The following is a 144,179-nucleotide window of genomic DNA, read 5'->3' on the forward strand; positions in this document are numbered from 1 at the left end:
CCCATCACATTTTGCTCTGGTGCTGAGAATGACTGGTGGGCATTACTAGTTTTCCTCTTGAGAAGATGCGGTTCCATCTGGAGTTATCAGAGAGATGAGCTCAGCATCCCTGAATCAGGTGCACAAGGGCCAGCATTTTGTTATCTTTGTTGTTTGACACCTATATGAAGCCTTTAGATGAGACTGCCCTGAGTTTTGGAGTTGGGTATCGCCAGTATGCTGGATGATACCTAGTTTTGTGTTTTCTTAACAAGCAGCAGGAGCGAAGTTTCTGCCTCAGTATTAAATCAGTGTTTGGAGATGATGATCTAGTTAAACACACAGAGACTAGATCCACACAAGATAGAGGTGACATTGCTGGAGTTGGGGCCAACGGCTCTGGTGAGTGTTCTGTTCCAAGCAATGGCCTCAGTGGCTTCAGTATAACAGGGGTTCCGACCCAAGGCAAAAGTTCGAATTCTGAAAAGCAGAGCAAGGAGAACTGAAGCAGGACAAGGTCTGGGTGCAGAAGAGAAGTGAAGCAAGAGTTACAGGATTCAGTGGCACCCTGGACAGCGCCACAGAGGACTCAGGTTGGACACTCTGTAAGAGCAGAGCTCAAATGCTGTTTCAGCACTAGTCAACCTCTGACTGAGACTTACATATACACCTCTGAGTGGGGAGAGGAGACTCCTCATTTAAAGGGGCCCACCATAGCTGTCAGCTCTAATGATACAGGCGAGTTTGCAGGTCAACTCTGAGTCCTGAACAGGAATCAGAGGAAGGCAACATGACCTTCCCAAGCTAGAGAGGAACTGACACAATGGAGTCCTCTGCTAGCAGTGCTTACAAAATAGTAGGGCTGGATTTGACATCAATTTCTTCTCCCAATCTAAGTACCTGACTTCATCTCCCAAAAGTGGGGAGTTTGACTTAAGAGTGAGATTTTATTGTAGATGATTGGGTTGCCTAACTGTAATATGTTCGCACCTGGAACAGTTCCTGGACCTGGTGGTGCAGGTGGCAATTGTGGTCAAAGGTGCAGTCCATCACATATGTTACATAGCCCCTGTCCTTTCTTGTAGAAGATGGATCTTGTTAACTTCTCCAGCTCCTAAATGAGATATACTGGTTTGGGACAAGTAAATCACACCCTTGCTAAGTGCACACCCTTGCTAATTCTAACAGCATCTCTCATTGAATTCAATCCATTGTTTTAGAGAGCTATCCTCTTCCTGGTTCTGGAAGCCAATGGAACTCAATCAGCACCTCATTTGAGAAAAAATTGACTTGTAACATTGATTCTCAAGGCGCTAGCTTAAGGTACCAAATTGATCCCATTTGTAGATTAGTGTCACAGCCTCCATTTTATATGAACCTTCTTTTAAAATTAGTCCTTTTGGGCCATTTCCTAATATGGTAAAATGTTCTTCAGTGAGGTCATTGAAGTTTATGTGTAAATTCTGATAAATACTGAACACATTTTGGTATTTAAGTTATTTTTTCTATTAAATGCAGTGACTTAACTATATTTAAACCATACTTGATGAGATCCCACAGCTTATCTAGAAAATATTTCATCAAATTTATCCTATGCCATGGTAAACATTGTATGGAATCATAGAATTGTAGAGTTGATGGGGACACCAATGGACATCTAGTGCAATCTCCTCAATACAGGAATCTCAACACATGGTGCTCCAACCAATTTGAAACCATGCCCTGCTTATCTTTTGCAAATGTGCTAGCAGCTTTATTTCTGCCTTGGGTGGGTTGGGGTGGGTACATGGAAGACAAATTCTTACAAGTCCTTCCTTTCTCAAACCTTGGCAAACTCTACTGAAAGAAATTTGACCACTTGGATTTGGGATCACCTAAACAAATATCTTCTTTCTCAACTGGATAAAGTGGCCTGGATCTTGAATGAGATCAGAGGATAGAAAGTAATGAACTTTGGGATGACGAAACCAAGGGACAATTATAGCTACAATTATACCTAATGTGTTCCCTTGACAACGGTCACGAAAGTTGGCTTGACTAAGCCCACCAAGTGCTATTTGTTAATTTCTGCATCGTATTGAACTTTCATGCAATGTAAAAACCACTTCCCGAAACACGGTGGAATATAGCGCCAGTTTACCACTCCTCTCTATGTTATTTGCAAACTGGATTCCCCCTGCCCCGAAAGCAAATAACATGGAAAGGAGTGCTAAGCTTGTGCTGTATTTCTGGAAATGGCTTTTCCATCGTGTGAAAGCTCAAATGTGATATGGAAATCAACCGCTAGTCAAGAAAAGTCAAGAAAAGTCAGGAAAATGGAAGAAAAGGCCGTGTGAATGTAGCCTATGTCACTTGACTGACTTTCCCTCCCCAAATGCCAGCAGAAGAAACCACAGCCCTGCCCACAGAAACTGTCCAATTACAGAGCAGCACAACAATGAATAAAGATCTCTCTGTAACTCGGTGGACTGTGTATTCTGACTACAGTGCTGAGCCTTTCCACTTGGCTGCTCTCATTAACAGGCCTTACATGACTAATGCGACTAAACATGATCTCATTCGCTGGTTGGCAGATAAACCTATTAAACACTGGCAAGAACCTCATTTCAAGAATAGGATCATCATCTCTCTGCCCAGGGAGGAGGACTTATTTAGATAAAGACTTAGGAATTCAGCCCCCCCCCCTTCCTGGCAAAAAAGTTGGCAGTTGTCTGTACAATGCAGAGCATTTTAAAATGTAGAGGTCCATAATGGGTCTGGCAGGGTTGCTGTCAATACTCTTGATGAGATTTGTGGCAAGAGCTGAAGATGTCAGGATTTCTACCATTTAAACCTTGCTTCTCATGGTGCTTGCGAACTGTTGCAGGCACTTCACTTTTGAGTCTTCTGTTTCCTCTGAAAAATAAAGAATGTTTACAACGGTAGCCTATTCAGGTCAAATAAATTCCACTGAGATCCACAGGACTTACTCTCAGGCAAGCAGATATAGGGTTGCAGATAAAATGAGCAGAAAGTGTGCAAAAAAGAAGAATGAGGCTGTATACACGCTACATCTTTAAAGCACATTCGAAGCACATGCTTTCCCTCAGAGTTCTGGGAACTGTAGTTCTCAAGGGTTGCTGGGAATTGTAACTCTGTGAGGGGTAAACTACAGCACACAGAATTCTTTGAGAAAAAGAATAGCCACACTCACAACCATACATTCAAAGCACTTTGATGCCACTTGGGGGCTTCCCCTCAAAAATCCTAAGTGCTGTATCTTGTTAAGAGTGCTGGGGGTTGTTAAGAATAGCTCTATTCCCCTCATAGAGATACAATTCCCAGCAATTTGGGGCAGAGGGATTGATTAAACCACTCTGAGAATTGCAGCTCTGCAAGGGGAATTTGGGCCTCCAGCACCCTTTACAAACTACAGCTCCCAGAATTCTTTGAGGGAAGCCATGCCTCTTTAAAGTGTTATCATAAATGTATGGTGTGAATGTGGCCAATGTATGCCATCTGAGTTGGTGGGTGGGCAGAGATTAACCTCTTTCTAGCCTAATCTCTCATCAAGAGTGGAATTGTGGTTCCTATTTGACCTGAAAGGATGTGGGTCTTTAAGAGACTTGGCATATCTCTTAGAGTTTGTCATTCTGAAAGTCAGGAATGGAAGAATGCCCCTCCTGGTACGTAAATGAGCACAGCATCTGGTGAGGCACCAGGAACTCATGCCAGGTCCGAGCTCTGCCCTTCTACCAAGGACTGATATGCTTTCCACTTTGGAAATTAAAAAAAAAATCTTTTTTGGCCTTAGGCCCTTGACCTTTCACTGAAAGACAGATGCTTCTGTGTATTTGTCATGCCTTATTATGAGTATTACAAGCAGGCAAATGATTCCTGGGTATTATATGCTTTCATACCCCTCTCTCTTTCATCTTTGCCTATCAAAATCCCTCGCTCTCTTTTATGAACATTCTCTCCCCCCTGCCCCCACCCCCCAAAAATCCAGCCTCCACATGCTCTCTGAACTCACCCGAGCTTCTGGGCTTTTATTTTGATTTACTGACGTTGCTCCTATGCTTTTAATGGCAAACTGAAACACAAAAATGGGGGGGGGAGGGTTGGAGGTATTGTGATGGCAAAAGATGCTCAACTTTGAGGCAATGCTAAAGGGAGAAGGGCATCGCCGCAGGCGCGTGGGTGGCCACTTTATACATTAGAGGTGGTTTTTTTTAATAAATGTCAAACAATAAAATTCTGGGTACCCTCCAGCCCCTGCCCACACCCACCCACCAATAAAAGGTGCTCATTTCTTTAAACAGCATACCTGAACGCACATCTGATAAGGCTTGTGAATGAAACATTTGGGTACCATTTGGCATTTTTGATTAAAGAGTGAGATTGTAGGATTTAAGAGTCCTCCTTTGCAGATAACATGCATAGTTGCCACTGATCTATTGAACTGATATATTTAGAAAGATCATTTGAAGGAAGATCTCACAGCCTATTGAGTTTGAAGCTGTTCCAGACATTCAGTTTTTTCCCCCTCCCTGCAGCCAAATTCTCCAAGGTAAATGGGCTAAAATATTTTGCTGGAGGGGATACTTTCCTTTCAAGGTTCATTCCTTTGCATAAGAAATATACTAAAGGAGTGATGAGGGTTGGGCGGGGGAGAGAATCAAAGACAAAACAGAAAAATCAAATATTCTTAAAGGCTTTGGGATTTTGTTTTGCTTTTACCAATTGTGCACGCCCCCCCCCCCCCCCGCAAAATGCTAGGCATATGTGAGTAATATAATAGCATTCACATTTAACTTATTTTTTAAAATATTCACTCGCATCCCTTGCCCTTCTGATGTTATATGATTGGATGAAAAGACCCTTTGCAACTTATTTCAGATATCTGCTACAGACAAGTCATCTGCTAATTATCCTGACAGACGCAACATGCATATAAGCCTCTGAGAGCAGGGTTTCAGAAATGGATGGCACAGAGGGAAATATCCTGCTACTCTTTGTATCATGAATATGTTTCATATTTATATTATCTATCTTTTGCTAACAATTTCTTGTAAATAACCTGTCTGTCCACATTTGTATGTGTGTGTGTGTATGTGTGTGTGTGTGTGTGTGTGTGTGTGTAAACACACATAAATGAACACAATACACACATATAGTGCTTTTGTGTCTATGCTAATTATACTGGGATTGCTTATATTGCTGAAACCAGGCTGATAACAACTTTTTTTTAGTATCGCCCCGTCTGTCTTGGTGTGTAGGGCTAAGGGGCACATAATCATTATGCAAGATGCCACTCTAGAACAGATTTTCCTGTTTCACCTCATCCATTTCATTTTTCTCCCCAGCGCTGCTTAGTATCTCCTTTTGCCCTGAACAATTCTATTGCAAAATAAGCAGCGCCTGCTATTATTAAAAGGGATTCTTGCCAGGAGGTAAAGCAAACAAATAAAATCAAGGGGAAATTTGCTCCGAGAAGATTTGCTTACTTATTCTGCAGACTGGAGATAGTATAGTCTTACACTCATTGAAATTGTCTTCCCCCCTTTCTTTCCTCCCGGGTTCTAAGAAAATGTGCCTAAAGCTATTATCGTATCTATCGACTCTGTGGGATTTAACTGACGTGGCTCCTTTTCCCCAAGTGGCGAGAAAATGACCTCTGTGAGGCAAAGTTCAAGCTGAGCAAAAGCTCCGAGAGCGACATTAGAGACCTGTCAGGTGCTTGGTAGGATAAAAGTGTAAAATTATATGTGATGCACAGTTCAGTCACATCAAACAGCAAAGAAATGTTTACTGAATGAACTACACAGTTGCTAATTACACTTTCCCCTTAAGTATGCACATTATGATGGGTAACAAATACCAAGAGATTCTGGATAGGGAAAGCTTCTAATAAGTATGCAACAATTGCATCAGGCATGTTTTTGCACCTTAATTTCTTTTGGTTCTTATTTATACTGCAGAGACAAATTTGGCTTGTCATCATGTGCACCATGTTTATCTGTTGACCTCCCATGCAATACCCTTTAAAAAAAAAAATTAAATAAGAGATCTCCCCTCTATCTTTCATGCAAATGAGCAAACAAGGGGGGAGGGAATAGAGATTTGCACCATGTAAGGCATACACAGAACCTTTCAGTAATTAAGTGACTCAGTTATCAAGCTACTCATGTGATGAGATCTAATAATAAGCATGGAGACATTCAAATGATACCACAAAAAGGGACAGGATGCTGGTATTTCTCCCAGTCCATTCCTTTCCTATTTCTCACATTAGCTGGATGATTTCACCTAGTCCTGGTGACGGACAAATCTGTCAGCTCTAGTTTCTCCCTGTTACTCATTTTCAGTCTTAAATGCAGCAATCTTTCTTATTTATTTATACCTCATGAAATTTCATCAACATTTTAGTGCAAATTCTCCTAATGCACACATTTTTGCACACCATTTTAATGATTTTTTTTTAATGTTTAAATTTCCCTAATATAATGCATTTTTATGCATGCTTTCCCCGGCTACATGCATTTTTGTACACATTGTTTGATCAGAGAACATTGCTGCAAAATTTGGAGAAATGTGATTTCAAAGGATAGTGATATATTACTTTGCATGTTGGTTCACGAAGTGCAAAGTAGGTAGTTTTGCAATAAAATGCAAACATAATCCCACTTCTCCCCATCCCTACCTAGTCCTTTCCTTTCTCATGAGTTAGTTCTGCCTTGTGTGCACACCTCAATAATTCTGGCTTAACTAGGGAAATTGTATGTGGTGAGCTGTCTAAAGAACAAAGTTATGGATGGCCTAGATGAATGCTGCAGATAAATAAATACATTTCTGAAATCAACCATAGATTGGTGCTTGCACTTTCTGCCACAGCTTCCATATTCTTTTTCCTCTCAGTTACCTATCCCTTCATAGTACACACACATAACCAAAAGGGAAAAGCAAACTTGATGATGTGATCTAGGATTCTTTTCTCTGAGACAATTACTGATGAGCACCAGTGCTTCTAAACATTAGGGAAACACTGCACAAAAAGAATTGTGGTGCAGCCTCATAAACAGCAACATCACTTTTGCTTTTTCAGGTTATTTTAGCAAGGTGTATACATACATACATACATACATACATACATACATACATGTATATGAGGTTCCCTCAGGTTTTTGCAGTGTTTCATCAATGCACATACATATGCTACACGGGGGTTGGGGGGGAAAGATGAAGGAAATAGAAAGCTTCAGTAAACTGAACTCTGTACAAAATTTGGATTTAAAAAACAAAAACAAAGCATGCTTCCTATGTTGCAATGGGCCTATTATATCACTTCCAGTTTTGAAACAAGACTAAGGAACTCCTAAATCCAGGGAGAAATTTAAATGTGGGATATTCTGAACACATTTTTAAAAGTACAATCCGTTCATCTACAGAAGTATCCAGCCAGAGCAAAAATTACATTTGTGATTCAGATACGTAATCTGTGGCAGCGATCTGAAGAACTACTTACACTTGTCTAGCAGTCAGTAATGGGATTTCCCCCACTAATTTATTTTCTTTGAGCAGCAAGCTACAATGCTACATCAATAACTTTTGAAACTCTGTATGGTTCATAAGAACATAAGACAAGCATTCTGGATCAGACCGAGGGCCCATCTTGCCCAGCATCCTGTTCCAACACTAGGCAGTCAGATGCCTGTGGGAAGTCTGTACATTGGACATGAGCACAACAGGAATCTGCCCAGCTATGATTCCTAGAAGCTGATATTCAGAGGCATCCTGACAGGGGAGCTAGAGGATAGCCATTTACAGCCTGCCCTCCATAAATTTGTATAATGCTATTTTTAAGCCTTCCAAGTTGATGGTCATGAAAGGTAAAGGGACCCCTGACCATTCGCTTTATTGGCTGAGGGAGCCGGCGTACAGCTTCCAGGTCATGTGGCCAGCATGACTAAGCCGCTGCTGGCAAACCAGAGCAGCGCACGGAAACACTTTTTACCTTCCTGCCAGAGTGGTACCTATTTATCTACTTGCACTTTGACGTGCTTTCAAACTGCTAGGTTGGCAGGAGCTGGGACCGAGCAATGGGAGCTCACCCCATCGTGGGGATTCGAACCACTGACCATCTGATTGGCAAGTCTGATTGGATTGGATTGTTTAACCCACAGTGCCACCCGCCGTCTCTCTTAGTTGTAACCACCAGAGGCCACTCTATGGTGATCAAGAGGCAGGGGGATTCTCATCCGTACCTTAATGTGCCAGGCGGTAGCAGTGAGATCAGGGCATACTTCAGCCAGCATTGTGCAAGGATATATTCACTGGATGGATCTTCTCCACTGGCAAACACTGCTGATGTCAGCCATCAGAACACATGCACCTGCATAGTGCTAGCACCCTCTGCATCCCCCGCCATCTCCCCATCATGGTTTGGGAGTGAACTGCCACACTGCTTGCCAGTGCTGACAGTTTCAAATGTTGTTTGCTCTGTGGCACTGGGCACTGCCTTCCTAAACTCATTTTAGGTACACAGAACTAACCAGCAGTTCTTTGAATCCCAAGCTATGTGTTCAAATATATGCCTCCTATAATTTGCAGTGTTCTTATAACCTATAGGGACTCCATGCATTGTTTCCTTGCACTTCTCAGATTTGGAAACTAATGCATGTATTACTGCCGCTATAGCAACCAGTCTTGGCTTGTCAGGGAAAGGGAATCAATATAATTATTTTTCCAGAGGCCACTATAGAAGGACTTCAGTAATACATAGCCTTTGGGAGGCAAGCTTCCATAGGACGAGACTTTCTTAAGCAGGGCACTATCACAGAAAGGCCTTCTCCCTAGTAACCAGATGTGCATCTACTAATAATTACCCAGAAAAGTTCTTCAGATGATCTGCTCAGCACACAGGGAGACTGATGTGAAAGCAGGCATTCCATTAGTAATGTTGATGAGTTTTCCTTGCTTCTATATAGAGGTTCTCCGGAGGATCTGAGGCCCTATGCTTATGTCCATGAACCATATCACCATCATCACCACCATCTCCATGAGTGCATGTCATTTGAGTACGAGGAGACATCTCAGCCAAAGTTAGCACTTAATGTATATGAGAGACAAGAAGCAGCACTGATCAACTGAATCCAGACAAGAGCTTGGGGGGGGGTATAGACAAAATTCTTACCAACAACTGTGTTTATAAACTGGGTATGTATGTAATACTCTTTAATGGTCACCTGTACGAGTCCTTTCTCCTCTAGTGATCTACTCAGTAACTATGATCAGTTGATAAAGCCCTCTAGGAAGGATTATTTAGTGCCAGTTGTTTAGTGTGGTGGCTCCCACTCTGTGAAATCACCTGCCTTTTATGTCACATATTTTAAAAAGGTAAAGATAAAGAATACCTGGACGGTTAAGTCCATTCAAAATTGATTATGGGATGCAGCGCTTATCTCCACTTTTAGACTTAGGGAACAGGCATTTGTCTGCAGACAGCTTTTCCGGGTCATGTGGACAGCATGACTTTTCTGGGTCTTTCTAGCACATGGGATATTGTGATGAGTGCCACAGAGTGCACAGAAACGCTGTTTACCTTCCCGCTGCAGTGGTATCTATTTATCTACTTGCACTGGTGGGCTTTCAAACAGCTAGGTTGGAAGCAGCTGGGACAAAGCATATTACATCTGTTGGACAGAGACATGTCCTTTTTACAGAACTTCATAGCAACCAGGATATTTGGACTGTATGTATACCAAATTCCAGCTTTCTATCTGTTGTGGAAATGTTTTATAATTTATACCCAGTTAGTGTATTCACCAGTGTCATGGTTTTAATTGTTTTAAACATTTTGACATGGTAAATTTCATCAAGTTATGAGTATGCTATTATTATTTTATTTATATACTGTTTTACGCCAAAATGACTTCCAAGCAGTTTACAAAGACCTATTATATATGCATTAAAATATAAACATCCATTATGAAAATACACAATAAAACAATCTCATTGAAACAATACAGCGATTGAAATGGGAGACTCGGGTCTGCTGGCTTGAAATCCGACATCTGGTAGCAGAGGTTACATCTGGTAGCATGAGCCGATGGATAAAAGATCCATGAGAATCTGCATGAGAGGTGAGAGGTCGATGAATCGTTGCCATCCTCTGCACCTAAGGAGATAAAGAAAGCGTCTGCCTGCAGCCAAAAGCTGAACAGACAGCTGGACACCGAGAGGAGTGTGTTTCAAGGCAACGGAGCCCCAAAAAGGTATGCTGCATTTCGGGCTAGAGAGAATGAACGCAGAAAGACTTATTTTCTGGTTCACAAGAGCTGCGTTTGAAAAACAAGCTCTGAAAGCAGGCTGGCATACCAGGAATTCCTGTGGTAGATAAGGATTCCCGTCCCGGGGAAGGTTGCTGGGCAACGACCGTCAGGGCTTAGAAAGTTACTGACAAATGGGATTGGCTCAGAAAGAGCGTAAGACGTCAAAGAATGTTTTGACTACCTTTAAAGCAGAAAAACAGCCCAGGAGTTTGCCTGCCTGTAAAAAGCAGTAAACAGCCGAGAGACTTTTGGAGTTTACTGGCTTGAAAGTGAAAGCTGGCTTGAGATTGAGTGTAAAGCTGACCCTTGGATTCAGCATGGATGCCAAGAAGGGGGGAGTGCCCCTGAGTGCCGTGGTTCAGGATGAACACAGCCGGCATGCTGCACTGGAAGTAAAGGACAGGGGGAGGGAGGAATGGAGTTCTAATTCCCCCACCGATGAGGCTACTGGAAAGGATGCTGTAGCTTTGAACGTTGTCCAGTGTTACAGTTGTGGACAGGCTGGGCATCTTCAGCGGAACTGTAAGAAGCCACGTCAGCCAAAAGGAGCGAAGGGCCGCTCAGCAAAGCCTGAGGCATCAGGCAAAGGTCATACCAAGCCTATGGTGGAACCTGGAAAGGCTTTGATGGCGAAAGGAACCACGCCAGATGTTGGGAACTCGTTTGTAATTGACACTGGATGTACTTTTCATATGTCCCCACACAGAGGGCTCTTTTCAACGTTTAAGAAGCAAAGCTTCACTGTGACACAGGCCAACGGTCAGGAGCTGGAAGCGACCGGAAAAGGGACTGTCTATCTTAAGAGTCTGAACTTGACAATAAACAATGTTTACTTGGTTCCTGAATTGAAGTTCAATCTGCTGAGTGTTTCGCAGATTGCAAAGAAAGGACTGAGATTGTCCTACGATGCTGAGAACTGCAAGATCTACAAAGATGGAGAGTTATATCTTTCGGCCAGAGAGAAAGATGGACTATATTTGTTGACTTTTGACGAAAGTGATTACATGGAATGTAATTCATCTGTGTCTAACCTAGTTTCTCTTGCAGGTGTGAGCAAGAAGAAGACCGGGGTCAACAGAGCATTTCAGCGGGTGTATGCTGATGTGATTGGTCCTCTAGAACCATCTAGAGGCAATGCAAGATATTATCTTGTGTGTGTGGATCATTTCTCTAACTATGTCTGGGTTTATGTGTTGAGAAAGCCACAGGAAGCCTTGGAGAGGTTTCAGGAGTTTTGTGACAAGGTTAAGAGTATGCATGATGCTAACATTGATTGTCTATTCACAGATGAGAAGCAGATTTTTCTTTTACAGGATTTCCAAAGGTTCCTGCAGAAGAAGGGGATCAGACACAAGATTGCTGTTTCAGCGGAAGCGTGGAACAGGGGTGTCTGTGTACGGGTGAACAGAGAATTGCAAAAGGGGATGGAAGCGCAATTGCTTAGTTCACATCTGCCACATGAGTACTGGGCCGAGTCTCTAATGTCGTTTTGTTATACGAAAGTGAGAAAGGTTTCAAAAGAGTTGGGAAGTTCTCCTTTTGAGAAACTGTTCCACAGAAAACCTTCTGTTGCCCATTTCAAGGTGTTTGGGTCTCATGTGGGGACAGAAGCTCCAGGTGGAGTAAAGAATGCCAGAGGCATTTTTGTGGGGTATGAAAAGGGTCTCTACAGAGTAATTTTGTCTGAATCTGGTCAGGTGATTCTCACAAAATTTCTAGAGAGTGCTCCTGAACAGGAGAGAGTGATAGTACACACATTTCCCACTGAGGACGATTCAGATGATGATGGTGATTTCACAGAGTACAGTGGTACTGAGAGTGATGACACTGATAGCTCGGAGAGCTCAGTTGTCACAGTCATTGAGAGGAAGTCTCACACAATGGATAGGCCTTCACAACTGAAGGATGAACAACTGTTTACCATTGGAACTGGTTCTCCAAAGAGTCCTGAGACTGGACCAGTGAGCAGAGAGGATCAGCACCTCATACGTAGGTCTGAGAGAGTTACAAAGGGTCAACCACCCAAGAGGTACTCAAAAGAGTTTGCTAACTTAGCTGTTGCATGTGTTGCTGTTGTAAACAACCGAGGACAGGTTGGAGCTGTGTCTAAGTCAGAGACAAAGACACAACAGAGAGTTGCTAGCCAAGGTAGTGCAGATGCACTCATTCCTTGGAAACCAGACAACCAGAGAGGTACACTGGGGAAACCAGTGGCGGGGAGTTCCAAGGGTGGAACTGAAACAACAGGGGAGTGTTATGTGTATAACAACTGTTTGTTTTCTTCTCTGGATCACGCTTTGCTTGCTGCAACACGCATTGATTCTTTTGGGGGAGGATGTTACGAAAAAGGAGCAATGCAGAAGCCAGCCCCAGGTGGCTGGAATGGTAAACAGGAAACTGATGTTATTGGAATGTACCGTGGGAACAAGAGACAGTGTACTGAGTGCCGGATATTAGCTCAGAGTGGCACATGACCCTGTACTGGAAGTACATGGGTGGAGTTTATTCTCTCTCTGCAGTTGTAAATCAGAGGGTACAGACGTGTTTTCTCTGTACTGCTGAAATACAGGAATAAAGACATGTAAATATATTTCTGTCTGTCTCTTCCCCCCCCCCCTGGATGGGAGGGGGAGGAGTGGTGTGTTCTTTTCACGTTTGAGAAGAATCGCCGATTGGAGACCTCCCTTGATCTTGCCGGGAGTCGCAGACAGGAGGTCACAAGGATTCAAGCCGGGCACCTGGAGGGTGGCCAAATTCCTCAAAGCTAAGCTGGCCCTGCTGGCTTGAAATCCGACAGGGTCAAGTTATCACCGGTAAGCCTGTGTAAACAGGTACATCTTTAAAAACAGATGAAATGCCAATAAAGACAGGTGCCTTCACCATCCAGCAAGGAAAACACTCCATAGCATCAGTGCCATCAGTGAAAAGGCCCACCTCCATGTCACCCAAGCTGATAAGCATTAGGCCATTATAGGACTAACCAGGTTCCATCTGCTGATATCAATGCCTTTGCTGAGAACCAGAGGGGAAATTGGTCTTTCTGGTAAACTGGTCCAGAGTTTTCCAGGACTTTATAACGATATACTTCACCTATCCCACCTTTGTTCTTCTTCTCTTACTTTTGCAACAAATATGCAGGACACAGAAGACCAAGTAGAAGTGAGCCTCGGTCTTTTATTTACATCAGGGATTAGGAACAATCTTCAGATGTTCATGGAATCATAGAATTGTAATGTTGGAAGGGACCCCAAGGGTTATCCAGTCCACCCTCATGCAATGTAGGAATCTAAACTGAAGTAATCTAAACTAAAGATTACTTGGACTCCCAGCTGTTATCACTTCTACCTAATTCCCATGGTGAAATTCACAACAGCCTGTTGTTGGGCATCTCTTCATAGAGTGCCTCTTTCCAAGTCCAAAGAATGGTTATCTATTCTTGTGACAAAATGCACTTGTGTACATGACTCAACCAGTCATGGGAACAGGGCACATTTTAATTACTAAGCATTTTCAACAACATTGAATTGTTCTTGATTTTTTAATTGTGGAGCTTCCTCAATTCTCTGTTTTATTTGTTATTAATTTTGATTTGCTTCTACAAAGTTTACACAGAAGTTAGATCATGTTCAGTCTTTATAGAGCATTTCTTATTTGTTTGCAGAGAGGTGATACATCAATGAACATGCACCCTGAATTCATCTAGATTTGCTTCCCTTGTGGTTATACATCTTCTCGTGAGTCGTTCATTCATCCCACACTTTTCAGTGCATTTCCCTGTCACTTTCCTAACTGCAAAATGTTCGGGATTTTTGCGTGCATTTGCTTTACCAGGGTTACAGCGCAGTTCAATCCACTTTAATTGTGCAAACCTAAATTTCCAATATGCACTCGAATCCCACCTGCAAAATCCTGGCAATCTAAGAGCAACCAAAGCTGCACCAGGTAGCTTAAAGTTAAGACTGTATAACCCCTGCAGAATACTAACTGGTTCTATGTACAAACACACACCTATCCTCCTCAAGCAACATATTATGACAATGACACACCATGCCAAGACATGCCGGTCCTGAGAAATTGTTTGATTAGCTTGTGTATTGTAAAACATCTTTCTCTTGGCAAGTACTTAAGCCCGCAAGAGCTGCCAAGCTGGAGGCACTATGGCTCACACTATAAGTCTTCCTGCAGTCCTCTGGGCCACTCTGTAACAAGAGCTACCATTTTGCTGTCACTGTCGCTTCACATATTCAGTCTCTAAAGCTCTGTTTGTTGTTTCATTCGCTTCTATGTCTCCCTTAGGAACTTCTTCATTTTAATATAAATAGAGCGCTTTATCATGCAGTGGCAAAGCATCATGGAAGACACAACTCTCAATATTACTGGAGATGATGCATACAGATGAATCTGGTGGCAGGTCACAAACAAAGGAACATAATGAAAGAAAACTCTTCTCTGGTGATAGAGAGACAGATACGACTGGACGTGATATATGGTTATAAGGCACTAAATATAGCTATATTTTATATGAATAGGTGTTTTACGCTTCGTATTTATCATTTAGGAAAAGTTTATGAAAAATAAAAAAGGAGGGGATATAAAGGGTCCTGGTCACACCAATAACTCTCTCTTTCTTTTAATGGCATTTACAAAGATCAGAGTTATGGCATACTTAGTGAAGCTTTTTCTGACAAGGGCCTGCAAGGCAGAAAAAGTGTTCTTCTCCTGATAAACAAGAGCAAAGGCCTCCCCTCTGACAGATAGGTTTGTGTTGTGCAGGGAGATTTTGACATTGGGGCAGTTTCAAACCAATGCCTGCCTGTCCCGTCCCCCTGCCCCAATCAGTGATACAATCTCACAGTTTGGTGTTTTAATTTAGCCAGCTTGCAATGCTCAGCTCTGTTATCAAGTGCAATTTTCCCCAAAAGTGCTTTTCTAGCATGGAAGGTTGAAAGAGATTCTATGTGCATGTGCCATCTGCATTCAGCAGACTGGGCACCCAAAGTTAGCTTCTTCCTGACACAAGTGCAGAATCTTGACAAGCAGTCTGTAGTTTATTGCTATGAAACACTGTGAACTATAAGGCCAGCTGCACTGAAATGGGTGCTTGCGCAATGTTATCTTAATCTTAACGTACTACAATTTCCAGGGGGCATTAGGATGATATGTGTGACACCATCAGCACACCTGTCAACCTTGGAGCCAGGAGGGAACTCTTGCAATGTTCACTGAGAGGCCTTGTAAACATTGACACCATGCCAAACCAAACTGTGCCCCATCCTGACTGTTGACATTCCTTGTGTTCACGTCTTTCCTTTTTAGTACTCCTCTGACCCAAGCTGTAGTTTTCCTATTCCCTTCACCAACATGATTCACTTTCCTACCTGCAATGGGATCTGCCTTTGAGAGTACCCACATTTTGTCATCAGTATTACACAACTTCTAACACTTCTTCCCAGCTCCTTTCACAGAACTGGGCACACCAGTTCACGCCAGTTTCACAGAACTGGGCACACCAAAATACATAAGCCTATGGCTTCCATCCCTCCTCTCTCTGCCTTACCTTTCCAACTTTTTAGACTTTCAATAATAGGGCTAGCCACCAATTAAATGAAACTTAGCCAATAGGTAGATCAATTAATTAAACTCTATATAAATATGCATTTGAGAAAAAGCATATGAACAAGGGACTCTGCCTTATTCCAGGTCAGACCATTGGTCCATCTAGTTCAGTTCTGTCTACAGTAACTGGCAATAGCTCTCCAGGATTTCAAGTCCTACCTGAGGGTTTGAACCTCATGCAAAGTGGATGCTCTACCACTGAGCTATGGCTCTTATGACCTTAGTCCTAAAGAAAAATGCATTTGCTTTTATGTGATTTGGGACAGCATACCCCGAGGGTCACTTCCATCTACATTGACCTGCCTGAACATTAAGGTCAACACCAGATGATCTTCTCCAGCTTCCCTGCCGAATGAGGAATGGAAGCAACTGAGGTGGACCACAAAATGGCGCATCCACACATGCACACTCCACCAGGGAGAAGGGGTTAGTGATGAACTACGTCAAGAACACAGGGGCAATAAATATCTATCTTGAGAACAAGCGTGTGAGGAAACCAGCAGCACCTCCTCTTCACCAATAGGCCATTGTAGAGGCAGCATGGGGGATATGCTACTCAGGAGGTGACAGATCCAGCCTCCAAAAGAGTGTGCTGCAGTGGTTGCTGGCACTGCAACAGCAGCAGGTTATGCATTCCTTGGAGGCTGGATCTGCTGTCCCTGCGGATCCTGCCCCCCGAGGTGGTTGCCTCATCTTGCCTCATGGGTGGGCTGGCCCTGGTGGTACCTTCCCCTTTGGAATTCTCTCCCCACCTCGTAACTTCCCTGTTATCTTTTCAGTAGCAGGCAAATATTCTTGCATTTCCCCCAGGCATCTTAAAAGCAAAGAAATTGGTAGCTCCGAATTTGAGCTGTTTTAAGGCTGCTTCCATTTTATTTTGGTATTCTACGATGCTTAAATTTGGAGTTGTCAATTTAATTGTGAGGAGCAGGAGTATAAATCTATAAATAAGTATGTTAGTAAGAAAAACAAAAAGACCTGCTGAAAGGTTTATAAATTAAATATTATTTCCCTCCTGCATGGGGCTAAGCCTGAGAGAATAGTGTTTTGCCTAATACCACCCAGTGATTTAATTAGGTTGAAGTTGAAATCTTATAACTGAGAGTAAGGACTGTTGAAGCAAGTTCTTCTAAGCAGGCATATACCGTATATAATAGTGCTGAAACTCTTTCTTAAAAAATAGGACCCACTTCTTTGCTCTGTAAACTACTAATACACTGAGATGGCATTATTACAGATAAATTCCTGTAAAGAGCCATTACTAGTTGTTAATCAGTGATCAGACCTCTCTGATCATAAATATTTTCATCTGCTAATATTTGAAGCAGTTGTGATGCTTTTACTTGTATAAACGGACATACAATACCATTAAATGATGCCATTTGTAAGGGACAAATATAAAAAACTGCACAACTGGTTAAAACAAATGCAAACTAATTTGTGCTAATTTAAAAACAGAAGATAAAGTTACACTGCACATCACATCCTGAACGCTGTGTGTGTGTTCCAGATATTTGGAAAATGTCGAGATCCAGTTACAAATTCAAAAGTAGAAAATATGAGACCATGAAATTCGGTCGTTAGAATGCAGAACATTTGTACATTGTAAATACCACAAGACTTCTTAGATTGCATGAACAGAATTGGCAAGCAGCTATTTCTTTAGTTTTATGTTGCTTTTAATCTCTGTTTATTTATTTAATCTTATACCTACCACCATTCTTAAGAACAGAATGGCTAACAACACATACAGATTTATATTTCTTTTCTTTTCTTAAAAAAGTCTATTAGAAATAGTTTATTGAATTAAAATTAAAATCAGTCACTAGTGGGGAGAGAGACTAAAGCTCAACAGTCATGAAACTGTTATAAAACAGCAGCGGTAATTAAAACTTCAGCCTCTAAGAATCTGCTGGAACAACTAAATATCACAATTGTATGTTTTGTAGTGCCGTTGAATGTGCTGCCTGCTGCTACTACCGATTGGTGGCGGAGCACTGAGAAGACAGTCAAATTTGACTATCTAGAGGAAATAAGAGCTGTAACAAGGTTTCTGTAGATTAACCAGGCCTTTGGCTGATCAACATTCTATGGCCTTTTAATTGTTTTTGTGGGAGCAGGGTTATTGGTTTGTTTTTGTGCTATGTATTTTGGGTACTCATTTTGTATTTTCATATTGTGAACTGCCCTGTGATCTTCAGACGAAGGCGGTATACAAATTTAAATAATAAATAAAGTACAGTGGTACCTCGGGTTACAGACGCTTCAGGTTACAGACTCCGCTAACCCAGAAATAGTACCTCGGGTTAAGAACTTTGCTTCAGGATGAGAACAGAAATCGTGCAGCAGCAGCGGGAGGCCCCATTAGCTAAAGTGGTGCCTCAGGTTAAGAATAGTTTCAGGTTAAGAACAGACCTCCAGAATGAATTAAGTTCTTAACCCGAGGTACCCCTGTAAACAAACAATGCCTCTAGAAAGTAAGAGCAGTGGCACAAAAGTCTTCGCTGTGTGTTATTCCAGGTACCCAGGCCCAGATTCAACTAACCAGGCATGCTAGTGGAAGCCCTCCCACTAGTACAAATGGGCTTCACCCTTCCTCTTGATGTGCCGTCCCTACATCTCCCCCTAATTCACTCTTGAGTTTCAGGGAAAAAACCCCCTCCCAGAACAGCGCATGGAGAGCCTCTGGCAAGCGGAAATGTTTGTTCTGATGGAATGATCAGTAGAACACAACAGTGAATTACTTCTCATGGTTGCTTTCATGTACTAAGATTACTTTTGAGTCTTTGAGGTCTGCCTAGGGCTTGCCGATCGGAAGGTTGGTGGTTCGAATCCCTGCGGTGGGGTGAGCTCCCATTGCTTGGTCCCTGCTCCTGTCAACTTAGCAGTTCGAAAGGACGTCAAAGTGCAAGTAGATAAATAGGCGGGAGGTAAACGGCATTTCCGTGCACTGCTCTGGTTCGCCAGAAGCGGCTTTGTCATGCTGGCCACATGACCTGGAAGCTGTACGCCGGCTCCCTCGGCCAATAAAGCGAGATGAGCGCTGCAACCCCAGAGTGTTCCGCGACTGGACCTAATGGTCAGGGGTCCCTTTACCTTTACTGTCTCCTGTTTGCTTGTACCTGTCCCTGACAGCTCATTGTCCCCATTATTGCTTTTGAGGGAGATTCTTGGCAGGGGCAGAAATGCGCCTTAACCTTTTGATTATTACTTGTAAATGAAGAAAAACGAATGCTTGCAGCTACCATTCTATGCCCAGTCACCTGGGAGTAAGCCCCACTGAACATACTGGAAAGTACTCCTGGGTAAACGTGCATGGGGGATGTGCTGCAACTTATGCACATTTAAATGATTTCCTCACGTATGAGTCATCCTTTTCTCTGGGAAATCTTGATGTGTGATACTTTAAGAAAGCACAAATCTGTCTTGGCAGCAGGAATAAATAAAATAAAACCTTACAGCCTGAATTTCTCAGTGTCACTGAGAATAGCCATCACTGAATAGGATCAGATACAATAGCCCTAATTCTTTGGATTTAGATTCGTCGGGGGGGGGGAGTGCAATGTTTGTATATAATTACTTTCTTAGGCAATGGTTCAGTAGCTTAACCTTCCTTTTGCTTTGTGCTCTAAGGTTTTTCTTCACCTGTGTAGAAACTTCACCACCACACAGCTGTTAATTTCAGCAGAGTGGCGCCCTGAGCTATTTCTGTGGTCAGCTCCATATGACACCTGACATTGTATAGTACAATTTTTCTGTTCTGGAGCCTTCTCCATCCTGAAAGTTTACATAAATATCTTTCCCCAATGCTTTAATCTGTAGGCACAAGTATTTATATATAATCAACTGTGCTTTATAGGAATAGTACTGCACCGACAATGTCAGGAGACTTTTGCTTGCCTAATATCAGCCTAATGTTGGCCTAGTTGGAGGCCGATTTCATGATGGGTTTGTTTGGTTGACTTAACACATGGGATAAATATTACAAAAAGGCATGGTTTCATTGCAAAGTGTATTATTTAGCACATTACACTGTGCCGATTTTGCAAACTGCTAGAGGATGCACCTGCCCCGCACAGGTTTGTTCAAATTGTTGCCTATTGGCCATGATAGTTATGCTCTGCCTGCATGATTGGTGGTAATAATGATTCTGAATACCAGTTGCTGGAAGCCACAGAAGAGGAGAGAGTTCCTGCGTTCAGTCCTGCTTGCAACAAATTGGCCCCTGGCCTGATCCGGAGGGCTCTTATGTTCTTAAATGTTCATTTTTCTTGTTTGACTGCCGCTATTGACATTGCTGCAACCGATAATGGTACCTTGAGATAATGTGTGGGCACCATGTTGAGATAAGGCTTCATGGTTTGATGGAAGCATCTAAACACATTTAAACTAATCTGGGCTTTGTGGAGAAGAAGAAAAATCAGGAATCTGAAATTACAGCTCATGCAAATGTTAGAAATGAAAGCACTCGGAACAAATTGCAATGATAGTTGTTCTTAGTAAAACCTATTATTGACTTGGGTGAGCATGACGCTAAGCAAGGACTAACGAGCTCAGGATCTGGCCACATGTCAGCACCTCAAACTTTGCGCCTGCAGGAGGCATTTAAGCGTGCAGAAGAGAGTAGAGTGAGATGTGCAGAAACAGAATGAAGCAGGCCATAATTTCGATTGGTAAAGCTTCCAGAAAGTAATTGTGTGGCATGCAGACAAAGATCCAAATTTTCTGCAATGTACCAAGCAGCCTACCTGCTTTAGTGAATGCTGGGAGGAGTAGTGTGCAGGCAATCTGCAACAGAAACCAATCCAACAAAAACATTATATCATCATTACAGTAGGCAAAGATTGTGCAGCTGAAAGCATTCATTCAGAAGGAATGCAAGCCTGTTCACAACTGGCATGCTTCCCAATTCCTGGAGCCAGGAGCCACTCACCGACAGGGCCATCACTGATTATTGAGAACCACCATAGAATTGTAGAGTTGGACCACAAAGGTCATGTGATCCAATCTCCTGCAATGCATGAAACTTTTGCCCAATGTGGGGCTCAAACCCAAGACCCTGAGATTAAGAGCCTCATGCTCTATCCACTGAGCTATCTGTCTTCTCCTTTGTTGTGTAAGGCTGGATTTTATCATCCCTATTGGTTTAAAGCCTATGTATAATAGGCACTTGCACATGGCAAAGTTATCTGAAAACTCTTTCTCTTGGGCTAAAGTAGGCCTTCCAACCAATGTAAGCAGTGAAGCACTTAAAAGGGGGCTAATTAGGTATTTGCTGTACTTGACAGACAAAAGATGTATGCAAGCACAAGGGAAAGACTGCAAATAGAGATATCCCTGATTATGTTATTGTCCAACATTTTAATTAATTCCTTATGCTATCTGTATAATTTAAATGGTTTCTTTTCTTAAAGAGGGGGAAAGATTTAATAATAAGAGGACCATAGTGTTACTTTAACTAATCACTATCACTGCAGGGTGCTGCAAAAAAATTATGCAGCATTTCTGAGATACGCTCAAACCATCTAAGGAGAACTACGTCTGCTTCTTACTAGCCTTCATTTCTCCTTTGTTTGCAGAGCTGTGCTGAAAAAGATGCGTGACTTGATTCAGCTGATGTACTGCCCCAGAAAGGGCTTCATTTTGGAATCTGCCTTAGGTTAGAGTATTGGGGGCTTTGGCCAGGGCACAGCCTGACTCCCTCCTTTGGCAATCTTCACAGAACTCAATTGCCCAATGGTTGCCATTAATTTGATTTGAATTAATTTTATAATGAAATGATTTTAGAATGTTATATTATTTTATTGTTAGCCGCCCTGAGCCCGGCTTCGGCTGGGAAGGGCGGGATATAAATAAATAAATAAATTATTATTATTATTATTATTATTATTATTATTATTATTATTATTGGGGAGGTCACTTAAAAGTTAGGACAGAGGACATCTCAAGTCTCCACTGCTCTGGCATGAAATCTGTACACACTTGTGGTGGATGACCCTTGCTCCAAAAAGCGTGATCAAAATTAAAGGGTTCAGGAACTCAGACCAGACCAAATTTCCTAAAATTATACATAAGGTAAAGGTAAAGGTACCCCTGCCTGTATGGGCCAATCGTGTCCGACTCTAGGGTTGTGCGCCCATCTCACTTAAGAGGCCGGGGGCCAGCGCTGTCCGGAGACACTTCCGGGTCACGTGACCAGCGTGACGAAGCTGCTCTGGTGAGCCAGCACCAGCGCAGCACACGGAAACGCCGTTTACCTTCCCGCTATAAAGCGGTCCCTATTTATCTACTTGCACTTAAGGGTGCTTTTGAACTGCTAGGTGGGCAGGAGCTGGGACCGAAAGACGGGAGCTCACCCCGCCGCGGGGATTCGAACTGCCAACCATGCGATCGGCAAGCCCTAGGCACTGAGGTTTTACCCACAGCGCCACCCACATCCCAAAAATTATACATAGACTTTACTAAAACAAAACTCTACAAAAGAGAAAAACTCCAAATAATGACACAGATTAAAATAGCTCAGAAGGGAAGAAAACAACAAACACTAACTTATCCTGCTAATTAACATAAACACTTACACTTAAATCTCAGTAGGCTGAGCAACAGAACAAGATGCTGTCAAAAGCCCAAATAGACGCTGACCTTGGCTGGCTGGTTGCTGAGAGCTCCCACCAATCCAGGTTTTTAGACCATGGGCGTTCACCTCTTCCAGCCAATTACCTTGTGACATCGGCCTTGAAGCCTTAACGGGAGACAACTCATTATTTCTGAGGTTCTAACCCATTCCCATAAAAAGTCTTAAAGGGGCAATATCATCACAACACCTTTGCCCGAAGCTTAAAGTGCCAGATCTCTTTTATCTGATGTCAGAAGACAGGGAACAAAAGGAGAGCTGCATATGCATAGAATCATAGAGTTGGAAGGGACCACGAGGGTCATCTAGTACAACCCACTGCTATGCAGCAATATTTTGTCAGTGAATCCTTGAATCCATGACCCTGAGATTAAGAATCTCCTGCTCTACCAACTCTACCAATCCATAACTTGAAGTATGCACTTTAAAAGCCAGGAGGATACACAATGGTGTACCTGTTGCTAAACTGCACCTACTTCAGCAGGGGAACGAAAGTTTGAGTACTCCCCTACAAAAGTATGCTCTATGCCGTAACATGGTAGGAGTGTTCACATGTTACATTCAGTGAGTAGAGTGGTACCTCAGGTTACAAACACCTCGGGTTACAGACTCCGCTAACCCGGAAGTAATACCTTGGGTTAAGAAATTTACCTCAGGATGAGAACAGAAATCACACACCAGCAACAGTGGGAGCTAAAGTGGTACCTCAGGTTAAGAACGGACGTCTGGAACAAATTAAGTTCGTAACCAGAGGTACCACTGTATATGGTCTGTGCACACAAAGAGTTGAACTGTATATGTCAACAGTAATCCACACTGAATATTCAATGAGTGCACAGTCTATGCACCTGACAGAGGCCATATTAGCACCATGCATTAAAGCCCTATGATACCACTTTTAAAAGTCGACCATCCATGGTGTATGAGGTGGCAGTCTTGGTATTTTTATTACACTTCTGGCGTTGTGTAACATCTATTACTATCCAGGTACTGGAGAGTACATTGACTGAGACAGATTGGCCCATCATTCTGTCCCACATAGGACAGGTTCCATACACTGTCACCAGTTCAAACTAAGAGTGCATATTCAGTGCTTTCCACTGCATAAGAAAATACATGAATTTTCATCTAGAGAAATTAGGCTATCATCTTACGTGAGCTTACTTCTAAGTAAACATGCGAAAACTTGGGCTGCAAGGTCATGTTAGGAATGAGCATGCATGCGCAAGCACCTATGTGCATTAAAACCTGCTAATGGCGAAAAGGTGGTCATATTAAAGCCACAGACAATTTGTCTGAGAACAGATTGATATCTGATGGGCTGGTGACAGCCTCATCGTCAAGAGACTGCCGTTATAGCCTCAGCCTGTGACTTTAAAACTTCACTCGGGGAAAAATTACGGCCAGGCAGGCAGCAGCAGGGCATAGCCTAAGGCACAATCTGCCAATAACAAAGTCCCCAGGAAAACTGATTTGTGGCTTCTGATCGCCTGCTCCTAAGAGCCTTCACTATTGACTAATTTTTGGTTCATCTGGATGTAGATCTATCGTGGCTAACAAGAAAGCACTCGAGGTCTTCATTTAGCCATTGAGCTGGCTCTCCTGGGATGTGTGTGCAGCTGTCTTTACCTTCTTCCCAATCGACACATCAAAAGCGGTGGAATATATTTTCATTTTCAGAAATGCAAACGGCAAGCAAGATAAACTTGCCAAACTAGTCTTGAAAAGGAGTGAATCATTACTGCTCTGTGCCAGATGCAAAAGATAAATCAGTTGCCTGACCATGTAGAATTTGGTTCTATATATAAATCCAGGGCGGATAGAAGGGAATCCATTTATACCCTGGACAGGCGAATCATTTTATTATAACTACTAAGGATTAAATCATTTTGTCCTGAAAAAAGGAAAAGAAGAAAACAGCAGCTAATAGGATACTCTCACTCAGCTTATACTTATGGGATATGATTATTTCTTTCCTTTGGAAATGAATATATTTTCTAACACCATTCATTTTCAAGAGATCCAATATATAGGACTGCATTACCATTGATGACCTTATCATTAGGAGAGCCATCATCCATTGTCCTCAACCCCAGTATCACTTTGTGGGTGGGGGGAGAGAATTTGGCCTCCATGTGCCTTGGAACTAGTATTATATGAGGCCTCCACACAGGAACCCACACCTGCAGTATCTTGATTCGCAAAATCTCCACCCCTGAAAAGATCACAGACGTAGGGTGGTTACATATTCTTTTTGGTGGATTGTAAAATGAATGAACACTTACCTATTTCCCCCCCCCTCTGAATGGTTTATTCAGAAATGGCTGAATATGTCCACTTCTGTCAGTTTTTTTCCTTTTTCCAATCTTAAGTTCCCTTCTCCACATTTCCATATCAGTTTGTGATTTATTTATTTATAATTTTTTTAAAAAAAAGTCCTCATGAAAATTCATTTAGCATTGAAGGGTGAGTTTCTCTTATTATGCCCATTTTTGAAGCAGTTGTGCTTAATGTACACATTTTTGCAAAGCATTTTTGCCCAATACAATACATTTATGTATATTACTTTGAACTGGTATATCCACTTTCAATTGCATTTTGGTATGTGTTCCTTGGCTGGAGAACTGCATTGCAAAATATGGATATGTGCAAATCTTGAAGGGTGGTGTTGGGTCATGGCTGCACTTCAGTTTCTGTATTGTTTCAGAGGGTGTGAATTGGGTAAGTTCACCGTTAAAGGTGAACTCAAACAAATTTCTACTCTCATCTCTAAATGTATTAACCAGGTGTAAGTGCCAGTTTTCTAACTTCTCAATGTTTGTTTTGTGGTTACAGCTGGTGTGATAAACCAGCACAGCAATTTTTGTTCACATGAATCAACTTTAAACTATCTGCCATCTTATTTCACGGAATCAAAGTTCTCACCAGTGTTTCTCAAGAGCAGCATTCCCCAACCTGGTGCCCTCCAGATGTTTTGAACTATAGCTCCCATAATCCCTGTCCTTTGGACATACTGCCTGGGGCTGATGGGAACTGTAGCCCAAGAACATCCAAGCAGCCCTAGCAGGAGGCTGCTTTAGTCTGCCAGAAATACAGAGGGAAATGTTGTAAGCAATGAAAAATTGTACTTTGCATTGTCACTAAAGACGGCAAATCCAGATACTTACTTATTATTTGTTTGTTTCAAATCACTTATATACCACCTTCCACCAGAAAGATTACAAGGCGTTTTGCAAAAGTAAGAGCAATGCAATAAGGCCGTAGAGCTAAAATGAATCAAAATAGACAAAAAATATATCCAGAGGTTCATTGAAAGCTGGTATTAAGAATAAGGACCTGAGAATGCCAGAGTAAAACAGAGGTATTCTTAATAAGCAGTACAATCCTGTGAGTGCCAGAAGCGCTTTCAATGGGAGATCATTCCACAACACAGAGAGTTAGTTTAGAGCTTTTGAGTTAGTTTAGAGCTTTAGGAGTACCCATGTGCTATTCTCAAACTTAAGACGAACCTGCTGGATTAGACCATTGGCCCATATAGTCCAGCATCCTGTTCTGACAGCAGCCAGCCAGATGCCTGTGGGAAACCAGCAAGCAGGATTCAAGCACAGGAGCTTTTTTTCTTCCAGTGGTTTCCAGCAACTGAGATTCAGAAGCATGATGGCCATCATGGATGCATAACCAAGCCAGCTTCAGAACTGGGGTTACATAGCTTGGTTTCAGGTGTGGTTAAGAATAAAATACAGGGAAGGAGTGACCAGCAGGGAGGTCTGGGAAGCCACAGAAGGAAGAGGTGAAAACCATTTAAAGTCAGTCCCAGGACAAAGAGGTTTGGACATGTTTAAAAATAAATAAATCTCACATGATTATTGATATGGCAACTGGCCACTGGCAACAAGGATTCAGCCAATTCAGATGGCCTCAAAACTAACAGATACAAACATTAACACAAAGCTCTCCAGTCTTCAGTTTTGATTCCTCCAGGAAATATGCTATGAAAATAAAGGTTTAGGAAAGAAAAAAAATATCACTAGGATTCAGCCCTAGTGATACATATGCTGTGTAATCCCCCCATTCTTTTGCAACCCTCACAAAACTTTTTTTTATTATTATTTCTAAACATTAAAAAAAAACATTTTTCATAAAAAAATTCTAACAAACATAATGTAGCGCAAATGCGGACAATAAGAAAAATGAATAGACAGAAAAGTATTGACATCAGCTACTGCAATTTATAGAGAGACTACGTCAAACATGTAAAAACTGAATTTAAGGGATACAGAATGGCAGGTATGCTGGGAACTGCCCTGAGATCTATTGACGAAGGGTGGTATACAAATTTGATAAATAAAAATATATAAACAGTAAGTCCTTTTCAGATTAGACCCACTGAAATTAGGGAAACTTAGTTAGCCATGTCTGCTAACCTCATAGGGTCTAATTCGAGGAGGGCTAGTAGTGAATAACACCCACAGTTTACAAATTTAAAACTATACAAATTTAAGAATCAGATTGCACCATCGTCACCCTTACTTTAAAGGCAACTGCTAGACATTTTGCATACTCTTCTGTCACCAGCTTGTCGTGGTCTGCAAAGGAAAAAGTCACATAAAAATGAGATGCATGTACTTCATAAGATAACAATAATGGAATAAGTTCATTTTTATGGACATTTCTGTAAAAAAGAAGAAGAGTGAAATAGCAATAAATGAACGTATGTTTCAACACTGCCATTTCCACATGCACAGACTCAATTGTGGAATGGAATTCTCTTCAAATAGCCTTCAAGTGCTGCTGAACGCAGTACATTCAGTTGCACACTTGAAAAAACCTTTCTATGTCTGCAAACTCTTAGATCTTGTAGATAAGATGCCATAGTACAAGGAGGACCACGCTGAAAATGGTTATACCAAGCACGTAATTTTCTTGTGCCAGACAGATTGTTCTGTTGCTCAATATCAAATAGGTGTGGCCTCGGTAGACCTCTTGCTTTGTTGAGACAGACTAAATAAAGGAATTAAAGTGCATACATAAAACAAACAAAATCCACCGCACATAGGATAAAATCAGTGCCCCGTGTGTAAATAAAACAAGTTACAGACCAGAAAAAAGCAAACTGAATCTCCCTGGGTTTTCCCTCCTTCATAAAACGAAGGTGACGCCAGTACTTTCGGTGAGATATAAGAACCATGTAAAGTGGCAAGGGCTTTAATATGTACCATAGTCACTGAAATCTGAAAGTGTTACCTCATGTATTGTTTCTGAAAAATGAGCCGCCATGAATAATAGTAACTCAAAACAAAAGCCCATTAATCACAATTGCCCTGTTGCGCTGCGGTAGGGCGCTTACCTCACTCTTCTTTGGTCAAAGGCATGAGAGGTCACTGATTCAACCTTCTCCATGTGTGCGGCATATTGCCACCGTTTCCCAGACAGCCCGCTCAGTTTGGTTCCCCCTTGAAGAATGTGCCCAAATCACATAAAGAGATTAGGGTACAGCTGATTATAACTTACCATCGAAAGACTTGGGGGATATGAGGAGGTCAGGATGAAGAATCCGATTACAAAGTGGGAATGTTCAAACAGGTACAGCAGTCTCTGGAAACCTGCAGGAGAAACCAGTTAACTCTTGAGTTCTGCGTAATCGCTTCCCCCTTGTTGGTGGACATACTGCTCCACACCAAATTCCATCTCCCCGCAATTCCAGGGATGATTTCATTCCACAACTCATCAGGGATTTCCCAATTATCTTCCACTTTGAAGATGCAGAGGTAAATGATGAGAAAAGAGAAGACATCACCTTGTTTGGGTGAAAGGAGCCCTGTCTTACACTTTGCTAACATTATAGCCAGATTTCACGGTCACGGGAAAACAAAACACCCCCAAATGGAGCAGTTATTAATTCAATAAATCCAGCTGCTCTCGTGTGCCCCTGGGCGAAGGCAAAAGTTAAAAGCAGCTGCTCATTGACGACATATGTGACATGACCAGGGTAAGGTAGCTGCTTTAGCACATCATTCACCACTTTTAAGGCTGACTGCACTCAATTTCTTAGACAATCTACACACCATTTTCAGTTCTGTACCTCTATAATTTATCACAACAATACCTCAAGCATACAGATTGGGGTGGGGTGGTTGGTGGGGTGGGGGGGAAATGAAAGCAATTTACAGTATCAAGATGAAAGAAGCTGGACAAAGAGAGAAGACCTACTATGTAAATCATATCCACAACTTCAAGGAATGTTGACATAATATTCTGGAATTAATTTTTCCAGCATTCCTACGCAGGTCATACAGAGGTAAATCGAGTGTCCCTCTCCCCCACCCTTGACTCCAGACCCTATATCTGGAGTTGTTTATCAATATGTTAAAGAGGAAATTGATTCTGCTTCCCTCTTTTTCTTGCATGGACAATAGAAACCTTATGTACGAACCCTCCCGTTAAAAATAGCAGCAATATTTTCAGGGGTAAACATTGTTAAATAATCTGTGCGGACGGCGTCCACTGAAGTGCATGGAGCAGCATCCCGGTGCAACACATTTTCAGTGCATTATACCTGAAATGAAGTCAATGCACAGAAGCACAACAAGCCGCTGCCAGGACAGGAGCCAATCAGATTATCTATAATGATGTGAAATCCCATGCACCCTCCACATCTGGGCTCATAACTGACTGTTCAAAAGGCAGCCAAGATCCCACCCAACTGCAACAGGCAAAGGAAGTGGAATTTACAACCTGGCACCTATCCTACTATAAAGTGCTCCCAAATAAGAAGATGCTAGGAATTGAAACTGCTTGTAAGAAATCTTTACAGTCCGGAAAGCCCCTCTCCCCAATTTTAACTGTGCAGCGAGTGCTAGAAAGGTAGCACAGTGGTACCTCAGGTTAAGAACTTAATTTGTTCTGGAGGTCTGTTCTTAACCTGAAAATGTTCTTAACCTGAGGTACCACTTTAGATAATGGGGCCTCCCGCTGCCGCTGCACCGCTGCCGTGTGATTTCTGTTCTCATCCTGAAGCAAAGTTCTTAACCCGAGGTAATATTTCTGGGTTAGCGGAGTCTGTAACCTGAAGCTTCTGTAACCTGAAGTGTCTGTAACTTGAGATACCACTGTATTACTTAGTTGCACTGCATCCCAACTTGGATGCAATGTTAAAGTTCTCTGCTTGACACCTTGGAGGGCCACTGCCCAGCAGAGTAGACATATAGAGCTCAACTGACAAAGGAAGTTGACCCTATGGATTTTTTTTTAGTCTTCCCAAACCTCCCACTTTGGTTAGGACACACATTTCCAGGGATGGGTTTTTGATCCTGAAATATTTCCCATGGTGTTCTGGGGTTAAGCTGTGCTGAGATCCAGCTGAAATTAAGCACCGCAGGTCAGTACTGAACAAAGAGCATTCTTTTGGTGCCTCTGGTGGAATAGGTCTGGGAATCAACCTTGGTGCCTCTCACACGCACATTATAATTCTATGTGGTGTAACCGTTTTATGTTCCTATCCACAGGAATAGCTACAGAGGAAAAGAAGTGATTTTACAGAGTGCTTCTAGATTATTATGTGTTACTGATATTTACAGTCAATAACTAACACCTGCCTAGCGGGTGCTAACAGTGGAGTTCTCAGACTTTGCTGCCCCATGGTAGGAAAGTGATATTAAAAATGAGAAGTTTAGCTGGGCTTTCCCAATGTAACTTACACTGTTTGGTAGGCCAGAAGGGTCACTTGAAAACTATGCTCTTAATTTGATAAATTGCCATAAAGCACAGTGTGAAATACAATAAAAGTATTTTGTCTTTCTCATGCTGACTTTCAATGTGAACTATTAAACTCTTTAATGTATCTCTGAAAGAAAGAAAAAATAAAGCCAAAGACTGAACAGGGAGCCCATATATCGAGGAAGAGTTTATTTCTACTTGTGCTATCTTATTGGTTGGTATAAGGTTTATTAATTTGTTGTTTTTAATGGTGGATCACTCTGTAGTGTTGTGAGAGGTTGGATGTTTCAACTTTTGGATATTGAAGTTTGACTTTTGTTGTATGTGTCTTGTATGTATTTTTGCAGTATTGTAAGTCAACATGGGACCTTTGTGATGTAAGGTGATGTATAAAGGAATAATAACAATAGCAATAATTCACTGTTCATGGCCTATTCAAACAAGTACATTGTTCAGTCCATCACATGACAAAACAGCTGTGTGAATTCCCCATTGTTTCCAGGCACAGTGAAACTGTGGGCTGTGGGACTAAGGCATGGGAAGTTGCAATAAACACAGGTTATTTGGGGATTAAGCAAGCTATAATTTTATTGATTCCAGAAGTCAGCAAGTTTTGGTGCAGGTATTGAGTTAGTTTTCCCACTTCAGTATGAACTTATTTTCTGCTTGGATCAAAACCCAGGGTCCGCTAGTTCACTATTTGGCAGGGTTAACCAAGGTTAAGGATCGCCCCATGATGTACATCAAATCAGGGTGACCCCTTCCAGATCACCATATTGGGAGTTCATTCCTTTAATGGGAATGAACCCTGGTTCCTTGGAGCAGAGGGAGGGGCTCCCCCGTACACTTGACTAAGGATCCAACTCAATGCCTTATTCACCATCAAGTTGTGACAGTTGCTATGAGGTAGGTCCAATCTAAATTCCTCCTTGGTCCTGAATATGGCAAATCGTGTCCTCCCTAAAAGAGGGCACGTGTTGCGGTGAGACCTGGAGACTGACCTCCTGTGTTGTGGGTGGGTGAGATTGGATAGCCACAACACCCGATTAGTAGGTTCCTTCTTGTTGGGTTCAATCTAGCCAATGGGGCGCAGTCCAAATGGATCAAGGGACCTATATATACCCATGCACATGACCCAGAGCTTCCTCTTTCAGCTCATGCATTCGGAACACCCGCCCACCTCTCCCTATATTTGGGCCATTTTGCTATTGACCTTGCTATTCCGTCGTGTGTCGTCTGTTGTTGGGACAGGGGCATGGCGGGAATTTCCCAACTTGGCTGATTGGCTGTTGCCATTTGGGTTTCACCTGCCACGTAGCAAATCATCACAACTTGTAAGGTTGTGGATGGGCACTGATTCAGGTGATAGGGATGGGAGAATGGTCTCGCCATCCCTATGTGAAGGGTATTCCGTTAAAGGAATCCAGGGACTCAACTGGTTTGGTCAACCGCCGAAAGGGGGTTGTGCCCATGCCTGAGTCCAGGGGGGCATCTGGGTGGTGAACACTGTTCCCGGCTTTTCGCCTACCCAGGTGTTCACCCTTGGCTGACCTATGCTGGTGCCCTGGGTCAGCGCTGCCTGCAAGGGTGCAGGGAGCTAGTCGAACCAGAGCCTATGCAACCACCTTCTGTAATCAATAAAGCTGTGGCCTAAATTCTGCCAAAAACCAAACTAAAATTTGAGTCAAGTGTGTCTTTATTTAGGGGGGAGGTCTCTGGTTCTGAACACGCAACTGAAGACTGCTACAGCATGGTCTTACACAAGGGCTGTCCACTTACCCATGGGCATTCCTGCAACATAATGCTTAAGGTAGGTGGGGAATCAACTGAGACTGAGTCCTGGGTTCACCTGGCTTTTATAGCCAGGGAGTGGACTAGAGGCAAGAAGTTTTCCCTCTGGTCTGCTCCCCCTAACCACACTCCCTAGCTTACCTGCGGCAAGCCCCAGCAGCCAGTGCAATTGGTGGAGGAGGAAGTGATATCCTTCCCCAATCACTCCGAAGCCAGAAGACTGCCTGGCACTGCAGCAGCTGCACCTGACTGCAACTGCCATTTCCCTCCAGCTGTCAGAGCTTAATATATACTGAGTACACTGCATAACAATGGGACACTTACCCATCTTACCCAGCCTGGGGTAGGTTGACTGAAAATCAGCAACAAATGACTGTAAACTATAGGCAGTCTCCAACTTAACATTTATGCAGTGGAATTTTCCCTCTACCCTCCCCACGCCTGCACCCCACTTCCTCCCAAATCTGCTCTGTGGGGTTGGGGAAATGCCTAGAACAGATCTAGGTGAGATGCAGGTGGAGGAAAGGGAAGGAAGTTCAATCGTACAAGTGGAAATCCTTGCATTGATCTATGGAATGATGGTTGTAAAAAGTCATGTTCATTGCCATTTCTGAGAAACTGACTCATAAAATAGATGCTGCCAGAGGTGATGCAGGCCCCACCAATATGAACCTTGTGTTCAACTACTTTTTTAAAGCTTTCCATGATTGTTATGGTTATTATTTTATCAGCATGTAGTTGTATTCTTCATGTGTTTATGACTGTTTTTATTATTGCTTTTAGCTTGATGTTTGTTTTGTTTTTTGTTTACTGAAATTTATAAAGAAAGAAATCATTGCATTGATGGGATGTGTTAGTTGATCAAGGAGATGAGTATCTATATAACCTTTAGAAGACATCTGAAGGCAGCCTCGTATAGGGAAGCTTTTTAATGCTTAATGTTTTATTATGTTTTTATCCATGCTGCAAGCTGCCCAGAGTAGCTGGGGCAACCCAGTCAGATGGGCAGAGTACATCTGAACAGGCCTTAATGCTGCACAAGTCATCCGTCCACCCCGCCCCCCCCCCAAATCTCATTTGTTTGGTGACATTATTCTTTCCTTCTAAGTGGCTGCATTGAGAATGGAAGTGCTGGTATAAAGGCACATGATACAGCCACATTGCTGAATCCAAGCGGGTCTGGATCTGATCATTGCTTAGATGTGAGGCTACCTGGACATACAGTGTCCCGCTTTGATTTTATCGTGGGGAAAATGTGGGATATACATGCAACATGTGATTTTATTTTATTTTTTACATTAGCAGAATGTAAAATCCATTTTGGAGTCATATTGTGCTAAAAGACTTTTGACTGGGATAAATCTAAATGGACTTCGAAAAATGTCAATACATATAACCCAGCATATTGAAGATTCCGTAGGGCTGATTTCATTTTTCACATGTTTAGGCTGGTTACCATTTTTTCTCCATATCAAAGAACTATTAAAATAGTAATAGTAATAGAATCTGAGCATGGTAACATATATGTCAAGGGAAATACTAGCTAGGCAGGAGCCAAAGAGACCACAAAATTGAGTGTGATATGTCACATTCATTTGTGACTATAGGGACTTTTCTGTCATCACTTCTCTAATGTGACAACCCCATAAATATTTTCTGTCTCCAACTAAAGTTTTGATTCCCCTTTAGACAAAGACAAAAAAAAAACCCTGCTTCAGTCCAAGGGGGTGCATGTGTTTTATACATTAGCAAAGTAAAAGTAAAAAGAGGGAGGGAGAAAAAGGGGGACTATAAAGAATGAGATGGTGTGGCACAAACAGAGTGATGCTTTGACAAAGCCAGTACATTCATCTGATTCAAGTTGCTTTCGAAAATTGGCAATATTAGTTATTCTAGCTAAAAACTGCTTAAGGTAATATTTCACTCATGTTCTGCTCCATACTGGCCAGCACCTCCCATTATTTATTCAAATCTACTTTTCTTAAGTAAGCCAGCTCATGATGATAGACTTCTCCTTTAGAAAGAAGCTAGGGCTGTGACATCTCTGGGCTGCAAAAGTAAAACGCAGTGCTTTGGGGAATGAACTAGTTTGGTTTAATGCTCACTGAATAAGTCCAAAAAGCTCTGGACTACACCCCAAAGTAGTTCCCATAATTGCTGGGTGAAGTGAATATGAATTAAGTTCATTTTGGGGTTCATCTTCAGGATAATTCTTACTTTTTATTTTTTAGACTCTTTGGGACTTTCAGTTTAAAGATCATAATCGTTGGGGAGAATTAAAATAAACTATTCACATTCACCTGTACGTTTGGTTTGTTTTTGGTATATTTTATATTTTAGCACCCCAGCTTGTAACATTCTGTATATTGACCAAAAAATGCCAAGGATCATTTGGATGGACTTGAATTGAACTGTGAACTGAACATGACCTGAACTAGTTCACTTTGTAAGGGATGGATGTGAACTGGAATTAGTTCCTTTTGGCGCATGTTGAAATTAGTTCCTTTTTAAAAATGAACTTTCCAAACTCTGATAAAACTAAGGAACTCATCATACCCCTTTGATCTGCTAAATCTCCTTCCTATCTTTTCAAAGCATCTTTCCCGTGCCTAAGCAATGCGCTTCCACAGAAGGTGGTGATGGGAACCAACTGGGATGGCTTTAAGGGAGCATTGGAAAAATTCATGGAGGAGAGGGCTATTGATGGCTACTAACCATGATGGCTAAGCTCCACCCCCACAGTTGGAGGCAGCAATGCATCTGAATGCCAGTTGCTGGAAACCACTGGAGGGGAGAGTGCTCTTGTGCTCAAATCCTCCTTGCTGGTTTTCCATAGGAATCTGGTTAACCACTGCGAGAACAGGATGCTGGACTAGATGGACCCTTGGCCTGATCCAGGAGGCTATTCCTATGTTCTTAAACTTTCTCTGAGATTTTAAGGAAATAGCTCCAAATTGACTCAATGCAAGAGTGCACATGACTTATTTTGTACTTTATTCTTATATATTTAAACACAATCCAGGAGGTTGAACAGAGCTATTGCTCCTTGCCTCATACCCACTGGTCCTCCATTCATAATTCTGGCCAACAGCAGATGCTTTTCTTTGAAGGAAAAAACAAAAACCTGTTAGCCATTTACCGTGCTGGCTAGGGCTGATGAGTATTGCAGGAGAGGGGAACAGACCAGGTGAGGGAAGCCTACCTTAGATTATCACTACTAGGTACATTAGGCTTGAATAAGTGGCCCTTTCCTCCTTTCTCCACAGTAATGCTACAATTTTTTCAAGAAATGTGAAAGGTAATTATATCTCACTCATTTTTCTAATGCTCATTTGGCAATTATTTTAGAAAAGTACTCCTTTTAAAAAAGAAGTAGAAGAAAATTAAGTGTGGTGCAAAGAATTCCATTCAGACCATTCCTGTCTGAAACAAAAAAGTAAACATCTGAGACACCTGATAGATGGAACTATGACTAATCTGTGCTAATCTGTACAGTTTTCCATGGTTGCCTTGGACATTTTCTTCTTTCCTAGTGGCCTGTGGGTATTAAATGATCATTCTGTCCAGCTAGGAATAGGATTTCTCACAGCAAGTTTATGTTTTCCTTCATTCTGTTTCCAAACCCCTCGAACATTAAGGTAGTATGTTTGGCAAGGGCCTAGAGGAGCTGGAAACTGACAGAAGATTCCATTCCCTTGACTGAGCCACCTCCTGGGTCCCACATGCTGGGTTTGCTACCAGAAGCAATATCACCACAGATATTAAATGACTAATAAATGGCTTTTTGTAGCTAACGCTGTTGTTAGTAACTCACACATAGAGTTTTTAAATGGTTTTGCATCAACATGAGTAATATAATGGACAATGCAAACAAAGACAATGCAGATAACGGGTTAATGACCTATTTCAGTAATACATAGCATGTATGTTTCACTCAAGGGGGTTCCCAACCATTCATATCTCAGGAAACCTTACAACTCTCTCTTATGATAGCCCAGTATTATTATGCCCGTATAGCAGGTGGGATGAGGTGATGGAGCGAGGGATCTGGGGCTGCAAGAAATGGAGTTTGATGTGGTGGTGAGATCTGAAGCTGGAGTTCACTGGTTGACAGCTTGGTCTCTTTGCTCCCACAGCAGAGGTTGCCAAAGTGGTGCCCTCCAATTCTTGTTGGATGCCCCAAACAATATGGCTAACAACATGCCTAATGAATTGATCAACGAATTATCAAGAATTAATTCCGTTTTTATCACCCCTGTTATACACAAAATTCCAAGTGGGTCTGAACCTCAATGCTTAAAATCCCTGATAGAGGATAAGGAACCAGAGATCATGCTAGGGGTGGCCAAATTTTGTTCGGCTGCCATAAAACTCAGGGAACAAGCTGTGCTATTACAAAGACTAAGGCCTCAGATGCAAGCTCTAGATAATATTTTAGAGACTAAGACCTAAACCACATTTCTAATGGCTGTCATATTCATATTGTTTATTGTTATATTGATTGTTAATTCAAACTTAATTCTATTGTGTTTTATTTCCGCTTAGTACGGTATGTGAATCTGGTCTGGGACTGTAATAAATTTCATTCATTCATTCATTCATTCATTCAGAAGAGCACCTTTTCCTGAAGTAAAATTTCAGTCTTCAAGTTACTTTTAAAAAAAAAAGTTTTCAAGATTATGTGTAACACTACAAATTATTTTATTTATGCCTATGTCTTTGGGAATCAGCACCGAGTGTCATTTTTTCTACAAAACACACTCTAATTGTCATCAAGCAAAGCCTTTCTATCTAACTATCCCTGTCCATTTTTCCATACGACCAACATTAAGGCATGTTAATTCAAAACACAGATCCTACTGTGCAGGATAATGTTACCAAGTGCTGCCTATGAGGCCAGTAGGCTGGCTGTGCTTTAGCTGTGTGACAGTCTGCCGCCGTGCAGAAGTGCTTACAGCTGCAGTGACATGGTACTAAGCATGTTTTAAGATGAGTCCCAGTTGAGCAGCATCTTATCCAACCAGAAACAATCCCACAATCCAGCTCTTTTTAACTGATCATCCTTGTATCATAACAGATTAAGGTTGCAGATACTTTGGATTACGGTTAATCTAACCTTTATCCATTCACATCTTCACCTGAAACTTACAAGGACCAAGAGTCAATTGCCAGGGCATAATTCACAATGACACTGATCTTTCCTTCCTCACTCTAATTATCTGGATTAAGAATAACACTTTTGAGTAATTATTTTCACATTGGATAAACATTAAGCTTTCCTGGATTTATCTGAGCTTTTTCTTAACATGAAATAGATCCAAGCAGGCTTATAAGAGCATAACTGACAGCAGTGACAGCTTAATCAAGGAAAGCCTAAACAACTAAAACAATAGGAAATGTTTGTTTCACATTGTTAGGGGGAGGGCAGGATGGGAAGAAGAAAAAATCAGGAACTTGAAATCTGATAAACCCAAAAGGCAAGAGGAAGAGACCAGGGAGACCAATTCAGTTAACTCTGATGTAGTGTTAATAAAGATGCAAAATCATCCCATGTGTAATGGACAGGCTGATGCTCAGGAGCAAATGGGAGATTACATTGTTTGCAATCACTCTAAACTGAGCCAAGTGTCTTAATTTGCAGAGTTTGCCTCAGTTTCAGGTGGTAGCACAATCTGTATTAGAAATTGCCTGCTAAATTTATAATTAACATAGAGCCCTGGCCTTATGATTTGAGATACCTCTCCCCTCCCCCTGCCCCAAAGTAGCCGAATTGTCCATCAGAGGCTTTCATAGACTGCCCAATATTGCTATCGCAAACCAGCCAGAAAAATCTTCCAAGCTTGTCTTTGAAACTAGCCAAGATCATATACAATTACACACTAAAATCACATCACAGAACCCAATTACACTTTGGCTTTGCAGATCCACAGATAACCTCTTAAAGAGCAAACTCCCTTACTGTGTCGACCCTTGACCCCAAGCTCTTTTTCCAATCTTCAGCAACACTGTGTGTTTCTCTTCCAAAGCAAATGGCCAAGTCTTGGAACAGGCATGGAGGGAATATGATTTGGAAGGGCAGGCAAATGTTCCAGCTCGCATAATATTTTTTTTAGGTTTAAAGAGAACATATTGTTAATATCTTATGGTTGATTTTCTTTTTAATGGCCCCCATACACTACTCTTTTAATTTAATCCCAAGATTATTTATGAAATAATTTTTAGTAAGTAGTTTTCCATTCAGGAATCATTTTGATAATTTATAACCAATAATTTTATTTGGCTTTTTAAAAACCCACCCTGCTATTATAGGGAAAGAGGCCCCGTGACTCAACTAAATACTTTAACAGGTGTTGAAGAACAGGGTACTAAAATGCATCACGTCCATATTCTCCAATGATGTCACTTTCTGAAACCTTCAAGACAATATATTTTTAAGACAGAGAAAGTACAGATCCTTCACATGCATTTAAAGTTCATTCAGTGAAGATTTAAAGCACACGGTTTTCCCTAAAGCACCCTGGGAACGGTTTTCATCTCACAAAGCAACCATCGCTAGCACCCTTAACAAACTACATTTCCCAGGATCCTTTAAGGGAAGCCACATGCTTTAAATATATGGTGTAGATTTGCCCAAAGGGCCATCACTTTACAAGAACAGATACATACCTTTTATTTATGTTGCAGCATGAAAAGGTCATTAAAAACACAAAAAAGTCATGAAACACAAAATTGTTTGCATGACAAAAATCATCCTTAGGTTGATGGGGCAGCTCTCACACAAACAATATGAAAGGCAGTTCATACAAATGTTCCTTTCGATAATATGTCTGCATATAATATAGTAGATAAGGGGGCAGAGAACTATCATAGAGTTAGTGGTAGCAGTGAATGCCAGAGCAGGGAGCATTTTGAATCCTTGAGCCCATTGTGAGCTAAACACCATACCCAAAGTTTGGCATGACTCATAATGGAGTTGGCACTTGGGCCAGTCTGCTTCCCTTGCTTTTCCCACTCTAAGCTAACTGGCAGTGGCTTCATTGGTGGTGGGGAAGGCCTCATGCTCTAGAATGCTACCACATCAGGACCCTTCAGAAATGGAGAGCGGGACCCTTCAAACATGTCCTCCCATGTGCCATGAAACAAAGCCTTTTCCATTTTGAGCAGGAGTGACTTGTGGCAAGGAAGAAGTGGATATAGAGGTGTCCTCAGGGTCAGGAAAGGGGTGGAGCAGGGCAAGGCCAGGCGAGCTCTGGGATAGCCAACCCATAGCTAGCCACACCTCTTCCCCTGTTGCCAGGAGAACATGTGACTGCCTCTGCTGCTTATTAAGAGCCACTAGTGATTGAGACACACACACACAACCACATTACTACAACTAGATAAATCTGTACCAGTTCATCACCATGCAAAGCATGTCACCACGCAGAAAATGTCACGACTAAGGCTATGCTAAACATTTTTCACTGTTAATGTTTGGCTCAAAATGTGGTGGATGGAGGGTGCTGGTAGAATGGGGCCTCGGAAGGCCAGAGGCCATTTGATAAAATAGATCTTGTCAAAAGGTTTGTGATGTTTGTAATGGCAGCCTCCCCAAATATTAGGGGTGTAGTAACTGCCCATTGAATGAGGTCATTTGGTGTTCAGCTTCCCTCATTGATGCCCACTTGAACATTGGACTCAGGTGAATTTGGATGTCATAGCCAGGGTTTTCCAGTGAAGAACTGGATTCAAATTGCAGCTTACGCATGCATTCACTGTGGATGTTCACATAAGTTTCTGCCTAAGAATGGGGAAGAAATTTGATCCAGTCTGCATGTGAAGGTGAATCAACATAATTCACATTACGTGAAACAATATATGAACTGAAACACAACCATCCTTTGAAATTTACACTTCTCTGAATTTTTTAATGCAGTTCCCCAACCTAATAAGAAACAAAACAAAATGCATATGCTTGGGGAAAGTGTGGATAAATGCATATATTAGTGAAAATATACCAAAATGCATTGTATTAGGGGGTTGCTTGTAAAAATGTACATAATAGCCAAAATGCATACCAAAATGTGTGAGTTAGGGGAGACATACAAAAACGCTGAGAAATTTTCACGAGCACTTAAAAAAAATGCAAAGTGATATAGACTGAACGTAAAATTGCAAAAAAAAAAAAAAGGAAACTGAGGCGAAACGAATCTGATGGTCTCACCCCATCCTATTTCTGTCTCTCAGTATTGGTTGCCAATCTGCTAAATGGGAACAACAGCATGGCACTTCACAGCATCACAGTAAGGATGAATAGGGCAGGGAGCTGTTGTTACCTGTCCCTAATGACAGGGTGAGCTACATTTAAAGAAAATAATAAATGCAGCAGAGTAATTGAGATTCCTATGGGCTTTAGTGAAATAAAATGAGCTTCAAAGCAAAAGCCCAATAAATCAAAAGCCAAGGGATATGCAAGCAGCAGCTGAAAAGCTGACTTAATATCTCTTTGGCAGGGGAGTCCCTTTTACACAAGATTGCACCATCTCCAGAACAGCTTCAAAGAAGAAATAGTGCACTGAGCACAGGAAGGATCTGTTGCCGGCATTTGCCACGGGCCACAAGGATATGATAAGCGATGAATGAAATGATATTCCCCAGTGTCTTCTTTGGAATGATGCCTAAGGGGGAGAATTTCTACCACTGACGAGGAAAGGGGATGCCAAAAGCAGGGGAGTGTAAAGTTTCTGCAATTCTGCACTGGGAAAATACCAGCTGCTGAACCAAGGAAAGCCAAATTCTGCAACCAGAATTTTGTAAATTAAGCCGTGATTCTGCTGTTAACTTTGCATCAAATATTCTGCCCTCCTTACTCAAGATGCTTTAATTTATATATATCCCTGTAGGTGAATAATGGAGTTTCTCAAAGCAAATAGTTTTATATTTTTAATAATTAAGCATTTTCAGAATGGTTTTAATATGTGTGTAGATTCCACAACAGACAACACATTTTCAGATGTTTCCTCATGTCTAGAAGAGCTAGAAACTCCCACTGGAAAATGAAAGCTGAGCTTCACAAGATATCATGTATCAGTACAGTCGTACCTTGGCTCCCAAACACCCTGGAACTCGAACGTTTTGACTCCTGAACGCTGCAAACCCGGAAGTGATTGTTCCTGTTTGTGAATGTTCTTTTGGAACCAGAACATCTGATGGGAATTCCACAGCTTCTGATTGGCTGCAGGAGCTTCCTGCAGCCAATCAGAAGCCACAATTTGGTTCTCAAAAGTTTTGGAAGTCGAACGAACTTCCGGAACGGATTCTGTTCGACTTCCAAGGTACGACTGTATTTTGTGTTGGTGCAGTAGTCCCCTGGAGCAGTGGAATATGCATAGTTCCAAATAGCATGTCAGCTAGATGCTTTTCCAACCCACTTTATGACAAAGGCATTACCGGCTTCAATTTATGCAAATTTGAGAACTGCTACAATGTTTTTTGAAAAGCCCCACAATCATGGCAGTGTAGCCCAATACATCAAGCTTCATGCAGCTTTGGTACCTGTTTCCCTTTCCTTAAACTGCACCCATGAAAGACTGCAGTTGGGTCATAAAAATGCTAACTCTTTGGGCAGTATTCCGAGTTCACTCCTGGTGCTGCATCTCAGAAGGGAAAAATAACCATCACTGGCTCTCAAAACTACCACAATTGGAGGAATGCGTTGAAAATGGACCACCAAGCAGACTCCCTTCCATCCTCATATTTGACACCCATTGTGGCATGGACTCTTGCTGTGAAAAGGTATTTGTCTTAATTCTCTGCAATATTTTTTTAAAGAAAACATGAACGTATTATACCCAAATAAGCTATGCAACATGCATATTAATTCACAGGAACAGCTTTTACTCCAATAGTAAACAGTAATGAAATGCTGCCATGTGGAAGTTAGCTCTCCTCCTTCCCAATGTATGCTTTGCATCAGATGCAAGTAGGCATTGGAAAGTATATATTTAACAGATGGGCTGGATATAAAGGGGGGAAATTCTTAAAACCGAAATTTATTTAATATGACAAACAAAATTAGGCATATTTAGATTGTATTTTAATTAAAGAGACAAGGCATTCTGCAGGCTTGTTCCTGCAGTGAACACTCACTTGAACTTGTCTGTTTTCTGTTCAAGGTATATTACAGGGGAAAGAATAATGGAATGACTTGGCCTTTACATATGCTTTGCTTTTAGAACAGCTTTCCCCAAACATTGCCTACCCTGGGCTCTTACATTTTATCCTACCACTGGTTTATTATATCAACATGACCTAGCCTCTCTCAAATTCTACCTCAGGAAGTTGTAAAACCATGATCTTGTTTCAGTTATTAGGAATTCCAAATTGAAAATTAATCTTCCCCCTGGACTTTTAAGAAGTTCCTGCTATCATGAAAATAAATTTTGAAATCAACCTTTTTCATGTCCACCTGCCATCTTTATAGAAGTCAAAACCATATGTGCTTCCTCTTTGAAGTTCTGCTTTGTCCGAGAATGACTGCCCTCACATAACAATCTTTTTCCATTAGCACCAACCTTTTCCTTAACTGTCTGATACAACCAAAAAAAAAAAAAAAGAAAAGAAAATGAGACAACAGCAACCTGACAAATGCTTGTAGAAATGTGTGATCTGTAACAAATGATTCCAGTCTCCAAATCGTGTCTGTAAGTTGCAAAGTAGAACACACACGCACACACCCACACACACCCCATGTGAAATGGCCCAATGTATGTTCAACATCCTGAGCAATTTCTGGTTTGCATTATCAAAACAATTCTTTACTGGGCTGAAATTACTCATACTACAGAAGAGCCATTGTTTATTTTTTTTCAAATGGATGTCACAGCCTTCAAATTAATAATCATGATTAATGTGTTCAGATTCACTCATTTCACAGGGCAGACAAGTTAGGCTTCATGTATAACATGGAGAATGCAAGTGCTTTTGGGTTTAGAAACCCACATTCTAATTCATGTCAAATGAAGTCATCATTGTTAAAAGGTGCGTGCTAAATCATCCCACAGTTCTCCAAAGTGAAAGTTATAGTTTAAAACATATAAGCACATCTTGAAAAGAAAGAAAATGGGGGGGGATAAGTTGTTGTGGCATTAGGAAAGTAGAGCAATAAGATGACCAACAAGTTTTAGTCTCTGCAAAGATTTAACTCAATTGCAAGTTGTCCATCTTTCTGTGATAAAAAGTTACAGTTTACAGCTCGTTTGAATTTTAAATGGATAAAATGGATGGGAAGAAACACCATGACAAAGTCACAAATTAAATATCACACAGAACATAAAAACATAATGCTTTCCTTGTGCCTTTACACTTAGTATAACAACGTAAACAGGGTGGCCCACTGATCTGCGTGGGTTCCCATCATAGAAGAAAATGGAAGGAAGAAGCATAATGCAACTCTGGAAGTTTTAATAGAAGTACTTGCACCTAGGCATTACTCAGGATGGACATGATGAGATTGTATCTGCAGGAGGCCCTCTCCTACAGAGCTCAGTGATCAGTTGGGTATATAACGTTACCTGGTCCCAATCTGTATAGGGTTTTGTAAATCACTTCCAGAACTTTGAGCTTATGTTCTTGCTCTGTTCTGTTATTTGAACACTGACAAATTTAAGCCACCTCCTTTCAAACATCTTGTAGTTTGGGTCAAGTAGACCAATCTTTGTCCGGCTTACACAGCTCCATTTTCTGCATAGACTGATCCAGATGTAAACAATAGGCTTCCAACTCCCAACCCACAGAGACAGTCACCTCAAAAGCTCTCTTAGTGAAAAGTTATGACAAAACATACATTACAAATGGCTATTTTAATGTTATATACCTATATTTTCTCCATTTTCCATCATTAGTATTTAGCAGTGACATTGCTCGTCTAGCATTTTCTTTCTTTTAACACTGAGGTGGTTTTTAGGAAGAGTTTCTGTCTCTCTGCAGGCTTTATGTCTCAAGGAATTACAGTTGTGTAAAGCAATAGGGGATTCCATGCTCACTGATTCCATGCTACCCCTGTTGACCTCAGACTTAGATCAGGTGGTGCATTTCAGAATGTCCTCCAACATATAAGCACAGTGGTAGGAAGTGCGCTGTCAGGGGAAAGGGGGCGCAATTATGAGAGGCACAATACCTAAAGATGCCTTCTTACTGTAGACATGGCATAAATCACATATTAAAAACTGTTGGTGCTGCTTTTTACTAGCGATTCAAGGGGGGATTTGATTCAGTTTGCATTTAAGCCCTGTTCTGTGCCCAATAAGCACAGGGCGCCTTTGCCCAGCGACACTATGGCCCATAGATTGCAGCAAAATACTGAGCAAGTTTTTTGCCCAGTATCTTCTCTGTGTGATGGGCTCATGGGAAAAAGCTGTCCCATGAGCCCTTGCTGATGAGGGGAGGGGAAAGCCTATATAAGGCTGCTTCCCCTGGAGCTCACAGCCATTTTGCTTTGAGAGCTTCCCGGCTGCCCACCCTCGGGTTAGAGCCTTCACTGAACAATTTTGGGTCGTTAGTTGACAGGGCCAGAAAGGATTTCCCCTCCCCCTCACAACCTGACTGGCATTTGATTGGGGTGTTTTCGCCTCTCCCTCAGCAAAATTATGGCTTTCCTTTGTTAGGCGGAAAAACACTGTTTGCATTAGGGTGGAAATGGCATTGGTCAGGATCAGCATAGTATAGGACGGGCATAAGGGGCCTGAGGGGAGGATTGACCATGGCAAACCCAAGCGTGGGTTCGGTATCTGCCTGGTTCGAATCTGCACCCTGGTCCTCTAGTGAGACCTTCCTTGCTTGGCTTGCACCATAGTAAAGTCAACACTGGTTGACTCCTGTCATGCAGGTTTGGAGTGATCCAAAACTAGTAGATCCATTCCATCAACATGGGGCTTGTGGAATGATGAACTGATGCTGGCACCCAATGCCATGCCTACCCTTGCCCTGCCTGCTGCTGTCAATAAATATTTGGTCTGATTTCATCCATCACCATTGTACAGTCTGGTTATTTTGCTGCTCTCATGGGTCACATAATATGCAAATTGGAAATAGAGTCATTCTTCAAAAAATTCCCATCTCCAAACTGGGCAGTGGAGTTCTCCAGCAAGTAATTTGTACAAAAATGCATAAATATTAAAGTAATGTGTACATGAAAATCCATATATTGGGGAAAATACAATGCAAAAAAATAATTCTGTTAGGGAAAACTACTTCGCAAAAAAATGTGTATATTAGGCAAAATTGTACACAAAATTCCGTGTCTTAGAAAAATTTGCCCTAAATTGCTGTTTTTTAAAAGAAAAGAAAAGAAATGCTGGTTGTTCTTGCTTTGTTTTGTTTTTAAAATCGCAAACTGATGTGGAAATGTGGGCAACTGAACAGAAGAACGGAAAAATTAGAAAACTGACTAATTTGCCCATCCCTACTTAACAGATATACACCAGCACTTTAAATGACCTGTGAATGAAATGTAGAAACAGCTTCCTTAGAGAGATGATTGTGGTGCTAAAGAGCTGGCAGGGACTGAACATACAACATTCACTGAATTCTAGGGAAGCAGCCATGACATCCAACATCTCACCCTGCACCAGGAAATGTCATTTCCTGTATCACTGCAAAAGGGTGTGAGGTCAGCACTGATAAAGATGGCTAATGAGTGTGCTTATCCTTTTACTGTAGCACCTTGAGCATTCTGAAGACAGCCAAATGAAGCAGTAAGTGCGCTTGACCTTACTTGGGTTTATATAGGTCCTGACAAGATCGCTGCCCAAGGTGCTATGACTGTTCAAACATCTTTAACAGAGCATTAACTCATCACTATGACAACATAAAGCTTCTACTTGTGTGACACTTACCTCTTATGACGTATGGGCATTTTTAGTGCTTTCTTTCATGGTTTAAACTCGTCACTTTTTCAGAAGGGGGAAAATGTAAACAGACATGATGTTGAAGAAAAGTCTTTGGCATTTCCTTTCCGATATTCAAGTCTGCGGCCACACCTAAATATGCCAAGCGCAAACCAGCCCCAACAAAGTACCTGAGCAAATGCTGGGGGAAGACTATCAACAAAGGCATTGTCTTTAAGAAAGTATTCAAGAAGAAGAAATGACATCTGATACAAGGTAAGCCCAACAAAGGATTTTGAAGATTATACTTGCCTTCTGTTATAATCCTCTAACTTCTTGTTGCTACTTTTTAATCCACTATCGTGTCTAGACTGTTTCTTCTTTACCTCCAACAATGCTCTGGGAGAAGTAAAAACTGATTTTCACTTGTGGCTGTTCCTCTTTAGGAAACGTCAATAGCCAGATAGTAAAAATGGGGCACACAGTTGAAGAGCTTGGGCTGTTTGAATGTCTAGGTTCTTCCTAATTTGTCCTGTCTTCACAGCAGAATACTTATGACAACCATGACTATTTCAGGATGTGGCTGAAGACATGTGAGGCCAAGACTTTGCAGGTCTGAATCTGACCAATACCTAGATGGGGTGTGCCTAGGAACCTTTGGTACACCACCTTGTGTTTCATAAGGGAAGAAAGGAGGGGGTATAAATGTAATGAAATGAAATAAAATCACCTCGTGCAACCTGAGCCATTCTTGCCAAAGGAATTGTGTGTTTTGGAGTCATCACTCAAGTATAGAGTACAGTCAGTAGGGCATGAGATTCTTAATCTCAGGGACGTGGGTTCGAGCCATACACTGGGCAAAAGATTCCTACATTGCAAGGGATTGGACTACAGGACCCTTGTGCTCCCTTCCAACTTCATACAATTCTATGTATGAGATGCTAGACCAGTTAGAACCAAATTCATGCTTAAGCCCATTAATAACAGCTAACACAGGAAGCCCTACCACCATCTCACCTGTGTTACTTGTTTACAACATGAAGATCATATCAGTCCAATTTATTTTGTAGCTGAAAAGTCAGGAACTACAGTATACCATTTATTCACCCTATTTGTTCTCCTTGTTATATATGAACATGTGAAACCTTTTTCAGCCGTGGGCCGGTCCACCTTCCCTCAAACCATGTGGTGGGCTGGACTATATTTTTTTGGGGGGGGAATGAACAAATTCCTATGCCCCACAAATAACCCAGAGATGCATTTTAAATAAAAGGGCACATTCTACTCATGTAAAAACACACTGATTCCCAGATCATCCGTGGGCTGGATTGAGAAGGTGACTGGGCCGCATCCAGCCCCCGGGCCTTAGGTTGCCTACCCCTGGCTTATACTGAGTGAAGCCATTAATTTTTCTGGCAACTTGGGGGTGTATCCAGTGATTTCTGGTGGGACACATACCCCTAAACATTTTGTGAATCTAAGTTTGGCCTAACTGAGGGGCAGTATTTCAATATAAGAGTACCCCTAAACATTTTTTAAAGAAAAAAAGCACTGGGTGTATCCAATGCTGTGCAAGGGACATTCCACTTACGCAACAGAACTTCCCTTTCCATGCCTCTCCCCGTGTGACCCACCCCCAAATATGCTCTGGAGCAGATGCTGAGAATGCACAGGGGCTGCAGGAAGTGAGGGAATGGGCAAGTTACCTTCCGCAAGCAGAAATATGCTGCATAAGCATAACAGCGGCACTGGATACAACATGAGCTGTGAGGATAGTTGGTTTGTAGGACATATTTTTTGTATTTTTTGTATTTTTATTGCTTTGTTGTTTGCTGCCTTTGGCTCCTTTGGGAAGAAGAGTAGGATGGAAATCCAATAACTACCTACCTACCTATCTAATTACCTACCTACCACAACAGCAATCTAAGTTAAGGATCCTTGCCGTGGTTTTTTTGGTGAAAATTCAAATTATTCCTTTGCAAAGGCCTGAGTATCCCAGTCAGTGGCAGAGCATATGCCCATGCTGCTGCTCACTCTCCTCCTTCTCTCCACAGCTGGGTCAGACATGACCCGGCAATGGAGCTGCTGCAGCCAGGTGCACCTCACTATGGGTGAGGAGGGCCGCTCTCTGCCGCCGGGTCAGAAGTGCTGCTGCCGGCGGGCGCAAGTTTTCCTGACCACTCACCTGCCATTTTGTCACCCCTCCCCTTCAGTCATGACACCCAGGGCGGACTGCACTCACCGCACCCCACTTCCTACGCCTCTGATCCCAGTCTTTGTTACAGATGCCTGAGAAAAACCTAGATGGTGTGTGAAAAGTGCCCAGAACCACCTCTCCCTTTATCTGCTTTCCGATGACCCAGAACGTTACCTGCAACAGCTGGGCGATTTCTCATCCCAGAATCCCCTGTTATCCCCTTCGTTTCAATGAGGAGAAGGCCCCCTGAGGCCTCCAGTGCAGTACAGTGGTACCTCAGGTTACATACGCTTCAGGTTACATACGCTTCAGGTTACAGACTCCGCTAACCCAGAAATATTACCTCAGGTTAAGAACTTTGCTTCAGGATGAGAACAGAAATCGTGCTCCGGCGGCGCAGTGGCAGTGGAGGCCCCATTAGCTAAAGTGGTGCTTCAGGTTAAGAACAGTTTCAGGTTAAGAACAGACCTCCAGAACGAATTAAGTACTTAACCCAAGGTACCACTGTACTGCCTTGTGGAGCAGTGCAGGCAGGACTGTGCTCCTGACTTGGTTTCCCAACACCATGCACCATTGCCAATTACTGAAAGAGAGAGATACAAGGCACCAGGAGGGTTGGCATGGTGCAGGTGCAGCACCAGGAACATTGGATTGCTCTGATGCAGTGCCTGCCCTGAGCTGCTCCCCACTGCCTTGCATTTCGTCTGTCTCAGTAACGGGCAGTGGCCCTTGGCATTTGGAAGCAATGCAGCCCCACATGCACAGTTCTACTAGTCGCTACTGCTTCACAGAGTCTTCTTCCCAGCAGACCTGATGCAAGCTGCAACAGTTTCCTGCTGGAGATTCTGCAGTTTGGTTGTCCCAGTTCTGTCCCTGGCAGGAGAGGAGGCTTGACCAGAGCCTGTGCCCAGAAATATGGAGTCAGGGTGTGACCACCCAACACAGTGAAGACGATCTGTGCTGTAAGACCTTCTGAACATTGCTGTTCAGAAGCTATTGCGAGGATATTTTTGGCAGTAAGTGTGAGAGCAATACAATCAACAAGCCTTTTTTTAATGAGTTCTTATATTCTGAGACTCACCCAGTTAACTCCTCCAGGTCTCTTGGTTAAATAACCAACGTCATGAGGCGCCACCGACTTGCATTCATTCAGTGTGTCGAAATATTCCTTGACATGCTCCTTCATTATATAGAACTGTGACCTTTCCCCATCTTCATTGTTGCCACTGTTCTGTCCGTCTCATTGCATGTTTCCCTTTCCGCAGCTTATTGTTAATGCTCTGCTGTGTCTTTCCTTCTGAGCTGACCCAACGGATCCTTTGTCTTCCTTTTACTGAGAGCATTGTTTGTAAAGCCTCTTTGTGTGTTTTCTAATATCTTCCAAAGTAGGTACGCTGAGTTTATGTCCTTGTTTTACCAATTTTATCCAGACACACTTGTGCTATACCTATGAACTTCTTAGTACCTCCTAAGCTTCTTATTGGTTTCCATAGCATGAAAAGGATCCCTGCTCCCATTTTTAATACCTGATTTTCTGATCAGTTATGATTTATTTTTTTCTGCTAATATGATTTCTATCAAAACAACAACAACACAAAAACGCCCCAGCAAGATCTATGGGTCACCCTTTCCAGTCTGCAATATTTCTAATTGGCTTTATCCAATGCTGCAGGTCTGCTTGCGAAACAGAATTCCATATGAGCAGAAAAAATTTCCTATTTCCCTCCTGCCTCTTCCAGTCTCTCTTTCCCCATCACCTCAGAACTCTCAAATTTGGCTCTGGAAAATAGAGATTTATGAATACATTGATTTTTATTCATTGCATGCAGCAGTCTTTCCTTTCCAGTGCAGTACAGCTTCTGACAAAAAACCCTATATTATTGGTCTTGTTTTCTGGCATAGTGGAATTTTACATTATTAATTACATTAGTATTATGTTATTCCACACCACTCATTTCAACACAAAGGGAGCACAGTGCAAATGGGATGAAATTATAAATTACATGTTCTTTGTGGACTGAGAATATTGATTATGTTTGCTGGACAGACTTCCATTCTGGATATAGGACAAATCAGTGAACCTTGACAATCTCCTTTTCCATTTCCATCATAATTTTTTGACATCCCTATCAGAGGGTATGGGGACCCTCTGAAGCAGATTTTGTAGGCGCAGCCAGCAGTCAAGTGGTGTTCTCTATCATTATATAAAAAATTGTATTATTATTAATAATGATGATGATTAATATTAACAATATATACATCATACCATTCTCTGTGTGTATGTTTCTGAGTGCGCACACACACACACACACACACACACACACTTTTATAGTTTGGATCTTTTTGTATTCTAAATGCAGCCTGTTTTTGATATTTCTTCGAGGGAATTCCCCATGTCCCTCTGGCTACAGTAGAATCTTTTCTTTGCCCCATATAATTCCATCCAGATTTAGCCGAGTTATAAAGGTGTTAAATGTTTCTCTGCATAAGGCTTGGCAGCGTGCCGGCATTTCTGAACCACTAAGGCCCGTTGAAGCTGCCTCTGTACACAGGCAACATTTGTTGCCTATTGTACTACTGTACTTCTGTACTCTGTAAGCAGGTCTGCTTGAAGTTACATATAAGTGCAATTCACTAGAGGAGCAGTTCTCATGCAAGACTGATGGAAATGAATGGCATAAATTATCACACAGTTCTCTTTTATTTCAACATGGTACCAAAAAAATCCCATCACACACAAAACCCTCAATGCAAAACAAATAGAAGCTACTTTTCCATCTCATTGTTGGAATAAGACAGATTTAAGTTCATGCTGAATTTTGCATGGGCATCAGAAGACCCGAGAGCAGTGCTTTCTTCCTAGAAAAATAAGTGCTGGTACTCACCATGAAGTTGTTACAGTAAGTGCCACACTTTTTGACAACAACAAAAGAGGTGCCGGTACTGCTTACCCTTGAGTAAGCCCTAGAAAAAGCACTGCCCAAGAGCACTTAACATTGGTCAAATTGTGTCCATAATTTAAAGCCTTTAAAAGTGCATACCTTATTACAAACAAACAAACAAACAATTCCACAAGCCTTTAAAAAAATAAAAAAAACTAATTTTGCAGTCTTTTGAAAGGGAGGGCCTGGAAAATGCTGTATGGATATATACAGATATAGATAGATAGATAGATAGATAGATAGATAGATAGATAGATAGATGATAGAGAGAGAGAGAGAGAGAGAGAGAGAGAGAGAGAGAGAGAGAGAGAGAGATGATAGATAGATAGATGATAGATAGATAGATAGATAGATAGATAGATAGATAGATAGATGATAGATAGATAGATGATATAGATATATAGAGGGGGTATACAGAGGTGGCTAAGTTACTGTACCACTTCCTATATTGCCTATTTCATCCATAGACAAGTTAAACATTGTGACAGGGAGTAGCACAGCCCTGTAACAGCAGCAGGTCTGCCCTAATAGGAGGTACCCAGTGAAAGCACTTTCTGTGTGCACATTTAGGCAAAAAAGTGCTTCTAAAGTACATTATTGGCAGAAAGGAGAATATAAGCATTCCAGAAGAATGTGTTTTAGAGCAATGAAGAGTGAGGGAGAGAGAAAACATGGAGATGACATCATGTGCACAGGACCTCCATCCAACACCGAATGCACATTATTGCACAGTTTGTACACACATACAGTTTCCCCTGATATAATGCATTTACCGTTATGTAAGATGATTTTCACTAATATAAGCCCTTTATGCACACATCCCCCTAATATATGCAGTTTCATACACATTGTGTGGTTGGAGAACTGGATCACAAACTTTGGGGAAGTGCAGATTTCAAAGGATGCCTTTGGCTTCATTTAGTGTGAATTAGATAATTTCTTATTAAAACAAAAAAAGGGGGAAAAAAAGAAATTGGATTTCTCTCCTGTTCCTACAAAGGAATAAATCTACTGTTTTTCCATTCCCAGGCTGATATAAACAGCCTGAGGACCTCTGCAATTTCAGAGGTGCCAAATGCTTAACTCTTTTACAGGGAACTCCTATGTGTGTCTGCTCAGAAGTAAACCAGCTTAGTTCAATGGCACTTACTCCCAGGCAAATGCATATAGGGTTGCAGCCTAAGTGATGTCAACAGCAGCTGTAGCTGCTTGACATTTCTTTTATATCAGATTTTAATGAGCATACTTCAGTCATTAGACAATTGTTCTTTATACTGCATCCCTTTTCAGTGAAGAGATTTCATTCAGGAAAGGGGTTCTAATATGTCCCTCACCGACATCTGAAATGGGTTAGGAGAAGATGGAAAAGCTGGGACTTGGTTGTGTTGAGAAAACAAACATTTTCATACAGGTGTTGTTTGTTTGTTTTAAAGAGCTTTGTTTATTAAAAGGTAATCCCTAGCTGCTAATTGTTTAAGGCTTGGCTTTTTCCTATAGGCAAACCTCTTAATTAATGTAACTGATTGCTAATTGGTTTTTGTTTTGTTTTTCCTGTGATGGGTTCCAGTGGAGCCGGGACTGCTGAAAAGCCTTGAGCATTTCCAGTGTGAATATATGGAGTCTCATGCAAACATGAATTCATCTGGAAGAAACTGGGAAATGCAAAGCTGTTCCAAGTACTCTTCCCCATGCTTTTGTGGTCACCTTGGAGAAAATTTTAAAAACAAACAAACCAGAAGACTTGCAGTACGAGGATGGTGTGTCTAATTTGCCGACAATAAATTCTCTTCTGTACTAGATGCTTGAGGGATTCCAACATTTCCACAAAGCATTTGGAAGAGGGAAGGAAAGCACAGCCAAGTTTAAAGAGGCAACTAGAATGGAATAATCAGCTGATGTTCAGGTTGCAGCTGCCCCTTTCTCCTCCAGCAACATTACTGCCTGGTTGATTTATATACAGCTTTATGCACCAAAATAGCCTCTAAGGGGTTTACAGCTGTAAAAGCAATTATAAAATATGTGTCATTAAAATATATGATAATAATTTGATCAGAACATTAAAACTTCCTTAATTAAACTATGCAATAAAACAAGCCAGGTGGTACCAGCCTCTTTACCACTTGAAAGAGCTCTGCTGGGTGGCTATTTGACGGTGTGATGGAAGCAGCATGACTATGATCCTATTGGATCCTTGGCAGAATCTGAGTTTATCCCTGAGTTTTTAGTAAAAAGTACTAAGATGAGATCCTGCTTAGAATATCCAGCAAGATAACAGCTTCTCTTGCCTCTTCGTTTTCAGTAACAGCAAGGTACATCCAGGGAAGGATGTATCCCTTTGGTTTCATTAACTACAAACCTCAAAATTTGGGATCCCCTCTAAATCGCTGTCCAAGTTTTGCAGTGGTTTTGCAGCAGAACTCCTACTTTTTACAGTGACCCCCAAACTGAATAATTTACATATCAAACCAGGATTTGTAGTTAACACCCTGAAACCCAACATTGTCTAATTCACTCCAAGCCGGTGCCAATGTTTTTCAATAGTTCTGCAGCATTTTGCAGAAAAACCCTCACGTTTGTCAGTGCCCCACAAACTGAGCAACTGATTCTCAAAACAGGGTTCAGAGGGGATCCCAAATTTCAGGGTCCGTAGTTAATGAAGCTTATCCCTTCCAACAGAATAGCTGCTAATTCTCTTTCTCCATCTTTATCTCTTTGATAGAGGTTTAGCCTCCTAGCCAGCTGGGTTTGAGAGAGCCATTTCCCTCCCCACTGAAGTGCTATGATGAGGAAGAACCCCACCTGTTGACCATTGGGTGGGGGTATATGATCATGGGTAAGTGTGCATATCTGCTTGTGAATGTGTGTGAGTGTAAGAGACAGTGGATGAGGTAGCCAATCCAATATGTTTGGCCATGTCGTCCACTGGCATGTCACCCTCTGAGTGTTGAACAACAATAAATGTAGCACTTGGAATGAGAAAGATGAGCTACCGTAGTCTACACAAAGATGGAAGATAAGTCTTTGCTACCCACCTCTACTCCAAGAAAGAGGAGAAAGGAGCATTGTCTACCTCCTGTTCTGATGTATCCCCAGTAAAATAGGAAATGTTTTTTTCTGAACCCCTTCTGCCTTTCCCATCATTTATAGAGATGCCTTGATGACGTTTGGTAACCTCTTGTCCCATTGCTAATAAGTGAAGCAGTTCCCTGTTCTGTGTGAGAGATACCATGAGGCCCCCATCTGTCCATTTTAACAGATGATTAACACTGTGAAGACCTGGGGATTCAAAACTCCCCAAGTGTCCTAGGAAAGGAGGTGGTCTCTAAATGAGACTACACTGTATGTTTTTCATACCGGGCTTTTCGACTGTTGCAAAGTTTTCAATACTCCAATAATATACTTGAGTGGCTTTCAATGAACATGAATGGAAAACTTAACAATTTCAGGATGTATTTTTCCCCTTGATGTGTAGCCATGATTGTGTTAGCTTAAAACGGAGAGACAGAGAGGAGGGACTGGTGCTGTATGTATAACATTTTTATATGCTCCCAGTTGGTAAAAGATAGATCGACAGTAGCAGCTGCTAACAATGTCAACAATCAAGTGGGATGAAGTGTGGCAAGCCCCCAACTGTTTCCCATTCATATGAGTTATGAGTTCTCACTGCTCAGAGACATTCTGATAAAAGACCATATGAGCAGAGTTGTGAGAATTTGGGAATACCCACCTGGCAAGGAAATCTTGCCCTTCAAAAGAACAGTCAGTGCAAGAACGTCTAAGTGACAAAAAATAAAGCAGAGAGAAAGAATTAAAAATGCTCACTCCATCAAAATCCAGAGATATGTGACCTCTGGGTATTTCTAAGTTCAAGAAATAGGATGATGCGTTAGGGAGGGAGAATGTTAGAAAGGAAATGCACTGACATAACTTGAGATGGCTGGGGGCCCACCCACCATTGCACATCAAAGCCCGACTGCAGAGAATGTTTGGTCACTTGCCGCCTAATATTACGCTCTCCATTTTGAAGGCAAAAATGTTGGCCTGCCTTGCAAATGCTTATTATAATGCTTCATTGTATTCACTTCCTTTCTTCCTTAATCCAAGTTTGATTGTTTTCCATTCAAACATGATAAATACAGCCTGGTAACACAGAACGAGAGATTTCCCATCAAGGAAGAATAAAAGCTGTGTTTAGATTTTTAGTTGGAACATTTGGGGGTTGTGCATATGAAGCTGTTGTTCAGAATTCAGTGTCCAGATTGTTGACTGGGTCAAGATGGTCTGAGTATATAGACCAAGCATAGGGAAACTCAACCCTCTAGATGTTTTTGGACTACAACTCCCATCATTCCTAGCTAACAGGACCAGTGGTCAGGGATGATGGGAGTTGTAGTACCAAAACCTTTGGAGGTCCAAGTTTGCTTATGTCTGATATAGACATTCTGGTAGGATTGCAATGCACACCAATTAGTTTCTGGGCTCGATTCAAAAGTGCTGGTATTGGCCGATAAAGCCTTATGTGGCTCAAGACCCCAAGGAGCGCTTCTTCCACGTGAACTGACCTGGACTCTGCATTCAGCATCTGAGGCCCTTCTCTATGTGCCCCTTCCAAGGCAAGTGCAGAGGGTGGTGATGCAAGAACAGGCCTTTCCAGTGGTGGCTTCCTGCTTGCTGTATGCTCACTCCAGGAAGGCATGCTGGTGCCATCACTGCCTACCTTTAGGGCCAGGCAAAACCATTTCTTTTTGCCCAGGTGTCTGGCTTTCCATTGGGAGGTCTTTGGATATCTGTGGATTCTTCTCAGTAGGTAGGATGTCTTAGATCTACCTTTTATATGTACTGATCTGTCTGAAAGTTTTTGTTTTCATTTTAGTCTGCCTTTAATCTTTGTACTATTTTGCAATTCACTCTGAGTTACTTTTTGTAAAAGAAGAAGAAGTCAACAATAAGTGCAAATAATAACGATGCATTCAAAAGAATGGAGATCACAAAGAATACCGATTACAGAGGCATGTTCCTGGAGAGTACAAGTGAGCAGTATGCTGTTGCACACATGCCCAATTTGTTGGCCTCCAATAGGGCATCTGGGTGGCCACTATGGGAACAGGATGCTGGACTAGATAGGCCTTTTGTCCAATCAACAGGGCTTTTCTTATGTTCATAACGTCATGTCCTATCATGCTTTAAAAACTCACATCAGTTTCAAAAGAACTTATGCTGTTTGAAGTCCAAAATTCCTGTGGGCATGCAGAACTAGTTTCATCAAGATTCTTTGGATCTAGACCATAATTCAGAAGCAAAGCTAGGGCACTAGCAATAAGAGAACAGGTACCCGATTTAGGGTTCTTTGCATTAAACATTTCCAGCTGTGTTAATTAATAATGCTAAGTTTGCTTGTAGATGGAAAGACATCTGTACCTCATTGTCAGGAATCATCTTGTGCTGCATTTAAATCATTGAGACGACTTGTGTGAGTAAACTTGAAAAGAGAACTGTATCATTTTCCCCCATTTTAAGTGGATATCTTATCCGCTAAGCTACTCAATGTTTGGTTACAACCAAAGGAATTTATTGGGTTTGCATTAGCCATGGGAGGGCTCTCTTCTAAAGTCCTTCAGTGAAATAGAAACATATTGGAAATTATAACAAAACAATTAATCAAATAATCAAACAAAAAGGTGACAGTTCAAACACAATCTTATTCATGTTGTACGCCATGATTGACGTGCATGAAAATGTTGTACAAGTCAACATTATGTTGTATTATGGATTACCCTCTTATTATTTTTTTTAATACAGAGCTTATCTATTCTATTTAGGAAATCATCAGAATAGCTTCTTATGGGCTACATTTAAAGAATTCCATTTCACTTATCTGAGCAAACTTTTCCCCCATTGATTGTGACCAGCTGAATGCATTGACAAAGTAATTCCAGGGAAAGGTAACCTGTGATAGAAGCCTTACATCTACAGCAGCAACACAGCAATTGCAAATGCTATACCAAAAACAGCTATGGGGATACTAAAACAGAATCTGAAAATAATTGGCAACAGTTTGCTTTAAGCAAACTTTAAGAAGAAAAATATTTTTCTTTGCTTTAAGAAAAAAATAATTTTGATTGCCCATATTTTGGGGGGGGGGTGTGGAAAGAAGCATCATTAATGGTTCTGAATTGCTGAATATCAAGCAAGAATCTGTGTTTATTAAATAAGCAGAACAATAGGTTTTATTTTTCCTCTTTTTCATTTTGTTACCTAGCTGTGTTTGGATAGTTTTTGCCTAAGTGCTCTGTCAATTAGAATTAAAAGTGTTAAAATGACAGTCAAAGGTCTTAGATTGCTGGTAGCTTGTGGATTCTGCATGTCTCAAACAATGGCAACCAGGAAATTGCCTTGTCAGTTACAATTAGACATGTTAATGTGCTGGTTAAGGGTCACAAACTTTTGCCTGAGTGAACTAAGTTGCAGACAACATTTGGTTTACATCAACAAGGTCAACAAGTCTTCATTAAAATGAGATGGTTTTTGAGGGTACATCTTCCGGACAAAATTGCCGTGAGTTGCCCTACACCAGATTTTAAATAAATGCATCTCGTACTTTGTAAGTAACCTTTTAAATTCTTTTAAAAAAATAATCTTGCTTAAAATGAACTTGGTATTAAGAAAAGGATGGTAAACATAAAAAATGAATGTAAAGGGGTACGAGACAATGCGATTTTCATTTTGTTTGATAAATATTTTGATCAGAAGACTACTTCAAATAGTAAGAAGAAAAGCTTTCATTTTTTTCTCTTGTATTTTTCCTAGGTAAAATGAATGGCTTCAGCAGATCAAATTTATCCATTGTGCATGTATCTATGTGCATGTATAAATGTAAAATGACCTTGGGCATTTGACTGATTTTAGCTATTAACACATTAGCAAGACACATTTAGACAATTAAAGGAACGGTTTGATTCTGGAGAAAGGAAAACTATAAATACATATATATTCATGGGCGTAGTCGTGATTTTTGTTAGGGCAAGGCAGGACTTTTTGGGGGGGCAGAACGGATGGTCAGTTAGTTAAGTATTTCTATTGTTTTACTTGATGGGGGACAGCTGCCCCCCCGGCCCCCTTGGCTATGCCCATGTATATATTCCAACTGGTTCAATTTGAAATATGGTGCAGTAAACTTGCATCAACTGCAAAAGTTCATCAGGTATCAACATACTTTTTTGAAAGCTCATCAAAACAGACAGTGCATATTACCACTCCCCTTATTTCTTTTACTGCCTTTCTAGTTATAATTACACACTTCTACATCATAAAAAATTGGGCACATTTCTTTTTGTCCCTGTGGACAATTCTGTATTTTCTTCAGTTTATTTGGTCTACAGACCATAAATGTTGCATTTTATTTGATTCATTACTCTAAAATACTTAAATAGATAAAACACACACACACACAATACTTCACAAGGACATCTTTGCTGGAACCCCTTAAATTGCTTGCTCTGGAATAGCCCCATCAAGTGTCTGGAGTTCATAGTTTGTGGATTACAGAAACTTTAAAAGGAAAACTTTGAAAAGAAAGGTAGATGTCTGAGGTTATAGCACAGATAAATCATGTTAGTCCTTTCATCACCTGATACTTCCACTGAGCAACACTGTGGAAGAAGAGAAACTCTTAACAGACTTCACAGCAGTTCTGGAGGACTTAAGAATTCTAAATAAACAAGAGTCTTTCATTCAACCCAGCCACCAAGAGCTAACAAGCCTCTTCCAACCCTCAAACAGACTATACCCCCCACCAGCAGCCCACACTCATCAATACACAGAAGCCCAGATATCGCACACCAGACCCTGCTGTGCTGAACAAACACCAATCAACAGACCCATTAGCCTCCAGAGGTCTGCTAAGTTTGTTTACAGTAAATACTCAAGCACAGCCTGGGCTGGGATGAATGGGAGGTTCTGCAAATTTTCCTTGATTCAAATGTGCTCCACTTTGTGTTTAAATAGGAAACACCAGCTCTTGCCATTTAGTGTATGGGTGTATTTATTTGTTTTCAGATGATAGGAATGTGTGTACTTGTGTGTGTGTCGAAAGCTTGGCTGTACATAACTTTAAGGGCAGTATTTCATTTTTAGTGGTCTCTTTCATTCACTCCCAATTCAGTCTAACTAAGGACTCGACATACCTGGTTTTCAGAAAATGTCCTGCTAAGCTCCATACTGGAATTGGACAGAACTAAACAATGAGGAACTGTGAATCTCATTGTTATTTGATGTGAGAAAGTCTAGACATGAAAACAGAATTAAAACACAGGGGATTATCAATATGATTAGTATATTCCCAAGGCTCTGCTAATATTGCTGCCATCCTAAAAGCACATTTTCAAGTTAAGTTCTACTGAAAGCTCTGTAAAAGTGACTAGGTTTGGTAAGCTCAAAGTGACTAGGTTTGGGGTGTACTTAAGATTTAATACAGGAATGGGGAATCTCTGGTGCTCCAGATGTTGGAATGTAACTCACATCTCTGACCAGCAGTGGCCATGCTAGATGGAACTGACAGGAGCTGTAGTTTAACAACACCTGGAGGGCAATAGGTTCCCATTTCTGATTTGGGATAATTACTGGTATCTCCCTGGCAATCTAACATTTCAGTCCACTCTGGGACCTTCAAATGAAGCCTAGCTCCATAATCCTGTAGAACATCATTAAGTCTGTGACAGTCTAGCATGGCCTGACAAAGAGGAAAGTCCTTTACTTTCTATTTTTAAAAAATCAGCCTAAACTGGAACAATAATATAATTAATTATAATATAGACATAGTATATATACAAGTATATCCACATATGGGTTGCTTAAGTAGATCTAACGTGGATTCTCTTAACCCCAAGGCTTCTTTACTTATTGAGTCAGCAAACTTCCTCATGTGGTGAAGCAGCACACATGTGCTGCACCTATTTCTGCCACATATTTTTATGTTTAAAAAATATATCACCGATCATTACCATGATCTCAGGACAGAGTCCAATAAAATTCCAATTAAAACAGCAAATTTATAATAATCAGAGAGCAGTTAAAATCAATAAATAACATCAGTCTTAGAACTACAGAACAATATCTACTTCAAACTCAGCTGAACAGCTAACAATTCCCAAATCTTTTGAGTATAGTTCTGTTTTAAGCTGGTGCCAAAAGTGAATCTGAGCCAGCTGTACTCCAGAAGGGGAAGTCCTTCCACAGATGGGGAACCACCATGGAAGAGGCCCAATTCCATGTCACTGGTGGTGGGACACTGAGAAGGACCTCCTTGGAACATGTAAACATCCAGGCAAAACAGTATGTATGAAGGTGGGTATTCACACACAGAAATTCATTTCATGCAGCTGTTTCACTAGAAACAGCTGATTGGGTCTCCACATGGACTGAGCATTCCTCATTTCCTTTCAACAAATAAGGTTATGTTATTATAAGTATATGATCCAGGCCTATATCCTATACCTATATATACCTTATACCTAAGCCTCATGCACAGGAGAATGGCTTAACCCAATGAGCTCTTCCAGCTGTTTTTGGACTACAGTTCCCATCATCCCAGACCACTACTCCTGCTAGCTAGGGATTATGGGAGTTGTAGTCCAGAAACAGCTAGAGACTCAAATTTGGGAAACCCTGTATCATTCAGGCCACAGGTCCATTTGTCTTCGTACTGTTGATGTGAACTGGCAGCAGCTCTCCAGGGGTGCAGAGTAGAGTCTTTCTGAGCTCTACTTGGATGCAACAGGAAAAATGGAAGCCACATGGAAAAATATATGCTCTGTCACTGAGCTACATTGTTGTTCTTTACCCTCAACTGTACTGATTAACATTCCCCTTGCCAATTAAAATTAGCCCCCACTGTTCAATAAATATTTTGTTGTTTATTGTTTAAACAAATTAAAGCTTGCAGCTCTGTTTATTGAAAGTGTGCCACTTTTGAGCCTACCACCACCCCACCACAAATCTAGGAAACTTCTTTTAAACAATGCGATAACCAAGTACGATAGAAATTGGTTAGTGTCTCAAATGAAGAGCTGCTCAATAGGATGAACACATGGGAAGCAGTTTCTCCCTTGGAACAAGAACCCAGTGACTATGCTGAGAAAGCAGCCTCTACATCTTAATCAAATGGAGAAGATTTTAAGCATGCCAGGAAGGATCTAGGAATCAAGGCCCACCTACCACAGAAATGAGGACTGGAAGCTTAACGTCTATAGAGGGAGCATTACATTTTGAGATATCTAAAATCCTGAGCGAACAAGCAATGCCTGTTCTCTGAGAGATTGCTTTGAGACTCCTTCTTGAGAAAGAAGCATGAGAATGCAGAGAACCCCAATGTAATTGAGGACCTGGAGAAACTACCCAAAGTCCCAAGGCAGGCTGGCCACTGCTCATGAATGTTTCATTTGCCCCCACCAATTAACCCATCTAGCTACATTCTGAATCTTGATTCTCCTTCTTGGCTACCCAGGTCTCAACAGTGAAGATAGCAAGAAGACCCAGCAAACCAAGAGATGGCATAGGGCTGCAGAAGGCTCTACCAACAAGGGTCTCCTCAGGAGCAAGTAGCTACTTGGGAGGAAGAAGATTGAGCTGTAAACAATGACCCAACAGATGACAAAGAAAACAAGGAATTGACAGGGAGGACAGAAGCTTATCTCTCTTCTCCTCTGGATCTCCTCTTGGAATATAGCATCTACCATAGCTTTTTCATGTCTGGAAAAATCTCCATGGGCACAAAGAACTAATTCTGAACTGGTAAAATGAAACCTTTACTACAGACTACCGTGTACTGAGGTTCTACATCATATGCATCTTCTGTGACAATTCTGCTATGAAGAGTCTTAAACACACATTAAAATAACTATCAGAAAATATGCAGTATTGCACATAATGTTCAATAATGCACATATTCTTATATGTTTCTGATGCAAATTCTTTTAACTGATTTTAATATAGGATTGTTGTGTTGCTGTATCTCACCCTGGGTCCTTGTAATGAAAGGCCGCTAAGAAAATCCATGAAATAAACAAACTATCCTCAAAATACATCCCTGGTGTCAGTCCCTTAAACTGATCCATTTCCTTCAGTTATACAGGACGGGCAACATCTCTATCATGATAATGAAGACAGCATAATTTATTTTTCACACATATGTGTAATTGAAATGCAGATGTCCCTCATATCCTAAGATATTTACATAGTGAGCAGCTGCTTTGATTCTTTATTAGACTTGCTGTGTGACACACAGCATAGTGGTGAGCAGTGCTATGCAAATGGGTGCCCGATATTAAGAAAGGGGTGTGTGGTTGTCCGTGTGTGAAACAAATCTTAAAGCACCTTCAAAAGCAATTCCCTGAAATATCTTATAATTCATTGTTAGGAATTGCAGTTTTAATCATGGTGATGTAAGGAAATGTATTTCTCTGGGCATATGAAGAGAGAAAGAAGAGGGTATGTCGAGATCACAGAGATGGTCAGATTGGTGGGGGCTAATTATAAAGGTAAAACAAAGAGGGAATCATTTGTTTAAGATGATGAGATTCAGGAAACCCATGTAGACGCTATGCTGAGGCATTAAGTTCACTATATTTTTAGTTGGTTATTGAGACTCCTGAACTGATGCACAGCCTGTCAGTTAGCATAAATTAAAATAAATAGGAAAAACCAGAAATAGTAAGATACAGCAGATATAATTTTCCTGGTTGGAGATCTGTGGACTTCTTAAAAGCTGAGAACCGCAATCTAATGCATGTTTACAAGGCTTAGAACAAAACACTCACCTCATCTGTAAAATATTTATATTCCTTTTCTGAAAAGTATGCCATTATATTTAACCAACCAGCAAATGACATGTCGGCTTTGAGAGGACCACAATATTCCAGTGTTGGAAAACAACCAGGTTCAAGTATTCACATTTCAATGGGAAACATCAATGTTGTGGTGTATATTTAGCACTGCAACCCACAAAAGCTGAATATTTTCCCAGGCTATCTTACTAATGTATTCAAAAACCTCATGATGTATTCAAAATGCATATGAGCACTTGCAAACTGGCAAATGATAAATAGGCATGTGTGGCTTGTGAACACATGACAATGGTCTGGTCTTAGCGGTTACACCTCTCCTTCTAGAGTGCCATTAACTTTCACTTAGCTTTTCCACAGGCTCTTAAACCCTGCACTAATATAAAAAATGATCTAAAGGGGGGGGGGGCATGAGTTTATTCACCAGGGTTCGGTTGTCGAAGTTTTCACAGCTCTCATGTTTATATCCAACACACTTATATAAACCCAAGCTTCCATTACTTACCCGAGATTCTCCGATCAATATTATGGATAGATGTAAAGCTTAAAGGTAAATGCTTATCCTATAAGATGGTAGGAATAGTAATTTTTAGTGCACATCAAGAACATTAGGATAGAGTAAGCTTCCGAAGACATAATAAATTCATCAGCTATTTCTGCTGATTGATTTGTTTTCTAGCTTAATTAGCCATGAAAGAGGCCATTTTTTTCCTGCGATCTCCTGCACACACACACACATCCTTTCTTCTTGTTTTGTTACAGATCACAGCCACAAAGGATAATCCCTAGCTGTCAAGTTAAGAAAATTTAAACAGCAGCTTCTAAATAAAGGCATTGCCACTCATGAAACTATTTTTATATAGACCAATTGTATTGATTTATCAGAGACAGGGCCTCTCTGAAACAAGTTTGTTGCTTCATTGATTTGTTTGTTTGTTTGTTTGTTTCCAATTAAAAAAATGCAGAATGCAAAATTAAATTAATAACCTGAAGGAAACGCAGATGATGGGCAGGGTTTTGTTGACACCTCAAACTAGCCATTGTTTTTAGCATATGGGGGGAGAAAACAAAATGAACACGACCCTGTTGTACAATTAAGGGAAGATGAAAGCATTCAACACAAAAGTATTAGTCTGTAACTTTTAAGCAACCCACAGCTAATGCCAGCATTCCAAAAAAACTCACAAAGAGTGTCAGTGTTGGTTTTAACTAGGCTCTACAAAAGAAAAGGGGAGGACAATGGTGAGTGTCCAGCTGTTGTTTTTCTTGAAGGAGTCCCAGCTTTCTGTGCAGAGAAACTAGCCTTGAGATGAGCCGTCTGAGACAAATATTCTGTCTCCACTTTAAATGGCAGCTGGTTATTAAATGACTCCCAATAGGACGAACACTTGCTATTGACAATAAGGTAATACAAGGCCCATGCAGAGCAATCAGGATGGGAATGTGAATGAAAAATCTTTAATCTGAAATTACAGCTGTCAGAGTTTATATTATAAAACATGAAAGTTGGATCTGCACTTAGAATTAATGTGTCCCAAAAGCCAAGTTTCTCATAAACTGCATCTCGCAAATTCATATTTTATGAACAGGCTGCTTGTCTTCCATAAATCAAACCAAACTGTAGCCTATATTAAGGAATTAAAAGGGTCATCTCTTTTCAGGTTGGTATTTGTTGAACAGTGTTGGTGAGGGAAGAGGGGAGAGCACTGGTTTACAAAGTCCAGCAGGTGTGGTGATTGTATTGGAGCCAATATGCACTGACATTCAGTGTCAAATAGCCAGTGTTGAACAAATGACTTATTCGGGTGAGGTGGGGTGGCAAAGGGAGCTTTGCTGTTTAAAAATGATTTACAAAAAACTGCTTTTTCATGAAGGCTGTGTGGCAAAGGCATCTGAGTAGAACAGTATGATCGCCTTCTGCTTACACTTAGTTTGTGTGTTTGATTTTAACTTGGGTAGTCTTCTAAAGTGTTTATTAGCTATAGAGCTGCTTTTGGAAGGCAGAGATTACAGAGTTATCTGTTCTCTTGTGGTTTTAATGATTCAGGGAACCAAGAACCATTATCTGAGAAACTTTGGCCTGGCAAATCTTCTCCACATGCCGGAAAAGCAGATACACAGTCCAACACTCTCTCTCACACACAAACACACAAGAAAGGTTCCACATTCTTTCCCTTAGTTGTTCGTATACATGATACAGAAAGATGGGAGACACAGTTTGGCAAGTTACATGTTTTATTAAACCAACAGAAATGCAGAAATACTCCATACCCTCTTCCCTAGCCCATGCCCAACACTTGTCCTATTTTGTAGCTTCCTTGAGTGTTTTTGCCTCATGAGAACATGTCCTTGAACTTTGCTTTTACTTGTCTGGATGGAGGATATATAAGTGTGACTGTGTGTGAAACTCTACTTCTAAGGTATTGCAAACAGATAAATACATTGGCAGGATTTTAAGAATACTTGTAATTTTAGAAATAGTATAGGAAATTTGAGGTTAGGAAAAATTTGGAGTAGAAATGATATGCAGTTGATACGAAATTTAGGGAATCAGGAATGGGAGGGAGGGAAGTCATATCACTTTAGGGAAGTGATATGGTTTATGTATAATTTTCTTTGTTTATGGATGTTATTGCATATTTTACTGTTTGCTTTTTTCCTTTTTTGTTACTTTTGTTTAAAACTTAATAAAAATACTACCAAAAAAAAATAAACTCTACTTCTACAAAGATAACGTGTACATTTGTTGCTCTGCCCACTTTGCCTCTGGCCTCACCCACCACTTGCATGTCCCCTCTGGGAGGTTGCCCAGAACAGAAAGTGACCTGGAAAACGTTCCTCAACCATGTTTTATCCCCTTCCTAGCTTACCCACTGTCTCTTTGCTATGTCCACCACAGCCCTTTCCCCACTGTCCTGGACCTTCCTTCCATGTCTTAGGGCTGCTCTGAATACCACTTACAGCTGGGTCTCATAGTTCACAATTAATACTCCATCATGTGAAAATGGCTCTCATCTCACATAGTATGTGAACCAGACTTTCCTATTCCTTAGAAATTGTTTCATAGGCCATCTCTAGCTTTTAGCAAGCCATCATTCAAAGGAATATGCCAATGGTTAAAATAATGTTTTAACACCATTTATATAATGGTCAGTTATGCTCTTTTATATTTATGCAGGTGTGTCTTAAATGCTGCTGAACTCTCTATTTTATTATGCCTTCATATAAAAAATGGTATAGAAGGAAAATATGGACAAATATTATATTACCCAGTGTGCTTTCGTTTCGCTTCTATGCTTCCAACTGCAATCTCTACATTAAGATCCTAGGAGGTTATGGAGTCTTACAAACAAACAATAAAAGAAAGTTCAAACAATTCTGAATTGATAGCATTAAAAAGTGTTCCAGTTATCAACTCATCTCTCATACTGGCAGGATCTAATATCCATATCAAGTAGGTCCTACTAGTAATAAAATGTTGAGGCAAATAATTTCAGGAATGATGAAGAATCCAGAAACACACACAGACGCATTATCAAAGATTGGAACCTTTTCTCAACTATAGCTGCTGCAACTTTTTGACTGTGTTGGTTGCTCTTTTCTAGTGCTACAGTATCCTTTTTGGGACACAGCAAAAGCTGTTCTGTACATAGTATTCCAAATAATGTTACAGTATAGATTTGTACAAGGGCATTACTATATTGATGGTCCCCCCTCCCCCACAAAAGTCCTGTTCAACGAAAAACAAAATTGAATGCCCAAGGGTTCTAGCCAAGTCTTTGCTTTGATATGTTAGCTTTCCACCTACAGGGATTCTGGATTCTTGTTGTTTTTAATCTGAAAGAACGTTTGCAAACCAGCAATTACTCCTAGTTCGGAAATAGTCATGCAATCATGTGGCCACATTCTGAAGTGGGGCTGTTCCAAGATAACTGAAGGGCATGATTTTTCAAAACATTGGCAGCCACACTTCTATCTACTTGTTATTGACTAACTTTCTATCTGTGTTGCCATGAAAGATGGAACAAATGAGGCATAAAGGTCTATTTACAAAAAAAAAAAAAAAAAAAAACCTTTTGTAAATATTTGATTTAGGAAGTACATTTAGAAGAAAGGACCAATGCATCCAATGCTTTTTTTTTTTAATGGCCAATTTTTCTGCAAATGTGACCAGGCTTTTTGTCACCAGCTAACATTGCAATTTTGCATGTCGTTGTTCATCAATACTTTACTGCAGCAAACATATTTGCAGTTATCATTTGTGGTGAATGGATTATTAGGGAGCCACCAGAGGAAGAAGACAAAAACAGCCATCACAAGGAAAAGATGGTGTCATCTCACATCTCACATCTCACTAGGAATCTGCCTAGCACTTTGGCAGACCCTCGGCTAACCCTTGAGCCAAGGCCTCCCCTTTAAATATTTCTTCACCAGCTCTCAGAGCATTGTACAACCAACCACCATTTTAACTTCCCAAAGAACCCTCAATGCAACATCACAGATGCAAGGTTCTGGGCTATTTAAATAGTGGACAGAAGCAGCTGCTGGATGTTGCTCAGAGCACTTACTGCTGCTACCTACCACCACTGCAAAGTTCCACAGGGCCCACCAAGTAATCCATTCACAGCCCCAACGTGAAGCCAGCTATAATATCTGCTCTAAGGCAGTTGTATGAGAGTGATTGATACAATGATCCTCACCTTGGAAATATAAGGTAGTAGACAGAACAGCCTAGTTATAAAGGACTCCTACAACCAAGAGGGCAATGTGTTTCGCTGTAGGTAACTCAAATAATAAGTTTTTCAAAGCATCATTTAATCCTCTGAGGCAGTTTATCTACACTGATGTTCTCCATTTGTAAAGTAAGAAAAGTACCTGGCTTTCAGTAGCAAGCTTTGCCACTTGGTTAAGGAATTGAATGGACATGGCCACAAGGAAGTATCCTCATGTATACATCATTCAACGAAATACTTGGAGCAAGTATAGTGCCCACCTTTTCCCACTGCCTCATTTTTGTTCAGTGGTTTAGTGTTAGTCATGGTATAGTATATTCAATCTCTCAAAAATGTATGCCATCCCTCACAGTTACCTATTGTGTTAGTCTTGGGCTACATAGCCCATAGTATTATCTAGATCAAGGTTTCCCAAACCTGGGTCTCCAGCTGTTTTTGGACTACAGTTCACATCATCCCTGACCCATCCTGCTAGCTAGGTATGATGGGAGTTGTGGTCCAAAAACAACTGGAGACCCAAGCTTGGGAAACCCTGATCTAGATTAAAAGAGTTGTTTTATTCAAAACTCTAAAATCACAGTTACTGATGAATAAAGCAAGAGGAATGTTTGTCCACTGACACACCAGAAAACAGTGACCATCCATCAGTCTTCCCTGCTCCCTGAATCAACCCACCTTTGGAAACCTTTACTTTCCAGCTGCTATGACTCCCAACATCCCATGGTGTCTAGAAATGATGGCAGTCCAATGAGTTGCCAAAAGCTGCCCACCAGTAACTTACATAATACAGATCATAGTGCTGCAAACAAAAAGCAGGTATAACATGGGAGGGTATCATGTGGGTGAGAGGCTGGCCTGAGAGGGACTTTTTGATCAGGAAATGAAAAGGAGCTATAGAAAGCTGGAGGTGCCTTGCTCCAGAAGCCTCTTTGGGTCTGGGAAAACAGGGTGGTTATGATCCAGAGGAAGATAATGTGGGCCAGGGCAGAGGTTGCAAGTTAAAGAGAAAGGACTAAGGATGGGGGGAGGGTCCTGACCAGGAACAGTCGACAGGAACAGGCTTAGATGGCCTCCCCTTGAAATGGGAATAAGAGCTTTGGAAAAGCATTTCTCTTTGTGAATATAAAGGCAGGAATGTCTCAAAAACAATAAAATGAAAGTGCCTGCCTATAGGAAGTTCAAGAGCATAGGTGCTGCCACACTGAAGGATCAGTTCCTTGTAAATTTGGAATGTGCATTCTGTGGGTACACATGGGGTAAGGCAATCCTTTAAGTAATCTGGTCCCAAGCTGTTGACAGCTTTATATACCGTGGTGTGGCTTGACCAAATTGGCCTGGTGGGGCCAGTGAGGAGTCCTGACAGGCCTAAGTAGGCCAGTGGCCTGGAGTTTCCTCACCCCCACTCTAGAGCAACCTGGAAGCTACATGGATCCATCAGCCCTCAAAGGGAGGCCATGCTTACCAGTTCACCAGCTCTACAAAGGTGGAGAGAATCCAGGAAACCAAACTTTCTAATTCTGATAATGGAGTCATTAATCACTCCTCCATCTACAGATCATCTTACTCCTGTCCAGTACAGAAAATCAGACTGAGAGAGGGACTTGCTACACTTGTTGTGAGGAAACAAACTGGCACTGCCTCATGGTGCCACAAAGTCTTGAGTTATTACCATACTAGAGTACCAACTATTGGTGGGAAGAAAGTAGTTTGGATAGTATAAGTGCCATCTTTTAATATGCGTGTAAGTGGTTTTTATACTTGTAAGCTGCTAAGAAGACTATTCTGGCATGAAGCAGTATATCAATTATTATTTTCATTTACCAATACAAATCTATGCAGGACTAGGTGTTATTTCCCAGCTCCACTGGATATTTATATGCAAGACAGCAGAGTCATGGCTCACATGCAATATTTTCCGCATGAACATATATATTTGTGGGGGACGGGGACCCTGGATATGTTTTTGTATGCAAGGAATGCCAACTATTTTAAATACATTCCTTTGTCTTTATGCTGCGAAACGAGCTTATCTTGCAAACTTCTTGTTATTGTTTCAATTAAATGAAACAAACTACTTGCATGAGACTAAATTACCAAGAAAATCAATTACCAATAAACCGATGGCAAATTTGTATTACAATTTGTCCTTTAAATAATGAAATGCTCCTATCTAAGCTTTTGCTTATTCCCTAAAAAGGCTTGACAGGGCATTTTAGCTTGTATTTTTTAGCTATTAATTTGTATTAGACAAACAACCAAAAAATGAAAAGGAAGTTCTGAGCCCGCGCTTTGCCTCCCACATCCCCACTATGTCAGCTAGCAGATAAACCATGCAAATGTAGTTTGCAGGAAATTCAACATCTCTATTATAGATGAAAGGTAAACAAAAGCAGATGAAGGATTAGTGCAATTCCAAATTTAAGATATTGCTCTCAGTGACTTATAATAAAGTGGTGTTGCATACGGTGGCATGTTTTCGAATGACATTTCAATTGTACAAGCTATTTGCATTCTATCTGACATTAAATAACATTCTCACTATTATGAATTCAGGCAGCACGCTCCACTCTACAGCATAAAGATATGAACTACGAGGCACATCTTAATGATGGGAGTAAGTTTTCCTGTCAATCTGCTATGTGAGACAAGGCTGTGCTGAGGCTAAAACCTCCTGTAACATTATTGTGAGTTGCCCACTTCTGACATAGTACAAATCTTCAGCTAAAGCATTCCTCTTATTAAATAAAGATCTATAACTGAACACATGTATCTGTAATATCACGACAATCCAAAGAAAATTAAAAGACAGATTATGTCCAGGATATTACATGCACCACCACAGAGCACTGCTAGAATCTGGTATGATCCTGTTGCTAAGATACCTGGCTAATGCCACGGAAACAAGCCCCTCTTACTAATCTAGTACAATCCATGCATGCTTCCACATATTTTGGCTGGGGAAAGTAGGAGTCCACTGACAATGGTTTGGGAAATTGGGATATTACTAGCCAGTGCTCCTGAATTTATACATTTTTTATCTCTTTCTGGTAAGCTTCAAGAATCTTAGCGAAATAAGAATTGTAACACTATGTTAATGGCATTTGGACACTTTATACCATTTAAAACAAGTAAGATTACTTTTTATCCTCCTGCATAGTCAATAAAAGTTGCTTTAAAAGGTAATTATTTAAGTGCTTTTGGTTGCAAAATTGCAGTGCTCCCAAATATGATTCCCCTTAATCTTTGCGATTTATACTGTAATATGCACATAAATGACTAACTGCATATTTCTGTCTCTATTGCTTTCTTCAATGAGAACATAATGCATTCAGTCCTTTGGGTGCATACTGAATACGAGAAAGAAATAATAAAGTGGGATACTTTTAATAGAACTAGAGGTCTATACTGTTCAAATCTACTTTGGGGATTAAGGCTGGCTAAGTCTCATTGACCTAAACAACATCATCAACAACAGCAACATCATCATCATCATCAACAACAACAACAACAACTTGCACATTGTTTCACATCACATTTGTACAAAATTCAGAATTGACACAGAAATATATTTTATAAAGGAGAAGTAGTAGAGGCCCAAAGGCAAATGTAATTGCAACAGAAGTCGTGCTTTTTACAAAATATTTCTGAAGAAAACGAAACAAAAATCCTCAACACAGAAAAAAGAAGTTATTCCTGTAAACCTGAGAGGACTTTAAAAAGAGGAGAGAGGCTGTAATGGACTCCTCGTCATTACTGCAATATGATCTGCCAAGCACCAGCACCAGTAGCTCTGTTGAGCTCAAGTTATGATAACAATAACTTTTGCAGATGTTCATAGCTGTCAAATATTTATTTGCGAAAATGTCAAAAGATGCAATAAAAAGTAAAAACAGAAAGAGGTCCCCCACCCCAGGCTGTGTGCACTTTTCCTGAAAAGCCAGAGGTCATATATTAATCCCCAAGTATAAAACAGAAAGCTACAAAGAAAGAACAAAAACTATATTCAAACTAGGAAGTGATTGTGTATTCAGAAAGACACCTCAGCATTTCTTTCATTCATACACACTTTTATTCAACCATGTTCACTCCTACTAGGACTAGAACAGTGTTGGGGGACTGAATATTAACTTTATTCATGACTTGGAGGGGGGGTTACACTTTTCCTGTACAAGAGATGCTCAAGGTCATATTGTGAGGGTTAGCTGGAAATACACCACAGAACAATGGGGACCTATGGATTTCAAGTACCACTTGCAGTGTTATGACAGTCAGATTCTCTACCATTTATTATAGTTGAAAGTCTAAGTATTACAAGCACCAACGGAGACCACATAAGAATAAAAACATACCCATGCCCATGTATCTGCTTTATTCAGAACATTTCATATCTTTTGAGCTCCCCCCACTTTTCCCAGAGTTAAAAAAAACACACACACAACCAAAACTATTTCTAATTAACTACCTCAGGGCAGCATACAAGGGTATTATAAAACAGGAGATTGTTTGTGACATAGAAGAAATAAATCAATAACAGGTGCAGGTATCTCAGAAAACTGTTACTTCAACTTAAATTGTCCCTGTAAGAAGGACAGAAAAATGTTTTTGCAAACCTTTTACTTTTTTCAATTCTCACTGGAATCCAAGTCAGAAGAGAAAATGGCTGTTTGCTTAGAATAAAGTGTCTGAGCTATCTGTGTGAACCTGACTGTAATGGCAAAGAATGGGGCAGATCAATATCCATCTTCTTCATTCCTGAAGTAATAACTTTCAATAGGAAAATCTATTTACTTTTACTTACCTTTATTTTATTTCATTTTGCTTTAAAGAAGTTCATTCCAGAGGGAGGGTTTAGATTGCAAACAGCAGTTAACAAACTGATGATTTAACTAAGGACTGCGGACTAGTAGGTAGGGTTGCCATTCCCAAAAGGTATTGGTTAGAGGTAAGACCAAACATGTTGGCTTGGAAGTGTTATTCTATAAATGGGTGGGTATATAAAGCTATTTACAGCGTGTGACCAAGCTCCGTAGCTCATGCTAGAAAGGTTAATCAAAACCAAAAGGGTCTGACCCTTATTTGCAATATACACAGAACCACTCACATGCCTTTATGAGACAGTGAGGTACTGTGAGCACAAAACATTAGCACACTGCTTATGTACAGTTTCCAAATATGGTGGGATGTGATGAATATGAGGGGGGGGGATTAAGCTTAATTTCTGGCAGTTATTCATAATTTATTTCTAGATAGGACTTTTTACCTTTAGTAAAATCTCCACCATGTTTGTGTGAAGTCTTCAAAATAAAACCAAAACTGTGACTTTTAAGCTGTGTCCAATATACACTCATCTGAACTCCACTTCTGAGTAGATATAGATGGAATCGCACTGTTAATTTTCTGTAACCACCCAGAATCTGTTTGCAGTTCACATTAAGAACACAAAAAATGCCCAGTTGCTCATAAGTCAGAACAAAGGTGCAGCTACCCAAACATAGAGTTTCCAATGATATCTAGTCAGATGTTGTTTAAACAAGGAACAGTAGCTAAGAATATACTCAGCAATGTAAGAGTTTCCTTGTTACTATTCTTTGTGAATTTGATTTAACCCTTCCTTCCTTTCCCTCTCTTGCCTTCATTCTGTTCATTTAAATGAGAGGGAAAATAGAGTTGTGTCCACTTATGTGCTCTGGTGTGGCTAAGAATCACAAAAGAAGAAAAGAAGTCAACATAGATATTGCCTTCTTTTTAAAAACACATTTTGTACTGAATTAAAAAAGTTTTTTTAAGTTGCATTTTATATTTAATACTATACTATTTTTTACACTAAACACTTGGACATAGAAATTTGACACTCACAAAACGCTTCTGTTTTTCATGGGTTTTCTAATCCAGCCCCTGTCTCCCCAAATATGATAGCAGTTCTTAACCTTATAGATTTTGTGGCTTAAAACAGCACATGCGTCTCCTTCACATAATGCTATTTTTTTCAAGCACAGAAATAAAGCTGCTTCATCGTGTGTCAATTTTGAAATCCAAATAAGAGAGACTGTGAGACCACAAAGACAACACTTTACCCACCTTGTGAATGTTATTAATAATGGCTAATTAATCTTAACTGCAGAAGCAGATTAAAGCCCCAGATCTGGATTCTAGATGCTTATATAAATCTCAGAACGCTCACAGTGTGTATTTGTAACTAAGGAAGAGATCACCAGCATTAAGACCCTGCTTAAAACTACTCCTAGATGGGAAATAAATTAGAGACACTACTCTCTTTAGAATTTGAGAGGAAACATATATTAATATGAATGTAACCTAGTAAGATAATTAATTGCAAAAGAAAATATAGAGAATGTTAAAGATGAATTAAATTTCATTACCACTGATAGGCACAAATTTATTGTAAGGGTTTTCTTCTGTAGCATGACAAATGAATAAATAATTGTTCTGGTTTATGGCTAGCCAATTTACACTGGAGTTTCAAACTTTTAATTATTCTTTCTTAGTAAAGTAAAAAGGGAAAATGCACCCCCACATACAGATGAATTACTGTGCCTATCCTGGCATACAACAGACAAGGAACGAGGCAGAACAGAAGCCACAATAAATCTAGAGAAAAGCCATTGACAATTTTATAAAAAAATAAAAAATAGTTTCACTTGTTAAAAGGCACCGAGGGATTAGGTGGAAAAATTATTCAGGGTTTTAGAAGATTGGTATGTTTTGGTCTTGAAGACACAGTAATTTTTATGCATTGGATTTTTTTTTACCTGCAACAAATTTTGTTATGAAATTTCATCCACCATTTTATTTTATTTTATATTGAATTGAAACACAAAATAACTGAGGAAAGGGAGAAACATCAGGAAATAATTAAGGTGCTTGCAAGAAGATCACAATATGTAATCAGTGTTTCTGAGCTTAAGATGGCCAGGTAAAGGATTAGTCCTGCTATACGGAAGGAGACATATTAAAGCAAAACACACATGAAATACCTAGTGGAGTAAGCACTGAGTTAGAGGCTTTAGACATAATTATGCTATATATAAATCAAAGCTCAAGTTTAAAGCAAGCAAGTGCTATTAATTATCCCTTACCTAACACAGCTCTTAAAATGTCAAATTAAAAAAGGGCTATTGATAATTGTATAAGTTATGACAAAACTGGGTGCCTCCAGCAATGACAGGAGACAGCAAGAAAAAGGAGGAAAACATACTTCTTCTCTTTGATATTATTTTGAGTCATGCAGTCAGATGCAAGAAAGAATACTGATAACAGTACAGCCATAGTAATTCATTGACGACCACGCTGTGTGGTCTTGAGTTAGCACAAGGTGACTGATAGCCTAAATTGTTTTGTTCTTTAAAATCCTATTTGTGTGCCACAGAGGTAGTGAACAAGATGCCCTCCAGATGTGGTTGGACTGCATCCCTGACCTCTAGTTATACTGAATGGGAGTTGGTGTCCAACAACATCTGGAGGGTATGACATTGGCTACTCTTGGTCTAAGGTTCTCGATGGGGTGTACATGGAGATTTCTCCATTTTATTATCATGAGCACCCTGTGAAGTAGGGTACCCTATGAGATGACAGTGACTGGCTCAAGGTCACCCATTGAATTTCATGTCTGATTTGGAATTATAACCCAGTCCTTCCTTTTCTGATCACAGCACCACTTGGGGCAGTATGGTACTTGGGACCACTTCTGACACTGTAGGCAATATCCAAGGGACGCGGGTGGCGCTGCGGCCTAAACCACTGAGCCTCTTGGGCTTGCCAATCAGAAGGTCAGTGGCTCGAATCCCCGCAACGGGGTGAGCTCCTGTTGCTCGGTCCATGCTCCTGCCAACCTAGCAGTTCGGAAGCATGCCAAAAAGTGCAAGTAGATAAATAGGTACCGCTCCAGAGGGAAGGTAAATGGCATTTCCATGCACTGCTCTGGTTTCAGTGTTCCATTGCTCCAGAAGCGGCTTAGTCATGCTGGCCACATGACTCGGAAAAACTGTCTGCGGACAACCACTGGCTCCCTCAGCCTGTAAAGCGAGATGAGCGCCGCAAACCCAGAGTCGTCAGCAACTGGACTTAACTGTCAGGGGTCCTTTACCTTTACCTTTTTAGGCAATATTCAACCCGGTACTTCCTCTAGTGCAGGATTTCCCAAACTTGGGTCTCCAGCTGCTTTTGGACTACAGTTCCCATCTTCTCTGCTTGCTCTAGTGCAAGGACCTTTGGCTAAACAACAGAACTTCCCCTCCATCTTCTATCACTCCCTCTCCGTCTGTTCTGGGATTTCCCCCAGCACTCTGGAGAAAGCGCAGGAGTGCGGAGGGAAAGACAAGCTAATGGATGTTCATGCAAGCAGAAATTCTTGCACTAGCAGAAATACTTGGTTGATGTATGTGCACCATATATTTTGAATAAGTGGGGAAGTCCTGCAAGCCCCTCTTCCCACTCTAATATCCAAAATGCATTACAGACCACCATCACATGGCAAAATTGATGGAACACCTAATCAACAGTACCACACTGCATTAATAAGAACTTCAGTTTCAGTGTTCCCATGGAACCTGGAAGTATTAAACAGCATCCCATCTGAGTAGTATCCCACAGCAATCGCAGCTGCAGGGGTAGCCCAAGCCTGGACAAGATGGCGCACCCTCCATTCCACATACGGAAGCTGACTGGACTTGTAGCTGAAAGTGATTGTCCACTGGCATATTTGTTTGCTTGTCTTGCAAGTTTCTATCCTACTTTTCTTCCTCTAGTGCAATGGTTCTCAAACATTTTTTGGGGGGGTGGCACACTTCAAGAGTAGAAACTTGCTCATGCCAAAACAATTTTTTTATTGATAAGAAATACATTGGAAAACAAAAAGAAACAACTCCTAGCAGTGCTTGATTTTGAAAAGATATCCATGTATATTCTGCAAAGAAATAATATTTCTATACTATACTATACTATACTATACTATACTATACTATACTATACTATACTATACTATACTATACAGTACTGAAATGTTTAAATGTTTCTTTGATTGTCCTTGAATCTTCCCAATACACTTGCCATCCTCTCCTGCCACACCCTTTGAGAACCACTGCTCTGGAGGAACTCAAAGTAGCATATGAGGTTTTTGAATGAAAAAACTTTAAAAAAGAAAAAAATCCATGTATCATAGCACTGCAGCCATTCTCTTTGCTGTTTTTACGCCCACATGTAAGCTCAACGTTGAGAATGTCTTTTAGGCTGTGCACACAAATTATTTTAATAATGAAATTAAGGCTGAGGTGTCCCATTTGAGTTAGTGGGCATCACTATGACTAAACGCAGAAGCACTCAGGCTGCACAAAAGAAACAGCTAAGAAACTATAAGACATTTATCAGTCAACTAATCAATACTACTCTATTTATATAGTTTAAAAGAAATATTGGATTGTGGTATCTCCCCTTGCCCATTCAAACCGAGCAGGAAAATATTGTCTCTTACATGCATCTCCCTTATGGGGCATTTATTGAACTGAAAACAATGAAATCCTAACTGCTCAGTGTATTAAGGATGAGTATATAAGGTGTGACATAGGTAAGCACGCACAGTTCCTACCTACTAGTATTGGCCTCTAGCATCTGATAACTTGCAACCTCCATAACTCATTAAAAGTATACTCAAGTGATAAAGACCAGTTCTCTTTGTTCCTCTCTATTTTAAAAAATGAAAGTTAATTGAAGGTTGTCAGCCACTATGCACAGCATAATTATACTAAATGAGTAGCAAATTTGCCATATATCATTTTTGCTGCAGTCTCTAGGTCAAGGTGACATTAAATCCACGGTCACAGTTACAGAGCATAACAGAATCATGAAAATTGTTCCACAGTTATTTGGGGTATATATATACTTGGTTGTTGTTTGCTGCTCTGAGCTCATTTCAGAGGACAAAAAATTAATTAATAAATAATGTTACTTTCCCACTCTCACATTTCAGATTTGCCTCTATTTATTATTCCTCACCATAACCTCTAGCAAAAAAAATTAAACCAACCAGAAATGCAAAACATTCTGAAGGAGCTAAACCTGTGCGCCCCCAGATATTGCTGGACTCCCAACTCCCATCATCCATGTCCATTGGCCATACTGGCTCTGGATGATGGGCCCTGGAGCCCAAAAGCATCCATGAGGCCTAGAGGTTTCATCCCTGTTACAAATGGCCACCTCGCAAAAACTAAGTTAATTAAGGGTGATATCTTATTTCCACTTAATGGGGTGCAAGCCCTTTTGAACTCAATGGGTAGCATTCAAAATAGTGCATGTACCCCAAACCCTCCCAACATCTGTTTCAAAAGGTTGGAGGAACATCTGGAACAGGTTTACGGGGTACAGGGTACATGCAGAGGCGACAGACGAGGGAGGAAGTTCCATTGTGCACGTGTAAATCCTTGCCCTAATGGAATGTGTGAACTGGATATCTCCCAACGAGACTTACTTCTCAGTAGTAATGCACAGGGTTGAACTGTAAGATAATTAATTGTAATGGGGCAGATCTGTATCATTTACTTAAGTGTAGGCTTCCAAACTATGTGGGTGCCTCACTGCATACCTCTTGTCATAAATCTAAAAAATAAGGGAAGAATGAAGGAAGCAACTGGATATCCCTGTATCTTTTCTTATCTCAGATCTTGACAACATAGTGGTACTGTGATATAGCAAGGGAGATTGCACCCTGTTCTTCACTGGTGGGTCCCATCCCAAACTTCAGCAGAGGTGGCTTCCACTAGGTAGAAAAAACCCTAGATCTCCCCAGCAGTAAGTAAGAGAAAACAAAGGCAGCTGGTTTGCCACTCAGCATTCGCTCTCATGTCCTCGGTCCAGGTGCAAGCAGAAGAAAGAAAAAAACAGACCTAGTGCATGATTTAAGGTCATTGCTGGCAGGGACACTGAAGAAGTAGAAAAGCTTGCCAAAAGCTCGAGAGAGGGCTATAATCCACAGAGCCCTTCAACAAAGATAATCAACACAAGGGAGAGTGTCAGTTTCATATACTGAGCTGGAAGGGACTAGTGGTAATTCCTCCTGGATCAGGACTGAGGCTCATGGCCCAGCAGGAAGGAATACAAGGTACTAGGCAACCAAGGGATGGACAAGATTGGTGGTCTGAAATAAATGTAGGTCAATTTCTACGGTACCAAGCCACAAGCTTTGGGATTTAGCAGATTCAAAGGAAAGGCAGGGTTGGTTGCCACAATCTGTTATGATGCTCTGGTGACTCAGACTGGCTCTACAGTTTTAACAGTAGAGTGCAGTGAAAATGTTTCCATGGTGAGGACTGTCCATCTCTTCCTCATTTTCTTTCCATTATTTGTCACCAGGAAGATCTTCTTAGTTGAACCATTCATTGTTCCCTGTGTAGAACATGAGGCAGTCAAAGATCTACTGCATGCACAGGCAAACTTGGCCCTCCAGATGTTTTGGGACTACAACACCCATCATCCCTAGCTAACTGGATCGGTGATCAGGGATGATGGGAGTTGTAGTCCCAAAACATCTGGAGGGCCGAGTTTGCTTATGCCTGATCTACTGCTTGCTTGGCTCACCTTTCATATTCTCCAACTTCGCTTAGTAGGGTAGGAGGCAATGGCAATGGCTCGGGCATAAGGGTTTGCTGACATAAGGATGCATAACCTCCTATCCAGTACACCAATTGAATGGAATTATCGTCATCTCTAGCCATCCCTAGAAGATATCAAGCCCATCTCTCCAGGCACCTGCTGTGATTCCCAGTTAGTTTTGGCTGATCTCAATATGTGATGAGTCTATTTTTCCATTTCTCAACTGGATGGAAGTTTTAGACAGTAGTCAGCCTAAGAAAGATAATAATAATAATAATATACTTCAATTTATATAAGCCTGGCTTAATACTACCCCTCTAATATATAAGTCTTCAATGTGTTTGAAAGATAGAGTCACTGAAATTGTCAAATCTAACATGAAAGCAGAAGCCATTCAAACAAACTCCCTTTTAAAACATGACGTATGGGAGGGTGGTGGCTGCTTGCACATTACACAACAGCAGGAAATACATCACACACTCAAGAGGATGATAGAGGCGACAGATTTACAGAAAATTCACATATAGTGATTTATATGTATAGATGCAAATTTAGAAATCACTGCAATTATTCAATTTATTTATTTAGACGCATGACCTAACTGCTTAACATTTAAAATTTCTAACATTTACAATGAAGTTCCCCAACCCTGGACTAAAGGCACAGTTCATATGTACTATCAGACCCACAGGACTGGCACTATCTTAGACTTTGATGCAACTTGTGGCATGATACTATTACCCTATTGTATGTTGGCCCTGAAGTGTTACAGACTATAAGCTAAAACCAACACAAACCCACATATACACATATCTTCCAAGATATAAATCAAATATTAACTTCCAGGGCCTCCCAGCATTTATTTCACTGAGCAATAGTAAATGTGTTTCTCCTGGAAGAACTGCAAAAGCATGTCTTCCCCAAACCCTAGTCTAGTTTCCACCACTTGGAATAAGGTTGGAGGGGGGTAGCCCTTGATTTTCTTACAGTATCAATTTACAGAATGATGATTCTTCAAAACTAATGAAAACTTTTTTGGGCCCCTTTTGGCCTCTTGTATCACCAAAACAGACATTCAGCAAATATTTATCATTGTCCTGGCTTGAATCAAGAGCTGATTTATGTTGCTCAGATAAATGAGGATGCTGACAGATATCCATGGAGACACGCAGGAGGCGCAAATATAAATTTAGGCCATAACAATTGCCAGGTGAAGATCATCATTTAAAATTAGGGGCAATTATTCAAAACAAGGTCAGAAACACACAGACTGTTCTTTCTCTTATCTGTAAATAAAAAAACTTTTTTTAAAATGGGCAGGTTGGGTGATTAACTAATTTCTAACTTACTTTCCTTCACTAAATGATGTCCTCCCCTTTGTTCCTACTGCCTAGAATTAACTATTAGCTTTGGGCTTCAGCAAAACTGCATCTGCTACAAAAATTCTCCTGGAAAAGCAAAGCGTGCAGGAAATGATGAGGAAATGGGGTAAGCGGCTATTACAACTTGCCTTCTCCTCTCACGTAGAAGAGCTCTGGACATGGTATCAGACACACACTCCATTCAAAGGGTTTTCACACATGCATTTTTAATCAGGATTATATTTCAAACACATCTATCACCTACACAAGTGTGTTAAGTCTAGTCCTCCTTGAAAATGAATCAGCTCTCTGCACTTACTGGCAACAGCATCTTCTTAACATGAATATAATCTCTGGTGAACTACAAAACATCATTACACACTTTAGGTTGTAAGGCAGAGAAATTAAAATAAACTGGATTGCTCAGACAATCTGGAGCATTTCACTGGATCAGCTCTGTAGACCAATATGGTCTCAAATTATTTGCTGAAATCACATGCTGATAAGAGATCCTTCTCATCAAAATATTATGTCCCCTAACAAGGTAAATATACAGATCCTTCTTCAGTAAATACCACTGATGATTATTTTACCTTCTGAAATCTGTATTATACTTTTGTTTCTAACATTTAACTGTTTGGCTTGGAAAACAGTAAGAGGACACTAAGGGTAACTCCAAGCATATTATGACAACAAACACAAATCCCAAGGGGAGTAAAAATGCAAGCCCAACACATTCTCAAACACAGCCTCTTGTTTACCTTGTTTACAATTTGCTACAATCCTTTAAAGCAATGTTGATCTATGAACTCATGTGTCATGTGTAAATTAAAGCAGTCAGGTTAATTGTTCCCCCAATTCTGCTGAAGCACACAGCATTGCACTCACTGGTACTGTCACAGAACTTTAGTAATAAATGAATAAATAAAATATATGCATCAGGATCACAGGGTTGTTGTTGTTTTTTTTAAAGTAATGCATGCTTGAGTGTTGCATTTTGAAAAGAAAACAACAACATTCTGAAGCTTAAGAATGACTACTAAATTCCAATTAAGACTTCTAAAATAAATATAATCTATATTTCTCTATGTGCGTGGAGTTAGATATGCTGGCTACATCATTCATTTCAGAGGAACGCATGCATGGGGCTGCCCGGTCCACTGAAAGGAAATGCAATGACTTCCCTTGTCATGTGGGGAGCTGTCTTTGTATATCAGCCTCCATGACTGTAAACAATTAGCAGTAGGTCATACAGGCTATAAGAGCTCTGCCTTTCTCTCTCACACACCATAAACATAAACACATCCATAGTGTACACCACATATATATGAACACAGCACATACACCTACACAGTGTAAAAGTTTTCCTTACCACTTTGGCGACTTTAGGGGAAGCAAGTTTGCTCTTTTATGAAGAGCACACATTGGACTCTGGTATGACAGAAGAATGACTGGCCATGGGGTACACACATTTCTTTTGACCGAACACAAAACTCTGTTTATACAGGGGTTTTTTAAGCACCGCAAAACCCTGCAGAAGCATACAAAAGTGGAATAAAGGCACAAGCCACTTACCATAGCTCTTGTCATTTCATATCCCAACAATGTTTAACTCCCTGGAAAAAACACAATAATCTGCCTCCAACTGTAGACATTACAAAGAGAATTTTATTTAAAAGCTTGTTTCCACGTACAGCATAATAGGAATTTTTTTTTTCTGTAAAGATGCTTTTGCTAAACACTGCAGACCTGGTAGTTCATATCGCCAGCCATATGGTCGGGGGTGTGTGTGTGTGTTTTAAATGCTGAACTACTGTACCATTAGAATAGGCACGCTCAAGATTCATAAAACCAGGCTCATAAAATAGATGCAGTCAAAAGAGTGTAGCATGGAAGTGTTTCAATGAAAACATCATTTTTTTGCCATGCCAAATTCATTGCATCAAAGCCCTTTTAAAAAGTCTTTCAGCTGGGAACCGTTGTATATATTGACATCTACCCTAAAAGAACCTCATACCAACGCCAATTGCACAAGGGTATTGTTCACATGAAGTAACTATATCTATATGCTGTCAAGCAACTGGTCATAAAAGACTGAATAAAAGGTATTTGAAATACGATACAACTGAAAAGGCCACAGCTGATTTTTTAAAAATATTCTCAGACAGTTTAAAAAAAAACATTTCAGACAAAGAATTTATGTGCTGCTGTATGTGATTTGATTTCTACAAAGTAGTGTGAAATACTGTAGCAAAAAAACTGTTTACAATCTTACTTTAAATACAATAGCCAACAGATTCCAAATATGTCTGAATTCTACCCTGAAATTTCATACTGCAACTGTGCATGCTACATATCTTAAACATTTCAGGCTTCTAAAGTCTCACAGAGATGAAGAGCAAAGCCACTATAACATTTATACTTTTAATCCTAAAGCACAAACAGTATCACAATATTAATTTTCAAAAACTGGATTAAATATTTTTCAGAGCTTGACTAATTTCTGCAATTATATTAGCATCCAGCATTTGCAAATTCCACTCAGTCTCTCTAGGGTTAAAACTTCAGCAAAATGATTGGCAAGGTAAGGCACTTTTTTGGGGGGGGGACGTTTTGTTCAGCATTTAATCCTTATGAGAAATATTGTTCTTTCATATGTATCATGCAGTACAATCCTGTGTATGACTTTTCAGAAGTAAGACCTAAGACCCATTGGCTATTCCTATACACACTTGGTGTATAGGATTGCAGTATATATAGGATTGCAGATTTTAAAGCTCTGACCATTCTTTGTGCAGAAATGCCCTGCTTCAGTAAGATGTGCCTGGCTTTCTTTTGCATAAGTCCGCCATAATTTTGCATATATTTTTTCTATGTCAGGGATGTGCATCCTGTTGCTCTATATATGCTGTTGGATTTCAACTCCCATCAGCCCCAACTGTTGGTTTACAACTTCCATCAGCTTGGCAAATGGTCAGGGATGTTGAGATTTGTAGTCCAACATCTGGAGAACCACAGGGTTCCCCATCCCTAGTCTGTGTGTGAAGGTTGAGAGCTGCTGCTTATTAAAGACTAGGCAGTGGATCTTTAAAACCAAATTTCCATCCATCACTAGATGATACTGGGGCAAATGCGAGATGCAGATTCCCCTAAACAGTAGCAGGAAAGGGACTGTGTCTCAGCGTTAGAGCATGCACCTTGCATTCAGAAGGTCTCAGGTTCAATCCCCTGACAAATCTACTTTAAAAAGGATCAGGTAGTAGGGGATGTGAAGAACTTCTGTCTGAGAACTTGGAGAACCATTGACAGTTGAAGGAGGAGGAAGGGGTGCAGGGTGTGTGTCCTGGGTGTCATCACTGGGGGAGATGGGACAAAATGAGTTTTTTTAAAAAAAATAGGGCTCATGAAACTTCTTAGGAGTGACGTGTTAGGTGCCTGCAGGTTCTGCGCTACCTAAAATGGCAGCGTGGGACTTGTGTCTGCCTAATGCCTCTCCCTCAGCCACCGTACAGTTGAGGGGAAGGCGTCGGACAGGCTCCAAGCATCGGAGAGGCTCGATCCACCCCCATGGGCGCAGATTGCCCCGCCCCTGGCTGCAGGACACCCCCCCACACCAGGCACCCAATTGGTTAGCTACACCACTGAGTTGAAGTAGACAAAACTGGGCATGTCTGGACATAGGGTGCTGATTGATACAAGGTCAGAGTCTATGTTCAAAATGGAAACTATGGCACTCCTGGTTTGTAGCTCAAAAATGATTCTTGGAGCAGAATTACCATAAGAGAAAAATAGCTGATAGCTGTTAATTGTGATAAAGGGTAAGTAGCCAAGCTGGGCTAAACTCAGAGTGGATCCACCAGGAGCCTGACAAAGCTACTGTGAGCTGAAATGTGCATGTAAAATGGCCCCATTGAGACAATGCATGCAAAGTACTCTTTGCAGAGGACCACAAATGCACCTACCAGCTACAAATATGTACTGGTGGAACCTACCCAGTCCAATGTCATAGACACCCAATGGCTCATCTCTGGCCTTGCAATGATACGGACTCAGAGGCAGGAAGATGTCTCTCTGCTTCCAACTGCCCCTGACGCTCAGAACACAAAGAGCCACTTCACATATTGGCTGAAGGTGTGGGTGGCAGAGGGCGTGGCTGCTGTGTGCATTGATAGGAGGCTAGCCCATAGAGGAGATGTGGGGCTAGTCCAATGGCCCTCCGGATGTTGCTGAACTAAAAGCCCCATGATTCCAGCAAGCCAGAAATGATCAGAGCTGTAGTTCAGCAACATGGGGGGAGGGGAGTTCCCCACCCCGGGCTCATCCATACAGCCCTGCAATGTCTGCATACATTCTATCAATCCATGGGTGCAATCCATCTGAACCTCCTGTAAACTCTGCAATGCTCCTATCAGATGAATAGAATAATAAATATTTACTTAAGAATAGCTATATTTTTATGCTATTTCCATGTACCAACATGACATCCTCTAGAATACTTGTCAATCATACCCAGTGAGTGGACAGAATTAATTTCAGTCCCATATATTCTTTGTATGTTGAATTGCACAGCAGAAACAAAACAAAACCAAAATTTTTAGCTCATTACAAGGTTTCTCCCAGCAGTTGAGATCAGTAAGAATAATGCCAATATATAAATCTGCAGTCTGTTAACATGTGGAATATTCTGTACAATCTTGGTCATTCCATTCAAACAAAAATAGAAATTTTTCTTAATGCAGAAATTCAACTAAAATTATCAAGGTGTTTAGCACACTTTTCTATAAAGGAAAGCTGCAGAGTTTGAGCTGTTTTAGATTAGAATAAAATGACGACAGGCTTATAAAATTATGAATGGTTGCAGAGACAGCAATGGGGGGATTCTTACATCTAGCAATACAGTACTTAAACATTGGGACTCCCAATTAAGTTAAGCTGATTTGATATCATTCATGGGGAAGGTTCAGATGGAATGTTTCCCGTCCTCCAAATCATGGCTAGGAGGATCAGGAATGAGCTCTGTGCTTGAACTAGGGATGCATGCTGGAACCACGAGATACGATTCAGAACCCAATTTGCAAGTTCAGGAAATCCAGTACTGCCAAACTATAGTTTAGTGCCAGGGTGGGGAACCTTTGGCCTTCCAGATGTTTGTGAACTACAACTCCCATCAGCCCCAGCAAGCATGGTCAATTATAGGAGTTGTAGTTCAAAGGTTCTCCACAGCTGACTGAATGCATGGATAGACAATGTAGTACATTCCAGGTGTTGCTTGACCTTGACCATTGGCCATGCTGGTGGGGGCTGATGGGAGTTGTAGTCCTCCAATATCTGGAAGGCACTATATTTTGTCCCAGCTCAGCCAATGTGTGTAAGGTAGGTTTGGGGTTTTTTTAAAAAAAAGAATTTAGCAGAAAGAAAATTCTATACAAGTATTAAGCTCATGAACCAAACTGACAATTTAAAATGAAACTAAGAGCATTTCCATAGAGTTTTTACTGTATAAACAACATGGAAAGAGACCCCCCTTAATGACATTTAATTATATATTCCTTTGGATTTCAAGCACTGATAACATTTTGTTCAAGTATCTGAAGTTTTCATCTTATAAGTGCTATAATTTTTCAGTCAAAAGTTGTCTCTTTCAAAATTTATCTCATTATATTTTATCATAACATCCAGTCGTGTTGCTGAAGGTCATTTTGTGTTCTGCTTCTGGCTGTTTTCACTGAAGAATTACAACCCTGTAGCTTGTAAGAAATCAAAAGGGTTAGCTGCCAGAAGAAGGGGGGAAACCCTCTGGTTTTATAAATTGGTATTCTAAAGAAATGGCTCCCTACTCCCCCTCTACTGCACTATGAATGGGAGATGACAATGAAGAATAAGAAACAGAAAATCATTCACTTTGTATTTTATGAATGTGTGTTGAGATGTAAAGTGCTGCATGAATTAGACAAAACCAATGGTCACATTACATATTGTTTATTTATATCATTTTCAAGGAGGTAGTGAGTCTACCAGTTGGCTGTGGGGAATCTGTGGCCTTCCAGCTGTTGTCAAACATCAAATTCTGTCGGCTACAGCTTGCATGTCCAGTGGTCCAGGATGATGGAAGGCCATGGGTACCCCATCCCTGACGTAAGTGGTGGAAGGACAGGTGAGGAAAATCTGCTTGACCCCTTTCCCTCCCAGCTCAAAAATTATCTTTCCCAATATTCTTTTTCTTGCTATTTAGAAGTGATCTTTCAGCTCCTAGATGAAATAGCAGCCTTCAGCCCATGGGATTCAGATTTTTATTTTATTATGAGCTCCTGGGTGCTGGCCCAAGGGATCATGTTACACTGATCAGGTGGCAGCTGCACAGGTTACCAGTTTGCTTCTGGACACACTATAAAGCCTTAAATGGTTTGTGCCCATGAAACAGAAGGAATTCCCTCCTTCCATACCATCATGCCTGTTCCCAAAGGCTACAAGGTCCTTCTCTGTGTCCTGCATGGAGTAGAGGCCTGGGTGGGTGAGAGGAGAGAGGGGATCTTCTCAGTGGTTGCACCAAAATTATGGAACACTTGAAGGGCCCCATGAAGTGCCTTTCCTCACTGTTTTTTCACCAGTTATTGCAAACCATTCTATTCCAGCAGGTGAAAAACAATCAATGTTATGATTGTTTTAACTGCTTCATTTTATAATTGTTTTATATTGTTTTTAACGAAATGGTTATTTCATGTGATGTAACCTGCCCTGAGTGGTGCATTTATGCCAAAAAGGTGTAATTAAAAATGTCCAATAAATAAATAAAAATCTGCCCTTCTTCAAGCCCCTTTCTCTTACTTTCTGCCTCCACCACAATTGTGAAAAAGGTAATAGGACAGAATGATAAATGTGCCCATGGTTATTACAATTGACCCATAATTCTGTTTGGGGTATTGATCCACCAGCTGAAAAGCAGTGAAAGAAAAATGGATTCTCAGGTGACAACTTTGGCCTGTGGTAACTTTGACCAACTTTGGACAGGTGTGGCAACTACATTTTCAGATACAAGACAAGACCACTTTGAGGAACTCAAGATTAGACTATGGGTTGTATTTTATTATTTTAATTGTCTATCATACTTTTTTAATAACCTGCCCAGGAACCACTTTTGTGAAGAATGGGCTGTAAGTACAAAGTACCAACAGGAAGCAACAAGAGGCTTCTTATTAGGAATTATTCCTTCATAAAGGAAAGGGTTACAGAAATTAACACCTGAGCAACATGCTTAGGTGGTGACATTTGCATGCAAGCACCAAAACCCATAATCAATTTCAGGTTGAACTAATGAAAATAATAATGAATATTCTACCTTCACTGTTGGTAATCACAAGGGGGATGAGGATGATGGTTTTTGTACTCTGCCCATGTGAATGGGTTGCTTCAGCTGCTTCTAGGCAGCTTCCAACAGAATATACAAAAACACAACAGCACAGCACACATTAAAAGCTTCCCGATACAGGAGAGCACCCAGGTTCTGCTTGCAAGCTTCCCATAAGCGTCTGGTTGGCCATTGTGAGAAAAGCATACTCACATGATCCAGCAGGGCTTTTCTTAGGTTCAGTAGGACAAGCACTGGCTCATCCTCCTTGCTGAGCTTGCCGGCGGCAGCACTGGTGGGGGAAATAGGGACATTCTGTTAGCCGCCCTGAGCCCAGCTTCGGCTGGGGAGGGCGGGATATAAATAAAATTTATTATACATATATATATATATATATATATATATATATATATATATATATATATATATAATTTATTATTATTATTATTATTATTATTATTATTATTATTATTATTAAAAGCTGGAATGGTTTTCATAATTCCGGAACTGTCCTTGAAACATTGGGATGCTTGGAGGGTATGAAATCCCTGAATGGTCTATCTTGTAGAACACCTGCTCCTGTAAGAACCTTTCCTTGGTTTTACATTGACTGAGGGGGACTGGCCTCAGGTGCCATTACATTAAGAGCCTAGGTGTGATGGCCTGGGATTCAGACTCAGAGGCTGAACCTGAGGAATCCCAGCCTGCACAGGAGTCCCCGCCTCCAGAACCAGCTGAGCCGGGGCTGGGACCTGAGCCTGAAGGGTCCTCACCTGTGCTGGATCCTCAGGTGCAGGCACCAGCTGAGTCTGTTCTGGCCCCTGAGGTGATGGAGGACCCATTGCCTGCAGGTGCTCCACTCTCAGCCCTGTCAGGGGAAGAGGAGGTTGCCTCTGGGTCCGCTAACCCTCCAGCTTCTCCTGAGCTGCAGAGGCTCAGGGCAGAGAGGCGGAGGGAACTAAGTTCCTGCAGGAGGAGTGCTCGCCTCCAGGTCAGGAGAGGCAAGTCACCTGTGGACTGGGGCCACCCTATGCCTCGGGTCAGATAAAAGCCAGTCAGCCCCAGCCCCAGGTTGCAGGAGCAACATTGTTGCTAGCCTGTTCCTGCCTGCACCCTGTCCTGCTCTTCTGCCAGAGTTCCTGACCCCACCCGACTCCCTGCCTTGGACCCAGCTACAGCTTTTAAGGAAAGCCTCCATACCGCACCATCGACCGCAACCTGGACTCTGACCTTGCCTCTCAGTTAGCCCCCAGGACCAGCACGCTAGGCTAGTCTCCTTGAGAAAGAGGGTCATCTTGGCTGCTGCCCTGGAGCTGAGCAATGCCATTCCAGGAGCAATGCATTTGTCCCATTCCCTTCCGGCATTCTTCAGGCCAGTCAAAACACTTCTGTTTTGACATGCATTCAGTTTCTAATTCATGTTCCCACCGCTGCTGTTCTTTTCTGCCAGTTCTCCGTTTTGTTGTTATTCTTGGTTCCATTTGGATTGCATTGTTTTTCCTTCTCTGGATCATGTTTTGATTTATGTTACTGAAACATTTTGCAGACATGAGATGGCACAAACCAGCTAACTAAACTAAGCTGACTAGCAAGCCACCAGTTCATGTTATTTTCTTTAGCAGACAAGAACCAAAGGGTAAGCAACACAGCTCAGTGGCAAAATGCATGCTTTGCATGCAAAAGGTCTCAGGATTAACCCTTGGCATTTCTACCAGGGATGCGGTGATGCTGCCATAACTCAAAATTATTCTAGGCATCATGAATTTAGCTATATTAACAAAGGCTGCAATCCTAATCCCATTTACCTGGCTAGGAGTAATCCTAACTGAATTCAGTAGAATTTAGTTCTGAGTAAACATGGTAGGACTGCACTGTTAGAGATAGAAATTATGCCTATCAAAAGCAAGCTAAGCATAGCGTTTAAATCAGTTTAAAACAGGTTCAGAATGGTTTGCTCCTTTGGTCAGACTCCAGAGCCAAAAAAATATCATGTTTCTTACTAAAACAACCCTCTTTAAAAATGCAGAATTTACAAAAGAATAGCATAAATATTTTGCCATTTAGTAGGCAAACATTAGATGATCTGACCTCTCATTTAGGCTGCAGGCCTATACATTAACCAGAGAGTAAGCTTCATTGAACTCAGTGGGACTTACTTATGAGTAGACATTTATATGATTCCACTATTAATGACTTAATTAGCTGTTCCAAACATAGCTGGACCTCTGCTGACAATGCAGCCAGACAATTCAATCAGGCCCTGTTATGGAGAATAAGTAATAAATGCTACCTTGTCGCCACACAGTCCCAAGCCTGAGTACATGATGCTGGTCAAGCTAAACTTGATCACTATGCCTCATATTTCAATTAGTCGTGGTCTGAATCACTAAAACTGAATTCCTGTTATCAGATACAAAGCTTCAGACTCCCACAGTTAGAAGCAGCCGAGTTTCCTTTTATTAGTGGCCAATTAATGCCCCAAATCTGCACTGCTTTCAAAATTTATAACTTCTATCCCAGCTGCATCCATGGCTCCTTAGCGTACGGCATACAATTGGATCCGTATCACTGTCGCAAGTCAAACAGCTGCAAACTGTACTCCAGTCTGCAGGGCTGAAAAACCCTTCAATACAGAAGCTCTCCTGCTCCCCCCTCAAACCTTCTTAGAAGTTCTTTTCAAAGCCCAGCAGCACTAGCTGGTTTGTGACAATAAGCGATTTAATACAGAGAGAAAGAAATCTACACCAAGGTAACCTCTTGGGATGTGCTAGATTTTCAAACAAATGAAACCCTATCACTTTGGCAGAACACAAGAGCAAGCAAAGGCACTTCTCCTGACCAGGGCTAAGAAAATATAAGCATAAAACCCAACCCGCCTTGAGAAATTAACCTGTTGGTGTCCAGACGGAGTCGTTAAAAGATTATATTGCCTCAAATAATAATAATACTGTGTTTTAAAGTAAACTTTTCAATTAGGAGCCTTGGAAATCCCAAATTGTATTAATATAGTCCTATCATAATTTATTCCAAAAGGAAATTATTTATAAATTAGGATTAAAAACCCATCAAGAGTTTGTTACATAGAGTAACAAACTGGGCTGTACCCTACACACAATTTACCCAGATGTGTATCCTAATAAAAACAATGGGACATATACAAGAGCCACTTTTTAAAACCTTAATTTAGTCATCATGCAGCTCAAGAATTTGGATTTACAAGCAAGCTCCTTTAGCTTGTGTGTAACACTGCAGTTCTGTTTACGCAGAAGCAAGACTCAATGAGTTCATTAGGACTTAATCCCAGGTAAGTGTGTATTGGGCTACAATCTTTTGTATGCCTTTAAATCCACACCATATTTTTACGACAACTGAATAAAGAGTGCATGATTTATGCATGTTAGAAAGAGAGCAATTTATCTTACTAGGCAGCCTGAAAGTATCATACTATCATATTTGTTTAAATAAATGAGCACACACGTGTGTGTGTGTGTGTGTGTGTGTGTGTGTGTGTGTGCCCCACCCCCAGGTCCTCAGAACACTTAACATTAAAATGCAATTAAGGCACAAGTGGCTTCTATATAGCAAATACAATTTTTTAACCAGACATCTAAAAAAAAAAAAGTGGCTTATCAACTGAAAATCTTTTTCTTTTTCTTTTTTGGTTTAAAGGAGTCCTACTTTCAGTAACCTAGTGACCTAGCAGCATTTATTTACATGAAAAGATGCAAAGACACATATACTGCCAATGCTGCATCAGAAAACTTTAGTGTAACAACAGAAACTACAGCTCAAATTGTCTTGTTTTCTAAATGAAGGAAGGCTATGTATAACTGTACAAGATGGGTCCATTTTTGGAGATATGATCTTTCAATGTAAGCTGAGGCCAAGGGCAGCAGGCAACAGAGGGGGTGTGTTGCTTCCTCTTTGTTCATCTCACCAGCAAAAATGTGCAAGCTCATCAGCAATGTTATTTTAAATCAGCCACAGTAGTGGCTGATTGAGGGGTGGGGATGAAACAACATTCATCTGCCTTGTTTAAGCATTACAGTTCTATATGCAGGAGTGTGAAGCAAGACTTCACCAGCAGTAACATAGCAGCAACAGAAATGTTTGCGCTTGGCTCATGCAAGCCACTTTCACGGCTCTTAGAAAGACAATAAAATCCTATTTTATAAAATTCAAACCCTAATGACAAGCATTCTTCCTAACTGCTTAAATACTGCAGTAAGACTTGTAATGCCACTGTGAAATCATAAGCTAGTGTTTCAGATGTGCTCTCTCTGTTACAAATTTAATCTTCACTGGTATGTCACAACTCATTTCATCCCAGCAGCAGAGAGATTCAGCATAACAGCATTCCTGTTATCCTAGACAACCTGAACTCAACTGTTAAATACCTGTCTGATGCCCAAGAATGATCACAGAAACACTGCCTATGAGATTTACAGCAACAACTTTCCTGAAAATCTGCAATTATGCTTTTCCATTTAGAAAATGAACAACTTGTGGGATTTCCTTTTTTTGAATTTTTTTTTCAAGAGTGTGGGTAAAATGTATTCTTTACCAGAGATAAATTTATAGCATATCATTCACACTAGCTATGTGTGCAAGAGTACACATATTGAAAATCCTGGTGGGGGGAAATTAACAAATATAACACAGGTTTATGCATGTCACAATCAATAACTGGTTACATGCTTTCAATACGGTTTTATAGGGGGGTGGGGTGGAACAATACCTTTGAAGCTCCTGTAAGAGTTTTCTCACTATGTATATTTATGTATTATATAGACTAGGGGTCAGCAACCTTTTTCAGCTGTGGGCCAGTTCTTTACCCCCCTTCAAAATATAGTCCCCCCCCCACATGGTCTGAGGGACAGAGGACTGAAAAAGTTTGCTGACCCCACCGTAAGGTATATAACTTTGGTTCAAGTTTCTCCAAGACTGTCCAGAACATCGTTCTTTCCTCCTCTCCCTTCTGTACAGACACTGTTTCAAAGTGCCACCAAATCTGGCATTTTGCAACCCAACATCATATCGCCTGTGTTTATTTAGGTAGTTTCCCCACTGGAACTGCATTAGATGAAGTCACTTGGACAAGATGGAAGCCTGTGCTCTACTTAGGACTCTCTGCTTGCAACTAATATGCATGCCAGCCTAGCGAAATGCGCACTGAAGAATGATGATCGATAGCTCCAAATATGCACCCCAAATGCAAACAACAATTCTGGAGTGACCACCCTCATATGCATATAAGAAGCAAAGTGGTTTTGATGGATTTCCCCCCACCCTCTGAATTCACATCCTTCTTGCAATTAACAAAAAAGGGAGAAAGGCTTAATGGTTGGAAGCCACTGTTTAACAGAACTCTGAATCCGTAATAGACATTTAGCAAAGATCAGGGCTGATCTTCCTTACAGGACCTTTTGAAAAAATGTCTCTCAGATCAGTCTGTCAATGTCAGCATTATTTCTGAGGAAAAGTGCAAGAGAAGTGATTGTACTCCATCACAGATGAGGAAATTTCCCTGTAAACAACTAACATGCAGGGTTATATGGCTACTGTCTATTATTAGTTTTCAACATCACTGATAGGGAGAGAGAGAAAAGAAAAACAAGAGAAGGCCATTATAAATGGTTGTTCAATGGTATGCACTAGCTCGCAAAAATGCTGCGCTAAATGGCAATGACTTACCCTTGCCATGCAGACTTGCCCTGAGAAAGATTGACTCAATGGCCTCAAGACACCACAAAGCAGTGAGCACAAGTGACTTAAAAATGCTTTCTCTATAAAACTGTTGGCATTTTGTGTGCACAGTATACCAGTCTATTTCATACACGGGCAATGTCTCTTTCACTTCTATGCAATATTTGTGCGTAAGCCATGTTTGGGGAAATATGTGTGATATTTTCTGACTTTATCTAAAGGCCAAAAACAATATGTTGCATGCAGAATTCATGTAACGGCAGCCCAAAAGCTCTGCATTGGGAGTGGGTGGTTTTGAGGGATAAGTGTTTTCCTACTCTACATCCCCTCCCTGTGGCTTTTCCTCCTGTTGAGTTTTAAATCCTGTGTTTGTCTTCTTAGAAGTTCTTTGGAACAGAGAAACAGCAGCTGGAGAAAAGGGTAAGCAACCCTCTCCCCTTCCTCTTCTATGAACTCACCCCCACCCCAGTGTCCAAGGCTTTTCAAGTATAAAAAAGGAAAATGGGCTACATGTTGCAAACATTTATGTGTAACTATTTATTGAACATTTATCCTGATTCATTTGTGGGGCAGTTATGTGTCAATGAGCAATCATCCCACATTCATCCTGATTTTTTTGTGGGATGTTTAGACATGTGCCTGTTAGTTATTTGTTCATCCCACACTTTTCAGTTCATTTACACATCACTTTCCAATTTCCTTTTTTATTCCCTCTTCCTGACCTGAATCCTGTGTTTTATCTTCCTCCTCCAACTCCTGGTCTAACCCTCTTTTTTCACTCTCTCCCTTAGCATACCTTTCTTTCTTCCATCAAGGAACAGACACACAGCTTCTCACTGCTGCCTCCGTGTCTCTCCTCTACATCTCCACATGTCCATGTGCTGGGAATGGCCACTTAGAATTGTTCTCTGTCTCTCCTCTCTGCCAGTAGCACCCAATCAGAACTTTTCCCTCTCTTCTCTCTGCTGGTAGTGTCCAATTGAAACTGTTTCCTCTCATCCTGCCTCTTTTCTGAGTCTGCTGGCCAATCAGAATTTGGAAGTGATAGGCGCTGAGAGCCTGGAGGACAACCTGGTATCTGATTAAGGTTCAGTTGGGCTCGGATGCTGCTATTAGTGCTGCTTGCAGCTATCAGTGGCTTGTGCTGCCATAGCAAAAGGGCACCGCCATCCATTGTAGATTTTGTTTTGTTTAAGTTTCCTGATTGGGGTGGCTGGTTGTTTGTTTGTTTATTCATTCTAAGTATTTATACCATACTTTTCATCTGCAAAAGCTGCCAGGGGCTTACCAACCTATGCAAAGAACCATACCTGCCCTTGAGCTTAACCTCTAAAAGGACATGACACGAAAGGGGAAAGGGATGGGAAGGGAAGAGGAAAATAAGCCAAGTCAGGCACCTATGTCTTAATGTTACAAAGTGTTTATAGTTGCCAGTTTGGATGGAAATTGGCAGTTCAAAAAACAGCCCCTGAGAAATAACCTACTGGAATGACTGTAATGCAGTTGTTGCCTTTACAGCGTGAAGCCTTGCCCCTTTGGAGGCCTAGCAGTAATCTGGCTTCTTGTCACTCCCATTGGATCAGGTAAGCTCATAGGCGCCTTGCTGATACCATCAACCCCAGTGCAGACTCCTCCTGCTCTTTCCACAGGGAAGGTGGGACCTCTGGTGGAAGGGCACCCATTAATGCAGCCAGTGTGGCACCTTCTTATGTGAGTTCCCCAGCATTGCCCTTTAGAAAAGGTCCTGGTGAACTTTATGAGCAAAAACTATACACCAGGGGGCGGGCAGTTTAACCAGACCTCTGAGTAGGGCTTGGGAAATCTGTTAATTCTGGCTTCTTTCAGTTTCTCATATTTTCCAATATTCAGTTCACTTCTCCACATTTCCATACCAGTTTGCTATTTTCTCATGAAAATTCATTAACATTTTACTGTGAATTTCTCTCGGTACGCACTTTCTAAAATGCATTTTGCTATAATATACACATTTTTGCAAAGCAATTTCCACCAATATAATGCCTTTTTTGTATGTTGTTTTCCAGGATATACATTTTATACATACTACACTCTAGAATATGCATTCTTGTATTACTTTACTTTGCACTGCAAAATTCAGAGAAATTGAATTTTGAAGGATTGTTGTGTTTTGGTTCACATATTATTCCAGAAAGTCTGAACTAAATAAGTTTGCCTTTAAATGTGAATTAAACCAAATTTCTCTTCCATACCTATCTCTGAGTTCCATCAAACCTACATGTGCCTACCTACAGAATCAGAAATCCACATCCAGGATATAGAAAATAAATGCTATATTTAATAATATTCAATTATCTCCACCACCATCCCAGAGTTTCAAGCAGACGCTTTGGAAATTACACATAGCCATTGCTGTTTTGTACATACAGCTGCATCTACACTCCTATCTCAGTAGCAAAAGTCATAAGCTTGTTCAACTCGTCATGTCCAATCATAGTCAACGGCCAAAGTACAAAACTCCGCAGGTGCTTCAGGGTGAATGAGCTTTCCCATTCACTACAACAATGGGGAAGAGGATGAGAAAAACTCTGGATTGGAGTGAGTGGGAAGAAAACTCTGGGCAGATAGAGGTGACTTTGTTGTGAATTCCAAAGCCCTGGTGTATTTACGAGCTCTTGGGAGCTTTGATGCATGTACAGTGCATCTTCATTGAGAAGGCTGGCCACAGCCCAGCACAAAGTTAAATGCACTTAAGGACCACTGAAATTCATTGTCTTAAGCATGCTTGACTGTGCACTGAGTTGTTATGGCCAGTGAGTCCAGCTTCACTTACCGTAAATGCTGCGGCTACACGAGCTTAAGGGGTTCGTGACTTACTCTCTATAAGCCATAGTGATATTCAAATAGGAAACAAGGACTAATTCCACCACGAATATTCCTTTCTCTATCAAGTAGCACTTTCTTTCGCCTTGTTCCATTTGCCTTTTGGCAGGATTCATTCTTACTCTATCCATCCTTAACACAGTCTTCTAAAAGAGCTTCTTCATAGACGCTTGCATGTTTGAATTTGTACATTCATCCACAAGATTGATTACGTGTTTTATCTAAGAAGTGACTATTTAATTAATGTCACGCGCAACATAGCTGCTGGTTATTTTTTAAAACACACACTGTCTAGGGGTCATTCGGCCTTTGATTACGGATGACTTAAGATTCATGAACTTGAGACCTTAAGGGACACTTGCAATCCTCTGTGGACCCTGGGAGTGGATATTTCAATTCCTTAGTCAAGAATCAAACAGCAGTGCATTTGGGACTTGATTCTAGTTGGGTTGCGGAATGAGCACCCTGAAATTTCACGAAGATGGGAAAGTCTTCATCTTTCTCAGGATGGGCTCATTAAAATGCAACACCAGTATGCATTTATGTGTAATTATGTCTGATATAGCATACAGTAGGGGATTCTTCTTGCTTCAATTATCCCCTACCACATACGGAATTCTGCTTTTTGAAGTAATCCTTTGTAATAAAGTAGAATGCATTTTGTCAGATATCTGGGTTTTTAACCGTGCTGCAATAAAGGTGCTTAAAAATGTTGCCTCAGGCAACCAAAGCAGGATTTGACTTCTTGAAAAACCAAAGTAAAATTAAAAAAAAAATTCCCACACTGCACATTCTAGTCATTAATGTTAGTGAAGACAAATGCACAAGCCTGTGTTTTCATCTGAATAAATTTATGCTTTAACCATTATAGTCTCTTCAGTTCAGGATAATTCCAACCAAATATTTGGCTTTTCGTTTAGATTGCTGCATTAAATGCATCTCGTTTACATCACTTTAACAGCTTCAGAAATTGTATTTGTTATACAAAGTACATAACCAAATATCCTGCTATATTTTATATACACATAGATGTACATAAACAATTATGCGCATACCCATCATCAGTTTGATCTATTTTTCCCTATCATAAATTTTAGCTCCAGTATCTATGAAATACATGGCTTCTTGACCAGCATGTTCCTAGAAAAATCTAATTTACTGACTGTTCAAGAATTTTTTCTCTTTAGTTGTAATGGTGCCAGTTTCAAGTAGAGTGGTGGTAGGGGCCTTTTCCTTTGTAACTATTTTCTGCTTAACATTTTTAATCAAATATATTATGAAATAGTTTAAATATATGCACAGATATTCCTATATCAATGTACAGAAATGTAAGTTTCAGAAATCTAATCACCATGGTTTTTATGCTTTTCTTTTCAGGGCATGGAGTATTCACAAACCTAATTCTGCTAAAAAGCTTAACCCAGTAACACCTATGGCAAAAAGAATTCTGGTTGAAAAATATAACAGTTAAATGCACTGGATCTCTGTCAAAATGAAAGAAACATGAGCTAACTTCATCTCAGAATGTGAAAGTTTCATACTTCCTCTTTGGATAGTGCTTTCTCCTGTAAAGTAAATTTATCGAATGTACATGCTCCCTAGCTGCAGAATTAAAAACAGCATACATTGCAGTAATTTGAGGAATATTATATGCACATCACTTTCCTTTTGACAACAATTTAAAAAGACAGGCTAATAATGAGGAATACTCTGCATCTGACGATTCTTTAGGAGAAAATGCATTTTATTGCCATGAGGCACATTGACTTAAATGAGGTGTGACCAGCAGAAGGCACTGTTACAATAAATATATATGCTACTGCTCTCATTTACAAGCAGGTTTTGAAATTGAGACTGGAAGTTTGACTAACTTTTCACAATACAGTGATTGTTGTCCCCCCAGCCTCCAATTCCCAAGCCACCCTTGTCAATGGAAATAATCTCACAGAAGTGATCCAAAGTCCTTTTCAGCCAATTCCTTTTGTATTCCCATCCAGAGCTAACCCTAGTCAACTTTCATCGCACTGCACTTTTTTGTTCAGCAGAAAATTGTGTCCACACTTACCAGTTTAGCACTCCTTTATGCTGAGTTGTGTCCTCGTGAAATGAGACCCCCACATTGCTGAGCAGCCAGACATTGCCTTCAGAGTGGGTTTAAGCTTACATAACTCACTTCAAAACAAGCTTCTAGCATCCCGTCTTATTAACCTTTAGTGGTTTAGCTGAACTCTTTTCTGGGATTTTTAAATGGAGCTGCTGCAGATATAGTCAAATGTACCTTTTTAATTAAATCTCTCTCTCTCTCTTTCTCTCTCGCTCTCTCTCCCCCTTCCCAAACAAGTAATAATGGCCTTTAGTATATGTTAGTATACAAAAAAATCTGTGGAACGCCAGCTCAGGTTTACAAATTCCAAGTTAAAAGAACCAGCGTAAGGAAGAGGGGGGAGAAAAAGGGAAAAAATGTTACAGCATCTGTTTGGATTTTTGTATTTCAAAGTCCTGACTACTTTATCTGAATTACAGATTTAGGGCTTTGTTATGTGTGATAGGTATGATAATATGATCACTAAAGGCACAGAGACAGGGAGACTCAAATCCCTTTGAAAATCCCTTTCTCTATTTCCTACAGCTGCTTCTAGAGTTTAATATCTGATAGAATGATGAAAAAGAACAGGCCGAACTCCAGTTTTAATAAAAAATTTAACAGGTCTACATATAGTTATGAAAAATGTTATTTGCAATGCCAATCTTTAATAAAATTTTCTTAAACCAAAGAAAATTCCCTAAGGGGAACCTGATATGAATGTGTTTTTCATATGTACTATTTAAGGCTTTTTAAAGGTTATGAAAGTGACTGGTAAAATAAGTTCTTCCACCACACAACATCATCCTGCATGCAATCTCATTTTTGCATTTAATCAGATAAATAACCAAGACCTTCCATTCTGCATGTTTTGTCCTAAAACAAATATTTTTGGTTTGCATAATAACAAACTTCACGCTAGTAATAAATCAGATGTGCCTTCCCTATCTTGAATAAGCTGTCACAAATCCAAACTTATTATGCAATCAATGAGTACCAAGTACACTTTTAGGAAGTATAGAATAAACAAGAGCAGAATCAGCAGTAAACACTTCGTTGGGTACTTAATTAAAAAGTTACATCATTTAACATTTCTTAACCAAATTTCCTAGTTCCGTTTGAGAATACATTTATATAGCAGTAATTTGCATAATTGCATTTACCAAAAACATTGAAGTTGCACCATCACACTTGTGTATACTTCTTACTGGATCTTCCATGTGTTTTAAACATTGATTGGACTAATATTGGGAGGCCATTGCTGAATGACATCACAGTGAAACATTTGCTCCTCTTGCACTACTTTCCTGAAGTATAATTGTATGTTTCTTACTTTATTAAAATGTTTATTTGGAAATTCAGAATTTCACATCAGTCATTTTAAGTGCGTGGGTGAATAAAAACAAGCTGAATTCACTCATCCAACAGATTGGTTTGATCTTTCCAAAAGTGCATCCTGAGACTTCTAGTTGAACTAATAAGTAGTTCTGACTTCACTCTTTATTTTTTATTTATTTTTTTAATTCTTTCGACTTGTTCTTTCAATGAGCTTCTGCAAAACAGGTAACTCATTGCTGAAAATAATTAACACGCTTTATATTCAAGTATGATTTAAGAATGACCTTGTATGCCTTACATGCATGGTGATCACAACTGCAGAGTTAGTGCATCCATAGCATAAAACTATCAGAGTTAGAAAGCAAACAACAATTACATCTACAGAAATAAAAGGCTGCATGATATGTTTTTTAAGTATTTTAAATATACATAATTTTACAAAATAAAATCACACACGCTCTTGGACTTACTCTTATGTTTAGCTCTTCGTGCTTACAGAAAGTGAGATTTCTTTATTCATAAAAACTGAAATCGTGTCACATATGTTCACCTTGCCATCAATTATCTTTAACATCACATCATTGCACCTCTTAATTTAAAGACACCCTCCACACCAAGAGTCATATTTCCTATGACTTTAAGTAAGGGACTTGGAATTTTTTTTGGAAGAATCACAGTAACAAGTATGTAAGAAAGAACAATTTATTGCTGCAGCCATTTAGTAGTCTGATTTCTGTTTGGGGATTTTTATGGATTATCTTTGCCCCAAACCCAAACCTATTTCTCACGTCCCTAAGACGATGAATTGACAAGTTCACAAACCAGACAGAGGTAAAAGGTATCAACTCCAAAGTTCACCATTTTAAAATAGAGCTTGCTCAATTTTTTTTAAAAAAATTGTCATATAATGATGGCAGGCAATTATAAATTGAGATTAGTATATATTTAGTATGTTATTTAAGTAGTCATATATGTATACCTTCTAGGTACTTTTTAATTGATTGTTTCCTTGGATACAGTAGTACTGAACAAAAATACATGTTTAAATTATGACAAATCAAATTCTAAAAGCATACAGTAACAGTACTGCTGATTGCCAAAACAAACTATCCATTGTGTACTGCAGTGATCACCACTTTGAAAAATCTTGTATTTTAAAATATTTATGGACAAATGTTACAACGAGGAAAGATCAGAGCAAAATCTTAATGTGTATAAGAAAATAGACAAAAGAAATTCTATTCATTGGGAAACAAAACTGACTTTTAAGAGAGGAAATTGCTGGGGATTCAAAGGTATCCTTTATTTCCGACAAGCAAATATATAGACTGAAAGAACAAAAACAATCATTTAGCATCTACAAAACAAATGAAAAACAGTACTAAAATTCAGTGTATCCACTTACATTGGCTGAGTCCGAAGAAACATAAAATGCCCAGGGTGTTTATTCAGCTGAACAGTGCTGATGAAACCAGCAGTTCAAAGCAAATCATAACACAATCAGTTTTGTCAACATGCATTTAAGGCCTTATCCTTACTCAGAAAATACATTTACCTAACTTTTAATAACCATTTTCACTTAAAAAAATTAGACATAGTTGAATTATTTTTATTAGGTTGTTCAAATTAAATTAGTTGCCATTCAATCACAGTACTTGTGGGTGTGCACTCATGAAAAATAAAATTCTGATTGCATAAAAAAGGCTTGCACCCTAATCCTTAAAAATATAGCATGGAAGGTGATGCCCATTAAATTTCCCAGACAGTTTACACATAGTAAATAAATTGTTGTTGAAACAATATTAAGACAGAAAACACCACTAGAACTAATATTTGAAGACACTGCAAACCAGAAACAATAGTTTAGAGATAGTCCCTGTAATTGCAGTATTTTAGATTACTGGGCAACATGCAGACTAAACATTATTGTACAGTCTGCTGACTTCCTTAGCAAGAAAGTGAGATACTGTATTCCAAAATATCAGGAGATGAATTATCAGAAGCTACTTTCTTTCAATACGTGATTTGCTGCAGCCTTTTTCTAGTGTGTGTCTATCTTTCAAAGTGATCACTGTTTCAGAGTTTCAAAATCTACCATTTCTGTGTATATGTGGAAGTGGTGGCTGGAGATTGTGGTAGCAAACTAGTGTCACTGGGAAACTGGAAATGCAAAACTCAGTTTCGGCGTTAGATTTCCCAGAATTAATTTAGACGTTTTTATTGCTGTCAAAATACTAATTGCAATTGTATTGATCACAAAGAAATATTCCAGAAGAGTTCAACAATTAAGTCAATAAGAACCTTTCAAAATGGAAAACATATTCCAAGCGCTGGCTGCTTTGGCATTTTTCTATAAAAACACTATAGCGTTTCGGGAGTTCAGTGTACAACAAAGAGCATATCCTGTTTCTCTTTATAACACCTTGTGAGGTGCACTAGGCTAACTCTGCCTTGCCTGAAGCCACCCAGGGCGCTTTATACCCAAAGAGATTTGATCCTGGAATTCCCAGTTCTAAAGCCCAAAATCTCTATCCACTCCACCTCATATTACGGGCATTAAAACAGCCCTTAGGGAATTGCCTCCTTGTACCCCACTATTTTAAAACTCCTTCACCCATTTTAGAAACTTTGGCAACCTCATCCCATATATTTTACTCCTTAGCAGAAATATAATAGTGATCATATTCCATCATGCAAATGTGTGCTAAAGTGCCTATTGAATTCCACAAGAAAAGTATATACTCGTTTTCATTGCCTTCACTTCTATTTTCAATATAGATTGCATACAATGGATGCAACAGGACCCTTACTTAGATGATTCATTCAATTTCACTGAGAGTGCAATCCCATTTCTTCTAATTCTGGAATAACCAAACCCACTTTACCTTAAAACAAGTCCTTGAAAGTGAGAGGATGATGTTATTCATGGTAATACAGGGTGTGATCCAGCACATTAGGTGTGCCTAAAACCATCTGAAATGAATGGAACATAATATAATTAGTATACTTTCATTTATTTCAATTGGACATAAGTGCACCTAAATTACGGTGTATTGAACTCAGTGATTTCTCACATAGTTTTTCATAGACCAATGGAGGATGGGAGTGCTGGTTTCCAAGAAATACGCTGTATTTTACTTGTTACCAAGAATATAAAACATGAGTAACCAGTATAACAATAAGCTGACATAACAACAACTGGACATAACTGAACATTTTTTAAAAAACCACATTGTGACTTTATTAGAATTAGGGCTGACCAAAAATTTGGTTGTGTGTCTGTCATTTGCCCAAAAAAATTTTCCCTGTGAAAACTTCTCTGCCCTTTTGGAGTTTTCAGGGTCATCTAGTGTTTTTTTTTTGCTTTGTGCTAATTTTTTTGACAAGGGGATGCTATCAAAGCAATTACTTCGGCACATGGTCAAGCTGTACCACACACATCCAGGTAAGGTGGGCACACACTTGTCTTGGTATCTGGCATTCTGGAGGCGGTGGTAGCACTGCATCATGAATTTATTTGCAGCTCTTCTTGCTGAAAATATTAATGATTTAATATTTTAAGTAAACTCTCTGTGTTTTGCCCAGAGAATGTTTTTGATTGGGTGATCAATAAATATTCTTTTTAAAAAAACCAAAAACTTTAATTCTAAATCAATGGATAACAATAAATGAATAAATACAATCTCAGTAAGGATAAACTAAGATAACTAGGAGTGAAAACAGCACTTTTGTAATGGACATTGCCCTTGCTTAGAATTAGCTTCTTTAATGTCTCGTTGTTGTTGTTTAGTCGTTCAGTCGTGTCCGACTCTTCATGACCCCATGGACCAGAGCACGCCAGGCACTCCTGTCTTCCACTGCCTCCCACAGTTTGGTCAAACTCATGTTGGTAGATTCGAGAACACTATCCAACCATCTCATCCTCTGTCGTCCCCTTCTCCTTGTGTCCTCCGTCTTTCCCAACATCAGGGTCTTTTCCAGGGAGTCTTCTCTTCTCATGAGGTGGCCAAAGTATTGGAGCCTCAGCTTCAGGATTTGTCCTTCCAGTGAGCACTAAGGGCTGATTTCCTTGAGAATGGGTAGGTTTGATCTTCTTGCAGTCCATGGGACTCTCAAGAGCAGGGGCCAGCAAACTTTCTCAGCAGGGGGCCAGTCCACTGTCCCTCAGACCTTGTGGGGGGCCGGACTATATTTGGGGGGAAATAATGAACGAATTTCTATGCCCCACAAATAACCCAGAGATGCATTTTAAATAAAAGCACACATTCTTTATGGTGTTACATAGACAAATCTAATTCGATCAGTAGAAGAAATGGCACCTCCGGCAAATGGCAGTGAAGCAACAGCCAAAGAGAGCTAACCAAACAGCAAGCAAGCACAACAAGGCAAGTTTATGTGAGTCTTTCAAGAAGCATTTTTTAGCCTTTTTCAAATGCTCTCTTTTTGTGGTCAGTTTAAAATACAAAGAAGAAGATTGTTAACAAGTTGAAGTTCAAAGATTGAGATGCTGAACTAGTTAGGAGTGCCCCAAGTTTGCCCAGTGGAATATTTGAGTTTTTTCCATTGAACAGCAGGTCTCCAAGTCATATCACAAACCACTTAGGAAATTCCACTCTATTTCCAAAGATACACGTCATGTGGTGTGTGAAGTGGTTGCTCTTCCCCTCTCTGCCCTGGGAAGGCTGGGGATGGCTGGCTTCAAGCTGTACCAATTATGAGCTGAGTTTGGCTTGACCTGGCTTTTCCAGAGTGGAGCACTTCACTCTTGATCTCTCTCCCCTCCCTAGGTCCCAAATTTTGGCACCATCCCTTCTTGAACATCACAAGTATGAGGAGTTTCATGCTCCAAGAGAAAAGCCAACAGCAACAGAAATCCCCCCATGCCCTTATCCAAAGTGAGATCAAAGAATTCTTCCAGGCCCCAAAATAGATAATCAGCTGGCCCACAAGAGACATTAAAATTCCATATCAAATATGTATCTGACTGAAAAGGGGAAGGGGTGTGTGTTTTGTTCATTAAAGCGCATGTAGAATTCCCACCTTCAGAATAACTTTGTTGGGACAAAGGGAAATATGAGGTTTTTTTCTTTATGCTTGCTGCAAATGTTCCCTATTCATCTGTCACTTGTAGACGGCATTATGGTAGAGAGACTGCCATCAGAGAACCACCATTATGAGCATGGCAGTGGTGCTAAAGTCCTACCAAACAAACAGTTGAATTAAATATTTGAATAAAGGTAAAAATTGAAATAAATTTTTTTTGTTATCAATGCAATTCCATACATGTCTACACAAAAGCAAGTCCCTTTGATTTCAATAGGTCTTTTTATAAGGTTCACGGGTACAGACTACAGCTTATTAAGATCAGCTATAGTCCCCTAAAATAATCTACATAATTTTTTAAAAAAGTAATTCTAAGTTAAGACATCTAATTAAAGTGTTTAAAAGTGAATCATTACCATTTAGCACACAGCCTGATTTAAAAGCTATTTTTCTATTGGGAGAAACCGTGGAGTACTTGACTTCTGAAGCTAAGCAGTGACAACAGCAACAAATATTTTGACAATTTTTGAGGCAGTTGAACAAGGGTTGCCCCATCTGCAGCCTGCTGTATGAAGCACAAACCAATATGACAATTTCTTTTCAAGAGAGGGTGAGGAGTGGCTTCCTCATTTTGCATGTCCCCACTTTAGAGGAAGCAATTCAAAGTGACGTGGTCTCCATTGCCTAGATATTAATCTGCAGTGCGGATTGTCTACCTTGAAGTGGCTGGGAGGAGCCACTTTGTGAGAGATGATGATCCGCAGTGATATGTAGGATTCCTCCCATTCTCTACTGAAATGCTTTGCCAAGAAAGGAAAGACACCACTTTTGCTGTGAAAAGTGCAATTGTCTGTGCCCCCCCCAAAAAAAAGGATGGCTCTGCTATTTCAGGGAAATTTTCATGCATCTGAATATCACTCGCTAGGGAACAAATCCAGGTGAGGGCTGTTGCTCCTGTGTCCTTACTGTGGGTCACGTGGGGATCTGGTTGACCACAGTAGGAAATAAAACACTGAAGAAGATGTTATTGTCCTTACATTCCATAAATGTGGACTTATGCTATGAAAATGAACCCTACAGAGAAAGTTCAGTCCTACAATTCTTCATGTGCCGATACATAAAACATGGGCTCCTTGATCAAAAGTATAGTTTCTTTAGTTGCCAACCAATAGCAACAAGTTAATATGCTTATTGTCAATGCATTTCAAAATTGAAAACTTGATTGAAAAATAAAAATAAACTGATGGTTGAATTAAAAACAGTCTTTTTCCTTCTTTGCTTCATTAAATCGTGTTTTTTTTAAATTAAAGAAACATCACTTTACATCATTCATACAAATATTAAGAAATACCAATCCATTAAATTAGATACATATCAAAAGTAGATATTGTACAATTTCTAAATAGGTAATTAATAGTAACTTGCTTATTCAAATATTATTGTTAAATAAACATTGCAATTAAAACATATTAAACATATATACTTCCTTACCACCAACTAACTTGCTTCTTTCTGAAATTCTCAATATTTTGTCTACCACCCCTTAACCACACAGTTCTGCATATCTCAATCTCCCAAATTTTTGCTGGCCACTCCTTTACCATACTATTCTTGCTTTTTTGTGCTTTTAACCTTCCACAACCATATTAAAATCATCCATATTAACATCAATGTCGCTGAATCCCAGAAACGTATAAAGCAAGCAATATACAGAGGAATGTAAGTGACATATATACAGATACTTCAAAATACACACACACACACACACACACACATACACACACACATACACACACATACACACAAGTTTCAGAAGCTCATCTGCGGATGACAAAATGTGGAGCATTTCAGCAATTGGGGGCAAATGTGGGGGTGGGCAGGGAGCTGGCAGAAATCATTGCCACCAGAGGGAGAATGCCATTCACCTGTCCCAGATGCCCCCATCAGAAAAATGCTATATCATCACTCTAGAGCAGCCTTCACTGACCTAATGCCCTCCAAACATTTCGGACCACAGTTCGCATCAGCTTCAGTCAGCACAGCTGAAACATCTGGAGGGCACATTACTGAAGACTGCTTTAGAAGGTTTTTGAGGGGAGGGGTGGCATAGTTCCTCTCCTGGGCGGCAGAAAAGAAAATGAATACATTATTCCCATTCAAACATTTGCCTGGGGATTTCGCTCTCCTCTTCTGGGTCCCCTACATCTCAAACTGAAACCTAAAGTTCTCTACTGAGCACTGTCTAAAATGTGTGTGATTTGTCCTCACTGCTAGCTAGATAAATCAACTAATATTGTGTGCATTTCATGTACTTATGATTCCTCCATTTCAGTTCCATAAAGTTTACTTTTCACCCCTTTAATAACATAAATAATTTCTTCTAAGGCTTCCAGCTGCTTCCATTCTTGATGTTAATACCTGGTTACACGTACATACCCTTCTATATATCACGGCGAGTATTTTGAAAATAATGTATAAGTTACTAAGAACACAATAAATTCCTTGGTCCTTTGACAGCGATGTTCGATCTTTCTGTGGAAAATGAGTGCTGCTGAGATCTGCCTCTGTTTTTGTTTGCAAGACCCAACACACTTTGGAGTTCATCAAAAATATATCATCATAAGAGCAAATATACAAAGGACTTTCCCTGACCTGTCCTTTGTGTTTTATATGCTTGTATCTCACAGTCCCTCTGGACTCATTTTACCTTCACTGCTGGTGTTTGGAATGCTAAATTGCAGCAATGGTTCTTGTGAGAAAGAGTGATTTAAAGGTCCATACACTCCCCCCCCCACAAGTTAGTCCAAGGTGATCACAAAGCAATAAACGTGGAGATGCATAGTTATCGGTGAGCACAAAAGAAATGTTTGAATTCCTAAAAAAAATATTTTTGGCAAACCCCATGTAGAATATTTTAACAAGTAAAATTCATAATTGCATGTAACCCTATTCTATCAAATGCTTGGTTAGAGATGTTGGTAAGAAACTTTTGACAACTTCATTAGGAACTAAAAGTGTTGAATCTGGTTTTGCTGGAGTTCTTAAAACTGTTAGAAAATTCAGTGAAAGGGTTCACTGAATTACAATTATCCTTTCTACTCAAAAGCTTCAGAAATAAGCCATCTGGTTTAGCAAACATGCTCCAATGGCAATGGATTGGAAGAAAGGACTTTATTCCATCCATCTTCACTTATTTCCAGTGCCTGGCACATTCTGACTGTGTGTCGTGCCCAGCCCTACCAGAAGACACCAGAGATTCAACATGGGACCGTCTTTATACAAAGTTCTTTATGCATAGTATTGGAACTTGGTGGATAAACCAATAATGAAAGATGGGAAATGTATATCAATGAAGCTGTTAACTCTGGGTATTTTGATCAATCATTTCAGGGTAAATATTGAATGGGAATTTTAGTGTCAGGATGCATTATTACTCTTTTATTATTTGTCCATTCATGATGCATATAATTAGGGCTGGATTTGCCATGAGGCTGATAACACTATAGCTTTATAGACCTTCATGTCTTCTAGATCCACAATTTCTCAGCTCAGCCACAAAATTCACTGGGTGACCTTGGGAAAAATAAGAAACTAAGTGAAACAAAAATCAATAGCTTTTTTCCAGCCTTGGTTACAGTGGTCTGTTCCACTACAGACAGCAGGGGTGTCTTCATTTTTTTAATGTTCTCTTAAGTTTTAAATTGCCTGCAGCTAAACACCAGGAAAATGACTGCTAAACCTTTCTCCTTGCTTTCAACATAATGAATATAGGAAGGGCTTTGGTTCTTTATTTGCATGCTAACATGAGGGAGCATTTGAAAATGCCCAAAACTCCGCAGTTTGCAGAAGACATGGGCCACAGCAATCCACTCACAACATCAGGTCTTTACTAACTTGTTCTGTTGAGTGTTTTTTTTTAAAGACCTCAAAGCTTTTGTTTTGCCCATTAATTTGTGCTTGAAGGTTTTCTTTCTGATTTGAATATATTGCTGGTTTTAAATAATTTGTTGGATGGCTGTGATTTCTTTCTTTATTGCAATAGGCAGTATATTATGCCATTCTCCTATTAAACTGAGGCCCCAAAAATTCTTAATCTGGGCATGTCTACAGTGTGTGTGTGTGTGTGTGTGTGTGTGTGTGTGTGATTGTGTTTGTGTACCTGCACAGTCCATGCCATGCATCCCATAAATTTTATTATTTAAAACAATAAAATAAGTTCAAAAATAAGGCATTTAACCAGGGAGTCACATCAGATTACCATACAATCTCCCTGCTTCAGATGACTAGCTATTTTCTCTTGCCTAGACCTTTTGGAAAGCTTTGTGAGGGTTTATTTTGGGATTCTTCGCTAATTCATGCTGTTACTATGATTTTATTGAAATTAATATTCAAGATTTACTCTATATTGGTTTTTTAAATTATTAGCTATTTTGAACACCTATGTTGTAAAGAATGACAGAAATGTGTTAATATATACAAAAAATGCAAGACCCCATACCCAAAAAATTGGTTAGTTTTTATGGTACCATAGGTCTTTTGGTTTGTTGGTTTGCTTGTTTGTTTGTTGCTCCTAATACTAATATTGCTACAATTCTAGGATACATTAACATTGACATTTATTTTATTTATTAGATTTCTTTCCTGACCTTCACCATAATTTCTCCAAGCTGGCTGCCACAACATAATATACAATTCTAAAAACAAATGAAACTGTTCCAAATGTAGCACTACAGTATTCCATAGCATAATTTCATATTACACAAGCCTATATTGAGATTTGTCCCCATTTATAGACATAATGTTTTGTTTTTTAATATATAATAATAATAATAATAATAATAATGATAATAATAATAATAATTTATTATTTATACCGCGCCCATCTGGCTGGGCCTCCCCAGCCACTCTGGGCGGCTTCCATAGAAACCAAAAATACACTAAAATATCACACGTTAAAAACTTCCCTGAACAGGGCTGCCTTAAGATGTCTTCTGAATGTCAGGTAGTTGTTTATCGCTTTGACATCTCGTGGGAGGGCGTTCAACAGGGCGGGTGCCACTACCGAGAAGGCCCTCTGCCTGGTTCCCTGTAGCTTTGCTTCTCGCAATGAGGGAACCGCCAGAAGGCCCTCGGCGCTGGACCTCAGCGTCCGGGCAGAACGATGGGGGTGGAGACGCTCCTTCAGGTATACTGGACCGAGGCCATTTAGGGCTTTAAAGGTCAGCACCAACACTTTGAATTGTGCTCGGAAACCAAGTGTTGGCACAACTAGCCAAGGTTAAGCACATTTAAACTATTAATTTCAACAGGAAAGTTAAGCACATGCTTAAATCACTTCCATTTGGGTGGCAGGGTCTTAGAGGTGCTTACATTTCATAGAATTGTTCCTCATGATGGTACATTATTCCCACTCACATATAAGAAACCAGATTTAACCTTTTTAGATATTTAAAAATCGAAGCAAGTAAGAGGTTCACAAGTTATAATACTTGTGTGTGAGTGTAAGCCCACCTACCCATACCTCTGGGTGAAATATACCAATATCCTGTGCGTCAAACAAATGACTGCACATTTTAGTCTGATCTAGGCCATATTTTTCTGCAGCTCTCAGGGTCCATCATACACACTATTAAAGCTTTGTATTTGGGGCTGCATGGAGGGGCGAAAGTTCACCCCAAACAATAGTGAAGGAAGCAGAGAAGGTAAAGAATGCAAGCATCGTTAAGATGGAAGACAAAACATCCGCACAATGTCTCCTGCTTCATCTCACACTATATACACAGCCTCTCCAGTGACAGCATTTGCAGAGCGCTAGAATATGCAATTATACTTACGGGACTGGAGTTGAACTAAACACAGGCCAACACATGGGGAGGTTGATACTCTATATCTGAGCTGAGAAAATGAATTTGCAGCTCAGTCCTGAGAAGCCAATCCCACATAATTCAATGGCTCTCAGTCCCATGTTAGTGTGCTTAGGACCATATTCTGGGGCCCAGCACCACCTTCAAAGTAGAAGTATATGAAAATGTTTTCCTCTGGAATATCAAAGGTTTGTGCCTGTAAACTTGAAATTCTACCTCTTTGAAATATCAACCCAGAGGCCACTACTACTTTCTCTTATGCTTTCATCAGACACTTGGGCCACCATTCCATTTATTATTATTATTATTATTATTATTATTATTATTATTATTATTATTATTATTTCTTTTACAAATAAGAAGCCCTTTGACAAAGCATGTGGTATTGATACTACATACGTGCACCTTCATTATTGTAAGTATTGCAAGTGAAACCTGAAACAAAATGTTGCAGTTTTAAGTGCTCCTGTTCAAGATTCCAGCCAGTGAACCAATGGTATCCCTTACCAAGAGACATTCCATTTCCCTTTACCCACTGCCTTTCTGTGTCCCCCGCTACAGTCACAGAACATGCTTAATTCTCATTGTAACCCCCTGTTCTTCTGCAAACCTTTTGGTTCCTCCAAGCTTATTGCCTCCCTCTTGTGCATAGAGGGTGCTATTATGACTGCATAAGATTCAGCACTTGGAGAATGCATTAACTTTTGATATACAGAGTTTCCATTTTTAAGTCTTTTCTTGGCCAAGCTCTCAAAGCACTGCAGAGTAAACTGCGTACAACAGAGCAGAATCACAACAGGACAGCAAAACACAACCCATAAATGAAAAAAAAAACCAATACAAGCTCTCATTCTTCCAGCTTAAATATCCAGACAAATATAATAGCCAACAGCAGCAAATACGTTAGAGCAGATTCCAAAAGGGATAATAAAAATTTCCACCAACCTACAGAGAATGTTGACCAGACAAATTTCCCTGGCCAAGGAATTCAGTAACTGGAGTAACACCAGTGTGGAGGCCTTCAAAACCTTCAAAACCTCTGATAGTAAGGGAACTGGCTACCTTGCTATGGTAAAGCAGGTCCAAGTCTGGTGAGTGCCTGGATAGGAGAGTGCCTAGGAACAATATGCATGCCCCCCTTGGGTTCTATGATGAGAGAAAGCTAGGAAATAAGTAGGAAAATAAGCAAAGTCGAGCAGGACTTATTTGGAAGAGCACCTGCATAAGAAGGGGCCATTGGGATAGGGACATTCCTTCAAGTACCCAGATAATGGTTTCAGAGTGAAAACCAGAACACTGAATTGTTCTTGGGAAGCAAAATGTAACCAGTAGACTTCATTAAGATGAAGTGTGATATGATCCCTACAATCAGCCTCATCTAGAAATCTGGTTCTTGCATTCCAGACTAGCTGAAGGCTATGAACAGTGTTCAAAGGAAGCCCACTGTAAAACACTCTACAGAGATCTAAACAGAAGTGGAAGCTCTACTGTAGTTCAAGTCTTACTTTTATACTCTGAAAGTTTATATATACCGTATTTTTCCCTCTATAACACGCAGATTTTTTCTCCTAAAAAGGAAGGGGAAATGTCTGTGCGTGTTATTGAGCGAATGTGTGGTCCCTGGAGCCGAAAAATCAGGCAAAAATCAAATCGCGCTTCACGGAGAAGGGAAACCTGAAAAGAGGAAGTGGCTGCTTTCCTGCATTCTGCCTCAGGGTCTTACTGCCCACCCGTCTCTGTTTCCTTGCTGTGTTTGCTGAAACGGAACAAAGAGCAGGGAAAGCCCCTCCCCTCCAGGCAAGCAGAGGGGAAAGCAGAGTGTGTTCCTTCTAATTCCTCTCTGTGCTCCGGTGCTGCTGGGGGAGAGGGAGAGAGAGGGGGGGAGGGAGAGAGAGGGGGGAGGGAGAGAGAGACAGAGAGAGAGAGAGATGGCTGGCTTGGGTGGGGGGAAACTTTTGCCTTTCTTTTCTCCCTCCCGTTAAATCCCTCTCCTGCATTCTTAGCCAGCTGCTTCTCTGCACACCCCCTCATGTCCCTTCTTTGTTTTTCCTTCGCTCCCCACTTAAAATGTGGTTACAAAGCATAGATCCACATGGATCCTCAGGATCTTTGCATTGGGTCACCCCAAATTCACCATCAGATCACATAGCATGTCCATGGCTACAGCCTGCCCCCCAAAAATCACGCACCCACTGTTGCCTGGGGCTGCAATGGTGCAAAAACGTGGTTAAAAAGCATGGATCCACATGGATCCTCAGGATCTTTGCATTGGGTCACCCCAAATTCACCATCAGATCACATAGCATGTCCATGGCTACAGCCTGCCCCCCCAAAATCACGCACCCACTGTTGCCTGGGGCTGCAATGGTGCAAAAACATGGTTAAAAAGCATGGATCCACATGGATCCTCAGGATCTTTGCATTGGGTCACCCCAAATTCACTATCAGATCACATAGCATGTCCATGGCTACAGCCTGCCCCCCAAAAATCACTCACCCACTGTTGCCTGGGGCTGTAATGGTGCAAAAACGTGGTTACAAAGCATGGATCCACATGGATCCTCAGGATCTTTGCATTGGGTCACCCCAAATTCACCATCAGATCACATAGCATGTCCATGGCTACAGCCTGCACCAAAAAAAATCACACACCCACTGTTGCCTGGGGCTGCAGTGGTGCAAAAATGTGGTTACAAAGCATGGATCCACAGGGATTCTCAGGATCTTTGCATTGGGTCACCCCAAATTCACCATCAGATCACATGTCTGTGGCCACAGCATGAAGCACAAAAATGATACATCCACTGTTTCATTCAGAATGTTTTTTCCCTTGTTTTCCTCCTCTAAAAACGATGTGCGTGTTATGGTCAGGTGCGTGTTATAGAGCGAAAAATACGGTATACGTGCTTTCTACCATCCTTATTGCTTCAACAATCTTTATTGTGCTTAAGATGAAAAATATTACATTTTGTGAATCTGCTATATATATTAAATAAAATAATTAATTGTATTAGGCAGTTCTTAAGCTGAATGTTCAGTGTCATAAAGAATTCAGTATGGGCACCACCAGTACATTTTAAAATCTGGCCACTTTCATTGTCAACATGAAAAGCCTTAATTACAAACATCCAGCATTTGGCTGACATAGTTTTCTGATCTTTGATCTTATATTTTAGGATCACAAGCAGTAAAGAGAACTACATTAGCATTTTTTAATGTTTAGTGTATTTTCGTATACATCACCTCATGCAAAAAAGGCCATCTTTCTCCTATGGAAATTAATTGGACGTAACTTATACTGCAATCAGAGATATGCTTATGTGACAGTAAGTCCCACTGAACTCAACAGGGCTTACTTCCAGGTAGAAAAATATAAGATTGTACTGTACATCATTCATTGTTCTATTTTATATGAGACAGGTAATGAATGAGGGAGGACATAGGAAGCACACAGATCAGGACCTCTTCAAAGGACACACCAGAGTTTTCCTTCTTTATCATCCATGTCTAATTATTAATCTTTCCATATTTTGAAATCCAGACTTAGTTGAAACAAAATAAAAGAACAATTTGTTCTTTCAGATTACTGTGAATGCTTTTAAAATCAATCAATTAGTCAGCCTGGAAGAAATGTAGCTTCATTTGACCTTCAAAAAAAAGGTAATATAATATTAAAAGTAAGTTTTAAAAGCAGCAGATATTCGTTACATGCTAAACTAAGTTCCACCTTTTCTTCTTGCACGTTTAACTATATTTCCCCTTGAAATTTGTCTTTTTCCTGGTCTCCCACTTTCCCAGTGTCCCAAAGCTTCTTAGGAACATGTGTCTTTAAGTATGTCAGCAGACTCTCTTGCCATGTTCAGGGTGATAATGTTCTTCTGGAATATGAATTGCTTGGGGAAATGGAATTAGTTCTGATGCGTTAAGGGAACCATTTCCCACAATACCTTGACTCTATGTCCGGATAGGCTACTGCCTTGTTTGTTAGAGCTTACCCCTAAAACTAGCATATTTTAACCCAAACACAGATTTAGTTTAGTCAGGGTAGTAGAGTGCCCATGTAAAGTATTCAAGGGAGCCACAGATACAAGATCAAAGCTGTGAGTGGGATAGTTCTGGAAAGGTGATTCCCAGGAGAACAAAGACTGGCCGATTGCCTTGTTCCTGTTTAAGAAATAAGGTTTCTACATTGTAGAAGGATTTACAGCACTTCCTGTGTAGCACCCTCATCCTCTTGGCACTCTTGGTCCCAATTCAATAGAGACAGTACCGGAAGGCTTCAGTTAGATTAGAGGTGGAGGAAGGATTGGTGTCAATAATGTCAGGAGACCCCCAAACTTGCTGAATAGCAGGTGAGGCCCACTGCTTTGCCCCAAGTGGGGATTTTTTCAAGCTTGATTTTGTTTTCTATCGTCTGGCTCACCTTGCTAGGCAGAGCGCGGCCTTTTGAGCAAAGGCATATGTAAAGAGATACATAAAAATAACGGCAGAATCTTCCTCTTCAGCAATATCACCTCTTGCCTTTTGTTTCTTATTTTTTGCCTCACTGGTGTTTCCTGCCCCCACACCCCTGCTCGTCCCTTGAGTTCTAGAAAGCAGACCAGAAAATTTTATCATAGTGACACCCCCCCAACATTTCTCTGGTGAAAATAGGGACGTCCCATTCCATAATTATAATTTTATATTTTTTACCACACATCTGACTCTGTTGCCCCTGCCACTCTGGGCTGCTTCCAATATACCGTATTTTTTGCTCTATAAGATGCACCAGACCATAAGACGCACCTAGTTTTTGGAGGCGGAAAACAAGAAAACAAATATTCTGAATCTCAGAAGCCAGAACAGCAAGAGGGATCACTGCGTAGCGAAAGCAGCGATCCCTCTTCCTGTTCTGGCTTCTGGGATAGCTGCGCAGCCTGCATTCGCTCCATAAGACGCACACACATTTCCCCTTACTTTTTAGGAGGGAAAAAGTGAGTCTTATAGAGCAAAAAATACGGTATATAAAAACATAATAAAACGTTAAACATTTAAAAAAAAACCCTTCCCTATACAGGATTGCCTTCAGATTGCTCGGGGGTCAAATAAAACTATACCCTCCAACATTTATCCAATGAAAATACTGTAAGGACTGTTGGCTGTTTGCAGTTTAGTAGCGTAGAGAGCTTGCTGGGGAGACCATGCATTAAAAAGAAAGGACTCAAAAATAACTTAAATAAGGTTTTAATAAGAAAAACAAAAACTCCTTTTACACTAAGTACATTAACAACCAAACCAGACCCAACCACCAACCCATCCCCCAGGGTAATGGGAGAGCTAGGTGCTGCTCCTTATATACTACACCCAAATGCTGACACACCTTAATCAAATACAACTCAGCAGCACCTGCTATGCTTCACAGCTGTAAAGCTGGGTCTCGTTATCTTACTCTGGCCCTTGCTCTGGCCCCTTAAAGACATACACATCGGGTGCAACAATGATGAACCTTTACATTTAAATAAACCATTCAACATTTCCCCTGCGGTTCATCATTGTGGAACAAAAACATAAAGCATATTTTGTACATGTCTTTCATGTGTAACCTTTGGAAGTGCTTTAGTAAAAATGTCCGCAATTTGATTGTCACCTGGAACATATTCAAATACAATCATTTCGTCAGCAATTAGTTTCTTTACAAACTGTAAACGTAACCTTAAGACTCTAGTGCGCTGCGTATTGGTCTCTGAACACAGGATAGCAAGTCCGCTCTGGGAATCAAGGTAAACTTTTACTGGTAGTGTTACTTGCATCTGTAGGTCTGCAAATACTTGCAGATACCATTCTACATCACGAGTGGCCTGAACGCATGCACATAATTCACTCTCTGTTGTGGAGAGACAAATAATGGTTTGTGTCTGGGACTTCCATTCAAATGGACAACCATTATAACAAAACACCATACCAGAGACACCCCTGCAATTATTTTGTTCCACTGCATGAGATGCATCGCAGAAAATTTCAAAACCTTTGTCAATACATGTTGTAAACTGCAACCTATAATTTTTGGTGTGTTTAAGGTAATTTCTGAACATCATTGTAGCTTTTTGGCTCAAAAACTGCCTTATTGGCATACACAGTATTAAAATGTTCATCTGCAAAACGTTGTGGCTTCTGTCTCTTTCTATCTGAACGTCTCAGTCCGGAAGGAGAGTCAGACTCCTCAGACTTAATGGGACTAAGTGAACCACTAGTTTCAGGTTGTAAATCATTGTCAGATTGAAGAGATGCCTGTAGGCTAAGCTCACGGTCAGAAAACTCAAGAGAATCTAACCTCCCCTTGGGTGCCTGTGACTTTAAATCATCAAACAAATCAGATTCAACAGACTTTTTGTCTTTTTCCATTAATTCAGAAGCACCATTTCCTGCTGCTGCTGCTGCTGCTTCTTCCTCTTCTTCCTCAGTATTATCTATACCATCAGTATCTTGGAAGACAGCAACTCCATTCCAATTTACAGTTTGTATCATGCTTCTGGTAATATGAAATTTGCCAGTTGCTGGTATGTAAATTCTGTACGCCCCCTGCTGGTAGCCCATTAATTTTCCTTGGACACTACGTTCACCCAATTTCTGCTTAGCGGGATAATGCATAATTACATCTGAACCCCAAATGCGTAGGTATTTCAGATTAGGGCGTTTTTTAAACAGCTTTTCATAGGGGGTGACATCTAAACCAGAATGATAACTGCGATTTCTAACATAACAAAAGGCATTAAGCGCTTCAGCCCAAAAGTCTTTGGGCAGATTAGCATCGTGCAGATACGTTTTAACCCCTGCCTGTAAGTCACGCTGCACAACTTCAACAAGCCCATTTTGCCAGGGACTTCGGGGGCAAGATAACTCATGAGTAGTCCCCTGCGCTTCCAGGAATTTTTCAAAATCCTCAGAAACAAATTCCCCGCCCCGGTCAGAAAATAGGTTCTTAATTGGTTTGTTAAAGTGCGTTTTTACCCAGTTGCAAAAAACTTTGTACTTCTCAAATGCTTGGGACTTCTCAGCTATTGCATAAGTCCAACAATATCTACTATACTGGTCTATCAGAGTGAGCCAGTACTTAGAACCTCCTAATGAAGGTGGGAGTGGCCCAACTAAATCACAATGTACACGCTCAAATGGCTCAGTTACTTTCCTATCTGAGCACCTACCCTTGCGTGCAACCTTAATCTTATTCTCGCAACAGGATAGACATTGCATAAAGAATTTACATGGTTTTAAGTTGAGGCCATTAACAATATTCTTTGTCTTATTCACATCAGCAAAATTCAGATGTCCCAGAATTCTGTGTGCCTCGTGGACACACCCGGAATGAGGCCTTACATTCCTCAACCCCTGGCTTGACTGTGCTGCTCTGCAGTTAATAGGCAATTGTGAGTAGGTGCGAAAATACAGTCTATATAAACCATCAGATTCCCGGGCATATAATAGACGTTTGTTCCCATCGAAAAACTCACACATTGACTTTAAGAAACGCACAGTTATGCCTTGACGAGCAAAGCACCTTACTGACAATAAATTGTCCACTGACGGGCAGTAAATGCAGTTCGCTATTGTAATGTTTAAAGAGTCAAGTTTAACGGTACCCCTGCCAAGCGACTGCAAGACTTGTGAATTGGCTAAATGTACATTACCAATTTCCTCTTCGAAAGAAATAAACAAGCTTCGATCGTTGCAAATATGCTGAGATGCTCCTGAGTCCACAACAAAAGACTTCCACTTGGCACGTTTAAGTCTTTTACGATCTGTTGTCCTAGCATGGAAAACTCGCGGCTCGTTTCTGTCTCTACTATACGATGTCGGCTGCTGGGCTGACAACCGTGACTGATGAACAGAAACAGGCTTGGGAGTACTTTGCTTTCTTTTGGATCTGCAGTCCTTTGCAAAATGTCCTTGCTTACTGCAGAACCAACAACGCTTTGCAGCTTTAAATGCAGTTGTATCACCACAAGTTTGCATATGGCGTTCCTCATTACTTCTGGAAATAGGAGTGCTTATGGCACAAGCCTCCCTTCTGTCCAACTCGCCCATTAATCTTGCCGTTACCCCTTCCACAGTTAATTGTGCTGGTGGAACAGCAGATATCTGGCTAGCTATACCATCAAAGTCCTCATTAAGGGAACAAAGAATGATAAAAACATACTGAATATCAGGTATGTCCATGTCCCTTCGAATTAATTCGCCGCGTATTGCCTCCAGACGTCTCAAGTGTGCTGCCAAATCACCACCAGGCTGCAACTTCGTCTGGTACAACTGCTTGAAAAACGTCAATGCAGATGCTGACTCTTTTCTAACATGCACTGCTGCAAGACTGTCCCACATTTCTTTGGCAGTTTTCTTATTTCTTATATAGACTACTTGCTGGTCGCTGACTGCCAAATTAATTATCGCCCTGGCTTTTGCATCTCCTTTTGACCAAGCATTAGTTACAGGGTCAGGAGGGTCATCAGTTACATAGGTCCATACTTCTCTAGAGGTCAAAAGCGCCTCCACCCGAAAAGACCATAAACTATAGTTCTCATCTGTTAGCTGTGGGAAGACCAGAGCCTTCTCAGCTTCAGGAACCCGGTCAACCATTCTGGAACTCTTCCAGACCCACAGAACTACGCTAACAGGAGAAGGAGTTTTCAAACCTTTCTCAGAGTCCAAAAATATGCAGTCATCCACTCAGCAGCTGGGCCCATAACCAAAGATGTTGGCTGTTTGCAGTTTAGTAGCGTAGAGAGCTTGCTGGGGAGACCATGCATTAAAAAGAAAGGACTCAAAAATAACTTAAATAAGGTTTTAATAAGAAAAACAAAAACTCCTTTTACACTAAGTACATTAACAACCAAACCAGACCCAACCACCAACCCATCCCCCAGGGTAATGGGAGAGCTAGGTGCTGCTCCTTATATACTACACCCAAATGCTGACACACCTTAATCAAATACAACTCAGCAGCACCTGCTATGCTTCACAGCTGTAAAGCTGGGTCTCGTTATCTTACTCTGGCCCTTGCTCTGGCCCCTTAAAGACATACACATCGGGTGCAACAATGATGAACCTTTACATTTAAATAAACCATTCAACAAGGACAACCTAATGAAAAGTGGGACATTCCAGGATCAAATCAGAAACCGAGGATGGCTTCTCTAAATCAGGGATGTGCCTGGAAAATAGGGACACTTGGATACCTAGTACATGCCATTCTGGAACTTCTAATGTATCTCTACTTTAGTATGAGGAGTGTTAAGATGCAAAACTAGTGCTAAAATCTATCTTCATTATGTGGGGGGGGGGCTGTTGATTTCCACACACACACACATACACAACACATCCCCCAACACATTCTCTCAAGCTGCTTCTCTTTTGCCAGTGGCCAATATTTTCTTTTACATTTTATTTCAAAATGTGGAGGCTCAGTGATAGAAATACGACTTTTTTATTTTTCTGAAAAATACTGCCCAGGCCGTTTTCTCAGAAGAATATTTAATTTATGCAGTCTGGAAAAATGGATCAGGTCAATGGCCAAATGCTACTGGCTGTATTTTATGCAAGCTGTTGCACCACCAGTTTGAATGAGCAAAATGATTAGACTGGAACAAAATTAGAAGATATCTTTGTTATATTTTTAAAGCACAGTTTCAATATACAGCTGTATATATATATTTTTCTGTAGATGTTCATTTGAATAAGAGGGGGGGAAATGGTATGATCTAAGTTGTAGTTGAAGCCACATTGCTGAATGGATAAATTTAAAAATCATATTTCTTAATGATTCCCTGGGATGAATCACCCATGTGCAATCCTATTAACTGTCATACTGCAGAACTGGCTGCATCAGAACATTGTTACGGATTTGCACAGCTGGCCTGACAATGGAAATATCCACACAGGAATGTTGACATAAGCCAGCCTCCCCAACCAAGTGCCTTCCAGATGCTTTGGACTGCAACTCTTATCACTTGGCTGGAGTTGATGGAAGTTATAATATATAACAGCTGGTGGGCACCAGTTTGGGGAAGGCTGGCATAAGCCATCCCATGCACCATTGAATCTGGATGTTGGCATTAATTGGCTTCATCGTTGCCAAGATGAGTTAGCTGGCAATGCTAGAGTGACTACTTGTCCAGTTCCAGGGTGGGAGAAGGTTGGGGCCCATTGTGACAGGCCCTGAGCCCCAGGGAGCAATGCTGAACTGGGCAGACAGCAGTTGGGGAATTCCCAGGCAGGATGCCTGGATTTGTGATTAAGGTGCTGTCCAAGGACCCCTCCATCTCTGTCGGCTGCACTGTCCTTGGTAGATGCCCTTTCTCCAGGGGGATGTTCATAAGACAGTTGCCATAAGACTTAGAGGTGACCTCCATGTCACTGCAGAGACTAGAGAGATTGACTACGTCTTCCATGGATGTGTTGGGTTCGGTCTCCAGGACATTCAGAGGGTGGCTTAGAGTGGTGGTGGTGCTGTGAACCACCCTGAGATCTCTGGATAAAGGGTGGTATACAAAGAGGAAGGAAGGAAGGAAGGAAGGAAGGAAGGAAGGAAGGAAGGAAAGTACCCTTTTCATGCAAATTGGACACTGCTGCAGAAATAATGATGGCCTTTGACTCTGGACCATTTCACCATTGCTGGCAACTGCCCCCCCCAAAAAAACCCCCCACCAACCCAGGTGGTAGAATGGAGTAAGAGTATTTTACTTCCTTTTTATTTATTTTGTTCCCTACCTTTCTTCCATCATGGAACCCAGGTGGTCATCCATCCAAGCACTGACAAGGTTTAGACCTTCAGCAAGATGGGGAGTTTGTGTGCCTTGTGCTCAACAAATGTGTGAGTTTGGTGTGTAGGGAGAGGAAAGAACATTGAAACTAGATGAATGATATATGATAGTTTGGCAAATACATTTTTGAAGATTCATATGTCATATAATGGTAAAAGGCTTCTATTTTTTTAAAAGTGACCGTGTTAACAGAAGCAGTCTGTAGTTATCTTCTTCCTTCCAACATTTAGCACGGTTTCAAAACCTATTAAATATCATGTCAGAAGAGAAGGCCATATAAACTGCAAAGGAAGCAAACCTGCATATTCCTTGCCATTTCTAATTCAAGTTAAAGATACTAAATCTCACAGATAATAGCTCTTTTATCCTAAGCAAATCTGTAGAAGTCACTAGACACATCGTTAAAATGCTCCCAGTTCATTAAGAAGATATTTAAACATGTATCATATGTTCAGTATAGTTGGAAATGCCAGGAATAAAAGAAGCAATGTAATAAGGACTGAGAACAAGTAAGTTAGGTCCAATTCTAAAATCTGCAGCTTCATCAGGAGGGCAATTCAGAAGAACTGGTGCATGTACGCAGATCACTGCAACTAATGTGATATCAGGAAACATCAGTGTTATTCTTGTGGCAGATATCTATGCAAACATTAGGATTTGGATTTGAACACAACAACATTATCACCACGAACATTTAGAATAGCAGTGCTGTTTGGGAGGCCAGAAAGTGTCATGATTTTTTACATTTTGTTTCCAGATGGTTTCCGCCGCCACCCCTCTAATCTGCAATTTCAATACATTTTTTTAAATTTATTCATTTAAAGTGGGGCTTCTTTCTGATGCAATCCCAATCAATTGGGGATTGTTCAGGCAATGATAATGGCATCTCAATCAGATTTAGCTATGTAATGATCCCCCCCAGTTTAATCACAGTGAAAAGCACCTTCCTCTGGCTTGCTGACAGTAGCTGATCAGATTTGGCTGCTTGATGGCACCATGATGTCAAATCAAAGCAAGTACTTTCATTCTGAATGGTCATTTCCCCTCCATTCTAGAGGTTCTGCTTAAAATTATGAAAAGTGGTGGATACATACATAGTAGGGCAGGGATGCCAACTTGAATAAAATATTGTGGGGGCCAGGTAAGCCCTGCCCCTCATAATCAAACACGACGCAGTGCACACATACCATTTGAATGGGAATGCCCATCAATTTTGTGGGGGCCCAGCACCCTCAAATATTTTATTGTGGAGGCCCCATGGCCCCTAAGAGTTGGCTCTTATGCAGTTGGGCAACCTTTTGTAGGGGGTCACACAGACCCCAATTTGACTCACTGAGATAACAAGCATCTATTATGAAAGCACTGATAAATATTCCCTTGATTGAATTTGTGCAACAAATTACAGTATATTCCATAAGCAAGTTGGAGAGCACAAATAGGCATGTAAACTGAAAGCATTGTAATCCCATTGAGTTTTCCATATGTCAGAAACCATAAGAAATAAACTATTGCTGGAGTTTAAGCTGATACATATTTTGTTTTATAGAAAATACATTTCAAATTTAGCTCTTTGGAGAGGAACAACTGTTTCTAAATGGTTGTTGCTGAATTATGAGTCTAGTACTGGTATTATAATTCTTAAAACCAGCTAAACTGCAATGATCAGGCAACTTCATTTGGAGAAACACTATGGACTACTGTGGAATTATTCCAGGATTGTTGCTTAGCAGTCTTTATGAGTCAAGTTTAATGTCGTTTTGTGCAATTGCTTTGGCACCTCTTTTAACAAATTAATTCCACACAACCACATTTGTCCAGCTGTTACAAGTTGAGGTCAGGGCTAGCCTTGCCATGAAGCAACATGAAGCAGTCCACTTCGAGAACAGCTTTTTATGATCTTCGCATATCCCTCCAGCTCCTCATTCTCCTTTATGGCTGGGGTATTTAAATACCAGCTGACATTTGGTGAAGTATGATTTATATTTATATTTATTAAATGTATTAAATTTATATACCACCCTTCATCTGAAGATCTCAGGTGGTTGACAAGATAAAAATACAGGGTAAAATCACAACAGAAATATTTAAAACAAAACAAAACAATAACCCCCCCTCACACAAATACATTTAAAATGAAGAGGAACGTTTGCACCTAGCACCTAAAGATGTATAAGGAAGGCTCTCAACGAACCTCCCTGGGGAGAGCATTCCACAAACAGGGAACCACTACAGAAGACCCATTATTGTGTTGCCACTTGCTGGTACAGTATGCTGGTTTGCTATTGTTATTTCATTCTGCATTTTATCCTCACAACAACCCTGTGAGGTGGGTTAGGCTGAGTAGCAGCTACTGGCCCAAGGTTACCCTGTGAACTTCATGGTTGCGTGGGGATTTGAACCCTGGTCTCCTGGGTCATAGTCCAACATTCTAACCACTACACCACACTGGCTTTCTCATGAAGAGAGTGGGTGCTACAGTGCACTCTGAAAACTTCATACAGAGCCTTGCTGCTCCCATCCATTGCAATCCTGACAAATGGGGAAATATAAAGAGACTTGGAGACACAGTTGGGCTGATCCCAGTCATTCAGGCTCAAGACTAGTCCAATATGTGCAGCCTTGTTCTGTTCCCTACCCCCACCCCCATCGCAATACAGTGGGATGGAATGTCAAGAGAACGGGACAGAATGTTGGGAACTGGGTTTATATGAATAGATTTCCAGCCCATTCCATTCCAAGGGTTTAGAGTTGGTAAAGAGACAAAAGCCATAATCCAACAAACTCAATAAAATACCAAAAACAGCAGCATTAAATTAGAATTGGTCCCACCCTGCTCAACTCTGGCTGTCAAAAACAAGTCTTCATTTGGAACGGTACCAGGAAAATCTCACTTTGGGCTCTTGTGCAAATGAAGAAATGCAGCACATTTGTTATTGGGAATGGGAGAGCTCAGTTGGTAGAGCATAAGACTCTTAATCTCAGAGTCATGGGTTCGAGCCCAATGTTGGGCCAAAGATTCCTCCACTGCAGGGGGTTGGATTAGACGACCCTCGTGCTCCCTTCCAACTCTACAATTCTATGATCCCCCCCACCATTTGCTGGGATCACCCTTCACTCTAATCCTTACCCACTGGTACTGTGCCTGGTCAACAGAGACGACAATCTGATCAGGGCGTTGCAACCTTGTGCATTCGCCCCTAAGAATTCATGGCAACGGCAAAGGAAGGGGATGCTATTCTGCTAATTTTGTTTTGGGCCAGGTGTGCAAGTGAGTGACATTTGGAAGACACCAGTCACACTCCTTAACTGGTCACATATCGCTAGAGTCAGAGCTGGGAGCTGCACTGCAACCCCCTGACAGCCACAAAGAAGAGTAATGCCTGTGTCCAGTAGAGATCCTAGTCTTCATAATGGCATATAGGGAAAGGCTATAGTATCTGCTTTACCTGCAGGAAGTCATCAGTTGAATCCCCAACATCTCCAAGTAGTACAGTTCCCTGTCTGAAACCCTTGAGAGCAGCTGCCAGTCAGTGTAGACAACACAGAGCTAAATGGACAGATAGTCAGACTAAATATAAGACACTTCATATGTTCCATACCTTTCAATTGACTTCCTCTACAAAAGCCAGCAGGACGCGGGTGGCGCTGTGGGTAAAAGCCTCAGCGCCTAGGGCTTGCCGATCGAAAGGTCGGCGGTTCGAATCCCGCGGCGGGGTGCGCTCCCGCTGCTCGGTCCCAGCGCCTGCCAACCTAGCAGTTCGAAAGCACCCCCAGGTGCAAGTAGATAAATAGGGACCGCTTACCAGCGGGAAGGTAAACGGCGTTCCGTGTGCTGCGCTGGCTTGCCAGATGCAGCTTGTCACGCTGGCCATGTAACCTGGAAGTGTCTTCGGACAGCGCTGGCCCCCGGCCTCTTGAGTGAGATGGGCGCACAACCCCAGAGTCTGTCAAGACTGGCCCGTACGGGCAGGGGTACCTTTACCTTTACAAAAGCCAGCACATGGCAAGTACTGAGCATGTAATTATTTGGTTATTGTAGAATAATGCCTAAAGGATTCCACTTATGCAAAATATAATACAGTGGTGCCCCGCAAGGCGAATGCCTCGCAAGACGGAAAACTCGCTAGACGAAAGGGTTTTCTGTTTTTTGAGCTGCTTCGCAAGACGAATTTCCCTATGGGCTTGCTTCGCAAGACGAAAACGTCTTGCAAGTTTGTTTCCTTTTTCTTAACACAGTTAATACAGTTGCGACTTGACTTCGAGGAGCAACTCATAGAACGCAGTGTACATAGTAGCCTTTTTTGATGTTTTTAAAGACTTTGGTGATTTTTGAAGCTTTTCCAAAACTTCTTTTGCAGCCATTTGGTAAGTTAAGCTTTTAAAACTTTTTTGGGGGGGTTTGGATTTTGGGTTGGGGTGTTTGGAATTCAAGGACTTGGTGTTGGGGAGGGGTTTGCAAGAATCTGGAAGCTTGTGTGTTTTCCCCCCTGCATTTTTATGATTTTTTGTGACCATTGGGGCACTCTGCTGTTCTTTAAAAAAAATTCTGGATTTGAATTTCTGTGTGCTGGGTGGCTGGGGGAACAGTTGGGGAGGGGTTTGCAAGAATCTGGAAGCTTGTTTTTCCCCCCTGCATTTTTATGATTTTCTGTGACCATTAGGCCACTCTGCTGTTTTTTTAAAAAAATTCTGGGTTTGAATTTTGAAATGTTCTTTACAGTATGTGTGACTTTAAAGAGCACTTAAAAAACTCTTGTTGTACCAAATTTGGCTTTGTTTGGACTTTTTTTGACCATAGGAACGCATTAATTGATTTTCAATGCATTCCTATGGGATTTCGTGCTTCGCAAGACGAAAAATTCGCTAGACGAAAAAATTCGCAGAACGAATTAATTTCGTCTTGCGAGGCACCACTCTAAATTTAATGAAGCTCCGCTAAAAGAGAAAACTTCCCCTTCCCCCATCTGCTTCAAAACTCCAAATTGTTTTCAATTAAGCATAGCATACAATGGTTTTTGTTAGTATTTCATGGAAAGAAGCTCGAATTCCCAGAGAGACTGTAAGTTTTCAGCACTCTTTTTTGCATATTGAATAGTCATAACTATTTTCTTGATGGGTCTGCTTGAAAATGCCAAACACTCCCCCGCCACCCCCATCCCCAAAGCATTTTGTCTATACAAAACAGCAACCAACTCAACGGAAACACAGCTGCGGGGCTGGGGCTTTTGGTCCTTGGCTTTCATGTACTGATGGATAAAAAGAACTGATTGCACTATGAAAACCTACTACCATAGCACAACATCGTAGCAACTTAATCAAGTCCTTAGAGCAGTTGCAGGATACAGAGAGTGACAATCCAATAACAAAGCAGAATAAAAAATAATGCAGATCTCTTGGGGCCAACTTCAGAGACCCTGGCAATTCTATAAAGTATTGGCAGGGCCAAACATAAAAGCACCCCATATATCTTGATGCAATAATGACAAGTTTCATGCCGAAAGCCTGAAAGCTGTTTTAAAATTATATGATTTCTCTTTTATAAAATGCGGCTACCAAATCACATTAACAATATAACTTTCAAAAGCTTTTTTCTGGTTTTTTTAAAATAAGTTGTTATTTTATTTTCAACATACATTAACAATCCTTATTAAACAATAACAATCTACAGGCCTTGAGCATAGTACATTACAGAAGGATTCTTCATATTCTTGTTAAGTGGATTTCACTGATAAGAATCATTTTTCGTAAGGAGTTATCCTATATTGTCTATCCATAGAAATCTATGAGCAGATGGAGGCTGCCAGGATAAAGCAGAACCATTGCCTGAAGTTTGTCTTTAGTTTCTCTCAAGTCTTTTTGGACCTTAATTTGATGAGTTGCTTTTTTCCCATTAAAGCAACTGTCCACATTTGTTGGCAGTATCCATTTATTAGGTTATCACCTGACTTCTTCCACTGTCTAGCTAGTGACAATTTCTCTGTGATTCAGAAAGACTATAATACCTTTATGTCTTGTGTCTGGTCCTTTGTCAAAGACAGAGAGTAATGCTTTGTTTTAAAACATGCTAGGGGTGTATAAAAGTTAGGGGTGTATAAAATTTGCATCTTCATTTCATTTCTTCCCAACAGCCTCAGGTATCCTCATTTTTGGGAACTGCAGGCATAAATCAGATGTGGGTTTGAATATGGATGTTGTATAGCTGTGTAGTAACAGAGGAACCTGCCTTGTATTAAGTCATTTGTTCATTTATCCCAATATCATCTGCTCTGACAGCACTGCTCTGGAGTCTTCAAGGTCTTCCCCGTTACCTACAGCCTGATCCTGTTAACTGGAAATGCCAGGGATTGAACCCAAGACCCTCTGCATACAAAGCATGTATGGATAGGATGCATGTTTACGTGTGCATTCAGACGTGCATTCTGCTGCCTTTGGAGTCCATTGATTTCAATCAGATAAATAATTATATCTTCATTTTGATGTGGATCCAAATGTACATTTTGCAGGGATTCTTAAATCTCCAGCTGCCTTGCACAAATGTTTCAATGTTCAACACAAATGTTTCAATGTTCAACACTGACAAAGCAATAAGTGAGACTTAGTTGAATAACAATCTTAGACTTCTATTTCCTATTCTAGCTGAAGATTTAACCTCCTCTTTTCTTCCAAACCACCTAATTTCTAAATCCCACAACACGTCCTCATTTCTAAGTTTCCTAGCATGCCTAGCATTTTGGAATAAAGTGCACATTTATTCCCACAGCTTGGAAGGAACATGTGAAGAAGAGTTGGATGAGCAACAATAAGAAAAGAGAGAAATTATATGTACATATTTTATATTGATCAGGGACTAGAATACTTCATCTTTCACATGAATTTATTTAGTTATGTAGGGAAACCCATCTAAGATGTAAATTACGAGCATCTGACATTTAAGTAGCAAAATGTACACTCAGAACCCCAGCAATTCTTTACTTGGGTCACTTTGACACATTTCAGCATTTCTGGTAATTTTATGATTCCACATTATTCAGCATCTTATTAGGTATGTTAAACAAATAAATAAATCCTATCATCAGGATAACATGATGATGCCAATCATAGCCACCACTGTGGTTGAGCTAAAAGTTACAAGCAGCCTGCACAGAGTGGCACAAAATCAAATTTTCCATCCTTGCCACCCATTTTGGGCCCTTGGGGCTGCTCTGCTGTTTGCTAAACTTGATGGTTCAGGGCCCAGATTAACATAAGGAAATCATTTTTTGGGGAAATAAGCCACCAGGAAAAGGGAAGAACCACAGGATCTTGGGAGCTTCTAGTCATTCTACCTGAGCTGCAGCAATTCGCACCCAGCTGGCCCATGGTTACAGCAAATCTGTCATGGGGAGAATAACAGCTTCCATAGCATGCATCTCCAATTAATGTCTATTGGTTTTGGTTGAACTGGGATCTTTTCCTGATTAGCAAGATGCAATACAAACAGAAATGTGTTGTTTCTGGCTCCCATAGTGAAAATCTGAGTCAGACCATAGTCTCAAGGAAAATTATAGGCTGGAGACTCATCATATAAACACTCACTCAGGACTCCAAATGTGGTTAATTTGATTTGGGCACCATTGGATCTCACAGAATACCTGAAGGTTACGGTAGCTGAACAAGAATTGACCATCTAGTCCAGGTATGAGAAACTGGCAGGTCGTTTGATTACAGCTCTCATCATCTCTCCCCATTGACTTTGCTGGTAGGGGCTGATGGGAACTAGAGTCCAACATTTGAAGGACCACACAGAATCCCTATACCTTTTTCACTACAAATTCCTAGTATAAGGCATAATATATCCTAAAATGTCTCTTGCAGATACCAGCCCGGTCTTATATTCATATATAAGTAAACATAAAGTAAAACAAAGTAAACATAAAATAAGTAGGTAGGCCAGACCTCCCTTCCTCCCCCACCCGCCCCTGAATATCAGTAGGTGCATTTGTTTCACCAAAAATATAACATTAGTGAGGCAGTATCAGGAATGGAAAGGCTTGTGTCCTTTCCTGCTAAGGCAAATATAATGAGCCAGGTAACCTATTATAGCAGCCAAATGGAGGGCCAGACCTGAGTTATCATTTCCACATACTCTGCAAAAAGATATCTGAGCAGCCACAGCTGGTTTTCTGTTTCTGGCTAAGGAAAGCAGAGATTCAAAGCAAGTTCTCCACTCAACACTGCATGCACACTTTGTCAACAAGTTCAGGGAACTGGAGTGCGGGGAGGGAGAACTCTTGTTAACACAGAAAAAGGCAGCAAGCTGTATTTCAACACAGTGTGTTTTCCGCTTAGACCGGCAACGGTGTTAGGATATCAAAAACATTCAGAAGGGGTTTTCGTTGTCATTTTGTCAACGTTTGCACCAGGCATCACAAATTAAAGAGGGGAAATAATTTACTCTTTAAGTGGGCATTTAAGTGGAGATGGCAATGAACCATGCTGCCCAATTTCCTTGTCAACTTTAGAGCTATGGGGGTGTGATTTAAGGTGCTTTTGGACATGCTTCAAGACAATCATAGCAACCTAGGCGCAGTTAACTATGCAGTCCTCTGCTTCACACATCTACACAGGCATCACTGGAATAAAAGAAGTTCCTGTCTCTTGCTGTGGCTTACAGAAAAGTTCGTTTTCACCAAATAGAGCACAGCCTGATAAATTTTCAAAAGTGCTTTCATATGCAATGCATACAGCCACACCTGATGCATGTTTGCTCAGAGGTCAACCCCATGCATTCAGTAAGGCCTATCCTATGTAGGCCTATGTAATGAGTTTAGTTATTTAAAAATGCAAAAAGACACTTTAATTTACTGCACTATTTATTTATTTTTTGTGCTGGTAAAATAATACCAAGAGTTCGGTGTGTTATATGTGCCCATGCATTCGCTCTATGAGCATAGCACAGGGCAAGCACAAAATGTGACAGTACAGAAAACTGGAATCTCTTGCTTCTTACCCAAGATGGAAATAATACAAGTGAACGAATATGATGAGTACAGTAGAAGGCACCATAGCTCAGTTGTAGAGCGTGCTTGGTTCAGTCTCTAGCATCCACAGTTAAATGGCTTAAATGGCAAATGATTGGTAACACCTTTGCTGGTGACCCTTGAGGACTGCTGCCAGTTAGAGTGGACAATATAGGACTAGATGGAGCAATAGTCTGACTCAGTATAAAGGAGTTTCATATACAACATGAATTTAATCAAGAATACTACAAGCTGGAGCAGAGTCCAAAGACTACAATACATCCCAAAAGCCCCAATTCTCTCAAGAAAGAATCCATCTGAAAGAGTAGTACATCATATCTAAGTTTAAGCATTTTATTATGCCCCTGGCTAAATTGAAATTGCTTGGCATAGTTCCATGAAAACGGTAAAGCCCATTTACAATTCCCATGACCCATTTAGTTGACTGGTCGAAAATTCAGTTCTTCGGGGCATCAGGCAAAAATCTGTTTGGCAGTGTCACATGAAAGGGAGATTCTAGCGATCAAACATAAATACAAACAACCAAAGCTAAACAGTTGTGAAGTTACCATTTTTTTCTGTGACATATACTTGAGGATGTGTAGGAGCAGCGGTGTGAACTCCCTGTTCAGTATCCCAATCACTCAAACCAATTATTCCCATCCTTGGTTTTCTGCCCACCCCACTAAAAGTCAGCATTCAGTGGTCACTGAACATCCACGGTCCTCTCCTGGTTTGGATAAGTATAGCAATGCATTGCTAGTAATGCGCACGGTCCTGCTTTAGTTTTCATTCTGCATTTCAGTGCAAATATTTATAATGCTTTTGTTGGGGTCCATGGGTGGTTGGGTACCCAACAAAGCATTTTCATTAGTGAAAGGACAGGGGTAGCTTAGCAACTGTTATCTATGCTGTGGTAAATTCTAAGTTAGATTACTGCAATACATTATATGTAGGGCTGCCTCTAAAGATGGTTCAGAAACTTCAGCTGGTGCAGAATTTGGCAGCCAGGCTGCTCACCAAGACTGTTTCAGCATATTAGGTAAAAAGGTAAAGATAAAGGACCCCTGGATGGTTAAGTCCAGTCAGAGGAAACTATGGGGTGGGGTGCTCATCTCACTTTCAGGCCGAGGGAGCTAGCATTGTCCACAGAAAGTTTTCCAGGTCATGTGACCAGCATGACTAAACCGCTTCTGGCTCAACGGAACACCGTGACAGAAACCAGAGCACACTGAAATGCTGTTTACCGTCCTGCCGCAACAGTACCTATTTATCTACTTGCACTGACATGGTTTCGAACTGCTAGGTTGGCAGGAGCAGGGACAGAGCAACAGGAGCTCACACCATCCTGGGGATTCAAACCACCGACCTGATCGGCAAGCCCCAAGAGGATCAGTGGTTTAGACCGCAGCACCATCCGTGTTCCTGAGCATATTACATCAACCTTGGCCTGACTCCACTGGGTGCTGATTAGTTTCCAAACCCAACTCAAAGTGCTGATTTTGACATAAAGTCTTAAATGGCTCAGGACTTCAGTACCTCAAGGACTGCCTCTCTCCATATGAACCTACCCAGACCCTGTGATCATCATCTGAGCCCCTTCTTTGTGTGTTTCCTCCATGAGAGGCTCGGAGGGCAGCAACACAAGAACAGGCCCTTTTCTGCAGAGGGTTCCCCAGTTGTGGAATACTCTCCCCAGCGATGTTCAGCTGGTGTCCCTTTAGGTACCAGGCGAAAGCTGGAGCAGATGGGGTGCATACACAAGGAGAGGGGAGGGAAGTCCTTGTGCTAATCTTTGCACTAATGGAACTATTTCATTGGATTCCCCACTCTAACTGTATGGAACTATTTTTTAAGCAGAGGAACATATGTGCAATAGTAGCTGTAGGATTTAAGAGAGTTATTTCCTCTTATTTTTAATTGCTGTGTGTTGAAAGCTCAGCACTGGCCTTAGATCTGCTTAAGCAGCAAGCATTAATATATGTGTCACTTATTTCTGTTTTATGAATCAGGAGCAAATAAGCAAAGGCTAGAGATGGGTGGGGTGGGGTGATAATCCCCCTCCCCCCACTACACACACACACACACACACACACACACACACACACACTTGGACACAGGTACAACATATTTCTGCTTAAGCAGGGTATTACTGTAAATCAGATGAAATGTTGAAAATGTTTCTTCATTAAATGGTTATTGCATTTTCAGCTGTACACTTTTCCGCTAAGTGTTTTAGGTTAAAATATGTTCTTTCTAATGCAGTGTGTTGCATTTTCTATCAGAAGACTTGCCAGATCTGCTTGTTTTGTTGACAGCTGTCAATCAGTATGTCTCACAGCTACCCTGCCGTGTCAGCCATCAGCTAAACCACACTTTCCCAGGAACGTCTTACCATGGCATCTTGGTCCTGTTTTCAGATAAACAGATCCAATTTCTCAACAAACAGACTGCTACAGTCCTTTTGATAACAATGTAATAATTCAAAACAAATGATTCCAGGCTTTGATGATAGCACTTTTATGGGTCATGGAGAAATCCTCCCACCAACATCTGTTTGATTTTATCTACTTGAACTTTATCCTCCGGTTGAAGATTTATAAGCTGAAATCATCCCAGCCTATTAAAGTCAGACTAAAGTTAAAGCACCAACACAGAGAATGAAAGTGCATTTCACAGTCATCTACGTTTGGAGATTCTGTTTGAGGAAAAGATAGCAAAATGTTTTTTTGAGAGATGTATGCTTAACTGCACTGGAAAGGCTGCATTCTGCACAAAACCCAAGCAATACAAAGAGATTAAGAAATCCATTGCTTTACAGCAGGAGCAAGCTCTTTAACCTTCTTTAGAAAGGCACTGCAAAAAATTACAGATGTTGTTTACGTTCGAAGCCTGTTTTCTTAGGAAAACCCACGATGGGTGGTGAAAATTCACTCCAGATTTGCATTTTCCCTTGCTTTCCCCTTAAAATTTTCTCACATGCTGCAAATAAAGAGCATCAGAACATGTTTATTAAAGTCACTTGGTACTTATTAGCAGATCACACAGACAGGCTGGGATGTTTTCACTGGTGTGTGGAAACATTTTGCAAGCACAGAACACCAAAATGCACAAATTTGTGAATATTGATTGTGTTGTGCTAAATTCAGACATGAATTGTCAGTCAAAGCCACCGCAAAAAGCTTCATATTTTTTTTCCCTTAGGGTCCTACTCGACATGAGAAGGAAGCAGAATTTCCTTAGAGAAGCTGCTTAGCTCTGACACAGCTTCTTAACCTGCAGACAGTTCCAGATACGTTATTAGAAGCATTTGCGAGTGAAGCAGGGAGCCAATTTTACAACATTTAACAGAAAATGCAGATGTGTGCCCCTTGGAATCAACACAGATAGTTACTGTATATTTTTCCCGATGAACACTTTGTACATATTTTTTTAATAAAAAAAATCCCCACCAAATGGTGACTTTTCTTATCTTTTGGAAAGTATAGTAAATGCAAATGCTTAAAAGATTATTTGATGTATATGCTTTCCCTAAAAAGAAAAGCTTAGGTCTTGCCTCCTTCTCTCTCTTTCTTTGCATGCATAGACACTCTATATATGACTGTCAGATCTTTTTTGTATGAAACAACTCAAACTACTTTACACATGCTAAAGTTATTTTACTACTGTAGGAAGAGATGACCCCGGAGATTAGAGGATGCCCTTATCGCAGCTAATGTATACAACGCAACTGGAAATGATACTAGCACAGTTCAGAGTAAAGTGGCTTGAAAGAACATTGCATTGCTGCTCTGAAGCAGTGTGTGTGCGTGCGCACACACACACATTCAAACTAAAAAGCATTTAAGCTTGCAGATAAAAAGTTTAAACCGTAAGCAATGATAAGAGCTGAAAACAAACAGTGCCAGTAAAACACAAATGCCAAAGAAAGCAAGTTCAAAAGTATCTAATGAACAAAGTGATCAGTTTCCGATAAAACAGCCCAAGACTTGCCTACTCAGCCCTCAAGATGAAGCTTGGATTTCTAAGCGCTGATCAGGTCATGCCCAGGCATATTTTTGGTCCAGTTTGCAAGACATTGTGTGGTCCTGACTTGAGACAATATGCTGCAATGTGTTTGCCACCTGTGCCACATGTGGCTTAGGACCTCTCCATGAATCATAGAATCATGGATATGCAGAGTTGGAAGGGACCCCAAGGGTCATCTAGTCCAACCCCCTGCAATGCAGGAATCTCAATTAGATAATACATGACAGATGGCCATTTAGTATTTGTTTAAAAATCTCCGAGGAAGAAGAGTCCAACACCTCTCATGGCAGTCTGCTCCACTGCCGAACAGCTCTTACTGTCAAAGTTTATTTTCCTGCTGTTTAGTTGGAATCTCCTTTTTGTAACTTGAATCCATTGGTTTGGGTCCTTGCCTCCAGAACAGAAGAAAACAAGTTTGCTTCATCCTCCATGTGATAGTCCTTTAGATACTTGGAGATGGTTATCATATCTCCTCTCAATCTCCTCTTTCCCAGGCTAAACATACCCAACTCCCTCAACTTTTCCTTATGAGGCTTGGTTTCCAGACCTTTGGTCATCTTGGCTGCACTCCTTTGCACATATTCCAGCTTGTCAATATCCTTCTTATATTGTGGCACCCCAAACTGGATGCAATATGTACTCCAATTGTGGTCTGACCAAGGCAAAATAGAGTGGTACTATGACTTCTCTTGAGCTGGACACTATACTTCTGTTGACGCAGCCTAGAGGAGCATTAGCAACAGTGCATCACACTGTCGACTCATGTTCAGCTTGTGGTCTACTAAGACCCCTAGATCCACTGGCAGTCCCCCGTCTTATATTTGTCCAGCTGGTTCTTCCTGCCTAAGTGCAGAACCTTACATTTGTCCCTATTCATTTCATTAGTTGGGGCCCAGTTCTCCAATCTATTAAGGCCGTATTGAATGCCCGATGTGTCTGAAGTCGATGGAAATGTTGCATGAAAAAGTGCAATCGGAGGACAGTGGTGAAGGATGGCACAACCAGATACCCTATGGCAGCCCCAGCTGCTTTTGTACTCTTTACTAGCCTGCTTCAAGTGTTGTCTTGTGTTGAGGGGGAGATGTCAGGGACTGAACCTGGGACCTTCTGCAGTCTAACTAGATGCTCTGCCACTGTGCTGCAGCTGTTCCCGATTTTGTTATTCATTTGTAGAAAGTGCATTGATTTCATCACATTTGTTGTTGTTACTGCTGTTATCACATATACTCACAGCCATGCATTCCTGTCTCTCTATATTGTCTGCAGGGCTCTACCTATGTCTTGGCTTATATGACTTCTATAGGTCATTTGCCAGTCCTGCTTCACTCACAGTTGGCAGCACAGATCTCTATCCCATCTCTATCCCAAGGATCCCTGAAATCCTTTGTCACTATTGTCTTAGAGGCAACTGTCATGGTGCCTGGTGAATCATTGCATTAATAGTATCAGTACCAACCCAACACAATTTGCTTCTCAAAGAAGACCCAAACATTTAGCAGATCCCTCTGCCAAGCCAACACTTTAAGTAGTCTTGGTGCAATTCCTTCCTTCATTGGCATCCTCCCCCATGGAGGCCTGGCCCTGGATAATATGTTAATTTCCAATATGATCAAATCTCAGGAATAGTACAGCTTCCCTCAGCACTACCAGCAGATAATTTGAAACCTCAGTTTCCACACTTATGTTTAGCAGGATAAAGATCTATGAAATTAAGATGCTCACCTGAAACAATCCCCTGAAATGTACACAAAATGCAGATTAAATTCTCTGAAAAGAAATTTGTTAAAGGGACATTTGTTTCTTGTTTGCTAAAAGCCTAAACATAGAGCATATAGGAATTTGAAAGCACCATCAAAATCAAAGGAACAGAACTGCTGTTTTGAAATAATTACTGTTGCAATCATGCTTCCTCACGCATTGAGGATTTGCTTTAAATCTGATACGACAGAGAAGCCTAATACTGTATCGAAATGAAATACACGCATAGGCAGAAAAATGGAGACACACACACCTTTGGAATACTATATATGACATTCACTCTCTCATTATAATAAAACACTGTTTGTGAAAAATTGAGCTTTTAAATCAAAAAAATAAGGATTAGAACTGGGATATAAAATCACTGGAACCCCAAATCATAATGGATCTGTAATGTTGTAAGAGAGTACATTTATACTCATAATGTGTGAATTTGTGGCAAAAGTGCTTTACTAGCAGAAATTTTGGGTTGAAACTATAAAAACCATCTACATTTCACCCTTCTCTTTTACCATTTTTTGTAAGTCATAATTTAATCAGTCTGGAAAAATGACCACCCCAACTAACATGGATTAGGGTCACCATTTAAGCTTGCACTGCAAAAGCAGGGATGTGTGTGAATCTAACCTTTACTCCCCCTTCATCTCATCTGATTGTGAATGGGATAGGATGCCTACAGTATGTAGAGTTGTCTGCAATACAAAAGAATCCTTATAGCGACAAGTAAGGACCTGGGTTCAAAAGTAGCTTCTGCATCGGATTTCACACTGCTTTCAAAACTTCTGCCAAGTCTGAAAAGCTGCTTCCCATGCTGTGAAACGGGATGCTGTGTGTGTGTGTGTGTGTGTGTGTGTGTGTGTGTGTGTGCGTGTGTGTGTGTGTGTGTGTGACTGACTGATGGTGGTGGTTGGGATACTGTTTAAGCCAAAAGCTCCACTGGGCACATAGAACAAATTGCTCAGTTCTATGGATTGCAGCACTTGAGCATGTGCTCTAAGGCATGTGGAGAGTTTATTCACTCTGCAGTTCCTCTCGGCTGCAAGCATGTACATAGTATACACACACTATGTATATTTGGTCAAATATTACCCACTCATGAAAAGCAAGAGTTAAAATCCAATCAAAGTAAGGCAATGCAAGTCACATTGCAAGTCACTTAACATATGCCTAAACTGTTCCCCTGAAATCACTGAATTTAACTTTTGCCTTTGTTGGGGTCATGACCCCCCCCCCAATTTCATAATTCAAAAAAGATCAGAGAAGGAGCAGTTTGCCAGTTAAACACCAAAATGCTACTTAAACGTTCAGATTATTAGACTCAGATTTGAAACCAAATCTTCCGTCAGCTGTACTAGCAATGTATTTTCTGCCAAGTTGCTACGGGTGACAGAAATGCATGATGACAGCAATAAATAACTTTAATGGCTGTTGATAATATCACGCAAAGGCCAGTATCAAACAAATAGAGATATCATTTAGAAGTTTACCAGCTATTGCTGAACACGGTATGATATATCATCTTGTCATCCAAGTACAGGAACAATCTATACTCCTTTCAATATTGTGTATGCAAATATGGAGTAGATTGCTGAAGCCTGTCTTAGAACATCCTGCCCAGAGCCAGCCCAATACATTTTGGTACCTGAGGTGAACCACAAGATGGCATCCCCCTCCCCACCAAGGAAGAATGGTGAATGAAGATCTACATCAGGAACAAGGGTGGGGGGAGGAATAAAGATCTGCATTAAGATCTGCTGCCACTGTGAATCCTGCCACCTGAGACAATCGCCTCATCTTGCCTCATGGGTTGGCCTACCGCAGACTATTTCCTTCTCAAACAGCATTAAATGTCTGGTCTGGTATTTTTGTACCCAAAAGTTTAAGAATCAAAACCAATCATTTTGCCATTGCATTTACACAAGACAACAAGATGTGGTATTCCCTTTTTTATTCTAGGAAGGCAGCTAAAAAGAGCTTCTTAATTTTTATTTTTCAGTGCTTAGTAGCTCCCTGCTGTGGCCCATCCATTAAAACTCCTTGAAGAAGGTAGTCCTTCTCTTGGAGGCTGCCATTCAAAGCAAGTTTGGTTTGTAAAGCAGTAATGTCAAGGTTGAACATTTTCCGTTCACAGTCTATGATGGCCATTTTCTGTGATATGTTGACTTGCAGCAGGTCGGCAGGCAAGCCAGGACACATGGTCCTGGCATTCCAGCTTCCTCAGCGCAAGGAGGTTTGTTTCTTTTCTTTGTTGCCTGGTGCAGTGATTCGGTCTGCTTGTTGAGTGATACTCTGAGCTCGAAGCAACCAGTGAAGCAGATGGACAGTGGCAGGTCAGCACCTTATTGACTGGGGGCTGCCCAGTTTAAGGCAAGCAGTAGCAGACCAGTGAGACACAATCTCTCCCACTGACAAAGGCAACCCATAGTGCTCATACCTTACACCAATCAGGTTGAGCTTACAACTCATAAGTGCTGCCTCCTGTGTTGTTGTTTTTCTCCATTAGCAGCACTGAAGTGACCTCTCCAGGGCGCAAGCCTGGGCAGTGTATATGGAAGTCCTGTGATGTTGACAAGACCCCCTTCTTGGCCTCACTGATGTAGTCCAAAGGAAAGCAAAACAATACATTTGGCTCCAGCTTGGCTGCAGGAGTTGCCGGAAGGTGTACAAGATGTCACCCAACTGCCTTAGGGACTCCACTCCAGATTTGTGTAGGACTGTCTCCTTTTCTTCTCCTGAAGATGTCCTGGAAGGCAGCAGATAGAGGACAAGATTCCCCACTCCAATTCCATATATCAAAAGCTGACCAGACTGACAGCTGAATCTTACTTCATCAGTCCTAGGCCAAGGTCTCTTCAGCCCCCCCAATAAAATATTTGACACACACACCCAAGTTGATTGGCATTGCCATTCAAATGTCATGTCGCATGATCAGTTATGAATAATGGGGCTTACCTCCCCCTCCCCCCATATTTTATTCAAGTTGGCACCCCTGCTTTAACACTGGCAACAAGACAGTGTCCTCTACTGCAGTAGGCCATGAAGGACACACAAATTCATTGCTTATCTCTGCCCCTCAGCATTTGTTCCCTGAGGTGGCCACTTCATTCTGACTAATGATAGGGCCGGTCCTCAAAATCAGGTGGTCCAAACAGTGCAACATTCTGTGCCAATAGCTGCCCATGCATATGTGGAAGCTCACATCTACACCACACTTCTAATGTCAATTCAAAATAAGCCAAAAGCTGGTTCTGGGCACATTTGGTGTGCGTTGTGGCTTATTCTGTGGTACGGTAGGTGTCTTTGTGTACTTTTGTGACTGTTGTGCACCTGCAGGCTACAAAATCTGTATGGAGAAAGAAACTCCCATTATAGACTAAAAAACTGATCTGGCCACAATGTGACTGCTTTGCTATTCAGTTCCTTGTAATCTATATTAAATTCACTGTGTGGCTAGGGCTGGGTGTTTGTTCTGTCAATCGCCCCTTAGACCAACACTGAAGTTGTTTATAGAATCTCTCAAGCAACTCTAACCATATTCAGCATACTCTCAGAATTTCCAACAGCCTTAACAGAAAACAAAAATATCCAGTGTTTCTCTTGGATGGATGAGAGAAGCCATATCTTAATTAATTAAAGTGAGCAGAGCAATTTATTACACACAAGGTTACTGTTCTGGCTGAATGCTTTGCTTTAACTAGTGGGATGAAGTATCAAGCAAGAGTCCATAACAGAAATAAAAGGGGGAGAGGGCATAATATATTTGCCCTATTGTGCCCTGGATATTTCCAGCCTTGACTTGATCCTAAAGTGCTATTGGGAGCCATTAACCAAGAAGATGATCATCAGGCAACAGACTAACAGTGTATTCCTGATAACACGGGCTCAGATGAATTTATTCAACATTTTCATGTCCTGGCACAAATAGATTCATAGCTAGAATAAACCAAAAAACAACAACACAGTCTAATTTCAGCAAAATAACAAATTTAATAAATTTAAGCAGAAATCCATGTTTAGGAAGACCAAAGGCATACCAAAGGATACCTCATCATTTTTTTCCTATTCGAAGCTTAATATCTTCCAGCAAATAATTTGCCTACAATACATTTTTGCACATAATCCAACTAGTATTTTTCCTCATCTAGAGCAGGGCAGCAGGGAATAGATGTAGTAGTAGCCTTGGGGGACCAATATTTTTTGCCAAACATTCTGCTACAAAGTGTTGTCCATAATTAAAATAGATAGTGTCATTCTGACTCCAAAGTTGTCAGTTTAACAGAAGCCTTGCCTACTTTGAAGCACTGTGAGACTCAATTGTAAATGGGACAGAAACACAGGCTGTACTGAAAGACTACTGATTTTTAGTTACTTTTCTCATTGAACTATTTCCATTTCACCATGTCATTATAGAAACTTTTTAACCGAGAGCCAAGATCCACTCCTTTCCTCCTCTCTCCCAATTCCTTTTCCTTTTGTATAGTCTTTAGTTTGTAAGCCTGAGGGCAGAGGCTGTCTAATTACTGATCTTTCTAAGCCACTCCGGGAGCCTTTTTCAGCTGAGAAGTGGGGCAAAAAATGCTTCAGATAAATAAGAGATTGATCTCCCCTAGCCTACATACGTAAAAGGAAAGGGTACAAAAGGAAAGAAGGTTTAAATGGCGGGCAGCATATGCCATGATATGTAATAATTTAAAGGCATTGCCAGAAATAAAGGTACAAAAGATTGAGAGTAATATAAAATAAGAGACCCTTTAAAGCACTCCAATCAGCTGTGTGTATTAGCAGGAAAATGACTTGGGAAAATGACTTGAAGAGTTGTGGGTGCACAACAGATCAGGCATTTACATCTGCCTCTTTAACTCAAAATGTCACTTTCCTTCATCCACCATGTTATATGGACTTCCACTAGACTAAGCTAGGGAAATTTATCATAGTCAATGGTGCTGCTCTGTTTAAATGCATAGCCTTTCTGAAGTTAATCTACAATTATTGTCATGCTTTGGAATTTTGACACAAGCTTGGCCTTATACGAACAACATCTTCATATTTCATTGCACTGTGCAGAATGGTAAGCCTATCTATCTATCTATGAACTCCAGAGGCTGAAATCATAATACTTTCCTTTCCCTGAAAATCAAAGCTATTTATGGAGCTTGTTCAAGCGACCTTCTTAACCTTTTAACATATGTTTCAGAACTTTAAAAGACAAGCTTGCATATGTACCTGCTTGAATTTTGTTGCAAGGATAATTCTATAAAGAGGTTTCACACCTTGCGAGAGAATCAAATTACTCCCAACTACAGTCACAGATGAAGCTGTGTGGCTGTTGAGAGCAGCCGATCAGAAGTAAATAAAGATACAACATGGCAAATTATGCTGGCTCAATAACTACCCTCTATAAAAAGATCCTGAGTGCTCACTCTGCACCTGGTAAAGCTTCTAGTACATTGCTAAAGGATTTACAGCTATCAAGCATATGAGGTGGCAGTAGCTGGATCTGTTTCTCCACCATCCTGAGAAATCATGGCAGTATAGAAGACAGAATGTACATAGCCTATGTGGACAAAGGCTTTAAGACTCTAAGAGTTCCGTAAAACAGTCTTCAGGTGATCAGGAATTGCCAACCCCTGCCATTTTTATTTATTTTTTAAAATCTTCCTTCTGCAACCATCAACTTCCAACCATACTCTGACCCAGACTTTAGCAGCCTATAGGGATGTACGAAGGCATCTATTTCCATCCTGACCCATGTCGCATGCAAACACTGTTTTTCTTCTGCAGCAGTTCAGCTACCAACAAAAGCTGTGCTAGTCATCTCACTTTCCACTGTGACAGAACCTTAGAATCATACAATCCTAGAGTTGGAAGGGACCCCAGGTTCAACCCCCTGCAATGCAGGAATCTCAGCTAAAGCACCCACAACCTTGCATAATTAATTATTTGATTGTATGTAATTATTATGTGATTCCATACCATCCATTTCAATGCAAAGGAAACACAATACAAATGGGTGTGTGCGATTAGATAGCGTTAGCAGACTGAGGGCATCAATAGTGAATAGTGATTGTATTCACTGAACTGATTTCCATTCCGGACATGGAATAAATAAGCAAAAACTGGTGATTTCTACACCTGTTTCTGTCGCAATTTCCCCAAGGTCTCTCCAGATATTTTGGACTATGCTGCTGTGCTGGCTGAGACTGATGGGAGTTGTAGTCCAGAACTACTGGAGGGCCCAGGTTGGTCCCTCCAACCTGAGTCCCTCCAAACTGAGCCTTGCTAAATTTATTCCTTATTCATTGGCCCTTCAAATTTTTCCTCCAGTCTTTGACTTTGGCTTCTTCTCTCCACCTTCCATCATACAGCCTATGACCCCAAGGGACCTGTGAGTTGTACTCTTAGAATATTATCACAATATGCCTTTCAAGAAAATGTGTTATCGTGTCCAAATGAAAGGACAACGTGGACAAAACTAAGAGGTTTCATAACAAATTATTCACATGAATGAAGAATAATTTATCAGCTTTCTGTTTGATAATTTTCCCCTTCAAAACATCTCTCTAGATATGACAAACTTGTAGTAAAAAAAATCTAGACTATTAGAGAAGATTATTGAGAAAACTAAGGGCTTCTTTCCATGCAAGGTATCATTTAGAAAATATGTCTCCAGCAATTCTCAGTACGTTTTCGATCAATATTTCCAAATGCTGGGTTTAATAAAGGACACCAAAGAGATATCTATTTTGCATAGGTAAAACACTTCTTGTGCACATTTCCACTAAGATTCTGGAGCTCTCGGATTATGTTTTGTAAATAAGTCAGTTTCCTAGCCAGAGATTAAGGTAAATTCTGCTAAGGACTAAAAGTTGACTTACAGCATTAAGAAGGATTAATGTTTAGCTGTGCCGAAGCTGAAGCACTAGGTTAGCATGTTTACGCAGCGCTGTAGATCACAATTAATCCAAAATTAGTATAAAAGATCAACAGCAACTGCTCTTGCATGCCAGCTTGGCTTAGTCCTAAAATCAAGACTTACTTCGGGGGCAATCTGTGTGCAAAGTTGCTGTATGCCTGTCCTAATAGGTTTAAAGCCATGCATTTTAAAAATTGAGCTTCCATGCCATGAAGAAATAAGAATGGAAGCCATCACACTAGATAGTGTCCTTGTTTTACCACTTGCGTTGCACACACACATTAGCAAGAGAACTGCCTGGTCACAATCGAGGCAACAAAACAAACACAATGTTGTGTGTGTGTGTGCCTGTGTGTGTGCATGCATGTGGGTAGTTTAACAGCTTTTGTTCATTTTTCTTTCATTTCTTATATATACATGCTTACTCAGAACAATATCCTACTAACTTCGGGGCTTTTTACACTCAAGCAATGATGCAAGGGGCTGGAACATTTTCCTAACAGTTCTAATAGATTAAGACTGATACATATTAATAACAGATATTAATAGGTTATTATTGTGGTGCTGGTTATTACTGTTATTATTATTAATTTGTTACCCACCTTTCACCATAAGGGCCCAGGGCAGGTTGAATCTAAAAAAGATAATACAATGCAATAAAACAAATGGAACAACCCCACCCCAAATACTGTTTTCAAAATTCCTATTTTCAAAATACTAGCACAATGCAACAGGCAATTGTCAATGATCCCAAAGTTCGCTTATATTTTCAGAAATTGTGTAGGTGCTGTCCAAGCGTGTGAGCCATATCCAGTGGGAACTGTGCATAATAAATTATTGGGTGACTGTGAGCACTCCTTCCTCCACCAG

At 40.7% G+C, this 144,179-nt stretch overlaps 2 long non-coding RNA genes across 2 annotated transcripts; one reads left to right on the forward strand and one right to left on the reverse strand.

The window, feature by feature from the left end:
- Positions 1 to 27,050: 27,050 nt before the first annotated feature.
- On the reverse strand, positions 27,051 to 98,812 carry LOC128420906 (uncharacterized). Its single transcript, XR_008332167.1, has 3 exons — positions 98,558 to 98,812; positions 28,051 to 28,142; positions 27,051 to 27,125 (listed from the first exon to the last, which is right to left on the reverse strand). It is a non-coding gene; the product is annotated as an uncharacterized LOC128420906 (long non-coding RNA).
- Positions 93,011 to 99,155, forward strand: LOC128420905 (uncharacterized). The gene is made up of 3 exons (XR_008332166.1): positions 93,011 to 93,159; positions 94,018 to 94,053; positions 97,870 to 99,155. It is a non-coding gene; the product is annotated as an uncharacterized LOC128420905 (long non-coding RNA).
- The last annotated feature ends 45,024 nt before the right edge of the window (positions 99,156 to 144,179 follow it).

The sequence above is a fragment of the Podarcis raffonei genome, chromosome 9, assembly GCF_027172205.1.
Source record: "Podarcis raffonei isolate rPodRaf1 chromosome 9, rPodRaf1.pri, whole genome shotgun sequence".
Lineage (NCBI taxonomy): Eukaryota > Metazoa > Chordata > Lepidosauria > Squamata > Lacertidae > Podarcis > Podarcis raffonei.